The sequence below is a fragment of the Ascaphus truei genome, chromosome 3 (genome assembly GCF_040206685.1).
Source record: "Ascaphus truei isolate aAscTru1 chromosome 3, aAscTru1.hap1, whole genome shotgun sequence".
Classification (NCBI taxonomy): domain Eukaryota; kingdom Metazoa; phylum Chordata; class Amphibia; order Anura; family Ascaphidae; genus Ascaphus; species Ascaphus truei.
The window spans coordinates 377,700,099-377,844,277 of NC_134485.1; the positions used below are offsets into that span (position 1 = coordinate 377,700,099).

Here is a 144,179-nt window from a genome sequence, read left to right on the forward strand (position 1 = left end):
CAGTTGTTACAAGCTAACAAGGTGAACAGAAGTTCATCACATTCATTTGAAATGGTAATTATCTGAATACTTTCAACCACCAGGCCACTATATATGAAAACGTACGTTAGTCATTTGTTAACTCATATCTTCTTTTTACCTTATAGATACGCCACCTTGTTACACCAGTACCATCTGTGAACAACACACTGCATGTGTTGCTGAGTAAGACTATGAAACAAAGAAAAGCCCGGGCGCTCCCTGATTAAGTTCTTAAGAACAGGGGCAATGTAACAATGAAATTTACAACCTTATAAATAAAGTTCCCCTCTGGTTCGTCTTCTTGTCCTATGGCTCAGACCCCAATAGGGTCCTAATCCAGGATCCTTATTAGTACAGGGATATAGAGAGAGAAAGGGGGAGCACAGGTTGAAGAATGTGGGGTATCTAGAGTATCTGAATAGATATTTATGGGTGTGTTTGAAAAATATATAATCAATCACTTACACGGCCTTGTGTAAATGCTCTCACAGCAAGGTTTACTTGTCTTGATGTTCCCTTGGTCGTTTGCCTTCTTCTTTTCAGGACTTGGTTTTCTTTCTGGATGTCTTCAGCAGTCCTCGGCTTACTTTGAGGATGTCTCCCTCGGAGTCAACAGATTAAAAACAGTGGTTTAGAGGGGAATACAGACAGTATTTAATAAAGTCCAAAAAAAAAAAAAAGAATATTTATATAAAGGCAGTAAATACTGCCGGTACTCACACGGGCTAGTGTGAGTACAATCCTAGGGGAAGGTATCTTTTTATCCGAAGTTTGTCTTTACACGTAGTGGTCTATAGGTATACTGAGGGTCAGGTGTGTAATGATATATATAAGTCAAATGATACTCACACGGCCTTGTGTGAGTAAATGCACATCAAGGTATCTTTATCTTGATTGTCCCCGTTTTCTTCTTGTTCGGTTCTTGATCTTCTTCCTGTTTTTCCTTGGTGGTCTTCGATTTCTAGTGTGATAATCCCCCTCGGTGTGAACAAATTGAAAAACAATTGTTAGTGGGGAATTAACAACACAATTCTGTGATAACCCACTAGAAAAGCCCGAGCAGATATGTAAAAGCAGCAAAATGCTGCAGGCACTCACACGGGCAAGTGTGAGTGCAATCCTAGGGGAAGGTATCTTTTTTTCTTTTTTGGTGTCTTTAAATCTGGTGCCCTGTAAGGGTAATGGCGGTCTGATAAGTATAGATCTATAAAAATAAAAATAAAAATGATACTCACACGGCCTTGTGTGAGTAAATGCACATCAGGGTATCTTTGACTTCTTTATAATACTGACAGTATTAATCTCCTAGTGCCAGTGTAGGTAGATAACCCCTTCCTGGTGTAGATGCAAAATTGAACACTGTCACGATTTTCGTGGGCTACAACAAAATTTATTAAAGAAAGCTCTAAAAACAAAACATGTATAAAAACAATTAGAAAAATGCATTAAAAGAAAAAGCCAGCCGTCTGAAAGAAATTGCTTGTGGGTCTCGTGGAGCGCAGCTAACTTGCTCCGCGTCCGGATGTAGTGCTGCCTCCTCTCAGATCCACTCCTAGACGGTGGCTGTGCTGGGTCAAGATTGCCTAGTGGTCAGAGCAACGCGATTGATTATATATTTTTCAAACACACCCATAAATATCTATTCAGATACTCTAGATACCCCACATTCTTCAACCTGTGCTCCCCCTTTCTCTCTCTATATCCATGTGTTGCTGAGTGTCAGCCACATTGAGCGCTACACCTGCTTCTCTTAAATGTTCAGAGAAGACACTAAAAACATTCATTCACATTTCCACAATTAGGTTCTGAATTATAAGCAGAATCAACTTTGCTGTCATGGTAGTGATGTACATTATTATTGTTAGATTACTACACAACATATGCAGTGTATGTACAACAGAACACTTAATTTTACAACGCCTTCATGCATGAACATTGTATGTTGTATGATGTTTAAAATAAATGTGCCGATTAGGTTCACATGTACATTTATGTTAAGATGGATAATATACAGATTGGCCGAACCATATCATTGTCATTTCATTATGTGATGCTGATATTTAGCCATAACTACTCCCACTACAGATACTTCATGTTAATTATGTACACATGACAATTAAATTCTGATGTTATTCTTCTATATAGTTGCTCCTGCAGCTCCTGTGTCACCTGACACTGAACATGTCTCATCACCTGTCTCATCAAGGTCATCATCAAGAATGGAAGGTGAGTGTATGAGGTGCAGCACATATAATGTGTACATTTGAAGAATTTCATTTGCCATGCAAAATAAATGCCTTTCACATGTAATGAACTTCACATCAGTTATTGTCACAGAAGATGTAGTGTTTCCTGACAACATGTATTGTGTGTGTTTTAAACTATCAGCTAGGAGTTGTGAGGTTACAACAACCTTTAATTCATTCTTCTTTCACACTGAGTCGAAACATCATTGTTACTTCAAGCATCGTCTTTTAATTGGATACAAATTAAAAATTATGGAAACATGTTATGTTTTACACTATGAGAACAACTATCATTATAGTGAAAACAAAGTGAAAGTTCCATGGCAGTTCATAATGTCTTTCTTTATTTGTAGAACCAGATGTTGCCGCTCAAGGACAAATTCACTAAAGTGACCATGAAGATGTTGACACTCCTGGATTAACCCAGCATTCAAGTCCTCCTGCTCGTGACACCTATTGCAGCTTCTGAAGAACGAATCTTGGGTGAAGAAAATCGTCGCCATTCAGAAATGATGTCAGTGCTTGAAAGGATGCTGTCACTGCATGAAAGGATGCATGAAAGGATGCATGAAAGGTCAATATCAGAAATGTCACAAATTCAAAAAGTCGTCATCCAAGTTCCTAAAGAAATCCAAAATGTAAACAGGACATTACAAGCACTAGTTCTGAATGTAAGCCAAGCAAATCAGTTTCAGAGTACAGCAAGAGAACAATTCCACTTTACCCCATCAGAGGATGGATCTTTACATGCTGCTACTTTTTCTCCTGAGTCATCAGTTCTTCATTCCCCAGTTCTGGATGATACCGGTACAGTAGGTGCAAGTTCTGTGCAGGTCCCTGTCAACATCCAACCGCTTACATCTGTTCGAAATATGGAACTGACACCTACAAATGAGACACGCAAAAGAAAGTTAGGGCAACAATTACTAATAACCAGCTTTTGGAAAAAAGATTAAAACACCAAAACAAGAAAGTGCTCCACCATCACTCTTGCAATGTTTATCAACTGTTTCACAACTGCCACAGCCCACACCCAGTGCCACTGAACTGCCACTGCCCACACTCAGTGCCCCTGAAGTGCAACAGCCCACACCCAGTGCCCCTGAAGTGCAACAGCCCACACCCAGTGCCCCTGAAGTGCAACAGCCCACACCCAGTGCCCCTGAAGTGCAACAGCCCACACTTAGTGCCACTGAAGTGCCACAGCCCACACCCAGTGCCACTGAACTGCCACTGCCCACGCCCAGTGCCCCTGAAGTGCAACAGCCCACACCCAGTGCCCCTGAAGTGCAACAGCCCACACTTAGTGCCACTGAAGTGCCACAGCCCACACCCAGTGCCACTGAACTACCACTGCCCACACCCAGTGCCCCTGAAGTGCAACAGCCCACACCCAGTGCCCCTGAAGTGCAACAGCCCACACTTAGTGCCACTGAAGTGCCACAGCCCACACCCAGTGCCACTGAACTACCACTGCCCACACCCAGTGCCCCTGAAGTGCAACAGCCCACACCCAGTGCCCCTGAAGTGCAACAGCCCACACTTAGTGCCACTGAAGTGCCACAGCCCACACCCAGTGCCACAGAACTGCCACAGGCCAGTACAAGTCGTACAGTTAAGGCCAGAGTACTTGGCAGAGGGAAAAGGCAAACACAACAGCCAACAAGCAGGCCTGTGACTCGCTCTCAAAAGGATAAACAAAAATAAATAATCACATTCACTAAATTTGTTGGTGTCCTGGTGTTGTTTACTGCAGACTATTTCATGCATAGTGTATGTATGATCATGTACAGATGCTTGATAACATTCAAGTATGTCCTTGTACACATGAATGTTTAGAAATGCTCACTGACTGAATGAAGGCATATTTGATAACATATGAATATGTATTAATCATCAGTTGATTAATGGTACAACATTATTACACACTTGGCATGTTAATGGAAGATGACATTCACTTAGCTCTTGTTCAAGATGAGATGTATCTGGGTTATTTTTGTAATGTAGATAGTCATTTCATGCTAATATTATTGACATACAACTTTAAGTAAGTACCCATATAACAGCATACATTTTTATGTTATGTTTTCTGGTGTCTTATGTCTTAACTCTGTAAGACATTACTTACCTTAATCTTCTTTCATAGTTCATAATGTTGGCATGTTGTGGCAGGACGGCCTGTAGCCGAGGTCAGGGAACAGTCCACACGTATAGTTTCAGGATAAATAAAAACGTTCAGTGGCTTTATTTCTCCACAGTAACATAACATGCGGGTACACTGTCCCTTTTACAAAATAAATCCTGCTCCACTTTGGGAGAAAAACTGACTAATAACACAGCAGACCTATCTAGCAGGCTGGCTGGCTAAACCAGAACCAAACCATAAGGGTACTTTAAGCAGTCAGTAAACAAATGAATAATCCTTACTTTAGTTGAAGTAGTCTTTGGTGAAATCCCTCTGGCTAAGGGCTCACGGAACAGTGTGCTTCTCTCTCTCTCTCTCTCTCTGGCAGCTACTGCCAGTCACATGATCCTTTATCTACCTTGCTGGCTCTCAGGTGTCAGCTAAAGAGTTCTGATTTCCTAACTTCCACCTGAGTTAACCCTTATGAGTGCTGAATGAAGCACTCAGACATATGTCTCCCAGGCGTAACTGATAGGAGTTGACTTCACTCTGTCACATACCTCCCCTATTTGTGTGTGGCTAGTGTCCCACACGGCTGAAGCCCGACCCTCCACTCCTTCCCTTGACAAAAAATCAGCATTTCCATGGTCCTTTCCAGGTCTATGCTGAATATCAAAAGAGAAGGGTTGGAGGGCAATATACCACCTCGTCAACCTTGGATTTGTGTCCTTCATGGTGCTTAACCACTTCAAGGGCACATGGTCAGTGACCAGGGTGAAGTGTACTCCGGCGACATAATGTCTCAAGGCCTCAATTGCCCATTTTACAGCGAGGCACTCCTTCTCAATAACGGAATACCTCACTTCCCTTGGGAACAGCTTCCGGCTGATGAACAGTATGGGGTGTTCAACACCATCAAATTGCTGAGACAGCACTGCTCCCAGTCTTACCTCTGAGGCATCCGTCTGGATGATGAAGGGCTCTTTAAAATCTGGGCTCCGAAGAGCGGGGGCCTCTGACAGGCACTTTTTTAGCATGTCAAAGGCGTCTTGGCACTCCCAAGACCATTTAACTTGGGTCGGGGCACTCTTTTTTGTCAGATCTGTTAGGGGTGCAGATATTTCTGAAAAATTGGGGATAAACCGCCGGTAATACCCTGCTAACCCCAAAAGGGAGCGGACCTGTTTCTTTGTCTGTGGGGTGGGGACTTCCTTTATGGCGGCCACCTTGCTAGCTAGTGGCCTTACTATCCCTCCCCCAACAGCATAGCCCAAGTACTTTGTAGTGGATTTACCCAGGGCACATTTTTTGGGATTTGCAGTGAGCCCTGCTTCTCTTAAGGACGTTAGGACTGCCCTTAACCTTTTTATATGAGACTGCCAGTGTCTGCTATAGATGACAATGTCATCCAAGTAGGCCGCAGCATATGCCCTATGGGGTCGTAGTACCTTGTCCATTAACCTTTGGAACGTGGCTGGAGCCCCATGTAACCCAAATGGCATAGTGACGAATTGGTATAAACTGAGAGGGGTGGCGAAGGCAGTTTTGCATTTGGATTCTTCCGCTAGAGGTATCTGCCAATATCCTTTCGTGAGATCTAGGGTGGAGATATACTCTGCTTTACCAAGCGAATCAAGCAATTCATCCACCCTAGGCATTGGATATGCATCAAATCTGGATACAGCATTTACCTTTCGCAGATCCACGCAAAACCTCACCTTCCCATCTGGTTTAGGGACCAACACGATAGAGCTACACCATTCGCTGTGGGACTCCTCGATCACGCCCAATTCCAACATGTTTATTATCTCCCTCTCTACCAGGTCTTTTCGGCCCTCTGGCAATCTATAGGGACGGGACCGTACTTTTACGCCAGGTTCTGTCTCAATCCTGTGGGACACTAAATCAGTCTGCCCTGGCAGCTCAGAAAAAACATCTGGGAACTGGTCACATACATCAAGTAGGTCTGACCTTTGTTCCGTTGTTAACTGCTCTCCCATGGGAACCTGATGGTCAGTGTACGTACTACCCTTTGGAAGCTTTGGACCCAAATCCGTATCTCCTTCCCGAGGGTGAATGAACAGCGATCTCATCGTTTTCCAGGGTTTCAGGAGGTTCACGTGGTAGATTTGTTTACCCTTCCTGGACCCTGGTTGAGAGATCTCATAGTTCACCTCCCCGGTGCGGCGGAGAACTTGGAAAGGACCCTGCCACTTCGCAAGGAGTTTACTCTCTGATGTCGGTAGTAGTAGCATCACTTGGTCCCCAGGTTGGAAGACCCTCAAGCGAGCATTTTGGTTGTACTGCCTCTCTTGACGTTCTTGAGCAGATTTGAGGTTTTCCTTCGCAAACCAACCTATCATGTCTAGGCGGTTTCTAAGGTCTATGACATACTGAAGGGTATTCTTGGAGGGGGAGGGCTCCTCCTCCCAGGATTCCTTCAGTAGGTCGAGAATACCCCGAGGTTGGCGTCCATATAGGAGCTCAAACGGGAAGAAGCCTGTGGATGATTGGGGAACTTCTCGTACCGCAAACAACAGGAAAGGGAGAAGTTCATCCCAAGCTCGCTTTTCAGTGTCCACAAACTTCCTAAGCATAGTTTTTAAAGTACGGTTAAACCTCTCTACCAATCCATCAGTCTGAGGATGGTAGACCGAGGTCCGGACGGATTTTACCTCCAATAACTTCAGGACATCCTGCATTAACTTTGCCATGAAATTTGTTCCCTGGTCAGTTAACATTACTTGGGGAAGTCCTACCCTAGAAAACAGTTCTAACAGCCTGTGAGCAACCTGTTTAGCAGTGGCTGATCTCAGAGGGAAGGCCTCAGGATACCTGGTGGCATAATCAACAACAACGAGTATAAATTTATGTCCCTTCACAGAGGGTTCTAAAGGTCCGACCAGATCTACCCCAATTCTCTCGAATGGGACGGCTACCAAGGGCAGAGGAACCAAAGGAGCCGGCTTCTGTCCTTTTTGGCTAGTTAACTGGCATTAAGGACATGTCTCGCATAGTTTCATGATGTCACCATGTATGCCTGGCCAGTAAAACCGGGACGAGATGCGGTCCGTGGTCTTATCTCTGCCCAAATGACCACCCCATGGGAGAGTATGGGCTAGGGTAAACACTGTTTTAATCAACCCTTTAGGGACTAGCATCTGTCGAATGACCTCCCCTGTTTGTGTAACCTTATTCACACGATATAGTATGTCATTCAATAGTTCAAAATGTGGAAACACTTTTACACCTTGTTCATCTATTATCTTGTTGTTGACCTGTACCACCTTCTCATATTGTCTAGCCAGAGCTGGGTCCTCCCTCTGCCTCTGACGGAAGTCAGGAAGATCCAGGTCTGGCAACACTCCCGTATCTATCTGTTCCCCACCCTGGTCATCCCCGGCCATGACCTGCAGTCCTTTGGGCTGACTAATGTTACCAAAAGTCCCAGCCTTTCTTAACCAGTCCTCTTTTTCCGCACGTCTCTGTTTACGTGTCTTTGGGACATGGTGTCTACGGGGGAAAATCTCTGGGGAAAAAGGGAACAAGTCTCCGGGCTTCTCCGGTACCAGAGAATTAGGCTCCGTAGGAGTAGGGGCCAACAATGTTTCGAGGTAGGGCCAGTCTCGGCCAAGTAGAACAGGAGCAGGTAGCCAGGGAGCAACTCCCACTAGTAGGCTAGCCTCTTGATCCTGGATACGCAGTGTAACGTTCGCCGTCGGGTATCTCTTTGTATCCCCATGGATACACTCGATATTCCAAGGAGAGTCATAAGATAGTCTATTGCTTGGAATTAGGCCCTCTAGGATCAGAGTTTTTCCAGAGCCCGAGTCCAGCATGGCGTTTACTTTTGTCCCCTCCAGAGATGCTGGGACTAACCACGGATTGTGGTCCCCTCGGAGACAAGCTGTGGCAGTGGTTCTGCCATATGAACAGTCCATTTCCTCATCTCCTGAGTCCGCAAACTCGGTCGTCCGCGGAAGCTCTCGACGGGGCTCGGTGTTTGGACCTCTCCGCTGTTGGATGGGGTCCTCCCTTCTGGTTGGTGGGGTTATCCTCTCCACCGGGTGGGTGACAGGAGTCCAGGTTCTCGGGGAATACTGTGGGTGGCGGCCTCCCTTGAGTGATCCAGTGGCCTCGGACCCAGGATGGGCGTCTCTGCGGGAGTTTGTACCAGGAACCCTCCGAGATGGGAAAGGGTCTTCCGATCGGGTCGACTGGATCTCCCGAGCTGGCGGGTTGTAGACCCCTCGATTGTCTGCTCTCCTGCCTCTAGTATCACCGGAAGCAACTGGTGTTTGCACCGGCCGTTCCCAGCTATCCTGTTGGGTGTCGTCGCCCAGGAAGTTTTCCACCAAGCGGACCGCTGAATCCAGGGAAAATGCAGCGTGTCTTTTTACCCAGGAGCGGGAGGAGGGGGGCAGTATCTGTATGAACTGCTCGAGCACAAACTGTTCAAGGATCTCTGCCTTGTCATGTTTTTCCGGTTGTATCCACCTGGCACATAAGTCTACTAAGCGGTGGGCTACGACCCCATGGTCTGTCTCTGTTTGTATATTTGACTGTCCAGAACCGCTGTCGGTAGGTCTCTGGCGTGAGGCCTAGGCGATCCAGAATAGCAGCCTTTAGTTTCTGATAGTCCATGGCCTCGTCCGCTGGAAGAGCCTGGTAGGCTGCCTGAGCTTCCCCTATGAGGAGTGGAGCCAGAGTCGTTACCCAGCGATCAACTGTCCAGCCGTGGGCCGTGGCTACCCTTTCAAAAGTGAGGAGAAATGCCTCTGGGTCTTCGTTTGGATCATTTTAGGCAGCATCACCGGTGGGTTATTTGGAATCCCTGGTCTGCCTGGGGTTGGGCCTTCGACCAGCAGTTGGAGTAGCTTTTCCTCTCGCCAGGCCTGTTGCTCATCTTGCTGGGCTTGTCGCTCAGCTTGCTGGGCTTGTCGCTCATCTTGCTGGGCTTGTCGCTCTGCTTGCTTCTCTGCTAGCTGGAGCTGTTGCTCAAGGAACTGAGAAAAAAAAATTTCCATTTTTTTTTTGGTGTGGCCCTTCAGATAAAGGGGCCGTCCGACATCCCACTTCTGACACCACCTGTGGCAGGACGGCCTGTAGCCGAGGTCATGGAACAGTCCACACGTATAGTTTCAGGATAAATAAAAACGTTCAATGGCTTTATTTCTCCACAGTAACATAACATGCGGGTACACTGTCCCTTTTACAAAATAAATCCTGCTCCACTTTGGGAGAAAAACTGACTAATAACACAGCAGACCTATCTAGCAGGCTGGCTGGCTAAACCAGAACCAAACCATAAGGGTACTTTAAGCAGTCAGTAAACAAATGAATAATCCTTACTTTAGTTGAAGTAGTCTTTGGTGAAATCCCTCTGGCTAAGGGCTCACGCAGCAGTGTGCTTCTCTCTCTCTCTCTGGCAGCTACTGCCAGTCACATGATCCTTTATCTACCTTGCTGGCTCTCAGGTGTCAGCTAAAGAGTTCTGATTTCCTAACTTCCACCTGAGTTAACCCTTATGAGTGCTGGATGAAGCACTCAGACATATGTCTCCCAGGCGTAACTGATAGGAGTTGACTTCACTCTGTCACACATGTGATCATGTATGATTTTTGGTTACAATAACAGATCTGTAAGTGTGTATGAATATATCTGTAGTCTCTCTGTATCTCTATCTATATATGTATACACACACACACAGTGTGTGTGTGTGTGTGTGTGTGTGTATATATATATATATATTAACTGATAAATATATATAATGTGACAAACGCCCCTCTTTTGTAGCGCTGACGTCTGTCTGGGTTCTTCCCAACACAGTCTTCTAGGGTTATTTATACAAAAAACAGGATCATGCAAAGTATTATGCTGCTTAACTGAGGCTTCTGCCTGCTTTATTTTCATCCAAGTGTAACGGGTTTTCCCCCACCCACTCGCAGATAATACTGTGGAGGTGTAGGAACATGCAAGGTTACTCAGGTGTGGTGCATTACCTGTTGGCTCACAGGAGGGCTGAGCTTCCGCCACGGGGAACCTGGGGTACATACATCTTATACATCTCTAGGTGCAACGCCTCCACCTGGGAGGGATCCCAACGGAGTGGGAGGAGGCCCTCACAGGAAACAACCACACAAAGCGAACGAATGTAAAACAGGACTGGCTTTACTGCATAACCAACTATATCTACATACATCAACACAACCTTCATGCGCCACGGCGGACGCTAACCACTCTGGGCGTCACGGCGGACGCTACCACCTCTGGCGTCACGGCGGACTCTAATCACACTAGGCGTCACGGCGGACGCTACCACCTCTGGCGTCACAGCGGACGCTAATCACACTAGGCGTCACGGCGGACGCTACCACCTCTGGCGTCACGGCGGACGCTAACCTCCCATAGAGTGATCCCACCCCGTGTCCAGTAACCCCCACCCAAATGTCTCACACCCCCAAAGTCAAATACCACTGTGCATGTGTATGTGTGACTGCGCAGCCACTATGTCTGGTGATAGGCCTGGTTGGTGCACGTGAGTTGCAGGTTACCTGCCCGGGCTCCAGCCACGGGTACCGCGATATCACTGGAGATCCGCCCGATCCGACGTTGTCCTCCACACCGCGTTGGGTGAATTCCAGCGCGGATAATATCACCTTAGTCCCAGGGTCTTTCATGGTGTTCTGAGCCCAGAACCCACCTCGCAGGGCCGCACGGCTTTAGCACTGTGTCCCTGACTAAGCTACCAATAAATGGGGCAGTGTCCCTATCTAGGGCCTGTCCCTATACTCCACAAGCTATTAAGTGGCTCAGGACCTAACTGGGGGCCTGGGGGCTGCTGGCCTAATGCAGAGGGTCACTGACCCCTGCATCCACCTCTTACCCCTAGCTGGTCCGGATCCTGACTGCCTGCGTGGCTGCAAAACCCCGCGAAAAGTATCTATTCTCCCAGGCAAATCCCTCAGCCCTATTGGCTCCCTGGCGTCAGGTGTCTCTGCCCCTAAGCACCCTGGGGGCTGGCAGACTCATCTCGCGCATGCGCGAGCTATCTGGGGCCTCCCGCGCTGTGCAATAACACTGCGCATGCGCAACAGCCCTAACATGGCGGCGCCCTGCTCCCCGAGCCGCCAGGCCGGTGGCAACGCGACCGCGGCCTTAGCGACGGCCCGATCGCGTCCCCGGCAACCGGCCTGCTCGCCGCTCGCGTCCCTAGCTACCAGGGATCTCTATGCTCGCGCTCCAGCCCGATCCACACGCGCGCTCGCAACTGGGAAGGAGGGGGTGAGTGCGCGAGGGGGGACCTGGCTATACGCAAGGGGGGACCTGGCTACATCCTCCCCCTGGTGAAAACTCCAACGTCCTCGCTTGGACCACATAACTTCCCAACAATGTACACAAATTATATAATAAAAATGCAGTAACTATATAACTTAGCACAGGTAACTCTAAACGAGATTGCATAATTCGTTGAGCATCACAATCACAGACTGTATCTTACTGTGAGAACACTGCTGAGTCTCATAATGGGGTGCCCCCATTTGATCGTAGGTGACCCGAGTTGGAGGGTACCGGATTCGTTGGCTCCGACGGAGTTGCTCTTCTGCGACTCCCTCAGGGGAGTAGTACACATAGTCCTGAGGCTCGGCCTCTTCCCTTGAGGGGAGAATTGTCTCTGTACAGTCTCTGTTAGGCACAAAGCTTGGGCTCTGTGGATCCAAAGGCTGGCCTGTTGGTGCCACCTTAGTAGGCATTGGCCTACGGGGCCCTTTACCCGTAGCTCCTTCGGGAGATGCCCCTTCTGCGGGATGGTCCCTTTGAGAGGTTCCTTCCATAGGGTCTTCCGGAGTTTCAGGGTGAGTCTCGTTAGTTACAGTCTCTTGACCCACCTCTGACAGATCGAACTCACCGTTGAGCGGTGTGGCCTGTAGTTCCTCCTCTTCGTCTCCCACTTGGGGAATGGGGAGAAGGTGATTACGATGCCAAACCTTTACCCTGCCATCGGTGTCTCTGATGCGATAGACCGGGAGGCCGGGCATCTGTGACTCTACCTCATATACGCCATCTCTCCACCAGTCCGCCAGTTTATGTTTTCCGGGGATTCCCAAATTACGAAGTAACACTGCATCCCCAGGACGTACTCTCGATACTTGACTTTATTGTCATATCGTCTCTTGTTACCAGCATTCAGTTTGGCTGTAGACTTCTCAGCCTGTTGGTAAGCTTGTTGCAGACTGTCCTTTAGCCTTTGCACGTACTTGAAATGAGTGGTATTGGGTATCCCATCCGTTCATACTCGAAGACGCACATCTACTGGGAGTCTTGCCTCCCGCCCAAACATGAGGAAGTACGGGGAGAACCCAGTGGACTCATGGCGAGTACAGTTGTACGCGTGTACCAACGTTTCTACGTGACGACTCCATTCTGCTTTCTGCATTCCCTTCAGAGTTCCAAGCATGTCCAACAGGGTCCTGTTGAATCGTTCAGGCAAAGCATCTCCTTCGGGGTGGTACGGAGTCGTCCGGGATTTGGCGATGTTCAGCATTTTAAGTAATTCTCGGATCAGAGTACTCTCAAAATCTCGCCCTTGGTCGGAGTGAAGTCGATTTGGAAGACCGTAATGAACGAAGAACTTTTCCCATAGAACTTTCGCGACCGTGATAGCCTTCTGGTCTTTTGTGGGGAAGGCCTGTGCATAGCGGGTGTAATGGTCCGTGATGACCAGCACATTACCGATTCCTCGACTATCCGGTTCGATACACAGGAAGTCCATACACACCAGGTCCATTGGACCAGAACTCTTAAGATGGGCCATGGGAGCTGCTCGGGTAGGCAACGTCTTGCGTTGAACGAACTGGGAACAACGGCGGCAGTGTTGTTCCACCGCTTCCCGCATCTTGGGCCAGAAAAACCGGTCTCGGACTAGTCCAAAAGTCTTCTCTACACCGAGATGCCCGTGTTCGTCGTGTAGAGACTTCAACACCATATATCTCAAGTTTTGGGGTAGAACTAGTTGTCGCCTATCAGGGTGGTTATGATATTGGACTACCCTATAGAGCAAACAATTATCTATCTCGAACTTGTCCACCTCACGCATGAGTAACGCGACCAGATCTCGGGGAGCACTCTTCAACAGAGCGGGGTTCTTTCGCTGAACGGCTTGTCGGATGATGCTGATTACTGGGTCTCTTAATTGATAGTCCACTAAGTCTTTCCATCTTATGACTTTGTCCTGGGTTATGTTCATCCCTGCGGGGTCGCAGTAGGCAGCAGGGATCGCCTGCGACTGGCACCCTAACGAATCGGCAACTCTTAGTTCAGAGAATGCGACCTGATCATTGATGACGGCCGCTATACTACACATTGCTCGCATCCCAGGTCCAGGGATCTCTTCCCATTCATCATTATCAGGGGTAGCACTTAATCCTGGTCGTCGTGATAGAGCATCGGCCCCAATGTTCAGAGGCCCTGGCTTGTACTTAATGGAGAATCGGTAGTTGCATAGTGTCGCCAGCCATCGATGTCCGGCTGCATCCAATTTGGCGGAAGTATTGATGTACGTAAGGGGATTGTTATCGGTCCTTACCTCAAACGTAACACCATAGAGGTAATCATGAAGTTTCTCCGTGATCGCCCATTTAAGAGCCAGGAACTCTAACTTGTGTACTGGATATTTCTGCTCACTGGGTGTCAGACTGCGGCTGACGTAGGCTACAGGCCGAAGACCTTCGGGGTGCTTCTGATGCAGGACAGCACCCAGTCCATTGAGACTGGCATCCACATGCAGGACATACGGTTGTTCTGGGTCAGCATATGCAAGCACTGGTGCTTCAGTCAGACTTTTCTTCAAGTTTAGGAAGGCCCGTTCACACTCAGGCGTCCACTTATCGCCAAACGGTTGACGGGCCGACGTGGCCTTTCTCCCAGTATCTTCAGGGTATATCTTCAGCAAATTGTTCAGGGGTTTAGCTCGACTAGAGTACCCTTCCACGAACCGACGGTAATACCCGCAGAAACCGAGGAAGGACCGCAGTTCCGTGACATTATCGGGACGCGGCCAGTTCACCACAGCTTCTACCTTGGCTGGATCAGTAGCAATCCCCTGGGCAGACACGATGTGTCCCACGTAGGTCACCGAGGTGTGACAAAACCTACACTTGTCGAGTGATAGCTTCAATCCTTCTTGGCCAAGACGATCTATCACCTTCAGCAGCCTCTCCTCGTGTTCTTCTAAGGTCTTCCCGAAGACAATGATGTCGTCCAGGTAAACCAGACACTCCCGAGGGTTCATGTCCCCTATTGTCCTTTCCATCAGCCGCTGGAAGGTAGCAGGGGCTCCACATATACCTTGGGGCATACGCGTAAACTGGTAGAAGCCCAGGGGACAGACGAAGGCAGTCTTTTCCTGATCCTCTTCACTCATGGGCACCTGGTAGTACCCAGATCGCAAATCGAGCACACTAAACCATCGGCTCCCGTTCAGAGCATTCAGGATCTCTTCAATACGAGGGAGATTGTATTGGTCAGGTACCGTACGATTATTCAGCGTTCGATAATCGACGCACAATCTTACAGATCCATTCTTCTTCCTTACTACCACTATGGGTGATGCATAAGGACTACGCGACTCCGTCAGTATTCCAGCGGTCTTCATCTCCTCCAGGACATCCCTTACGTCGTCCACATCCCTAACTGTTCACCTATGGCAGCGGCGTTCACCTGGGGCGCTGTTTCTACCGGGCTGACGGGATATATACTGCCCAGACTTTGTCCTACATCGATGTCCATTGGAAATGGAGAGATGTTGTGAATATACACATGGGTTCGGAGAGGAATTCGGGTCGTCCACTCTCTTACTTCTGGTATTACCCTATATCCTCTCTGGATCTCTTCCTCAGGGTCACTTTCCAGAGAGAACAGATAATCGGTCTCTTCCCGATCCGGATAGCAGCACCAGACGGCCAGGCGTTTCACTCCCCCTGGTGAAATGGTCGTCAGTCCGCGTTGATGATTGTAGAGGTCCCCATGACGCTCCAAGGCATATACCCGATGGCACTCCTCTCGTAAGACGGGGTCTAGGAGCGAATCGGCCAGCGGCAGCTCGTTGGTCTCTTTCAAGTAAACTCGGATTATAGCTTGCACTATGTCCGCATTGGTTCCCAAGATGATGGGGTATTTGCAATGGTCGTGGGGCTCCGGGCATACCATGGCCGCTACCTGCATAGGGTGCTTCTTGCCGGTGTTCAGTTGGAGTATGTCCAGCTGGACCCTTGCAATCCCATCGATGGGGTAGTCTTCATTACTCAATCCCCTAACCTTCATATGTTCGGCTGGCCTCAGAGGGCAGTGTTGAAGGTGCTGGTCATAGAACTTGCGATATATTATGGTCACTTGTGACCCGGTGTCCAATAGAGCCGAGGCGTATATCCCTTCTATTACCACGGGCACGATGGCCGCAGGGCCCACTTGACTGCAAGCTTCACCGGGTGAGGCGTCCTCACTGGGGCCAGCGTCAGCAGGGGAATCCGTGGTTCCCTGAGGGGTGTTCACCTCCGGCTCGACGGTCTGGGCTCGGCATACCATCGATCGGGCTGTGCTTCTTCTGTCGGGAGGTTTTTCTTCCGGTTGGTCCTCCTTCTCCGGACAATAGTACGAGATGTGGCCCTTCTTCCCGCAGTTGTAGCAAGATACCTCACGGCGGTCCGGACGACCCTTATACGTGGATGTGGACCGCTCAGAACTACGATTTTCCCGAACAGACGACTTGGGGGTCGCTTCCTCCTCTGGTGTGGAAGGTTTCTTACTCTTTGGAGCCGGGGGGACCACAGGGTCATTCTTGGGGGTAGTTTTGAGTTTCTTTGATTCATGGAAATGGCGCTGCACTTCATGGTCTCTTATGTAATCCATTAGTTCCCCGTATTTAGGGGATACTGCCGCGACCGGGGCGGCCTGCATCATTATAGCTATGTTGTGGTCAGGCAACGACCCCTTGAGTAGCTGTTTGAACCGGTAGCGGTCTGCTTCGGCCGCGGAAATGATATGCTTGTCCAGGAGGGTGCCCAGGGACAGCTGTAGGTCACAAACGAAGGCAGATAATTCTTGTCCTTCACGTTGTCGGAGGGCTTTGAATTGAGCCAGTAGCTCATCTTCGTCGTCTTTTCTGGCAAAGGATTTAATTAGCATTTCCACTAGTTCCTGGGCAGTAACTTCTCCTTCCACGCTCCGGTGCGTCCGCACTAGCCGAGCAGCGGGGCCTCGGAGGCACTCGACCAGTCTTTGTCTCTTGCTGGCTTCAGAACACGACCACTCCTCTATGATTTGAAGCGTATGGTCCCTCCATGCCTCGATCCCCTCTTCTCCCGTGGGCGTCGGCAGAGTCCCAGAGAAGGCCTTGAGTTTCCGGTAGTTCTGTGCTTGGGTCGAAATGGTTACAGCTTCTACTAGTTGGGAGGCTATCGTGTTCACGGAAAGATTCCCACTAAGGGCCTGACTACTGCTCCCAGTTCCTACGCTAGGCATGGTTGGGGCCTCGCCAGGCCGTTGATCAGGGTTGGGTGGGATTAGCGGTCTCCTTGCCCAGCTGGCGGTACCTCCTAATCCGCTTGGGGTGAAAGAGACCCTAGGGGGGTCCACCCGGTGAGGCGTACTGGTCACTCGTTGGCTCGGGTGTAATCCAGTACTAGTGGACGCTTCTTCAGGAGATTGAGAGTCAGCGTAGATCATGCGGCAGTCCTCTGCGGAGGGCTCGGGTAGGTTTAATACATGGGGGGCCGTTTCTAAGCATATGTCACTCATGGTGAACAGGAGACAGGTGATCCCCCGGGCGGTGGCCAACCCCGGGCAACTTCTTACTTGCGTGCACACTGTAGATAAGTCTGTATCAAGTGCTACCCTGGTCACTGCAACCGCGCGCCTTGGGGATACTTGGTGCGCTAAGGCCCAGGCATGGACATCCTGCGGTGACGGCACGGACATGATGAAAATGAATCGGGTAATTTAGAAAAAAACGGAACAGGGCACCCCAGGACTTGATCTCAGCAGCGCCTCCAAATGTAACAGGTTTTCCCCCACCCACTCGCAGATAATACTGTGGAGGTGTAGGAACATGCAAGGTTACTCAGGTGTGGTGCATTACCTGTTGGCTCACAGGAGGGCTGAGCTTCCGCCACGGGGAACCTGGGGTACATACATCTTATACATCTCTAGGTGCAACGCCTCCACCTGGGAGGGATCCCAACGGAGTGGGAGGAGGCCCTCACAGGAAACAACCACACAAAGCGAACGAATGTAAAACAGGACTGGCTTTACTGCATAACCAACTATATCTACATACATCAACACAACCTTCATGCGCCACGGCGGACGCTAACCACTCTGGGCGTCACGGCGGACGCTACCACCTCTGGCGTCACAGCGGACGCTAATCAAACTAGGCGTCACGGCGGACGCTACCACCTCTGGCGTCACAGCGGATGCTAATCACATTAGGCGTCACGGCGGACGCTACCACCTCTGGCCTCCCATAGAGTGATCCCACCCCATGTCCAGTAACCCCCACCCAAATGTCTCGCACCCCCAAAGTCAAATACCACTGTGCATGTGTATGTGTGACTGCGCAGCCACTATGTCTGGTGATAGGCCTGGTTGGTGCACGTGAGTTGCAGGTTACCTGCCCGGGCTCCAGCCACGGGTACCGCGATATCACTGGAGATCCGCCCGATCCGACGTTGTCCTCCACACCGCGTTGGGTGAATTCCAGCGCGGATAATATCACCTTAGTCCCAGGGTCTTTGATGGTGTTCTGAGCCCAGAACCCACCTCGCAGGGCCGCACGGCTTTAGCACTGTGTCCCTGACTAAGCTACCAATAAATGGGGCAGTGTCCCTATCTAGGGCCTGTCCCTATACTCCACAAGCTATTAAGTGGCTCAGGACCTAACTGGGGGCCTGGGGGCTGCTGGCCTAATGCAGAGGGTCACTGACCCCTGCATCCACCTCTTACCCCTAGCTGGTCCGGATCCTGACTGCCTGCGTGGCTGCAAAACCCCGCGAAAAGTATCTATTCTCCTAGGCAAATCCCTCAGCCCTATTGGCTCCATGGCGTCAGGTGTCTCTGCCCCTAAGCACCCTGGGGGCTGGCAGACTCATCTCGCGCATGCGCGAGCTATCTGGGGCCTCCCGCGCTGTGCTTTAACACTGCGCATGCGCAACAGCCCTAACATGGCGGCGCCCTGCTCCCCGAGCCGCCGGGCCGGTGGCAACGCGACCGCGGCCTTAGCGACGGCCCGATCGCGTCCCCGGCAACCGGCCTGCTCGCCGCTCGCGTCCCTAGCTACCAGGGATCTCTATGCTCGCGCTCCAGCCCGATCCACACACGTGCTCGCAACTGGGAAGGAGGGGGTGAGTGCGCGAGGGGGGACCTGGCTACACGCGAGGGGGGACCTGGCTACACAAGTAAGGTACTGCAGCTTTAACAAGTGTAGATTAGAGGTACTCAGATACTTTCATTCAGCAGTTTACACATTTCAGTGTTACAGTATTTCCCACACTGTTATTTTTAAGAAATAAAAACAAAATTATATAAACAAAATCCTATCCCTTTCAGGGATCTAACTACACATCAGAATCAGTCTCTCTATCAGCTGCTGGCCAACTAACCTGGTTCCCCAGCTTAAAACAATGCTCTCTCATTTAGGGTCACTAGATACAGCACAGTCTTTTAGCAATAGCAATAACCATTTGTTTTGTCTTATCTGTTTGTGGTGGGAACTCAGTCCCAAGTGTCCAGGCAAATCCTCTGGTACTGTGATACTTGGAGGGGCCGTCCACCCCGAAACTGGATACCGGGGAGCAGCGATACCCCCAGCCTCCAGGCTCTAAGGAGAGAGAGTGAAATGCAAAACCTCTCTGCTCTAAATACCTGTGCATGTGATTAGAAGAGCAGGTGAGGGAGAACTAGAGCCATTGTAATCTGTGGTCTGGATTTTCCATCCAGCTGCCTGAGTTAATGGGAAGCTGTGGAACGGATTATTTTTAACTATTCCTGCACTTTCTGACCTAAAATGGGACAGAAAGCTGCCTAACATCTTTGGACTATGTCACAATATATTTATATATATATATATATATATGCCACAGTTGTCAGCAAACAGGCCTTGTGTTAATGAGATATAAATGTTAGGAAACTTGCTAAAATTATGGTATCAGTATGATTGAGCCCCTAATTCACTCAGCTGTATTTAACTTTGAATATGATTACAACAAGGCCTACTTACACACATGAATGCCTTTAGTTTAGCACTCTATATATAATATATATATAATCAGAATGAACAGTACAGGCCTTTTTGTTCAAATTCATGATTGAGAACGTTTGCTCACAAATGTAGGTACTGTACTGCCAAAAATGCTGAACATTTCCATTGCAGAGTCAATAAGATTTGGATACTTTTCACGGTCTATACTCCTGTAGAATTCCTGCAGACTGCTTTCTCTGTGCTTATTTCTGTACTCCGTCGAAAACTGAAGATCAATAATGTTCAACTGCAACTGGAATGGCAATTCTGCTGGATCCACTAAAAAGGGATCTTCAATCATCCTCAATTTAATGTCTTCTTCGTTAGACAATGTGAGTCTTCTGTCAAATTCTTCAATCAGACCACCAATTTGCATAGCATATTTTGCTGAGGGATATGCTGTGCACAAGTGGGAAAGTGACACATTGCACCTTCCAACAGCTGACTTCTGAAAATCTTCAATCTCACTTGGAAAGCCTTCACTGCTGCATACAGTTGAAATATAAGCTTATTTTTTCCCTGAAGTTCAATGTTGAGGTCATTTAGATGTGTTGTAATGTCACAAAAGAAGAAAAGATCATGATTCCAGGACTCATCTTCAAGCTCAGGAAATTTTCTTGGTTCTTGTTCTAAGAATTGGACTACTTCCTCTTTCAAAGCAACGAAACGCTGGAGCACTCGACCTCGACTCAACCACCTCACATCCATATGGTAAAGTAGGTCGCTGCACTCGGCGTCTACCTCTTCCAGAAAAGCTCGGAATGTCCTATGTTTCAGTCCTCTAGAACGGAGGTAGTTAACAATAGAAACTACCACTGACTTTACATAATCAAACTTCAAAACTTTGCTACACAGAACCTGAAGATGTATAATACAGTGATGTTTGGTTATTTGTCTACCGATAAATTGTTCAATAAGAGTAACCGCTCCAACATGTTTTCCACACATTGCCGGTGCACCATCAGTACAAATGGCCACCAAGTTTTCATAACCTATTCCCAACTTATCATTCATGCACTTTATTACTTCAGTGGATATTTCTTTTCCAGTTGTCCGGCCTGTCATGGAGCACATACCAACCAGCTCTTCAGTAATTTCAAAGTTTCCATCAATACCTCGAATAAAAATAAGAAGTTGAGCCGTGTCCTTCAAATCTGTACTTTTGTCCATTGCGAGAGAGTAAAAGCGGAACTCACTGGCTTTGTGCTTCAACTGATCAGTAAGATTGGTGGAAATGTCCGCTATCCTCCTCTGTACAGTCATGCGTGATAGACTGACATTCTCAAATGTTTCCTTCTTTTCTGGGCATAACCCAGAAACACCAATCAGCATGCATTTCTTTATAAAGTCACCCTCAGAATAACTTTTTCCAGCTGCAGCAATTTCCCTCGATATTTCAAAGCTGACCTTGGTGGCCGCCTCGCTCTCGGTGTGCACTTTCTTGAAAACCTGTTGTTCTGCATCAAGACGTTTCACAAAATGTGCTGCTTTAATTTTCTTTTCATGTGCGTCCAAACTGGCCACTTCGGGATGTTTAGTCTCAAAGTGGCGCCGAATATTGTATTCCTTGGGAACGGCTACCTTTTCGCGACACACAAGGCACAGAAATTTGTCTCGGAACATAGTAAAAAAATATTTATTTGTCCATTCAGGGTTAAAAGATCTATTCTCCGATTCCAACTTTCTTTTTTTCTTGTCACTCATTGCAGCTGTAGTTGTTGGAAATAGGAACGTCATTGATGATGATAATAATTAATATTTTCACAATGTAGTCTAATTTCAAACAGATTTATATAGAAAATTATAAATGTCTTTTTTTAAAAGCCTGTCACAGCCCATTTCAGGTGCCCCCAAAACCCATATCGGCAGGCCCCACAACTCATATCGGCAGGCCCCACAACCCATATCGGCAGGCCCCACAACCCATATCGGCAGCGCCCCACAACCCATATCGGCAGGCCCCACAACCCATATCGGCAGGCCCCACAACCCATATCGGCAGCGCCCCACAACCCATATCGGCAGCCCCCACAACCCATATCGGCAGCCCCCCAGCCCATTCCATGTCAGCATCCCCCCCCAAATCATCACCCCCCCCAAGTCAGCATCCCCCCCCCCAAGTCAGCATCCCCCCCCAAGTCAGCATCCAGCGTATCCCCCCCCAAGTCAGCATCCCCCCCAAGTCAGCATCCCCCCCAAGTCAGCATCCGCCCCCCAAGTCAGCATCCAGCATATCCCCCCCCGAAGTCAGCATCCCCCCCCCAAATCAGCATCCCCCCCCAAATCAGCATCCCCCCAAGTCAGCATCCCTCCCCAGGTCAGCATCCCCCCACCCAAATCAGCATCCCCCCCAAGTCAGCATCCCCCCCAAGTCAGCATCCCCCCCCAAATCAGCATCCCCCCCAAATCAGCATCCCCCCCAAGTCAGCATCCCCCCCTCAAGTCAGCATCCCCCCCTAAATCAGCATCCCCCCCAAGTCAGCATCCCCCCCCCAAGTCAGCATCCCCCCAAGTCAGCATCCAGCATATCCCCCCCCCAAGTCAACATCCCCCCCCAGTCAGCATCCCCCCCCCAAATCAGCATCCCCCCAAATCAGCATTCCCCCCCCAAGTCAGCATCCCCCCCCCAAGTCAGCATCCCCCCCCAAATTAGCATCCCCCTCCAAATCAGCATCCCCCCTCCAAGTCAGCATTCCCCCCCCCAAGTCAGCATCCCCCCCCAAGTCAGCATCCCCCCAAGTCAGCATCCCCCCCCCAAGTAAGCATCCCCCCCAAGTCAGCATCCAGCATATACCCCCCCCAAGTCAGCATCCCCCCCAAGTCAGCATCCCCCCCCCCAAGTCAGCATCCCCCCCAAGTCAGCATCCCCCCCCAAGTCAGCATCCCCCCAAGTCAGCATCCAGCATATCCCCCCAAGTCAGCATCCCCCCCCCAAATCAGCATCCCTCCCAAGTCAGCATCCCCCCCAAGTCAGCACCTCCCCCCAAGTCAGCATCCCCCCCAAGTCAGCATCCCCCCCAAATCAGCATCCCCCCCCCAAGTCAGCATCCCCCCCCAAGTCAGCATCCAGCATAAACCCCCCCAAGCAGCATCCAGCATATCCCCCCCCCCAAGTCAGCATCCAGCATTTGCTGGAGCCAGGAAGGGGGGTTAGGGGGATTAGAGGAAGCGCACGTGTTTGCTGGTGCGCGCTCCTAGAGGGCACAGACAGCATGCGGCCGCGAGGGTTTACCAGGGAAGGAGAGGAGGGGGGGAGGAGGGCGGTTGAAGGGGGGGCCGTCGCGGGCCGTATGTTGTGCAGCCCTGAGTTACACTGAAGCCGCACCGACTGTCGCGTCTGCTGATATACCTGCACCTTCCATTCATGAAAACCAGATGCAAGATGGACATAATTACTATGATATGTATCAAAACTTATATGGGCAATACCAATGTGGATGTGAAAACAACCAACAACTGTATGTGCCTCCGGACGTCTTGTTTGAAGAAGCCACTGCAGATCCATATGACGGCTTCATGGAAATGTGTGTGATTCAGGATTCAACGGTTGCCTCAACCATGGATGATACTGTTGTGCCTTCCTGGAGCGAATTGTTACAGCTAAATCAGTTTTGACTTCTACAAGAATGGTAAATACAAATTTCGTTATGCCTTTACTCAAATTATATATGTGTACATTAATAATATACACCATTTGTTAGCCAAATGAGTGGATACAGCTTAACATTGCAGACAGCCTTACATGTAGCGTGCACAAAGACATTATTTCCTATAACAATATACTACATGACGAACCATTACTACACATTGGTGACGGAGTCCTAAATCATAGATTATTATCGCTTTTAAAGTATCATTTCAACATGTTAGGCCTCGTTCAGGGTGCCAGAGGCAGGAGTTGGAGGGCGGGCTTTCGGGAGGGAGGGCTTTAGTCTGCTGGGCGATGTGTGTTCATCCCTAGCAGACTTTTCCAGGAGTTGAGGAGGGGGCGGGGCTACAGACGTGAGGTTAGGGATTGAGGCTGCAGTCTTGAAATCATTCTCAAGAATGATTTCATTGGCTGCCGAAGGCCCAGTGACGCTGCTGCAGCTTCAAAAAACTAATTTTTTGTTTATTGAAACTGTAGCCAGCGTCAACTCCGGGCTTCGGAGACAGGGCAGCTGCTACCCTGACAACCAGTATTCAATTTGAATACTTTGTGTCCCACGGCAGCTCGCACGGCAGCACGCCCTCCCTCCAAAGCCTGCACCCTGAATGAGGCCTTACACTAACTGTAACACACACACCTCATTGTTTAGCATTCAACATATAAAAGCAAAGTGTCGCCCACATATGACGTGGGAACATGGTCATGTCCCAAGGCGTCCTTAAAAAGGTTACCGATGTCCCCCCCCCCAACCGACGTGCATGCGTGAAACAGTATTGGCTGTGCCTGTAGCTTATTGTTACGGTCAGTGCAGTGTGTCATGTGCGCGCGTCGGTGGGCCGGTGCGTGCACAGCGCTGGAGGCCAATGTTCATTCAGTGGGAGGGGTGTTTGCGTGCATTTCACAGTGCCTTAACATGACGTCACATGTATTTTGTTTGCTCATTGGCTGATCGTCCGTTTTTGCCGTGGGCACACGTCCGTTTACAAAGTTTAGATATGTACGTGTGTAGCAGTGATTTTGTTTCGCTTCCATATCATCACTTTCAGCCATGATATGCATAATGCTAGCAGCACTAAGGAGGGACATGTATTGAACGCACAGCGTACACATAGTTTTGCGCATGTGCTAAGACTTAGTCCACACATTCGTGACGTGCGCACGCAACAGACGTTGTGCGCGCACATTATTATGTATACAGGCACCGGAACAAACATATCAGTAGTAATGCCAGCAACGCCATTTGAAAAATGAGACAGTTCAGTATCTGTAGTTTTATCCTTGCAGTTTAAACATATACGGAACTTATGCGTGAATATCCACAATCATATAGAGATGTGTTAAGCGTTGTCATGCTGAGACATAGATAAATGTGCCATCTTTGAACATCATGTGTTTGCTGTATTTCACAGATGTCGAGGATGAATACATGGGACCAATGTATGATTTCAGATGGGCCAATCGTTATATTAGATGATTGTGACGACTAGCGAACAACTATTATAATAAATATGTAACAATGCTTTCAATGATTGCTACGCAGATTAACAATCACTACATAATGTTATCCTATTGTGCAAATATTTACTATGCACTTAATTATCATAATGATGTTGCTAAGCACTGAAGTTAGAACTTATATTGATATTTGTTTCTTTTCTACTAACATTATATGTATTGCCATGTGATATGCAACCAATATTATCACTCAGCAAACACATTAATCTACTATATATTATAATCTCACGTGTGACTTGTCAAAGAATGTAAATGCTACATAACAACTCGTAGACATTGTATCTGAACGTACACAATAACAATAGGGAGGTGATAGAAACTGTTTAGTCATGTGAATGTTATATTATCACCTAAGTTGTAGTGGTAACCTAACATGCATGAGCTAATGAATGTTAGGTACAGATCATTAAACCATGAACATTTGTGTGTACATTTAATTCACACGAGTAACTATAGTTTAGTGTTATTAATAAACGTTCAACACATACATAGCTAAGTGAGGCCGATGATAAAAGCAACATTATTATGTTGGTTTATATTATTTCTGGTCGAAATACATGCATCACACAAAAACTACAACACACACACACTATGTTGCTGAAATGTGTGCGTATGCAAATGTCCACTTCATTTATGTTCATATGTTGACAGTAGTTATAAAGGATCATGATCATTATGAATAACTAACGTGAATGAAATAATTTTTTTATTAACTACATTGTCATTGTGTTGAATGATTTAGGAAAAGTTGAGAATCCAAAGAACTATACTTTGGAATGGTGTTAACATTTTGACAAATGTTAGATGAACGTCAAATCAACACACATCTTTGACTTATACATACGCATGTGACAATGTAGTAATCAACATGAAGATGAAGTGAGAGAAGAACTAATCACATACATTGCAATGTTAATGATGTTTAACACATTTGGGTCTTTTCATACAAACATGCATTGAGTGTTAACATCGCTCATGTGCATGAATGGATGTTGTTACGTTGCCAAAATTACATGTTATGTAATGTACGTAATGATTTGAAAACACACTGTACAATAACCACCAAGTGTAGATAAACGCACGGACACAATACAGAAACGACATGTTTCAATTGTCAAATCTTTTTCATTACGTTCTGTTTATACATCCTGTAACTATACCTGTATCGAGGTTTGCACATCTTATGACAGATGTGAATTCAAATACATACCATGAGCAGTCCTTGGAGTGATATATCTTGAAAAAGAAAACATGAATGAATATAAATCATTGTCATGACATGTTCATTAAGGTAAGCAACACACAGAAGTGACAATTTTGTATGTGATATGAAACAAAATCTAGAATACGTCAAATATGATCTTAAATACACAATAGTCTACACATCATTGTGACACACATGTCACACTCCAAAAGAAAAAATGTATGTAACCATACTGCACTAGCTATTGGCTATCGACATAGTAGGTTTATTGTGTATGCATAACCAAAAAGAGCATGTACAGAAAATATTGATTTAGTACACATTACTTCCTCACGTACACACAACACCTTTTAGTGGTAAGAAGTATAATACAACCTGTTGATGAATGACATACCGGTGCCACATGCAATTGTCCACACAGCAGAGAAGAGAAAGGTGTGAGAACCATATTCATCTGTTTCCTAAGTGAATGGTATTTGGACACATGTATTTATCATTACAATGAATTAATACATCTATGTAGTACTATGAACATATATGTATTTGCTTACATGAAAAATATGTGTTTATGACATTCCGACGTGTCTCCACACCACTGGCTGTTTGCTCAGTGTCAGCTGGTAAATTTACGGGATGCTCCTCCTCCAAGCCCTGACGTATGTCGGTTTCTAAATTATTGCGGAGTGCCAGATTGTGCAAAATGCAACATGCAATTATAATATCTGACACTTTAGCAGGCTTATATTGAAGTGCCCCACCAGTTCTATCTAAACACCTGAATCGTGTCTTCAGAAGCCCAATGTCCTCTCTATGACGGATCGTGTAGATATATGGGCAACATTGTACCTCGCCTCTGCTTCACATTGAGGGGTTTCCACAGGGGTCAACAGCCACGGCCTAATTCCGTATCCTGAGTCACCTATAATCCATCGTGCACAAATATGATACAATTTGTGTTAACATTATTACATTCAACAGTTCATAGAAAAACTAGCGTTGTTTGTTAACACATCATAATATGTACTCACCCACCAGCCAACCAGGTCCAAAATAGCCTTCTTCAAAAGCATGGAAGACTGATGAGTTTCTCAGGATTGAGGAATCGTGACTGGAACCAGGGAATTTGGCTACCACATGCATAATCTTCATCGTGGCATCGCATACCACCTGTACATTCAGGGAATGGTAGTGCTTACGGTTGCGGTAAGCATGCTCACTCTGACTAGGCAGGATCAAAGCAACATGGGTGCAATCTATTGCACCCATCACACATGGTATCCCGGCTATGGTATAAAAGCCATTCCTCACTTCCAGCCACTCTGTGTGCTCTGTAGGAAAATGAATATAATTCCTAGCGCGTCTATTCAGTGCACATAGAAACTGGGTAAAGGCCCGCGAGAATGTAGATTGCGAGACCACGCCCACTATGCCCACTGTTGTCTGGAATGACGTGGAAGCAAAATAATGTAATGAGCACAGCATTTTAACAAGCCCAGGAACTGCACGACCTCTGACTGTCACAAAATCTAAATCTCCCCGTATCTCTTCATAAAGAGCTAAGATTGCTGCTGAACTCAAACGATAGCGACTTATAATCTCCTCCTCACTCATCCCATCTAACATGGTTCTCTCCCTGTACAAACGAGGACGAGGCACAACTTCTCTCCTCTCTCTTCTCCTCTCATCTCCTTGCCCTCTCCCTCTCCGTGTCCCTGTCCCTGTCCCTGTCTCTGTCCCTGTCCCTTCCTTGGCCTGTGACATCCTGACCCTCAGCTAGCCTCTCCTCCAATAGAATCTTCCTCCGTCTCATAAACATTCGCATCATTTTCAGGTCTGTAGCTGTCAATGCGCAGGTAATTAGCCTCCTTTAAATACCTATGTGATGATGTCATGTGACTTGATGAAGTGCAAGGTGTTACATTAACATATCCAAGGAGTTAACTCCAAACGGGTATCCAGTACGAATTAAACGGATTATTTATGTGTGTTCACCAGGCAATCATGATATTTGACAATGATGTAACGTTAAGCTTTGTACAACCATTTATTCGCAAGTATTTATGGAATGTGTAATGCATGTACCACTTCTGAACGCAACACTCAGTCATCTCATTAGGATACAACCATGACATTGACGTTGAAAAAGTACGTTGCAACATGTCTAATTTGGCATGTTATTGTCACATGTTCACATGAACTAATTGTAATGTGCATATGCATAATTTTGTGCCATCAGGATACTTGCTATTGATTATGTTTCAATAGTGTAAAAATGAGTAACTATTATAGATTTGTGTATAACTTAGCATGAAGTGATTCTAATGCATCGTGTACAATGTAAACATGCAATGTTATTGAGTGTCCAATTGCGGACGTCAACAAAAGAGGGAGGTCACAAAATACATGTAAACATGAAAACAAACAGCTACATTTACATTTGATCATGCGTTACACATTCAAAGCATTCTCTAATGTATACCAACATTACTATACGCTGGATCTGTTAGATGTGTGAAATCTGTTACATCATATAATAAATTGAAGCACACTTAAGTAACATGTTTCATATTATGTGACCTGTTCCTTTAAGAGTTGAGTATAGGATTTTCCCTTGACATATCATAACATGAAGACTAATGTGACACGCAAATCATCATAATATTGAAAAGTACAATGTTCTGCCAATAATAAACGTAAGCGCTGACACGATGAAGTGAATGACATCGACACTGTAATGCCAATCACATTTTTACTATGAGCAATAGAACGTAAACACTCCTATAATGTTATAAGTCCCCGCTCCATTGACTCCATTGATGTAGAGATGAGCTATTTTTTCTAAGTGCCGTCCCGGCAACCTTGCCGATCCTTCTCCCCTCCAACTTGCCAACTTTAGTTGGCGGGACAAATTGACGATGAAATCTCCATTTTTGAGTGCTGATCAGCACCGATAAGCTGATCGGGGCTACTAGAATACAGCCGATTTCAAAAAGTGCCGAAAAGTGCCGATAAGTAGGTTATCGGCAGCCGCATGCCGATAAATTTTTATCGAGAAGAAAAAATGCCGATTTTGACCATTTATCGGCGCTTACTGAATCTCAAATCCAATTTTGTCGGGAAAATGCCGATAAAAGCCTTATCGGCGCTTACTGCATGAGGCCCAGATACATTGTTAAAAATCCCTATACTAGTATGGCTATAGTGAGTAAATAGTCAGAGTAACAATTTTGCTTATGTGGCTATTAACATATTTATACTCCTATTCCACATCCAATTAACATCTAGATATATTACCTAGCAGCGATTCTCAAAAATGTCCAGATAATTGAGTCAAAGTAAATACATATCTCATTCAGAGATCAGACTAGTGTAGCGCATAAATATACCAAAACTCATATTAAAAGGTAGTATACAATGAATATAACTCTGTAGGGAGATAGGTTACTCTGACTACTTACTCACTATAGCCATACTAGTATTGGGATTTTTAACAATGTATCTGTGTTTTTAAAGTATCTATGTAGAAGTAATAAAATGTTATTGTTTTTTGATCTCTCTGGTGATTCTGGGTCACTGACCTGATTAGCAGCACTTCACTGCAGGGCTATTTTGTCCATTGGTATACAACATACATGACACCAGAGTGCTGTATATAGAGGGTATCTGTCTGATCACTCTTTTTGATCAAAACTGTTACTACTATGTTATCACCCTCCACAGCACCTGTCATTTATGGATTAATTATATGGTGATTGCGGTTGCATTCACATATTCAATCCGCGTTTTTACTAAACTGGACCTAAAAGGAATAAGGCAAGGTGACTTTTGGAAAAACAACTTTCAACACACGCGACGGATATTATGAGTACCAGGTGTTGGACCAGAATGCTTTCGCCCCAACCAAAATGGTCACCAAACCAGGAAGTCAGCCTCTCTCTAACTCTGATTGTCAGCACCTACTTCAAGGCTTTGAATAACAGCCAGTTGCTCTCAGCCAGTGCCCATGCAAAGTATTATTATACTGGGTGTGCTTCCTTGTCCAGTGTTTTTCCCTTTCCTTGCTATTGATCTTATTGTGACTTTGGAACTGTGACCTGACTATCCCTAACTTGAACTCTGCCTGCCTCGACCCCGGTACCGGATCTGACCATTTTTGCCTCATTGACCCTAGAATCAGACCCAGCCATCCTTGCCTGCCACCTGCCTCGACCCTGGATCTGGATCGACCATTCTTGCCTGCTGCCTGCCTCAACCTAGAACTGGACATCACTACCTGTGCATTTCTAGGATTCCGATCCCAGGCCAAGGTGTGCCCATCACTCCCTACCCCTGCCCTGCGGGTTCGTATCCTAACTTGCAGACACCAACGTTACACCTTAGTGGCTAGCCACTAAGGGAAGGAAGGGGTTAAACAATCCCACCACACACCCCAGGGAGGCCAAACCACCCACCCCAGTGAAACTACCCCCATCAAGTCCCCCCCACACACAACACACACACATTAATGGGGGCCTAGATAGCTACATTGGCAATCAACGTACACCCTAAATAAAAGGATTACTTACCCCTGCTGGGATGAAGGCTGCCCTTCTCATCTTCAGGGGCACCCATAGATGAATGCAATAAAGGACTGATACCCAACCATAGAAAAAAAACTATTAGTGTCTGACTGATTTTACCAATTCATCATTGCTTTACATGTGTACAGTATATTTTTTACCTGAGCTGTAGGTCATAGTCCAGTCTCAGATTTGCAACTTCAGACACAGTGTGGTTACCAAACTTGTGTTAATTCACTAAACTGAAATCTCCATCCACTTGTTACCTGACAGTCACCATGCACTACGTACCATTCCTGAGCTTGTCTCTTGCCACACTTTATCAGCCGCTTACTAGCCATTCCTATAATGATTCATTCAGCGGCTCTTGCAATACGTTATCAGCCTTTTACTAAATCTTAACACACATTCCCAGCCAGCTCAAACTCCCACACCCACCACATCATGAATATATATTGATGTCAAAAAGAGTGCTACTGGGCGTGGCAAATGTATACAAGATACATAACTACTATGGTTCTTTCCCCTCATACAGAGGTAAAGGGAAGGATTCACAGTGTAGTGTAGGACCTGCGCTAATTTTGGTTATACCTTGATGTGGTATGCAGGCTTATGATGCTTTGGCCAAAGGGTTTAACTAAATAACCAAGTAAATATTATTATTATTGAAGTATTTCAACTTTATACTTATTACTTTAAATGCTTTGTCAATTGGATGTAGCATTGGGCAACCCTGTCTTTTGTTGTTTTACTAAATCTTATCACACACCATCAACCATTCACTAGCTTTTACTACACTCGGTTAACCATTCACCAGCTCTTACTCCCATGCTAAGTGCAATTCAGCAGCTCTTACCACATTCTACATGCCATTTATTTGCTTGCCTCCACACACTGTCAGACATTCAGTGGCTCTTACCGCACACTATCAGCCGTTCACTAGCGCTTACCACATTATGAAATATTCACATGATCAGATAAAAACTATGTTGGATCCAATAAAATAAAACGATACTGCTAAGAACTACATTGCAAAAAAGTAATAGTACATTAACTTTGGTTTTAAATCTGTTTTATTTAACATCATTATACTGCGTAATATAAAAGGTTTCAGTAAATATTTCTGACTCAGTTAACTGCCTGCTTAACTTTGCTGCCAGAACAGACTAGGGGCCATTGCAAAGCAATATATTGCAGTGCCCTCTGTCTGTTAAGGGTTTTAATGACTGGGTACAGTAAATACCTTAATGAATAGGTACGGTTATTCCAAGTTGTATGTAAAGAATGTCCCTTAGAATTTCTCTTTCCAAAAGGAGAACAAATACTGTAATTGTTCAGACTGGGTGAGTGCTATTGCATGATGTGTTATTCTGTGTTGGAATGTAACTCACTAACATTCTAGGCATATTAAGCAATGTGTTACGGGCCCCTTCTGGCCGTGAATGGGTTAAGATGGTAAGAATGTTTATTTTAATCAATTTAAACACTAATGCCAAATTAAAGAGCGGCACCCAGTCACATGGGACTGGCGTGTATGAGGAAGGAGCACCAGGAAATGAAATGGGCGAAACAATGGATACAGTGTACACATTTCTTTGCTCAAAGCTGTTTTGAGTGTTTGCTGGCCAACTGACGCTGCTCTGACAATAGAAAACACAATGGTTAAAGGGTTGCAAAAAGTATCTACAAATTCTGGTATCAGGTTATGCTATGCAACAAATGGACCTGTTCGTTTGGAAGCTACTTTTTAGCCTTTTCATGTTTCAGAGGCCTGGGACATCAGTGACTGCAAATATACCAGTAACTCAATATTTCTCCAGGATAGGTAAGTCTGACACGAGTACACACACCGATGCATTGTAGTGATAATAAGGGAAATATAAAGGTAGTTGCAAAAATGTGTGTACCACAATTCCATATATACCCAAATAGTGCAGTACCTGTCGGCCCCAAAGTGTAAAAACCAATGGAACTGACTTGAGATACAATCGTAGTGATTGGTGCTTTCTTAATAATTAAGACAACTTGGTTTGATTTTTGTCATTGCTTAGATTGTTAACACAACAGTCTGAATCTTAATGACGTTTCAGTTCCTTTAGGTTCTCTGTGTTTTAATGCTGTGACTGTGCTGAGGAGGACATCCCTACTTCCACTGAATATTTGTGTAGCAATGGATAGAATGCCTAAGTGACACTGCCTACGTGACACTAAAAATAACAGACCAACCAAAAGAGACCAGAGGATCCAACAAATAACTGCTAAATCCTCCGATAAGGAACAACCGAGGCAGAAGTGAAAATGGGGAGATAAAGGTTGGTAAGGAGACATACTCCATAAAATACCTACAGTGTTATTCTACATTTCTCACATTACTTCCCATGATCGCTGACCAACAGCAAAAACACAGCGGGGCAGTCTAAAGAGTACTGGAGACTGGAGAGAAAGGAACACAGTGAGGACAGGGGGATAGATGCACACACTTCAAAACCTACAGTAGGAACCCCAATTTAAATAATTATGGGGCAGACATCTTATAGAAATACTGACAGATCATACTCCCTATTAAGTCCTTACAGAAGCATTGTATCCAATCTCTGAATAGATTTTGCATCTTTTGTTTAAGACGTTTCATACAGTCACCGTCCCTTCTCAAGAGTGGCACCCAGTGTATTACCTGATAGCGCTACTGACTAACCCCATGTCCAGCATGTTTGAAGTGAGGAGCCACCGGAACCTCCATATTCCCCTGCCTGATACTAGACTTATGATAGCCCGTCTGGTGGTCTTGCCAATATAGGCAAGGCCACAAGGATATTTTATCAGATAAACTAACCAATCCAAATAACGTGAAATAATTATGTATTTTTTAATGATCTCCTGGTTTGTGGATGTGTAAAAGTGCTTCCCTTTGTCACATTGTCACATTGAGCACAATTTAAACAGGGAAAGGATCCAAAAGTCGGTGTGCTCAAGAATCTGGTGGTCGGTCTCTTACGACTCCCCAAGTGTGCGCAAACCTATTTATCTTTCAGGTTGGGGCCCCTATGGAATGATAAAAGGGGAGGTAAGGTAAATAACATTCCTAGATTTCTATCACTATGAATGATGGGCCAATGCTTATGGATAATGACTCCTATTCTCTGACTAGTGTCACTATAGGTGCTTACCAATGGAATTCTCTCCCCCTTCTTAGCCCTATTTCTGTTTGGGACTGGAAGATCTCCCAGTGTTATCTTTTGAACCGATATCCTTTCACTCGGCTGCACATGTTGTGGATATCTCTCTCTTTTTAAATTTAGATGATACTTCATTCAACCTCAATCATTGGATTTATATGTTGTATATTTTATAATAATAATTGTGTATGGTGTATTGTGGGTTGATTAAGCTTAATCAAGACATAGGAATAATTGTGTATGTAGCCTCCTTTCCCCCGTGTCTAGGGTGATTACGTGTGGTGCGCTGTTACCTGTAGGCTCACAGGAGGCATGATCCTCCGCGGCAGTGAGTCTGGGGTGTACCTGGTTCGCTTGGTGACAGCGTCTCCACCTGTGAGGGATCCTAACAATGCTGGATAACCCAGTCACAGGACCCAATACAAGAAATGCACACACTTTTATAGATAACAGGTTTTACTGACCACATATATGATTATACCACAATATGTATAACTTAGGCCTCGCATGGCCGTAACCCCACAGTGCTCCCAACTGTCAGGAATCGGCGTTCTCCACGCTCCCCACACAAAGCACCCCCTTCCCGCAGGGAGTCCCTGGACACACAAAACAAACCTGCCTTACCGGGATCCACGGCTCCTCGCCACTTCCGCCGTCGCGGGATCACTCCCCTCGGCGATTCCTCTGTTCAGTGCCGGGCGCGCCCACGCCCTCCTGCGCGCACACCTGCACGCACACCTGCACCATCCACTGGCTCGGTTCACGCCCGTACACGAGTTACGGAGCACGCTCAGTCTGCACACTCTTCTTCCCGTGCCCCGGACCTCAGGCTCCGCCCCCGCACACTGCACGGGCATACTCAGGTTACCAACAAGACTCACCTGGCCTGTTATGCCTGCACCAATCTGCAATGTCTCCCTGTAGCTCTTCCTGTCCCGCCTCCGTTCCTAATTGGACCTTCCTGCTTTATCTAGCTCCTCTCTGCTCTCTGTCTTTGCTCGACATAGTCTCTGTTTGGAAGTACTTCTGGATTCTCTCAGTGTTTTCACAGGTTCTGACGCGGCTTGTACGACTACCCCCTCTGGCTCTCGATCTCGGCACTCCTTGGACAACGCTCACTCTGGTAACCCCTTGAACACGGCTTGGACAACGACCTATCTCCACTCCCTGACTTCGGCGAGGCATCCTTCACTCTATCTCTACAACCGGTACCGGCAAGTATTGTCTACCTTACTACACCTGGCCTGGCAACGCTTCATACCACACTCCGGACACGCTCCCTTTGCTGCGGGTTCGTGTATTACCACTTCCCCCTTCAGCTCAGGGGACGGGTCTGGTCTGCGGGCAGCACCGGCGTAACACCAACCACCTTGTCCACACCCTGGTGGGGTTTACCCCAAAGTACTGAGGTGCCCATGGCACCTAACCCCCCAGAGTCCACAGGAGCCAACCCACCCAATGTATGTGTGACAGTGCTGCCCACAATCAGTGTTAGAGTTGGTGCACTTGTAAATGGGGTGTGATACCTGCCAGGTGCTCCGGCACTCGGTACCATGACTGAAGAGAAACCGTCTGGTCCTATGCCGTCACCGTCAGCGATGGCGTCCGCCTCCACGTGGGGTGGTATCCAGCTGGAGGGTCCCACCTTGATGAGTCTCTAGCCTTGCGGTGGTGGTCTGGTCCCAGACCACAAGCTGCATCTGCTGCACGGCGTCCTGCTGTGTCCCTGAGACTATGGAGGCTAAATGGGGCAGGGTCCCTATTTAAGGGCCTGTCCCTGTAGCAGCCACAAACTTACAGGGTGTCAGGGCCTAGCTGGGGCTTATAAGGGGGTCTCTGGCCTAGTGCAGGGGCCTACTGACACCCTCACACCTCCGTGTCCCAGCTCCAACTGGCGTGGTCTTAGCACGCCAAATGTATCTATATCAGGGAGCAGGGATTGCTGCAGCCCTATTGGCTGTGTGGCGCCAGGTGATCTTGCAGCTCCAGGGGCTGCTTGGTAATGTAGTTCCCCTGTGGAGTACTCCTTAAGATGACCACCTCTATTGCACTTGCACTGCACATGCGTGATGAGTCCCAAGATGGCCACCGCATCCTCAGGCCGTTCTGCGCATGGGCGAACACACAATGCGCATGTGCGGCCAATTCCAATATGGTGGCACCCTGCAACGGGAGCCACCACTGACCTTCTGCGATCTGCTCGCCATCCTGACTGCTTGCACGCTACCACAGTCCACCCTGCACTCTCCCCAGCCTCCATTGCCGGTCGCAACCGCAGCGGAAGGTAAGGGAATGAAGGGGGACCCAGGGGGGACCTGGCTACATGTATAAGATTCCTTGTTAGGAAGCACTCAATTGTACTTATTGTATTTTTAATAAATTCATGTTTATGTAACCCTGTTTCCCCTCCCCAATCTCACATAGGGTCAATCATGGGGAAACTTGTGCTGGTTACTAATCTTAGTGTGGAGCAGACCTGCTGGTAACAGGGGGCCATGAGTCTCCCGCATGGTGTTATAGGGGATGACAGGACAGGCTTCTGAGGTAGAACTGAGTGATTAGGGAAAAAAGGGGGAAAGTTTGCGCCAATAAAAGAATTTTGCCTACTGTTCAATATGTGGTTCCAGTCCTTTCCACAAAGTGATTTCGCTGCCTGAGTCTTTCAGAGGTTATTCACCAACCTCTGTGTGGATTTGAGTAGAAAAAAGGGTGAAATGTCCTCGGGCGCGTCACTCTGCTTGCGGCTCCACGGCGTGTATTATATGCAAGGCAAAGGAGAGAGAGAAGGGCCACAGTGAAAAAAGACAGCTCAAAGTTTTGCACACTTTTTCATCAGGGTAGAGAGAAGGGGGGGGGGGGGTTGGGAGGGGTGAGAAATGAAGACAAGGGAAAGCTGATATTAAATCAAACTTGTTGACTGGGGACACACTCACATTAAAAACTCTCAAACTTGATTTGATGTCTCCTCCTCTTTTTGTAGTTGGTGTCTTGAACAGATGTCTTCTCTTCTATGTGCAGTTAAATGGATTGAGGCCGAGGAAATGCCTCAAGCGACCGATCAATTCGAGCATAGGAAGGAGATGCCGCCAGGCTCCACAGCTTGTCCCTTTCTGGGCTGTGGTGTCCCGACTCGGCTGGTTCCCGCTTGGCAGATGTGTGCTGTCTGTGGCTTGGGTTGCAGGTGGCCGCACTGAGGAAGCATTGGCGAAACGCGTCTGACGTTTTTTGGTCTCTACAAGCTACCATAGCGAGGAGTTCTGATTTCCCTGGCCCAGCGTCTCGCCGTCTGCGCATGCGCATGCGCAGCGGAGCAGGGAAGCCTGGAATTGTCTACACGGGGAAGATAGGCGGCCGGAGGAGGAGGACATAGCCTGTGCACGGGCTCTGGACATCCGCACTGCGGCCACCTGCAACCCAAGCCACAGACAGCACACATCTGCCAAGCGGGAACCAGCCGAGTCGGGACACCACAGCCCAGAAAGGGACAAGCTGTGGAGCCTGGCGGCATCTCCTTCCTATGCTCGAATTGATCGGTCGCTTGAGGCATTTCCTCGGCCTCAATCCATTTAACTGCACATAGAAGAGAAGACATCTGTTCAAGACACCAACTACAAAAAGAGGAGGAGACATCAAATCAAGTTTTGAGAGTTTTTAATGTGAGTGTGTCCCCAGTCAACAAGTTTGATTTAATATCAGCTTTCCCTTGTCTTCATTTCTCACCCCTCCCAACCCCCCCCCCCCCCCTTCTCTCTACCCTGATGAAAAAGTGTGCAAAACTTTGAGCTGTCTTTTTTCACTGTGGCCCTTCTCTCTCTCCTTTGCCTTGCATATAACACACGCCGTGGAGCCGCAAGCAGAGTGACGCGCCCGAGGACATTTCACCCTTTTTTCTACTCAGAACTGAGTGATACTCACAGGTACAGAGCCTCCATCTCCTACAGATCCCCAGAGTTCTGAGGAGGAACCTCTGGAGGAGAACTTCTCTCAACTTCTCCCTGACAGATTCCAGTCTCAGACAAGAAGTATAGTGAATCACTGGGATTATTTATTTCTCTGCAGCCTGGCACACTCCCCATCATATACCGCAGACACTTAGCAACTCATCAGGTCTTCACCTCAGGATGTCCCTGGACCTCACTCCCAGCCACTGGCCAACAGGAGCGGTCCCAGCTCTTCCCTTATCCCCTGATGGAATAAGAGGAAATGGTTTCCCTCCGCTCCCCTAAGGGAGGGCCTCAAACTGCCAGAGCCCTGACAGCTTGGTTAGGGTAAACCTGTCTCTCTCAATGGTAGAGACAACTGATCTAAATCAGGAAGGACAGCTCATTGTCAGTTCCAGTAAAAAAAACAGCCCCCCGTCCCTGATTTGACAGCAAGCCTGATTGCACTACCTTCTCTGGCTCACTGAGCTGCAAGTGTGTGGGGAAAACCCATGATTACTCCTTTAGAAAACTCGGCATACCAGTATAGCTTCTAATTATTCATCAGTTCCTTATTCATGCGCCAGGGTGTTTTTCCATTTTTCCTTGCACATTGATAGGGGGTAGAGATTTCTCTTATTCACCTAGGCTGCAGAATATACACTTATTAGAGTTATTGATTTTCTATCTGTAGTTAATATATTAGTGCCTTAAATAATTTTTCTATCGTTCTTCTCCAATATACTGGATGAACTTACAATGCGTTTGACCCGCATAAATTGGCTACCGGGTAGTGAACGAATTGTGTGCAGGTTTAGAATGGTTTATTCATTTTAAAGCAGTAGTTTCTTCTGGGCCTCTATCTTTCTCTATGAATAGGAAGCAGGGGCCAGGGGATGGCCTTATGGTTAGTGGGGTCCTGGGCAAGAGAGTCAATTGGGGTCCCTTCGAGGTTCAAATTTGATGACATATAAGAAACTTTGCAAGTCGGACATTTCTGATTTAAATGTCACATGGCCGCAGACAGCTTTTCCGGGGCCCTGGACTAGAATTTTCCACTGGATCCACCCCCCTGATCCCCCCCCCCCCAGTGTCAGCAGCCTTGCGAGACAACGCATCTCTCTCCCTCTCTGTTACGCCTGTATGCCCGCAGACCAAGCTAGACCCCAGTACTGAGGTGGGAACGGTATGATACCACACACCCGCAGCAGTGGGAGCAAGCCCGGAGTGTGGTATATCGTTGTTGGGCCTGTTGGAAGAGTTGTTAGTGTATACTTGCAACGCTTGGGGAATGTCCGTGAGAATAGCCGTGTCCGTTTGCCAATGTTCAGGAGTCCAGAGGGTAGAGTCGTCAGAGGGCAAGCCAGGTCCTAGGAAGCCAGAGGTCAGCGGAGTCGTATGTGTAGCCGGATTCAAAGGGATACCAGAGAGCAGAGTAGTCCAGGGTAAGCAGGGGTCAAAGCCAGGGAAATCCAAAGTAACACAGGAGCAGATAATCACAGGAGCACAGAGGGAGCACAGCATAGGTCAGGTACACACAGGGAAACAGGAACTATGCAGAGCGAGGAAGAGGTGGACAGACAGGGATTATAAAGGAAGGTGCACCAATGACAGAGAGGGGAGGAGTAGAGAGAGAAGTGGGACTATTTTGATCTGGTTTGAAACTGATTGGCCGGCGAAGCCGGCCAATTCAGTTGAACAGCAATTCTACTTGTTACCAAGTAGAACAAAGATAAACCAGTCAAACAAAAATTAAATGAACCCAACAAGTGCACTGATGAAGTGCACTTAAAACAGAACGGTTAAATCTGATGAACCCTGATTGGTGGATACCGAGCAAAGCACCCCGCCTAACGCCCACTGGGAGGCAAACTCTGAAACCGTCCCAGTAGACTCGGCGTACGAGTACTCTGCCTGAATACGGGAGTGCACCAGCGCCCGGAACATGACCACGATGTTTGTCGGGACCCCCCCCCCTCCAAACACTGCTTCCTGGTTTTACAAATGGCTACCTTAGCCAATGCCAGGAGCAGGTTGACCAGGAGATCCCTAGGCTTATTGTCCCGGGACACTGGGCACCCAAAAATAAAAAGATGAGGTTTAGAAAACTCGGCATACCAGTATAGCTTCTAATTATTCATCAGTTCCTTATTCATGCACCAGGGTGTTTTTCCATTTTTCCTTGCACATTGATAGGGGGTAGAGATTTCTCTTATTCACCTAGGCTGCAGAATATACACTTATTAGAGTTATTGATTTTCTATCTGTAGTTAATATATTAGTGCCTTAAATAATTTTTCTATCGTTCTTCTCCAATATACTGGATGAACTTACAATGCGTTTGACCCGCATAAATTGGCTACCGGGTAGTGAACGAATTGTGTGCAGGTTTAGAATGGTTTATTCATTTTAAAGCAGTAGTTTCTTCTGGGCCTCTATCTTTCTCTATGAATAGGAAGCAGGGGCCAGGGGATGGCCTTATGGTTAGTGGGGTCCTGGGCAAGAGAGTCAATTGGGGTCCCTTCGAGGTTCAAATTTGATGACATATAAGAAACTTTGCAAGTCGGACATTTCTGATTTAAATGTCACATGGCCACAGACAGCGTTTCCGGGGCCCTGGACTAGAATTTTCCACTGGATCCACCCCCCTGATCCCCCCCCCAGTGTCAGCAGCCTTGCGAGACAACGCATCTCTCTCCCTCTCTGTTACGCCTGTATGCCCGCAGACCAAGCTAGACCCCAGTACTGAGGTGGGAACGGTATGATACCACACACCCGCAGCAGTGGGAGCAAGCCCGGAGTGTGGTATATCGTTGCTGGGCCTGTTGGAAGAGTTGTTAGTGTATACTTGCAACGCTTGGGGAATGTCCGTGAGAATAGTCGTGTCCGTTTGCCAATGTTCAGGAGTCCAGAGGGTAGAGTCGTCAGAGGGCAAGCCAGGTCCTAGGAAGCCAGGGGTCAGCGGAGTCGTATGTGTAGCCGGATTCAAAGGGATACCAGAGAGCAGAGTAGTCCAGGGTAAGCAGGGGTCAAAGCCAGGGAAATCCAAAGTAACACAGGAGCAGATAATCACAGGAGCACAGAGGGAGCACAGCATAGGTCAGGTACACACAGGGAAACAGGAACTATGCAGAGCGAGGAAGAGGTGGACAGACAGGGATTATAAAGGAAGGTGCACCAATGACAGAGAGGGGGGGAGTAGAGAGAGAAGTGGGAGAAGCTAGAGATAGGTCAGGGAGAGAAGAGGAGGAGACAGAAGTGGCAGTCAGGGGAATGGCCTGTACAGCTTGGGAGGCGGAGACAGGGGGAACCTGATAAGAAGAGTCTGTGCGCGCACCCCCTGTAAGCTGGGGATGTGCGCGCACAGGTTGCAACACAGGCGCGGCCCGCGCGGAGCAGGGGAAGGACGCAGGAGAGGGACGGAGCCAAGAGGAGGGGAACGCGTGCGAGGCCTGTGCCCACGCGACGGCCAGCAAAGGCAGAGAGGAGCATGTACGCGCGTCCTCCGTGGGCTGAGGGAACGCACGCACAGGACGCGTCACCATGCGCGCGGAACACCGCGCCGTGGGCACCACGCAAGGATGAGGCAACGGGACGGATGGCACCACAGGGGAAGGTAAAGGAGCTACTGCGGGGGAGAGGGAGCGGGGAGGATCAAAGCAGGTTCTAAGGGAGCGCGTGAGTATGCGAGACCTGTGGGGAACGCGCTGCGGCAAAGGGAGAGAGGTAGAAGATGAAGGAGTAGAAACAGGAGATGGGAGAGAGGGACAAGGAGAGGAAGGAATCTCCTGAGTCATCACACTCTCTAACCTCCACCTCTCTCCCTCTCTCTCACCCCCGCACCTCCCCTCTCTCTCACCCCCACCTTTCTGCCTCTCTTTCACCCCTGCCTCTCTCCCTCTGTCTCGCCCCACCTCTGTCCCTCGCCCCCACCTCTCTCCCTATCTCTCGCCCCCCCTCTGTCCCTATCCCCCACTCTGTCACCCCCACCTGTCTCCCTATCTTTCCCACCCCACCTCTCTTTTTAGTCCCCACCTCTCGCCCCCACCTCTCTCTTGCCTCCACCTCTCTCTTTGGCCCCCACTTCGCTCTCATCCCCATCTCTCTCATTTTCTCTCGCCCCCACCGCTCTCTCTCTCTCTCTCTTACCCCAATCTCTCTCTCTCTCTCTTGCCTCCAACTCTCTCTCTGGCCCCCACTTACCTCTCTCTGGCTCCCACCTCTCTCTCTCTCTGGCTCCCACCTCTCTCTCTCTCTCTTCCACCTATGTCTCTCTCTCTCTCTGGCTCCCACCTCTCTCTCTCTCTCTCTCTCTCTCTCTCTCTCTCTCTCTCTCTCTCTCTCTCTCTCTCTCTCTCTCTCTCGCTCCCACCTCTCTCTCTCTCACCTTCACCATATTTCTAACACAATAACCCCCCCACCCCCAAAGTGAGCACACACTTACTTTGAGACGGTTGATGTGCCGATCCAGAAGTTGGCTAACACCAGAGGCGGGGCCCGCTGCAAGGGGGAAGGGAGAGAGGCCGGGACGCGCCACTACAGGGGGGAAAGCTGGAGCCCGGCAGCCGACCTCTGGCGAGGCCCAACATGCAGCACCGGCCGGCCAGGCCCCTTACAGCTGCCGGGTCAAGGACAGGTGTCCCGGCTCTCCCCCCCAGTCGGTGGCCCTGTGCCTGTCAATGAAGTGACAATGCCTATTAACAAGACAAAATGGTGCGTTAACTGAAGATATTATAATAGGATATATGCAAATAGAAAATAGTTTATCAAATTCACTGGTATATTTATTGGAATGTAACTTTTCGAGCCTTATTGGAAGCGAAGTCCTTAATCAGATCACTATAATCTAAATCTCTGCCAATTTTATGTTCAATTGAAATCAATGCTAGACATTCTTGTGACATAGAAGAGCATACATGATTTAAAAAAAAAATAATTTTCAACTTTGAAAATGACCTCTCACCTGTCGCAACTGTTACAGGTACAGTGAGAATAATGCTAAGTACTACACATACATTTGGGATAAATATCTTGAATGTCAGACTTATAGATAAATTGAAGGGCTGCTAAAGCTGTGTCTTTTTCACGAGGTTCCTTATTTAACCTAAAACACTTCTTGATTTCAGTCAGGAACTCTGTAGAATCAATGGCTCTTATTCTGTACGGTGGGATGAGCTCAGATGACTTGGTTTCGCAGGAAATGCCCCATTAAAGTCAATGCGGCTTTCATGAGATCGCAAGTCATTTGCACTTATCCCACCTTACAGAATAAGGGCCTAAGTCTCCCTCAAGGTGTAAAGATACATATTTGCATCCTTTTTCAAGGTCAGCATCACCCATTGTAGCCAAAGATTTAACATCAAAATATGAATCCATACTTGTCCTCAAAGTGCACCATATGTTTAAATCTGTCATCTAGTTCAGCAATTGTTTCATCCACCATAACATCAAAGAATTCAGTGTGAAATTGGTCTTTTGGGTCAAGTATGGGCTTATCGGATGCTTCATCCAGGAAAAGTCTGGACTTCTTTCTCACACGCTGCTCTGGGAATGTTATCGTAACGGGATAATCATCAAATGTTCCAGCCATGTTTTTGTTTAGTGGGAGTGAAAATCCACATTAACTTCTTCACTCAATAAAACATTTGCAAAATGTGGAGGACTCCCTGCAGTGTGGGGCCCCGGGCAGTTGCTTGGTTTGCCTTTACCTAAGGTCACTGTTGCAGGGTGTCTCCGGAGCTGACACATTTCAGCTCAGGGGACCTACTGTTTCCCAAGATACTTGCAGGGGACGTTGCTGCCGGTTCATCGTGCAGGTTTAAATCCCCAGGCCAGTTACAAGCCACGACGGGTGGCATTGCGGTTTCCTATAGCTCGCATGACGCAGGACATTTCAACCTCCATTTTGTTTCCCTTGGAGGGGACAGTACCGGGGGCACCTTCGGAGGTGTCTTGGGTAGCAGAGGGTCCCCAAAGCTGAAATTAACACAGTTTTTCTCCGGAGAGCCCCTGCTTCTTATACATGTATAAAAAAAAAGGGGGGGAACACAGTAGTCCGAACTTTCCTTTTAATTTTATGCCTCATAAATATGTGACAATAGTGATCCTTTTTGCTACATATAGATATATACTTCATAAGATAACAGCTATGTGTGGTGTCCTGCCTAATAATCTAGGCATTGTATTCATTACTTTCACAGGAATTCACTGGCCGCCTATCAAGGCTGTAAAGTGATTCAAGTGTTAGCCTTCATTAAAATGTTTTTCACCACAACAATTAAGCAACAACCTAGTTAAACACGTCCTTACGGCTTATGATCTAGAGTCACAGTAGTTATGGAGCAACAGTGTTGCCCAACTTGTGAGTTATGTGATTTTAAGATGTTGTCACCTTGTAGGTATGACCAGTGTGTAACATCTAACTTTGTCTCTTTGGCTTGCATTGGAATGTTAAGGAGCTGCACTTAACCCTTTCACTAGATCGGGTTTGCAACACAGGCAATAGAAATGGAGTTTATATCGTTTAAAAAACAAACAAACACACAACTGCTTACCAACTGTTACCTGGAAACCATAAAAAGTTAGAGAATGAGGATTGTATTTGTCTAATAAGGCCAACTACTTTAATAACCTTTTGTAAAAAAAAATGATTGCATCCCAGAAGCATTGTAATTATATACTGTAATGCTCGAGGGGAATGCAAAACATTAGATTTAAAAAAAAAAAAAAAAGGGAGACTTTTGATTTTAAATGACTGAATTTAATGAAGGAAGACAATTCTGTTGGAAATGTATTTTATTCTTTGAGAGTAGGACTGAAAATGTAACTGTGAGAGATGTGTGCAGAGGTATGCAAATGGAGACCGTTTTAGGGTGAAATTAATAGAAGGCTTTATTGCCTGTTCCTTTAACAATGTAAACACACGACATAAAAGGAAAACCTGCTTTACTTTCCACTCGGGGCTGTTATATACAGGATGCGGCCGCGTGTGCCTATGCGAACGCGCGTGCACATGCTGCATGCTTTTCGTAAGTATACTGTGTTGAGTGTATACAGTGTTGAGTGTGTTTATGTGTGTTTGTGTGTGTTTATGTGTGTGTGTGTGTGTGTGTGTGTGTGTGTGTGTGTGTGTGTGTGTGTGTGTGTGTGTGTGTGTGTGTGTGTGTGTGTGTGTGTGTGTGTGTGTGTGTGTGTGTGTGTGTGTGTGTGTGTGTGTGTGTGTGTGCTTATGTGTAATTTATTATTAAAAATAAAAAACCTTGGAAAAAATAAAAAATGTATTAGACTTGTGCAGACACACAAATACACACACACACACACACACACACACACACACACACACACACACACACACACACACACACACACACACAAACACACACACACACACACATACATTCAGCGCCGGTATCGGCGCGAAAAGATTAATTTCTTCACCTTCGCCGCTGTCCGTCAGCTCCCCTCTCCCTGCCGTGCGCGCGCGGCCCTTGTATAGAAAGGCTGACTAACGTCAGCCAACTAAAATTCCGCGCGCGCGCACGGCATAGCACGCGCCCGGCACTATAGAACGTACCTTCCTTTGGAGAATAACTAGACAGTACTGTATATGCCATATCTAACTGGGTAAGCTAATCAGATTACAACCCCAAACAAATATATATAATAAAAAGTAGACAATACCGTTCTGTGTCTAACGAATTGATTTTTTTTTGTGCGAGCTTTCGAGATACACTGATCTCTTCTTCCGGCGATGTTACATTGAATAAAGCAAGCAAGGGTTTTACTTAAAAACAGTGCATCTTGGAATGTTATCTGTGACTGCAGATAGGCAACATTCCAAGATGCACTGTTTTTAAGTAAAACCCTTGCTTGCTTTATTCAATGTAACATCGTCGGAAGAAGAGATCAGTGTATCTCGAAAGCTCGCACAAATAAAAGCATTTCGTTAGACACAGAACGGTATCGTCTATTCATTTTTGATTATTAAAGCTCGGCTAACACGGTACAGATACCTCTATCTATCCTATCTTTCCCCCCACCCTATGGGAGATTCCCCTGTTACCAGGTGTATGGTGCATGCTACCTGTAGGCTCGCAAGAGGCTGAGGTGTCCTCCGATGGTTGTGGGGACTGCAAACCGACTTCTGGGGTACATACCCGACATTTACTCCATGGTACTCAGCACCTCCATCTGCTGTAGGCTTCAGATGTCTGAAGGTAATCTCCCACAGTAGAATGGTTTCCTCTCCTCCCAGAAAGATTACACACCAGGCAGGAGGTATATGAAACAGCAACGGTTTTATTCTTCTCTGTACAGCCCAGTTGATAGGCAGCTCTGGCCAAGGCAGTCACAGCTCTGGTCTCAAACTTTGGATGGTCCCTGGACCTTCCCTATGGGTCAAGGGCCCTCGTAGCAGTCCTTGCTCTTCCCTGGTTCTCTATCTGAACCAGGGGTATAGGTAATCACTCACTTCCCCGAAGGGAAGGAAACCTGGGCCTGCCAGTGCACAGCAGCCTGGGTGTGATACCTTGTCTCTCTCACTGGATGCAACCCCCTTAGGCACAGCAGGGGGAGGGTATCAGGTCTGAACCCATGATTGGGTAGAACACAGACCTGATTCCCCCTCCTCTCCTGTCACTCAAGGGTACTGCCTAAGTGGGGAAAACTCATGACTGGTCCTAACACTGCCTGCTGTTACCAGGTCTGATATGTCAGGACAGGGCAGAATAGCAGCCACACTAAGCCATGGCTACATTCTCCCTCTGGTGGAATCCAATGGTCCCTAACTTGGAGAAAAATTTGGTGTACCATCTTCCATTTGATAACCTGAAACATAGTAACATCACACAGTGTTTATTACAGTATTATGCACATGATTACATACCTTGTAATACACAGTACATACAGATGCATATGAAATAACAATCATAACACGGATTAGACAGAACCCAGGTCCCTCCGGGTGGATCACAGTACCTGTAGATCACCCCCTTAGGCTGCACTATTCCCAGGTGGATCTCATACTCCCTGCGCCGTAATGCTTCTGCGGATTTTTCTAGGCCAGTGTTTCCCAACTCCAGTCCTCAGGGAACCCCAAAAGGTCAGGTCTTAAGGATATCCCTGCTCCAGAACAGGTTGGTCAATCAGCGGCTCAGTCATTTTGACTGAGCCACCTGTCCTGGAGCAGGGATATCCTTACGACCTGACCTGTTGGGGTTCCCTCGGGACTGGCGTTGAGAAACACTGCTCTAGGCTGAACTCTCTCTCAACCCACCAATGGTCTACTATGTCCCTCGTCTCCAGCAGAAACCTTGTGTGGTGCATGTAGGGGACATACCCCTGGAACCTAGGGTGCCACCACGGAAGTTACTTGACCGAGCCGCCTTAGTGGACTCAGATCCTGAAGTGGTCTTGGATGAGAACCCCAAAGTGTCCGATCGCACGGACATTGCATACTTACTATCTCCACTACACGCAACATCCTCATTATCATCATCATCATACTCATCATGCTCGTCCCCAAAGGCCAAATCCGATAATCCTGGGAAGGAGTGGCAGATTTGAACAGGCTCCGAGCCCGCTGTTTACGGTTCTTCGAAAAGAAGGATCGTGATAGCACACGGGAGGTGGTACTAGTCGCAGTGTCTGGGGCAGTAAAGTCTTTCAAGTCTTAAACAGAGTCCTTGGTCTGATGTCCATCCTGACTAGATACCAGTGCAATACTGCCAATAGGTTTACAGTGTGTGGGGGATATGGCCAGTGGGAATAAAAGTATATAGCCCCATTCTACCCCTCATAGCCCAAAAGACTTAGACAAGGTAAAAGTGTAAAAGTATATTTGTATTAAACTGAGATGTTTGTAAATGTATAATACTTATAAACTGGGACTTTTAAAGATGGCACTCTGAGGGGGGCTCTGTGGGCTACCAACTTGTGGTGTCACTAAGTCTGCCCTAGGTTCGTACTTGAAAGCCACAGATGCTGCCAGAGGTGTTTAAGCCATTTGGGCAGGATGGTTAGGTGGTGTACCCATGTCCGGGAAACAATGCCGGCCATCCCGGCTAGCATTTGCCTTCCCAGACATGGCGGCACCTAACCCACCAGATTCTTTGCTCTTTTAAAAAATGACCATGGGATTTTCATTTATTTTATTACCTATAACGGGGTCATCAAGAATGATTTCCCAATGTTTTTGGATCACTTTCTTAATTTTATTAGCGGCCCCATTGTATTTGGTGATAAAGAGACAATTTTTCTGTTCATTCCTTTTTGGTATCTGCAAGAGATGTGTGCAGAGGTACGCAATGGAGGCCGTTTTAAGGTGAAACTAAATGAGGCTTTATTGCGCCTGTTCCTTCAACACAGCAAAAACGTTCAAAATAAACAAAATAAAGGCCTACTCTGTTTTGGAGAATATCTACATGTGGCAGGACGGCCTGTAGCCGAGGTCAGGGAACAGTCCACACGTGTAGTTTCAGGATAAATGAAAACGTTCAGTGGCTTTATTTCTCCACAGCAACATAACATGCGGGTACACTGTCCCTTTAAGCAAATAAATCCTGCTCCACGTTGGGAGAAAACTGACTAACACAGCAGTCCTAGCTAGCAGGCTGGCTGGCTAAACCATACCCAAACCGTAAGAGTCTTTTTAAGCAGTCATGCAAACAAATGAAAGAAATCTTACTTGGGCTGCAGTAAGTAGTGTGTTGTATCTTTCTGGCTAGCAGCACATCTATCCATGTGCTCTCCTCTGACACAGACAGCTACTGCTGGTAACAAGATCCTTATCTACCTTCCTAGTTCTCAGGTGTCAGCTTACATCATGATTAGCTAGCTTCCACCTGAGTTAACCCTTATGAGTGCTGGATGAATCACTCAGACATATGTTTCCCAGGCATAACTGATAGGGGTTGACTTCACCCTGTCACATATCTCCCCTGTTTGTGTGTGGCTAGTGTCCCACACGGCTGAAGCCCGACCCTCCACTCCTCTTGACAAAAAATCAGCATTTCCATGGTCTTTTCCAGGTCTATGCTGAATATCAAAAGAGAAGGGTTGGAGGGCCATATACCACCTGGTCAACCTTGGATTTGTGTCCTTCATGGTGTTTAACCACTTCAAGGGCACATGGTCAGTGACCAGGGTGAAGAGTACTCTGGCGACATAATGTCTCAAGGCCTCAATTGCCCATTTTACAGCGAGGCACTCCTTCTCAATAACGGAATACCTCACTTCCCTTGGGAACAGCTTCCGGCTGATGAACAGTATGGGGTGTTCAACACCATCAAATTGCTGAGACAGCACTGCTCCCAGTCCTACCTCTGAGGCATCCGTCTGGATGATGAAGGGCTCTTTAAAATCTGGGCTCCGAAGAGCGGAGTCCTCTGACAGGCACTTTTTTAGCATGTCAAAGGCGTCTTGGCACTCCCAAGACCATTTAACTTGGGTCGGGGCACTCTTTTTTGTCAGATCTGTTAGGGGTGCAGATATTTCTGACAAATTGGGGATAAACCGCCGGTAATACCCTGCTAACCCCAAAAGGGAGCGGACCTGTGTCTTTGTCTGTGGGGTGGGGACTTCCTTTATGGCGGCCACCTTGCTAGCTAGTGGCCTTACTATCCCTCCCCCAACGGCATAGCCCAAGTACTTTGTAGTGGATTTACCCAGGGCACATTTTTTTGGATTTGCAGTGAGCCCTGCTTCTCTTAAGGACGTTAGGACTGCCCTTAACCTTTTTATATGAGACTGCCAGTGTCTGCTATAAATGACAATGTCATCCAAGTAGGCCGCGGCATATGCCCTATGGGGTCGTAGTACCTTGTCTATTAACCTTTGGAACGTGGCTGGAGCCCCATGTAACCCAAATGACATAGTGACAAATTGGTATAAACTGAGAGGGGTGGCAAAGGCAGTTTTGCATTTGGATTCTTCCGCTAGAGGTATCTGCCAATATCCTTTCGTGAGATCTAGGGTGGAGATATACTCTGCTTTCCCAAGCGAGTCAAGCAATTCATCCACCCTAGGCATTGGATATGCATCAAATCTGGATACAGCATTTACCTTTCGCAGATCCACGCAAAACCTCACCTTCCCATCTGGTTTAGGGACCAACACGATAGGGCTACACCATTCGCTGTGGGACTCCTCTATCACGCCCAATTCCAACATGTCTATTATCTCCCTCTCTACCAGGTCTTTTCGGCCCTCTGGCAATCTATAGGGACGGGACCGTACTTTTACGCCAGGTTCTGTCTCAATCCTATGGGACACTAAATTAGTCTGCCCTGGCAGCTCCGAAAAAACATCTGGGAACTGGTCACATAATTCTAGTAGGTCTGACCTTTGTTCCGTTGTTAACTGCCCTCCCATGGGAACCTGATGGTCATTGTACGTACTACACTTTGGAAGCTGCGGACCCAAATCCATCTCTCCTTCCCGAGGGTGGATGAACAGCGATCTCATCGTTTTCCAGGATTTCAGGAGGTTCACGTGGTAGATTTGTTTACCCTTCCTGGACCCTGGTTGAGAGATCTCATAGTTCACCTCCCCGGTGCGGCGGAGAACTTGGAAAGGACCCTGCCACTTCGCTAGGAGTTTACTCTCTGATGTCGGTAGTAGTAGCATCACTTGGTCCCCAGGTTGGAAGACCCTCAAGCGAGCATTTTGGTTGTACTGCCTCTCTTGACGTTCTTGGGCAGATTTGAGGTTTTCCTTAGCAAACCGACCTATCATGTCTAGGCGGTTTCTAAGGTCTATGACATACTGAAGGGTATTCTTGGAGGGGGAAGGCTCCTCCTCCCAGAATTCCTTCAGTAGGTCGAGAATACCGCGAGGTTGGCGTCCATATAGGAGCTCAAACGGGGAGAAGCCTGTGGATGATTGGGGAACTTCTCGTACCGCAAACAACAGGAAAGGGAGAAGTTCATCCCAAGCTCGCTTTTCAGTGTCCACAAACTTCCTAAGCATGGTTTTTAAAGTACGGTTAAACCTCTCTACCAATCCATCAGTCTGAGGATGGTAGACTGAGGTCCGGACGGATTTTACCTCCAATAACTTTAGGACATCCTGCATTAACTTTGCCATGAAATTTGTTCCCTGGTCAGTTAACATTACTTGGGGAAGTCCTACCCTAGAGAACAGTTCTAACAGCCTGTGAGCAACCTGTTTAGCAGTGGCTGATCTCAGAGGGAAGGCCTCAGGATATCTGGTGGCATAATCTACCACAACGAGTATAAATTTATGTCCCTTCGCAGAGGGTTCTAAAGGTCCGACCAGATCTACCCCAATTCTCTCGAATGGGACGGCTACCAAGGGCAGAGGAACCAAGGGAGCCGGCTTCTGTCCTTTTTGGCTAGTTAACTGGCATTCAGGACATGTCTCACATAGTTTCATGATGTCACCATGTATGCCTGGCCAGTAAAACCGGGACGAGATGCGGTCCGTGGTTTTATCTCTGCCCAAATGACCAACCCATGGGAGAGTATGGGCTAGGGTGAACACCGTTTTAATCAACCCTTTAGGGACTAGCATCTGTCAAATGACCTCCCGTTTGTGTAACCTTATTTACACGATATAGAATGTCATTCAACAGTTCAAAATGTGGAAACACTTTTACACCCTGTTCATCCATTATCTTGTTGTTGATCTGCACCACCTTCTCATATTGTCTAGCCAGAGCTGGGTCCTCCCTCTGCCTCTGACGGAAGTCAGGAAGATCCAGGTCTGGCAACACTCCCGTATCTATCTGTTCCCCACCCTGGTCATCCCCGGCCATGACCTGCAGTCCTTTGGGCTGACTAATGTTACCAAGAGTCCCAGCCTTTCTTAACCAGTCCTCTTTTTCCGCACGTCTCTGTTTACGTGTCTTTGGGACATGGTGTCTACGGGGAAAAATCTCTGGGGAAAAAGGGAACAAGTCTCCGGGCTTCTCCGGTACCAGAGAAGTAGGCTCCGTAGGAGTAGGGGCCAACAATATTTCGAGGTAGGGCCAGTCTCGGCCAAGTAGAACAGGAGCAGGTAGCCAGGGAGCAACTCCCACTAGTAGGCTAGCCTCTTGATCCTGGATACGCAGTAGAACGTTCGACGTCGGGTATCTCTTTGTATCCCCATGGATACACTCGATATTCCAAGGAGAGTCATAAGATAGTCTATTGCTTGGAATTAGGCCCTCTAGGATCAGAGTTTTTCCAGAGCCCGAGTCCAGCATGGCGTTTACTTTTGTCCCCTCCAGAGATGCTGGGACTAACCATGGATTGTGGTCCCCTAGGAGACAAGCTGTGGCAGTGGTTCTGCCATATGAACAGTCCATCTCATCATCTCCTGAATCCGCAACCTCGGTCATCAGCGGAAGCTCTCGACGGGGCACGGTGTTTGGACCTCTCCGCTGTTGGATGGGGTCCTCCCTTCTGGTTGGTGGGGTTATCCTCTCCACCGGGTGGGTGACAGGAGTCCAGGTTCTCAGGGAATACTGTGGGTGGCGGCCTCCCTTGAGTGATCCAGTGGCCTCGGACCCAGGATGGGCGTCTCTGCGGGAGTTTGTACCAGGAACCCTCTGAGATGGGAAAGGGTCTTCCAGACGGGTTGACTGGATCTCCCTAGCTGGCGGGTTGTAGACCCCTCGATTGTCTGCTCTCCTGCCTCTAGCATCACCGGAAGCAACTGGTGTTTGCACCGGCCGTTCCCAGCTATCCTGTTGGGTGTCGTCGCCCAGGAAGTTTTCCACCAAGCGGACCGCTGAATTCAGGGAAAATGCAGCGTGTCTTTTTACCCAGGAGCGGGAGGAGGGGGGCAGTATCTGTATGAACTGCTCGAGCACAAACTGTTCAAGGATCTCTGCCTTGTCATGTTTTTCCGGTTGTATCCACCTGGTACATAAGTCTACTAAGCGGTGGGCTACAACCCGGGGTCTGTCTCTGTTTGTATATTTGACTGTCCGGAACCGCTGTCGGTAGGCCTCTGGAGTGAGGCCTAGGCGATCCAGAATAGCAGCCTTTAGTTGCTGATAGTGCATGGCCTCGTCGGCTGGAAGAGCCTGGTAGGCTGCCTGAGCTTCCCCTATGAGGAGTGGAGCCAGAGTCGTTACCCAGCGATCAACTCTCCAGCCGTGGGCCATGGCTACCCTTTCAAAAGTGAGGAGAAATGCCTCTGGGTCTTCGTTTGGCTTCATTTTATGCAGCATCACCGGTGGGTTATTTGGAATCCCTGGTCTACCTGGGGCTGGGCCTTCGGCCAGCAATTGGAGTAGCTTTTCCTCTCGCTGGGCCTGTCGCTCATCTTGCTGGGCCTGTCGCTCATCTTGCTGGGCTTGTCGCTCATCTTGCTGGGCCTTTCGCTCAGCTTGTTTCTCTGCTAGCTGGAGCTGTTGCTCAAGGAAGTGAGAAAAAATGGTCTCAATTTTTTTTTTCCGTCTGTGTGTGTGTGTGGCCCTTCAGATACAGGGCCCGTCCAACATCCCACTTCTGACACCACCTGTGGCAGGACGGCCTGTAGCCGAGGTCAGGGAACAGTCCACACGTGTAGTTTCAGGATAAATGAAAACGTTCAGTGGCTTTATTTCTCCACAGCAACATAACATGCGGGTACACTGTCCCTTTAAGCAAATAAATCCTGCTCCACGTTGGGAGAAAACTGACTAACACAGCAGTCCTAGCTAGCAGGCTGGCTGGCTAAACCATACCCAAACCGTAAGAGTCTTTTTAAGCAGTCATGCAAACAAATGAAAGAAATCTTACTTGGGCTGCAGTAAGTAGTGTGTTGTATCCTTCTGGCTAGCAACACATCTATCCATGTGCTCTCCTCTGACACAGGCAGCTACTGCTGGTAACAAGATCCTTATCTACCTTGCTGGCTCTCAGGTGTCAGTTTAAATCATGATTAGCTAGCTTCCACCTGAGTTAACCCTTATGAGTGCTGGATGAAGCACTCAGACATATGTTTCCCAGGCATAACTGATAGGGGTTGACTTCACCCTGTCACACTACACTTTTACTCCATCCCTTTCTAACCGGGTGGGTAGCTAAGCTAGTTACCACCCCCAAACATATATACATACATACATCAGTTCAAGAAGAAAGTCTGTTATCTGTTTGTTGTAGCTGTAGGGGAATGCCTCTCTGCTCTCCTTGGTCAGCACCCTTGTGTGCTATGGCAATGTCTGTGTCCAGGTATAGAGAGAAGTCTGGTTCCCTTGTCTTGCTATCAGCATACAGTCCTTCTGCAGCTCAAGACATATGTTCCTCTGGTCAGCCCAAGTTGTGAGCTAAGGAATCTCTGCAGTCTTTCTTTTTTTTATTTCAGCTCCCTTGTGAGCTAAGGAATCTCTGCAGTCTTTATCTTTGGTCAGCTCTCTTGTGAGCTAAGGAATTTCCTTCCTGTTTCTCAGAACTGGCTTTATCTGACAGTCCTAATCAGCCAGGTGGAGTCTGGTTGATTGCTGGTGTGCAATTAACCAGCACACTGCTGGATTAGAGGCAAGTTTTTCCAACAGTGATAAGTTCCTGTTACAGTATCAAATTTACGTTTTGTTCTAATAAAACCAGTCGTTCCTTCTCTCTTACCCTTCTCAACACTTCATCTATCTTTTCACTTCTGTAACCTTTCTGTAGAAACTTGTTTCGGAGTGTTTTAGATTGTTCCTCAAAATCTGAGTCTTTTGTGCAATTTCTACGTACTCTCAAACATTGCCCATAAGGTATATTATTTTTCCAAGATTTAGAAGGGTTACTCTTGTAGTCTAGATAGCTATTGGAGTCGACTGTTTTAAAATGTTTTTTTTTTTAAATCTTATTTTCTTCAATTAATAAAACCAGATCTAAATAAATAGTTGGTGGTGACCGCATTGTATTCATAAGTGAACCGCAAGTTAATATCATTATTATTAAAATACAGATAAAACTGCTAGTGATACTGTAGTGGTTCTTCAAGCAGAGAAGTATAGGCACCTGAGAAGCAGGCACTCCCCTTAAGACACCACCCCGTCAGTACCTTACGCGCCACACCGTCTGGCCCTGACATCCTAGTCTCCTTCAGGTGATCCTGGCCTGCGGCAACTATATCCCCTCCAGACACCCTATGCATCAGGCTGCAGGATGACTTCAAACAGCAATAGCATCTCTTTCACACACAGCTCGCCCTGTGGATCAGTGTAGGCTGCAGTTCACTTGACACCACACCTAGCCTCCCTGTCTTTTCAGCACTCATTCTATGAGAAGTGTATCTGTTAACTTCCAGCCTTGCGTCGCTGAAAGCTTGTCCTGTCGTTGATCTCAGTAACACCTCCAAATGTAAAGGTGTTTCCCCCATCCCTTGGGAGATTCCCCTGTTACCAGATGTATGGTGCTTGCTACCTGTTGGCTCACAGAATGCCGAGTAGTCCGCCGATGGATGTGGGGACTGCAGGACAGGCTCCTGGGGTATATACCCAACATTTACTCCATGGTACACAGTGCCTCCATCTGCCGTATCTCCAGATGTATGGAGGCGATCTCCTACGGTAGAAACGGTTACCTCTCCCCCCAGTAAGATCACACACAGGCCGGAAGTATATTCAACTGGAACCGGTTTTATTCCTGTACTTTCACAGCAACACGGCAGTCCTCTGCCCAACAGTCTCTGTTCTGGTCTCCGAACTTAGGATGGTCCCTGGACCTCCACTACGGGTCAAGGGCCCCCGCAGCAGTCCTAGCTCTTCCCCAGCCCTATAGCATAACCAGGGGAATAGGCAATCACTCACTCTCCCCCTTAGGGAAGAGGACCAGGACCTGCCAGTGCACAGCAGCCCGGTGTGATACCTTGACTCTCTCACGGTAGAGACATACTAAAGAATTTGGGGTAACTTCCTCAAGTACAGTAGGGGGCAGGTACCAGGATTGTGCAGCACTCAGACCTAATCCCACCTCCTACCCTGTCACTCAAGGGAATACCTGTGTGGGGAAACCATATGATTAGTACTGGTACTGCCTGCTCTTACCAGGACCTGCATGACAGTGAGGGTAGAATGGTAGCCAGAAACCAGCCATGGCTACACATACACACATTTGCAAAGTGACCTGAGCTGCATATGAATGTGATGGGACGTGCATGGCCGCTGCAGGCCTTTCCAGGAGAAAGGATCTGCTTGCGTAGTTATTTATGCAATTGTTCTCTCTGAGCTCAGATTCTCACATTTGTTAGCTGGGTTTTTTCCACCCCAAAGTTTGATTTTTTTTATTACACATTTTATTGAGAGAATATGAATGGGTTTTTTTTTTCTTCATAAATGAGCTCAAGAATTATAACTACAAAGCACCAACGTTGTGATTATTCATACATTCGCTTTTACATTAGAGCTAGCGTTTGCATTACTTTTCGGAGAAGGACCGTAACAAATGGTGGCCATGCCACGCTTTACATGGCTCCTCTGGCACGGAGGGGGTTAACCAGCTTAGAGGCCGGTAAGAGGGGGGAACCTCCCCCTTCTCGGAATCGCAAGCCCCGCCCCCCTCCCAACCCTCCTCCAACTCCCAGACCGGCCATCGGGTGACGCAGGCCGTCGGAGCCACGTGACCGCATTGGAATGCAAACAATGCGGCGAACGTCCAAGTGGGTCCCGCCGCGTTCTATCGATTGTGACGAGTTGGAACTTCGGGGGGCAGGGGGAGCAGAGAGAATAGAGACACCCGGGAGGGCTCCAGGGCCGGACCCCGTCAGCAACTCCCGACTACACGAAGCGGGACCCGATCCCACCCGAGGGGTAAACTGCCAGACACGAGCAGTCCGTGCACACACATGCGGTGTGACCCGCGGGACGTGTTAATGACACGTTGTCTGCTGGTGGCTGCGCTGTGTCCCCGGGGGCACTGACAGCGTGTTGCAGCACATGGGAAGGGAGAGTGTAGAGAAGGTCGCTGGGTTGCTGCAGGACCCCTGTGTGTGTGAGTCGGTCTGTTTATTATATGAGGGGGTGTCCCCCTAGTTAAAGGAGTTTTGCTTTTTGTTGTTGTTGGGACTTGTAAAAATACCCATGCAGCATGCGGCGCAGACTGTTGCATTGTAATAACATTAGGTTATTTTATTCTTGCAAGAATTGTAATAACCCTTTCACACACTTAAACTTTTTTTCGGCACTCATAGAGTTGGGTTACTTTTGGGTCAGCTTTGCCAGGGACCATTTAGCACAAAAGGGTGCCTATGTGCATGAGTAGATTGATGCCCCCTATAGATTAAACCGCCTGATAATAACCCAACTCCTAAATGTCCAATTAATAAGAAATGCAGACGTTGTAGATGCTGTCTGCAAACCTTGGTAATGTACAGTATAGGGAAATTGAATGCCTGATAACATTGCAGATCAGAGATCACATTGGCTTTAAGGCGCTCCAGAGAGATGATACTTAATGACAACCGAACGCCTCCATATCTTAGTACTTTGAGTATCAAGGGTCGAAGGGCATCGGCATATGGTCCTACTGAATTTTTGTAAATTGTTGGTAACTCAACTCCTGACGAGAGAAAATAAGAGATTGTGTGATAAATCTATGTCCTAAATGTCATAAATGACCTTTTCCCCCACAAAATTGAAGCGTGTCAAATTCTATTTGAATTGCGCTTTTGTGTGCCTATGTTCTCAATTTATTTCTCGGTTGTTTTGGCGCACAGGAATGGACTGTGCTTGGCGTGCAATGTTAATGGGGTATACTAAAAAAATATATTTCTGTGTGCCATAAAATCCAAATTGTCTGCCAAGTTAAACTAGGTGTAAACCCTAAAAGGACTTAATAGTGTTAGCGCAGAATGACGTTGATATCCATCAACACAAAAATTTATTTTACGCAGCATGGATGTTTTATATCGCTTATTTTCACATTAAGGGTATTTATTATAAGTAATATAACACTAACAATTGATATCTACCAATACACTTTAGAAATAAAAATATAATACCCCTAATGCTGTTTTACTTTAAATAGTATTCATTTATTTCACATAACCCAATGCATAAAAAATAATTTCAAACAGCAAATTCTGCATCATATTTATGAAGTCTTCATACAAGATGCACATTTTTATGAACGTTTGAATCTTAACACTAACATTTTGTCGCACACTTTAAAAAAACAAACAACTTGGTTACATAGGCTCCCAAATCTTACTTTGTGCTGTAGATTTATTTGCAAGGATAGATCCCACGCATATCAAAACACAACACGTGCATGTCCACTATTGAACAATTGTGCTGCTTGCAAGGCATTTGAGGCCACTGGCCCTGACAGGGTTAAGCCCTTAGTGACAGCGATATCCATCTCTGTGTGTTTACATGTCCTAGTATTTTATCTGTAGTTTGTGTGTTTATACGGTAACACTCTGCGTACATGGCTGGCACTATGTCAAATCCCATAATAACAATAACCCACTGATTTTTTTTTTGGTTGGGCCCAGATCATTCCTTTTGCATGAGAGGCACATGTGGGTTTGACTGTACACGAGCTCTGATCAGACTGTACATTCTCCCCAGCTTGGAATGTGCCTCTGTGACTGAGGAGTTTACGCCAAGAGGAAAAAGGAGGCGGCAGAAGGAGGCGGCGGCAGAACTTTCAGCAACTTCGCAAAGAGAAAGGAGCCATCCTTCTTTTGGTTTGCTTCTCTAGACCGTGATTTTAAAGAGAGGTTTCTCTCGATTACACACTACTATGAGATTACCTGGAAGGCACGATCAGGCCTCGGAGATGAGCCAAGGTAATGTACCGCCGGGCAGATTATTCTCTCCCACTCTGGGTCTTGTTGGGACTGGTGTCTAAAACAAATTTGTCAACAGTGCACATCCCTTTAACTCCTCTGAATTGTCGGTCGCCTTGTTTATCAGGAAGATGTTACTGGGCCTGAAATAAATGTGGCAAAGTAACGACACGTGATGGTTTGTGGCTGTATGATGTTGTTGTATGTGTGTTTACTTTGATATGAATGTAGTAAGGGTTTATATGGAGAGAAAAGTAGTGATCGACCCTTTAATCTTAATCAGAGCCTGCAATACACTTGCATTGCATGGATTTTATTGGGGTTAATGTCTGTTGGGATTCATTTCAACAAGGCCACAGAATTCAGGAACTGCTTTTTCGTTGACTTTCTTTGGGCGTTTGAGCAGAGAACCCTGTAGTCCCAGTGAGACCTATAATATGCTGGTTTTGTACTTCCGCTGCAGAGGAAACCATTCAGCTAAAACACGTAGATAAGTTGTTGTGAAAAAAAAATAGTGGTACTGAGCCGTATTGTGTGGCAGCAAATGTCTTTTTAAAAATGGCGACAGAGTTCATTATTGTTTGATGGTGTATTTATGTCAAAAATAAAAATTGAGGGATACATTTTAGAACAGATATTATTTTCTATAAAACAAGAAGTTTAAGTTTTTAAATGAAAAGTTGGTGATACTCCTTTACCTTTTTTTTGTGGTATCGCATTGGCTGGGCGCGGATATATATCGCATTGGCTGGGCGCGGATATATATCGCATTGGCTGGGCGCGGATATATATCGCATTGGCTGGGCGCGGATATATATCGCATTGGCTGGGCGCGGATATATATCGCATTGGCTGGGCGCGGATATATATCGCATTGGCTGGGCGCGGATATATATCGCATTGGCTGGGCGCGGATATATATCGCATTGGCTGGGCGCGGATATATATCGCATTGGCTGGGCGCGGATATATATCTCATTGGCTGGGCGCGGATATATATCGCATTGGCTGGGCGCGGATATATATCGCATTGGCTGGGCGCGGATATATATCGCATTGGCTGGGCGCGGATATATATCGCATTGGCTGGGCGCGGATATATATCGCATTGGCTGGGCGCGGATATATATCGCATTGGCTGGGCGCGGATATATATCGCATTGGCTGGGCGCGGATATATATCGCATTGGCTGGGCGCGGATATATATCGCATTGGCTGGGCGCGGATATATATCGCATTGGCTGGGCGCGGATATATATCGCATTGGCTGGGCGCGGATATATATCGCATTGGCTGGGCGCGGATATATATCGCATTGGCTGGGCGCGGATATATATCGCATTGGCTGGGCGCGGATATATATCGCATTGGCTGGGCGCGGATATATATCGCATTGGCTGGGCGCGGATATATATCGCATTGGCTGGGCGCGGATATATATCGCATTGGCTGGGCGCGGATATATATCGCATTGGCTGGGCGCGGATATATATCGCATTGGCTGGGCGCGGATATATATCGCATTGGCTGGGCGCGGATATATATCGCATTGGCTGGGCGCGGATATATATCGCATTGGCTGGGCGCGGATATATATCGCATTGGCTGGGCGCGGATATATATCGCATTGGCTGGGCGTGGATATATATCGCATTGGCTGGGCGCGGATATATATCGCATTGGCTGGGCGCGGATATATATCGCATTGGCTGGGCGCGGATATATATCGCATTGGCTGGGCGCGAATATATATCGCATTGGCTGGGCGCGGATATATATCGCATTGGCTGGGCGCGGATATATATCGCATTGGCTGGGCGCGGATATATATCGCATTGGCTGGGCGCGGATATATATCGCATTGGCTGGGTGCGGATATATATCGCATTGGCTGGGTGCGGATATATATCGCATTGGCTGGGTGCGGATATATATCGCATTGGCTGGGCGCGGATATATATCGCATTGGTTGAGCGTGCCGATGTATATCGCATTGGTTGAGCGCGCCGATGTATATCGCATTGGCTGAGCGCGCGACTCGATGGGATTAACCTCTCAGATGGACTATTGCTATGTACTTTGATGCTGATCACTTTGGCACTGCAGGGATGAACAAGAGCTACTCGCTTGCTTGTTTCTGCTGGGGGCCATCAGGAAGGGCCACGGTTAGAGCGATGCCCTTCTCCGCAAGCCCTCTATCAGCAGGATCTATAGGGGAGAATGTGATTTGACTTACTTCATCTTGATGGCCAGATGTGGACATAACCTGTTCCAGTGACTGTTTGACAAGCTTGTGAGATACCGTGGAAGTAATTGGTAGAAGATGTGCAAGAGTCTCCTATGTATACTGTATATTTAGTTGGAGGAGTATTTCATGGACCATAGGTCCATGTTGACTTATCCCATGCATAAATGTAGAAGCCCCCTCCTCGGGTAAAGCTGGCATGACATATCACTGTGGCTATTGTAGCTAAGTGCTCAGGCACAAGATAGAGTCATCATTTCATTATAACGGTTCTGGCTATTTCATGTAGCTAGAGATGTAGAGATATATTTAACACCATTAAACATATAATCTAGAATAGTTTATTTTCACTGAAGGCATAAAATAAGAGAGATAGAAGCAGGTACCCTGGTGTGAAAATGAACAGTAGAGACATATTGTAGAAGGCTATTCTCTTATGAAATGCAAAGACGGCCCCTAGACATTAAGGAGACGTGAGTGGGACAAGACCATGAACGTGAGAAAATATTTATTAATATATAAAAACCACTATAACTATTTAATGTCTGGTGAGCTATATAAAGAATGTTATCAGGGAATAGTGCAAATGTGCATGTGTGTACACATATGCACTCACAATTACATACATATGCTGCACATATATACAGGGGCGAGAAAACGTTTGTGAACCATTTAGGATTTTCACATATTTCAATCCCAAAATGCTATTAGATCTTAATTTAAGTCCTAATAATAGATAAAGATAACCTGATCAAACAAATGACACAAAAACATGATACTTGTTCAACATTTATCCACAAATCATTCAACATTCTATATCCTTGTGTGAAAAAGTATGTGAACCGTTAGATTCAGTACCTGGTGGCGCCCCCTTGAGCAGCAATGACTTCAACTAAGCGTTTCCCGTAACTGCTGATCCGTCTCTCACATCGGTTTTGAAGAATTTTGGCCAATTCCTCCTTACAGAACTGCTTCAACTCATTGAGGGCTTCCTTGCACGGACAGCTCGCTTCAGGTCCTGCCACAACATTTCAATGGGGTTTGGGTCCGGACTTTGACAAGGTCATTTTAAAATACGGAATTTCTTCTTCTACAACCATTATTTGGTCGATTTGCCTGTATGTTTAGGATCATTGTCTTGCTGCATGACCCTATTTTGCTTCAGCTCACAGACGAATGGCCTGACATTCTCCTCTAGAATCTTCTGATACAATCCAGAATTCATGGTTGTGTCAATGATGGCAAGCTGTCCAGGTCCTCAGGTAGCAAAGTAGCCCCAAACCATCACACTCCCACCACCATGCTTGAGGGTTTGGGTGAGGTCTTTATGTTCGAACGCAGTGTTTGTTTTTTTTGCCAAACATAAAGTTTCAAGTTTCTCATTGATGCCAAAAAGTGCTACCTTTTTGACTCGTCTGTCCAGAGAACATTGTTCCAGAAGTCTTGTGGATATTCTATGTGCTCTTTGGCTAACTTCCGACGGCAGCAATGTTCTTTTTAGAGAGCAGTGGTTTCCTCTTGGTTAGACTTCCATGAACACCATTGTTCTGTTGAGTTATGAACACTCACATTAGCCAAAGCGAGAGTGGCCTGGCCTACAGATCCTTGGATGTTACTCTGGGGTTCTTTGTGACTTCCTGGATGATTTGCTGGTTTGTTATTGGACAGATTTTGGTAGGATGACAACTCCTGGGTAGAGTGACTGTGGTCTTGAACTTTTTTCATTTGTCTGACAGGGGATTGGTGGGTCCCCAAATCATTAGAATGGTTTTGTAACACTTTCTAGACTGATGAGCATTAATAACTACTTTTCTGAGGTCCTTGGAGATTTATTTTGATCGTGGCATGACGTGTTTCCACACCCCTGTATGGCAAAGACCACTCTCAAAGTTTCTGATCTATATATTAGGTGGGGCCCCCCCAAACCCACACCTGAAGATCTACCTAATTATTTAAAAACCTGATTCTAATTATCCCATTTAATTTAGTTGATAAAACCAGGGTTTCACTTATTTTTTTTTCACATACCCTGACTCTTAATTACTCATTACTCTTAATTATTCATTCATCATTTTGTTTCAGAAGACATGGAATTGGTTAATATAAACCCTATTGAATATTTAAGAAAAGACTGGTTTTGAGTCAAGAAGGAGAAACATGGAAAAACTATGGAATTTCCGTAATTATCATTGCGGTTCTCAAACATTTCCTGGCGTTTGTAGATGGAATTATAATGTATAGGGCAGGGGTGGCAAACTCCAGTCCTCAAGGGCCACCAACAGGCCAGGTTTTCAGGATATACCTGCCTCGGCACAGGTGGCTCAATCAGTGGCTTAGGTCGAAGACTGAACCACCTGTGCTGAAGCAGGGATATCCTGAAAACCTGGCCTGTTGGTGGCCCTTGAATACTGGAGTTGGCCACCCCTGGTAGAGAGCTTGAAAAACCTCCCAGATCTCTTCAAGTGTGCCGTCTAATGTACATAAAATGTAATAGGCTAGTTAGGAGCTCAGAGTATTAAAGTTGCAGAGACGAGGACAGAGTTATGGAGCCAGATTATGTATATCAAAGGGGTTAAAAGGCCCCTACAAGGACACTGTTTTCACATCAATATGTCTCCTAAGTATTGTGAAATCCCCTCGCTTGTATGAAAACAATTTGTGAAAGAGAAATGGTACCTGTCATTGCAGCGTAACCTTTAACTCCCATCTTTGTAGCTCCTTGAGGAAATATACATTAACAGAGAATATACCCCACATTTTGGAGTACGCCTGTCCATTTTGCTTCCCGTGGTACGCAATCTTTCCCTGCTGCGCCCCCCTGTCTGCTTCCATCCCTGCTCTCGTCCCGCCCCCACCGCTCCCTTACCTTGTCTCCGGCTCTCAGCGTCATATGACGCCGTGGGGTCACGTGACCCCGCGTCATCATTTGATGACGCGTGGCCGAACACAAGGTAAGTGAAGTTGCAGAGGCCTCATGCGATCTCCCGACATTAATTTAAATGCCTTGGGGGGAAGAGCGCGGAGCCCCTGAAACCGCTGCGCCCCCCCCCGTGAAAAATCTTGTGCCCCCCAGTTTGCGCACACCTGCTGTGACACAGTGCGATGCCTTGCTGACGGAGTGTGGGTTAATAGGTAAAATGAAACTCGTATAGAAAAAGTTTTTATTAATACAATTGTTTATTGACCCTGGTTACAGGCAAAGTGCCAGCCTTCTTTCTATTGTTCATTTTGGATATTAATTATTATTCCATTATCAGCCAGATAGCTGTAAATTGGCATATATTAATTACTAGCTGATATACCCGGCGTTGCCCGTCATGTAATGTTCTGCCTCCCCCATCCTCCCTCTCAACTCCCTTCCCCCCCTCTTCACAGCTGTTCAGGCTCCCCCCCTTCTCTCCTGACTCCCTCCCCCCCTCTCTCCTGACTCCCTCTCTCACCCCCCCCCTCTCTCCTGACTCCCTCTCCCCCCCCTCTCTTCTGACTCCCTCTCCCCCCCCTCTCTCGTGACTCCCTCTCTCCCCCCCCTCTCTCCTGACTCTCTCCCCTACCCTCTCTCCTGACTCCCCCCCCTCTCTCCTGACTGAATACCACCCCCTGCCTGTCCGCTATGCGCCGCCATCTTACCGGGGGCAGCTGCAGGAGGAAGGGGGTCCTTCCGGAGGCTGCCTGCCCACTGCCTGTCACCCCGCTGGGGCAGGAGGGCCGCGCTTCCCCTCCGTCCGGGAGCCGGGGGAGGGAGAGGGAGAGAGAGAGAGTTGGGAGACGTCATAGAGCCGGGTGACGTCTTAGAGCCACCAATCTGATTGGCCAGAGGCTGAAGACCAATCAGATTCACCGCAGCTAGTACCAACCTTTCGATTTTATATATTAAGATCAGAAAAGATAAGAATTTCCTAGGATCAGTGTAAAATAAAAATGTTAATTTTTTTACTGGACACAAATAAGTTACATTTTCATGCATGATAGGATCAGTTATTTTGGACATACTGTAGCCTTTAACAGCTTTACAGCAGCTACAGTTTGTTGGAATCAGTCAAAAAGATTGCATTAGCTGCACGTTTTATGAGTGTGATTTCAAGCAGCAGTCCAAGCTGTCGTATTATTTATTTTATAATTTTGTTCCCTTTAATATGTGCAGCAATACAATCCACACAATGGTAAGTAATTGGCTAAGTTGCCGATCGATCCGTTCTCCTGTGACTGATCGGCTAAGATTTGGCTCTGGGGCTCACTAAATGGCTGTCAGTGCAGCAGAAGAGGACCAAAGATGCAAAGTTCTGTGGGAAAGATCATGTGACCAGGCAGTCACTAAATACAATTGGTGCACTGCTAGAGAGAGGGCAGGGCTCAAAAAGCGGTGTGCCGGAGCCTGTTTCAGAAGAGGCAGGGGATGTAACTTTGTAAATGGCTGCTATAGGGGGATACATTAAAAATGTCATTCAGAGTTGTTAAAAAAAATTGCTAATTATTTTCTTATAGTATAGAACTGATTTATTAAAAAACAAACACACAAAAAAAACCGTGTAGGATATTGTTTGGTCTGCAGCTTTAAGCACTGGATAATTCTGCTGTTGCACATAAACCATAAGCCAATTTAATCAAATATGTACATTGCACTAAAATGTTTTGCTTTTCAATCTTCCACTACCATTGGAATCCCTTTCTCCAGTGTCTCTGCATTCCTGAAATGTTTAGACCTTTATGCTGCTACTCGGTCAAATAGACCAACAGCTTGCAAAGGCTGCAAATAGCATTGATAGTGATGTATTTGTCACACACCTGCGTGTTTTCACCTGTACAGTGTACGAGTTAGGTACGCACCTGAATGACATTTAGAAATAATATATGGAAACATATTGTCTTTCAGATTGAAAATGAAGAGCTCCACATTGCGAGGTCTGTTCAGGAACTACAAATCCTCCCGTCTGGTTTTACAGAAGGTGAAGGTTTCGTAGGCAGCATGCGTCACCACAATGGATACCTACAACTGAATACTTTGCTCTAAAGCATAGCAGTATAGCAACACTGTATGCCGAGTGTAAACTGGATTAACAATGAGGCCAAAGACTTTCCCTGCAACGTCGTACTCTGGAAACAGCAGGCAGAGACTGCAGGATATTCGAGAGGGATTAAAGCAGCCCTCAAAACATCCAGCTCAGGGGTTACATGTTGGACCTGGCAATGAAACTTTACTGGAACCTAAGGTTCTGCACAGCAAAGATGCAGCAAGGCAGCAGCAACAGCTACGTCAGACAGCAAAGTTCGCACCATATCAGAAAGCACTGAGAGAGATCAGATACTCCTTGCTCCCCTTCGCTAATGAATCTGGAAGTCCGGCTACTGTTGAAGTGAACAGGCAGATGTTGCAGGAGCTGGTGAATGTGGGATGTGATCAGGTATGTAAGATTTATTTGTTCCATGAAATATTTATTGTAAAGAACATTCTCCCCTTTTTACCAAGAACGTTCTCCCCTCCATCCCAAGAATGTTCTCCCCTCTATCCCAAGAACGTTCTCCCCTCCATCCCAAGAACGTTCTCCCCTCCATCCCAAGAACGTTCTCCCCTCCATCCCAAGAACGTTCTCCCCTCCATCCCAAGAACGTTCTCCCCTCCATCTCAAGAACGTTCTCCCCTCCATCCCAAGAACGTTCTCCCCTCCATCCCAAGAACGTTCTCCCCTCCATCCCAAGAACGTTCTCCTCTCCATCCCAAGAACGTTCTCCCCTCCATCCCAAGAACGTTCTCCCCTCCATCTCAAGAACGTTCTCCCCTCCATCCCAAGAACGTTCTCCCCTCCATCCCAAGAACGTTCTCCCCTCCATCCCAAGAACGTTCTCCCCTCCATCCCAAGAACGTTCTCCCCTCCATCCCAAGAACGTCCTCCCCTCCATCCCAAGAACGTCCTCCCCTCCATTCTCCCCTCCAACCCAAGAACATTCCAGAATAGTAATGACTGTGCTGCATTATGAAGTAACAGTGAATAGCAGTGTGAGAGAAACTGAATAAGATGTACTAAAGTCAGACAAGTTGTATGCATTTTAAATAATTTTTTTATGTTTTTCTATAAAGGCATCCAAACCTATTCATGCTACATCCTAGTCAGATGACCAACAAAAAGATGGGGTACTTACAGGGGCAATCCCTCATAGGAGAACTAATTCCACCCACATGTTTTTAGGGGGGGTCTCATCTGAGTAATTGAGTAACTGATACTTTTTTTTAATATATATCTAACTATAGGTTTTTTTAAAAAATTTTTTAGGAAAGTTATATGTGGGAGGGGTTTGATTTCCTCTGGCTGCGCCCTTGTGTGTGATGTCACTGAGTGATCAGTAAGATTTTGTACAGCCAGCTCCGGCTCTATCCTCCCTTATCTTTATTGGCTCTCTGATAAGGACAGGGTGGGATAAGGGGAAAGAAAACTATTGATTTAACATTTCCCCAATCAGAGGCCCCAAAGAAATTCAACAGGCCAATTATGTGGGATTGCACCTTTTTAAATTGGTGGAAGACATTCACCATACAGAGGATGAGGAAATGTAAGCAACCTTAACATCTCAGTGTGTACAAAGCTTTCCAAGACCACTTTAAAACGTGATATAGAATTATATATATATATATATATATATATATATATATTTTTTTTTTTAAAGTATCACTTGTCATTTTTCTAAAGTCTTCATTTACAAATCTTCATGTAATAAGTATAACAGAATAAATATGGGTACAGAGAGGGAAATAAAATTCAGGGACGCTTGTTAGAGGTCCAGAAAGATGCTGACACCTGAGAGATGATTTGGTGAGAACAATAGGCGTATTTAGCTCTAACACTACCATCTCACAACACGATACCCCATTGTTTTGTACTTTGATTGTATATTGACTTTACAAATGAATGTGAACTCAGACCTCAGTGATAACTGGCTTCTGAATTATGTACATTTTTTTTTTTTTAATCGTAGTAGTTGATGGCAAAACTCATGAACTGGATTATAAATCTATGAAAACGGTGAATTATTTCAATGCTGCACAGATTCCCTTACAAAGACAGTCTCCAATTTTACTCTGCTGCTAATCCCTTTGCATTCCTGTGCAAAGTGTATTTGGTGTTTGAGGTCTCAACGCTGTCTCCCAGAGCACCGCAGAATGAACGGGATGTTTTCACGCTAAGCCGTATCAGTTCTGCGCCTAGGAGATCTTGTCATCTGCATTACATTTTGGTCTTGGAATTCAAGTGTTAGCTTATCTTTATTTTTATTGATTGCATTCCAGAATCCTTTGATCTGTCGGTCACGGGTTGCATTTTTTTTTTAGAGTTTTTCACTTGGCAGGCGCCTGCATGCGCATCTCCAAGTTTAATGTGTAAAGGCAGAGCTTGCGTGAGAAGTGGATGCGGTCACATGATCCTGCAGCCATTTTTGTAACGCAAGACATGTACTTAGAGCAGCAGTGTCACTTATTCGCCAACCTTTATGTCGGTTACAGGATAAATAACACTTCTTCTGGACATGTTAACTGTGGCAACTTGTATTTTACTTGTAAGGGAATTTGCGCACGTTCGCTGCCTGCAGAGATGCTATGTCTTCTACGTTCACTAGAAGTCCTCACCAATCACAATCCGTCTGATTGATTGGTGGTCAGGCAATAAGTACTTGCAGAGGCTGGCTGGGGATGTCAGAACCTAAGACCATTCACTTTATTGCCGGGCTCACTGGTATTGTATTTTAGGCTAAGGATAAAGAAAGCATTACATCAAACTCTGCTGTCTCTGCAGAGCAATGGCAAAATGTGCTAAAAATGTTTTGTTGACGCTAAACAAAATGAAATGTAAAATGAGATTCGGCAGTCATCTTGCATGTGTGATGTTATGTATGGCACGATAATAAAAAATGCACAAATGCGCACCAGGGATTAGTGGAAGGTAATTTATTAAAAATACACAAAAACTGAGGGGATCCAACCCCACCTCAGAACAGCTGTGCAGCTGGACGGCTAAGTACTACCAAGGAGAACACCTGATGGTGACTAAACCCTAAGCTGCACAGTATACAAATACAGTAAAAACATGAAAGAAAAAACAAACATGATAACAACCTATCAACAGATTTGTATAGAAACCGCCATAAGGTTGGGCACTGGCAAGGGGAAACGGACACTCACACTGAGACAGTCAGCAGACTCGCGGTGTCTGCACAGGATCCGGATCTCGGCACCGCGGAGATGGATAAAACCGCTGCTGTCTCCTGCAGGCTCCGTCTCAGCTTACCAGCATACACGCGCAGGATGACCTGTCGTGACCTCTACGCGTTTCGTACCAAGTACTTCGTCAGGAGGCACATGGCACATAGGAAAACACGAGGGGTGCTTCAGAGAGGATTAATACTTCCTGTCTGATCCTCATAGGGGTAGCTAGGTACAGAAGTCCTAGATGGGAGCCAGGACTCGATAAAAAAGTATGGGTATCTCAAGAATTTCATATGAAAGAATCTTTAAATAAATCTGTTGTGTCTATACTTCAAATAACCCAGAGTAATATTATAGTATTTATACATGGACTTTAAAAGTAGAAAATTACCTCCAAAGGATTGTAGATTAACCATATATTGCAGGTACATAATCTGCATTGTACTCAATGTTAGATAACATTCTTTTTTTTATAACAAATATAACATTTATTTAACATTCGGAGGCCACTGTTTACTGCCTGCTCGGGGACAACTTTATTTACTTATTTTGATTTTATAATTTATTTTACCTGTGCAGTGAGATCTCCCAAAGTAGATGCAAAGATGTATACCAGGCCTCAAGGGCCACCAACAGGTCAGGTTTTCAGGCGCTCCCTGGTTCAGTACGACTGAGCCATTGATTGAGCCACCTGTGCTGAAGCAGGGATATCCTTAAAACCTGACCTGTTGGTGGCCCTTGAGGACTGGAGTTGGCTATCCCTGATGTGTGTGTGTGTGTGTTTGTGTGTGTGTGTGTTTGTGTGTGTGTGTGTGTGTGTGTGTGTGTGTGTATATATATATATATATATATATATATATATATATATATATATATATATCTATCTCATATGCAGTGCTGAGACCAAAATGAAACTAAAGACCGTGTTATTATTATTATCATTTATGTATAACGTGCCAACATATTCCGTAGTGCAGTACAATAGGGTTGGAAGACGATTAAATAATATTGCATTGGAACAGTAGGTAAGGAGGGCCCTGCACCAAAGGAGCTTACAGTCTATAAGGAAGGGTAATAGAAGGGTGTTCTGTTTAATCAAGGTCACCGTTCTGACGTCACAACAGCCACGTGTGCAACCAGGAACTAACGGGCACTTCACTTACAGCTCCGGTTGGTACTAATTCCAAGTGAGTGCAGTGTAAATGAGCTAATGGAACGGACTGCATTAGCAGGCGGTTATACAAGACTAGCTTACCAGGGACCTCTCCTCCCCCTCCCATGATGTTACCTGGGCTTATTGCAGGCAAACTGGTATCTGATGCTATATACTTACCTGGCTCACAGTCTATTGAGAGCTCTCTGTAATACACAAACTGGGAACACCCACTTAAGGGGATTTACTACTCACCCCTGAGTCCATTAATAATTTCTAGCCTGCGACAACCAGCAGCTAGATCAGGTACCACTGTACCATCATATATTCCCTAATCATTCCAAGACTAGCTTACCAGGGACCTCCCTCCCCTTGTCCTATGTTTTTAGAGTTTTTATTACTAGGCGGACTGACACATAGATAATATAAATATCTATACACACAGTGTATTGACATTTCCCAGTAACACACTCAGGCCATCATACTATATGGCAGGCTAGCATTCCAATAATGGGAACACATACTTTAAGGGAGTTACTCAGGTCACCCCGGGGTTTTCTGTAAATTCTAGCCTGCTGCAATTACACTAGGTACTACCATCTACCATCACCTAGCTCATTTAACAAGGATAGGTACCCATCCTTCCTTGTATAGTACTGCTGCACCCAGATAGGACAGCACTACTTTATCCTTAGTTCCTGGATCTTGTCACATTTACCACTGTATGTATTATTTTTATTTCATTGTATATGCCAATATTATACCTATATTCTATGTTGGCATTTATTTTATACTCCATTTATTAGAAGTACATTTGTATCCTACCTGCACTATACAATCAGTTAGAGTGCAGCACACAGTGCTTTCCTCTTTAGGTGCTTCACATTACTATTCCTGTTTTTGCACTGTCAATTACTACACAACCACTACATTCTTGAACTACTAACTAGCTGAGCGAGGAGTGTTTTCTCTTACATAATACATTTTGTTCTGTTTAATCGGTTTAAACTAGGTGATGGCTACAAAGAAAGCAAAATATCTTGAAACCCTTTCTAAAAGTTTTATCCTGGAGATGTTTGTAAAAATGATATCCTGAAATGTAGGGTGGATTTTGCTGCTATGTCCTGACTCTTTGGTCATTGTTCATAGACTGGGCGCGCATTAATCTGCTAACGCTCTCAAGGGGGTGCAGATTATAGCCACCACTTCTCAGAATGCCTGTCATCGTACGTTAAAGCTTAAATCCCTAAATGTAACCCGCTAAACCTATAACACCTGTACACCGTGCTCCCAGCCAGGTGGAAATGCAGCTGAAAAGTGAGCTGGCAATGATCATTTTGTCACTGTAGCCAACATGGACCAAGAACAATGAGTGGCATTCACAGTATTTGCAGTTGTGGGTAGTAAATGGTTCAGGTCAATTCAGGATCCTGTGGTGTAACAAATGCAGCTTGTTTTATTTATCGCAGCTGGCATTGTTTTCAGAGTATGGTCAAAACTCTGACAGGAATACCAGGGGAAAAAAAAAAAAATATATATATATATCTCTATCTGCCCCTCTCCACTTCCCTAGTTTGCAAATGCCTCATTCTGCTGGATATAGACCAACTGTGGTCTTTCTCCCTCCTAATAGAGGTAATTGAGAATTTTAATCCTAATAGAGGTATATTAGTATTTTATCTGGTAGTGTTAGGACTTGCGAACGGGTGTCTGCCTTGTCGTGGCTCGCAAGCTTACAACGCTTTGGCCAAAGGGTTAAACTAAATGACCCTATTTCAAGAGAATATATAAGTATTTTACTGTGTATTTCTGTCATGTTGGATGTAGCATTGGGCTTCTCTGTCGTCTGTTGTATGTGTATGTGTATGTATATGTATATATATACAATATATATATATTCCGATTTAGGCTAAGGCCCCGTTGCACGCGTCCGCGGCGCGTGCAACTCACTGCACTGCGGTCTGCAGGAAACTTTTTTCGGAGTGGGGGGTGGGGGGGGGGGGAGGCGTGGCCACCTCTAGTTCTGCTCACAGTCCAAGCGTCACAATTCATAGGGTGGTGATGGCATCAGAAACTCTGAATGTGCCATGTCGCCGCAGGGCAGCTTGCCGCGAGCCTGACCCGATAAGCCAGGTCTGCCGCGCCGGAACGCCTGCTCTGACAAGCCAGGCCTGATGAGTGCATTTTTAAATGTCCCACGCGGGACTGCTACACTGCCTGACTTGCCGGAGCAGGTAGACCAGACGCGCCGATGCCCCATTTATAAATATCCCGCGCGAGGCATTTAAACATGCACTTGCCAGGCCAGTCCTGTCGGAGCGAGCGGTCTGGTGCGTGCGGCAAAATGTCCAGCGGCGAGCTGCCCTGTGGCGACATGTCCTGGCGGTTTTGTTGGTCGTGGCCAAACATCCTAGACCGTCAGAAACGTCCCCTTTCCTCATGTGTTGTCTCCACTACTCTGAAGTTGTGTTAGCCTCCGTGTGTATGGTGGGCGAGGCGGACGGAGGGAGCCCCCCAGACAGGAATCCCTCACACTCATGGCAGGTAATAGTGAGGGGGGGTGGAGGGGGAGAGGGAGATGCAGCAGACCACCGCAGTGAGCCGGCATCGGCAACAAGAGCAACCGCCTGGACACTGCTATACTTCATCTCCTGTCGGCACCGCTGACAAGAAGGAGAGAGAGGAATTTGAGAGGGCGGGCACTCGCAGAGGGGAGGAGAGGGAGTTGGGGTGTGTGTGTGTGTAAGTGGGAGAGTGTGTGTGCGCGCACGCGAGAAAGTGTAAGGGGGGAGAGAGACGGGGGTGATTGGAGGGTGGGGAGAGAGACAGGTGCGACGGAGGGTGAGAGATGGGGGCGAAACTAGGCCGAGAGATGGGTGGCGAGGGTTGGGGTTTCTACAGAATTTCAAAATCGAATTCTGGGGTTCCCGGACCAAAAAAGGTTGAAAACCATTGATCATGGGGTAGCCGTGCATCAGCGCAGCACCTGCATATCAGCAATACAGCAAATGTCGCTTCAACTCTGCACAAACGCTCATATGGAGTGTGAGCCTCCGATCCATCTCGCCTCTAGCCTACATATGCTCTCTCGTCGGCACCTGTAACTTTGCTGTGCGCTCGCTGTCATTACCCAGCTGACGGCGGCTCATGTGGCGCCGTGCCGGCTCCGAATACATCTATTCTATATTCAGTGGTCCACAGCCGTCACAATGAAGACGCAGGAGGAGGCTGAACTGGTGACTAGTTGAACTTTATTAAACGAGTGTAGTGCTGACGGATCTTCTTCTGACGCGTTTCAGCCCAAAGGCCTCATGGGCTGAAACGCGTCAGAAGAAGATCCGTCAGCACTACACTCGTTTAATAAAGTTCAACTAGTCACCAGTTCAGGCTCCTCCTGTGTCTTCATTGTGATGGCTGTGCATCACCTTTTGCCTCCTGAGGGAGGAGTTCCTATCTGCTGCTATTGTGGTAGCACGCTGGGCTGCAGGAACTGCAGAGATCATTCACGTCATCACCGCCGGTCAGGTGACCGCCCCTCGCGACGCTGCGCTGCTGGAGGGGTTGGCGGTTCATCATACAGCATACTGACTGCATGGAGGATTTTCCCACACGGAGTAACACACTTCAAGATACGTGAGTCTCTTTATCTCAACTTTATCTAGTGCTCTTTATGTGAGCCACTTGCTGGCAGAGACTATCATATATTATTCATTTATTTGAAGTGACCGTGGTTTTATATCTGCTTGCAACTGCAGCTATCTTTTTTTCTTCTAGAGCCCTGCGTGGTTTAAACTCTGTTTACCCGTTTTTGCATGTATATTCAGTGGTCAGCATCGAGGGCCCTTTTGATACCACGGTATTCCAGCCTCCGTCGGCATACTTACAAGTCCTCTATCTTTAGCCGGAGGGATTCCCCTGCTGGGGTGGGATTCCCTATATGTTTTGTCCGAGTACATAGGGCACATTATTTGAACGTGGTTTGGCTATGTGTGCTATTGCAGCCTAAGAGATTTATCAGTACTCTGGTATATGTATGTAGAAGTATCCTGACATATACCTTATCAGCAACTACACAGAGTCGTATCACTCAATCACACATCTCCTCTGTAAGGAGTGTCACATTGATATGAGAGCTCTGCTCCTCCAATTGTCCTAAGCTGACTCTGTAACTAAGGGACATAGCACCTGGTGTATGCATGTAGAAGAGGAGAAAGGGATAGGTGTGTGATGGACCCCACAGGCACAACACTCTCACTCTCTTTCCCTTCACTCTCTTTCTCTCCCCTTCACTCTCTTTCTCTCCCCTTCACTCTCTTTCTCTCCCCTTCACTCTCTTTCTCTCCCCTTCACTCTCTTTCTCTCCCCTACACTCTCTTTCTCTCCCCATCTACCCCTCTTTCGCTCTCCCTTTCTCACTCTGTCCCCTCTCTCATCCCCCTCTCTCATTTTCTCTCCCTCGTCCTTCCACCCTCAATCCCTCCCTCTCCTTTGTTTCTCAATATCTTTATCTCTCCTCCTAGCCTCTATCTTTCCCCTTCTTTCTTTCTCCTCCTCTTCTCCCTCTCTCCCCCTCACTCTGTCCTCTATATCTCCCCCTCACTCCCTCTATCTCTCTCGCCTATGACTTAAGGCATATGATACATAAATTAAAAAAAAAAAAAAATATATATATATATATATATATATATATATATATATATATATATATATATATATATATATATATATATATATATATATATATATATATATATATATATATATATATATATATATATATATATATATATATATATATATGCAAATACAACTGTATGCTCATCTGCATGTCTTTGGCAGGTCTGCAACCCCGCCTTTCCCCATTATCACCCAGCATACAGCACTTCCACTGCAGCAAGGGATTCTGGGAAATGACATGCAAATGAGCAGACAGTGTCACTTTTTGCCTCAAAAACCATTTTTAACATGGTTCCCTATAGGCTTAAGCTTGCTGCATGGTCACAGCTTTGAGCACAGCCAGGGTTAAGGTGCATACCCAGAAAACCACCCACAGACAGCTGTTTCGACCTTGATGGGTCTCATCAGTGTATAGGGAACCATGTTAAAAATGGTTTTTGAGGCAAAAAGTGACACTGTGTGCTCATTTGCATGTCATTTCCCAGAATCCCTTGCTGCAGTGGAAGTGCTGTATGCTGGGTGATAATGGGGAAAGGCGGGGTTGCAGACCTGCCTAAGACATGCAGATGAGCATACAGTTGTATTTGCATATTTGCTTTCCTGTGGAGGGTTTTTGTCACTTTTTTTACTCACCATAACTTAACTCAGTATTATGGTATATATATATATATATATATATATATATATATATATATATATATATATATATATATATATATATATATATATATATATATATAATGTTCTTATTAGGAATTTATTCCATTTTTTTAAAATGGGGGCGGGGCCAGCAGGCTAGTAGCTTTTTTTGTAATTCGTCAAGGTCTGTGTGTGTGTGTGTGTGTATGTATATATATATATATTTATCTTTTTTTCCCCTATTTTTTATATTATATATATATATATTTTCAGACCACTTATCTGTCTAGGGCACCAGTGGTGGATAGACGAGTAATATCTGTGTGGCCCAAAAAATAATCCAATGTCCAAGAAGCCACTCTCCAATAATATAAAATAGGCTTGAAGCATAACCGATTTTAGTTTTGTAATATTTGATGGATTTAACTTCTATTTTGTATTATTGGTGAGTGCTGTGGCTTCTTGGACTATATATATCTATATACAGGCATACCCCGGTTTAAGGACACTCACTTTAAGTACACTCGCGAGTAAGGACATATCGCCCAATAGGAAAACGGCAGCTCACGCATGCGCCTGTCAGCACGTCCTGAACAGCAATACCGGCTCCCTACCTGTACCGAAGCTGTGCGCAAGCGGGGAGACTATAGAGCCTGTTACAAATGGGTTATTTACCTCAGTTATGCACGTATATGACGATTGCAGTACAGTACATGCATCAATAAGTGGGAAAAAGGTAGTGCTTCACTTTAAGTACATTTTCGCTTTACATACATGCTCCGGTCCCATTGCGTACGTTAATGCGGGGTATGCCTGTATACATACATATATACATACATACATACATACATACACCAGACCTGAGCTCGGAGCTGAAGCGTCAAAATAAATGCTATATTTTTCAATTCTGGAGTGTCTGCCAACTTCTGAGAGAAAAAAAAATAAATATATATATATATATATAATTTTTTATTTTTTCTCTCGGTAGTAGGCAGACACTCCAGAATTGAAAAATATAGCATTTATTTTGACGCTTCAGCTCCGAGCTCAGGTCTGTGAACATACAAAACACCTTGCTATGCAGACCTCTGGCATTGGAGGAGTTATGTGCCCTCTGCTTTGTGCATGCTTTGGAACCAGTGGAAGGGGGATTTGAGAGCTGAAGACCAATAGAAAACTGAAATGAATAGCAGAAGCTTCATACAACTATGCATTAATCGGCAGGCATTGGAAGAATTTGCTCTGAGGAGGGAACATCTTTTCCGCCTGTAACCCTTTCTAGCTCGCATACCTGGGCAGTACATTGTTTCGCTATACAATGCAGGGAAGGTGTTGTGTAAAAAGGTTTTAACATAAAATAATTGGTTGGTTGCACGGTCACTCATTATGCTGTTGCCTAATTTATTTCCTTTCCCCGCCTATTTATGTTACAAATCTACAACTCTGTTGGTACAAAAGAGCAACTTGAAATGAAAGAGTCTTGGAGTGTTTGCTTTTTAACTTTATGCCTTTCAGTTACTTTAGGATATTGTTCATGTTTCTGTGTTCTTGGGGTGCCGTTTAATTAAGAAATTCTGAACCATTATACACATTCCTTTGAGACTGTGTAAGTGACACTTATAATTGGACCCATTATTTAATGACATTTTTGTATCATGTAATTTTATAGAATTGATATTCTATTTTCAATATTTCATTCAAGTTTACAGTTCTCCTTGTCGAAGTGTGTTTGTTGTGATACCTGTTGCAGATATTTCATTGTTAAACTTTTTAATGCTGCAGACAAGCAATATTTTACATCTGCTTTTTGTTGTTTATTTTTTTTGTTTTTTTTATAAATCTGTTCTGTACTATGAGAAAATACTCGTAGCATTTAAAAAATAAAAAAAACTGACATTTTTAAAGTATTATAATATAACACACATTTCTATTTGTACATTTACAATTCAGGTAAAATAAATGCATACAAAATGAATCTACAGGATCTTCATATACAGTGGTAAGAAAATGGTTGAACTGCAAAGATAATTACGGAAATTGCATATTTTGTCCATGATCACCTTCTTGAATCAAATCCAGGTCTTTTCTTAAATATCCAATAGTGTTCATGTGAACCAATTCCATTCCCCCCGTCTCTCGCACCCGCCCCCGTATCTCTCTCTCCCTCTTACCCTCTCCCCCCCCCCCTTAGGCCTGGGACCCGCGGCGCGGGCGGCCGTATGAGCGTTCCCCACCAGCAGGGGAATCCTGCGGAGCCGGTCGCAGTCCCCCCCTCGCTGCACAGCTCACTACACGCTGTGACGCGTCAGCCGCTAGGGGATTCAAGAGAATTGTAATCCCAAGCGTCGACGCGTCACGTGGTGTGGCTGTGAGCCAATGAGGATGGGAGGCTTCGGGAGGAGGGGAGGCTTCGGGGAGCAGGGAGGATTCGGGGAGCGGGGAGTAGAGTGTGGAGGGAAAGCAGCGTGAGTGCCTGTCTGTGTGTGTGCCTGAGTGCGTGAGTGCCTGCCTGTGTGTGCCTGAGTGTGTGTGTGTGTGTGCCTGAGTGTCAGCGTGTGAGTAGGGCAGCCCGCAGCAGCTCCCTCCTGCAGCCCGGGAGCCCGAGCCCGTGGAGGGGGGGAGGTAGCGGATCCCTCCGCTTAAACCACGCTCCCCCCCTCGCTTAAACCACGCCCCTCCCTCCCACTCCAGCCCCGGCTCCCGCTCCCTAGAGACCGCATATCGCGGTCTGTGTCTGTCAGCGCCCCGCCTGTCTGCAGTGCGGGCGCGCTGACTGAGGGAGCGGGGCCTTAGCCTGACACACATTCACTCTCTCCCCCTCTCACTTATATACACACACACTCTCCCCCTCTCACATACACACACACTCTCCCCCTCTCACATACACACACCTACATACACACACACACCTACATACACACACACACCTACATACACACACACACCTACATACACACACACACCTACACACACACACACACACACACACACACACACACACACACACACACACACACACACACACACACACACACACACACACACACACACACCTACACACACACACCTACACACACACACCTACACACACACACCTACACACCTACACACACACACACACACACACACACACACACACACACACACACACACACACACACACACACACACACACACACACACACACACACACACCTACACACACACACACACCTACACACACACACACCTACATATACACACACATCTACATACACACACACACACACACACCTACACACACACACACACACCTACACACACACACACCTCCACACACACACACACACCTCCACACACACACACACACACACACACACACACACACACACACACACACACACACACACACACACACACACACACACACACACACACCTACACACACACACACACACACCTACACACACACACACACCTACATATACACACACATCTACATACACACACACACACACCTACACACACACACACACACCTACACACACACACACCTCCACACACACACACACACCTCCACACACACACACACACACACACACACACACACACACACACACACACACACACACACACCTACACACACACACACACACCTCCACACACACACACACACACACCTACACACACACCTACACACCTACACACACACACACACACACACACACACACACACCTACACACACCTACACACACCTACACACACACCTACACACACACCTACACACACCTACACACCTACACACACACCTCCGCTTAAACCACGCCCCTCCCTCCCACTCCAGCCCCGGCTCCCGCTCCCTACAGACCGCATATCGCGGTCTGTGTCTGTCAGCGCCCCGCCTGTCTGTACTGCGGGCGCGCTGACTGAGGGAGCGGGGCCTTAGCCTGACACACATTCACTCTCTCCCCCTCTCACTTATATACACACACACTCTCCCCCTCTCACATACACACACACTCTCCCCCTCTCACATACACACACACACCTACATACACACACACACCTACATACACACACACACCTACATACACACACACACCTACATACACACACACACCTACATACACACACACACCTACATACACACACAAACCTACATACACACACACACCTACATATACACACACCTACATACACACACACCTACCCACACACACCTACACACACACACCTACACACACACACCTACACACACACACACACACACACACTTACACACCTAAACACACACACACACACACACACACACACACACACATTATCTCTCCTCTTACACACACCTCTCTCACTCTAAAGGAGCACGTGCTCTTACCCGATCCTTCCTCTCCCTCCTGTCAGCCGGAAGTTGGCACGACCTCCGGCGCCAACCGGAGCATAGATGATCCACAAGACTTCTGGAACCATGTTCTCTTGACAGATGGGTCAAATGTAGAACTTTTTGGCCTCAATAAGAAACGTTCTGTTTGGCAAAAACCAAATACTGTGTTCGAACAAAAGAACCTCATCCCAACTGTCTAGCATGGTTTTGGGAGTGTGATGGAGTGGGGCTGCTTTGCTGCCTTAGGACCTGGACAGCTTGCCATCATTGACACAACCATGAATTTTACATTCTATCAGAAGATTCTAGAGGAGAATGTCAGGCCATATGTCCATGAGCTGAAGCTGAACTGAAAGTGGGTCATGCAGCAAGACAATGATCCTAAACATATGAGCAGATGTACACAAGAATGGCTGCAGAAAAAGAAATTCTGCATTTTAGATTGGTCAAAGTCCGGACCTACTGTAAACCCAATCGAAATGTTGTGGCAGGGCCTGAAGTGAGCTGTCCGTGCAAGGAAGCCCTCAAATGTCACTGAGTTGAAGCAGTTCTGTAAGGAGGAATGAGGCCAAATGCCTCAAAACCGAGACTGACCAACAGTTACAGGAAACGCTTAGTTGAAATAACTGCTGCTCAAGGGGGTACCACCAGGTACTGAATCTAAAGGTTCACATACTTTTTCACACATGTACATTGAATGTTGAATGATTTGTGGATAAATACATGTTGAAAAAGTATCATGTTTTTGTGTCATTTGTTTTATCAGGTTGTCTTTATCTGCTATTAGGATTCAGATTTTAATAAAATTTTAGGATTTAAATATGTGAAAGTCCTAAGGCAGGCCTGCACAACTCCAGTCCTCGAGGGCCGCAAACAGGCCAGATTTTCATGATATCCCTACTTCAGCACAGCTGGCTCAATTAGTGGCTCCGTCATACTGAGCCACTAATTGAGCCAGCTGTGCTGAAGTAGGGATATCCTGAAAACCTAGCCTGTTTGCGGCCCTCGAGGACCTGGAGTTGTGCAGGCCTGTGCTAAGGGGTTCACAAACTTTTTCTCGCCACTGTAGAATTATATTTGGGTTTATCAGAGCAATAATACTTATGGTAATACAAATAAAAGGGTAAAAAAAAAAATCAACAAATTGACATCGATAATCAGTTTCATACATATTGTTAAGATTCCCAGGGGAGCCAAATCTCACAGAATTCATCAAAAGATCCATTTAACAGGCTTGAGACGTTCCATACGCATTTTATGTTAGACCCTATGACATCATCTTGTGACCTTGGGAAAGTCCCACAGATTAGAACGCTCTTTGGATGCATCGATTTTTTTTTTGTGCCCGTCAGCACTCTAAAAATACATTGGGGTGGGTTGTAGTGGTTAAAATGTTGGTTTTCAGTGTGGCAACGTATGGGTTGAGTTCCTGTCTGGGCCACTTGGGCAAATTACTCTAGTGTCTCTGGCCCCTTTCCTGTTCGATTATAGGAGGTCTATTACACGCAGGAAAATTGTGCAGCTCAATTTAAATTAAATTCCGAGTAATGTTTTCTCCAGCACAGAGAAGCGGATTCACGGCATATTGAGTTAGGATCTATGTATTCACTCAAAAGACAGTATACTTTGGCACATACACCTCTCCAAGCAGAAAAGTGTGCAAGAAACAATGTTAAATTTGATGCAGATTATTATACAGAGGAAATTAATGCAATCCACAACCTGGCAATGTTTTTGGCAATATTTTTGTTGTTGTTGATGCAGATAAAACAGAAAAATAACACCAGAATTTCATATCCCATTATTATTGCACATTAAGTTACTCCTCCCTCCAGTATGGAATATAGTTCTTGAAAATGAACTGTGAACCAATCTGACTCCAAAATTGCCCTGTAACTGGATATCAGTTATTGGTAAATAAAATCATGAAAAAGCAGTACTTGGTTCAATATGAAAATACTGAAAAAGGAACCACTTTGTGGGAATGTGTTGCTAAACCAAATAGAGTGTGAGGCTGCTGAGTGTAACTTGAATTTTGGGCACACCCTCGGTGGGAAACTTTCACAAACCTCTTGGGTTTCATGCCGGGTCGATGTCACGTCCCACATCTTGGGCGTGCTCAGAATTCCGGTTACACACACACATCCATGAACTATGCTGAAAATAAATGTCACTAACTTTTTTTGGGGGGGTCAGGCACCTCACCCTTAGTCAGGGACACCATGGGTTGCAAAATTTGAGGAAAAGGTTGTGTGTGTTGGCAGTGAGGAAAGAGAGAGCCTTCCTGGTGTCATCTGAAAAAGTGTAAAAAGTGCTTATGATGAAAATGCCTGCAATGCTAGCAATGTCACAGGAAGCTCCGTTACAATAGTATGAGGGTGGAACAGTTCCTTTCTGCATTTTTTTTTGGTCTCTCATTTGAACCCTCCAATTTCATTAACCTCTTTGGCACTAGGCTGACCTGCAGTGTATATTGCCTTTATTGCTAATGTCACACCCTGCCATTTCATTTAAGTTGACATACATTTAGAATTTTATAAAAATAAAAAAATTCAATCAGAGCAGGCAGGGGGTGCGGACTGAAAAGTTTGCGCACCCCTGACCTAGACTTCTGTATGTCCACAAAGCAATTCATCACAGGTCCCAGTGCAGGTTTAGAGGCTGGAATAGTTCCAAGTCCCTTGGTATCCTGTGGCCCCACAGAATCCTGCTTCAATCACATTAGCAGTGGGGAACTAAGCTTTTATCTACATTTCTCTTCATCAGGATTTGATATGTATGTTAATAAAGATTTTTTTAATTTTTCTGACACTAAATTAAGTGTATAAATATAGACTAGAAACATGGACAGGTAAATGGCAGATGAGGTTTAATGCATATAAATGTAAGGTTATTCATATAGGAAATAAGAATAAACAGGCGACTTACAAGTGAGGCAAAATTAGGTCAATCCTTGTTGGAGAAGGATTTAGGAGTGCTTGTAGAGAGCAAGTTTAGCAATGGTGCCCAATGCCATCCAGTAGCTGTAAAGGCTAACAAGATCTTATCTTGCATTAAACCGGGATTGGATGAAAGGGAAGTAAACATAATTATGCCATTTGTATAAAGCATTAGTAAGACCACACCTTGAATATGGAGTAGAATTTTGGGCACCACTCCATAAAAAGGACATTATGGAACTAGAAAAAGTGCAGAGAAGAGCCACCAAATTAATAAAGGGGACGAATAATCTGATTTATGAGAGGCTAGCTAGATTAGATTATTTTACATTAGAAGAAAAGAGGCATCTGAGAGGGGATATGATAACTATATACAAATATGTTCGGGTCAGTATAAGGCGTTTTCAAAAGAACTATTCATCCCAAGGGCAGTACAAACGACACAGGGTCATACCTTTTTAAGGTTGGAGGAAAGGAGATTTCACCAGCAACAAAGGAAAGGGTTCTTTACAGTAAGGGCAGTTAAAATGTGGAATTCATTACCCATGGAGACTGTGATGGCAGATATAATAGATTTGTTAAGGTTGGACATCTTTTTAGAAAGGAAAGGTATACAGGAATATACAAAATAAGTAAACATGGGAAGGATATTGATCCAGGGAGAAATTAGAGTTCAAAAGGAATGTATTTTTCCTCTTATGAGACAGCATTGGATAATGTTTCACTGGGGTTTTTGTGTTTGCCTTCCTCTAGATCTATATACTGTAAATACAAATATTGGATAAGTATCGGTCATCTAAATTTAACATACTGTAGGTTGAACTTGATGGACATGTGGTTTTTTTTTCAACCTCATCTACTATGTAACTAATATCAGAGAGAGATTTCAAACAGCCGTTTGTGGTGATCAACATTTTTATTTTTTTGCCATTTTTTTTTTTTAAACAATGAAATGAGTAGGCCATGTAGCATATTATTTACATACAGCAGGGCCCCGGGTATACGGCGGGTTCCGTTCCAGAGGCCCGCCGTATAGTTAAAATCGCCGGAAATCGTATCCGGCGATTTTCAGTGCTGCGCATGCGCAAACCGGCATTTTCGCCGGTCTGCGCATGTGCGACCTACGGTCTGTGCGCGCAACCGGCAGTCTGTGCGCGCAACCGGCAGTCTGTGCGCGCAACCGGCAGTCTGTGTGTGCAACCGGCGGTCTGCCCATGTGCGCCGGGCGCACCCGCCTGTTCTGCGCATGCGCGATTTTAAATTCAACATGGCGGCCCCCTTCTCGGTGCCGCTGTATCAGCGGATCGCCGAAAAGCAGAGCACCGAGAAGCGGGGCCCTGCTGTACTTAGTATATGTTTAATAGCCATATAAGTTTCGACTTGAAACACTATACAATTGGCTTAATCACAGATTTCACACATCACTAGTAATATTTAAAGCTGCGGCTCAACAAATATCCTACGGTTTTTTTTGTTTTTTTTAAAAAAATAAATCAGTAGTGTACTATGAGAAAATACTTGTAGCATTTAAACAAAAATGTTGTTCCTATAGCAAGCATTTACAAAGTCACATCCCATTCCTCTTCTGAAGCAGGCTCTGGCACTCCTCTTTTGAGCCCTGCCCTCTATCTAGCAGTGAACCAATTGTATCTAGTGACTGCCTGGTCACATGATCTTCCTCACAGAACTTTGCATCTTTGGTCCTCTTCTGCTGCACTGACAGCCATTTAGTGAACCCTCGAGCCAAATCTTCGCCATTCGATCACAGGAGAATGGATTGATCGGTAATTTAGCTAATCGCTTGTCAGATTGTATTGATGCACATATTATTTTGCTTGAACTGCTGCTTTAAAGCAGCTATTCACACTGCAAGTTTTCTTTTTGCAGAGCTAGGCCGCGTTATTTCGAGCTCCGGAGGTTACCTAGTTCCTCAGACACATGCTGGGAAAGGTACCACGGTTACTTCCTGGTTTTTCAATCTCTCGCGTCACGCCGGCCAATGGGAAGCCGCCACTGATAAAGTACCCGCTTCCTGTTGGCCCGCATGACGCAACAGATTTAATCTGCCATTTTGTTTCCTCTGCAGTTGACTGAAATGCCGGTACCTCCTGCGGTAAGCGTTTCGGGGAAACTGCATCCCTGGACCTGAAAATAGTGCTGTTCAGTCCCGGGTACCCGCAGGTTCCATCCTTCCAAAAAAAGGGATGGTGGGAATGGGAGAAACACAATTGTGCAGCTGCTATTTCTGCTTTTTAATGCTGTCTGTGTTGGGGGCTTATAGCAAATTGCACTTTAACCTCTCGGACACTTAATATTTAAAACGCTTATATGCATGTGTAAATGTTGTAAATTGAAAACAATTGCTTATATATACTAACATTAGAATTAATCGTTGGACCGCCATGCAAAATATAAACACATGTTGCTACATGTGCATTCTAGAGGTCAAATAGGCCCTTCAGGAGCTTTGCTAATATATAATACTCAGGAAACTGCAACATAGCACGTTTGATAGAGAAAGGATGGATTATTTGAAGGTTTCCTGCGTTTATCACAGAGCCGGAGGGGGTTAACAAGGTCCTTTGTCTTCAGAATTCCTGCTGCAGAATAACTGGGACAGTACATAGTGGTCCTGAGTGGGGGTCGGACCTCATTTCCTTGTACAGTTTCTACAGCCTCTGACACTGCCAGAGGAAATGTGTCAGGCTAATTACCAGAGTTCTAATTCTTTGTAAAGGGGGAGTTGTTTCATTTCGTAGCTTTGAATTGGTTATTCGAAATGAGTCATGGTGTCCAAACTATTGCTATTAACCAGAGTTTCCCAAATGGGGTTCGGGTTCTGAGGAGCCATCCCAGGGGTTCCGCCTACGGACTAACTGTGCTACCTTTTTGAATGTGAGAGAGGCGTCGAGTGTGACCTCTAGGCAGCGTGCTTGGGCTACTGGGTGAATGATAGTACTTCCAAAAGTAATGTGGAAGGAGGAAATGGGGTCAGGTTTGGGTAGAAAGGTAAATTTGTGTGTCATCAGCATAGAGGGGATATTTGAACCCAAGAGATGTGATTAGGTCACCTAGAGAGTGTGTAAAGAGAAAAGAGAAGGGGTCCCAGGACAGAGCCATGTGGTACCCCCCCAGAGAGATCGATAGAGGAAGAGGAGTTGTTAGCAAAAGAGACACTGAAAGTATGATGGGAGAGGTAAGAGGAGATCCAGGATAGAGCTTTGTTACGAATACCAAGAGTATGGAGAATGTGAAGGAGAAGAGGGTGGTTCACGGTATCAAATGCTGCAGAGGGGTCGAGTAATATGAGCAGAGTGTAATGACCTCTATCTTTGGCAGCATGGAGGTCATTAGTTATTTTAGTGAGGGCTGTTTCAGTGGAGTGAGCAGTGCGGAAGCCAGATTGTAGAGGGTCTAGGAGAGAATAGATGTTGAGAAAATGGAGCAAGTGCACGAATACAAGACGTTCAAGGAGTTTAGAGGCAGAAGGCAGGAGGGATACAGGTCGATGGTTAGAAAGACAGGTAGGGTCAAGCTGTAATGGTATAACTGTTGCATGTTTGAAGGAAAAGGGAAAGGTACCAGAGTAGAGGGAGGAGTTAAAAATGTGTGTGGGCGTAGGGATTATAGTAGGACCAAGAAGTTTTAGGAGATGGGAGGGAATGGAGTCAGGAGGCTGGTGATAGAGGGAGAAGAGGAGATCAGCAACAACACATTCTCCTCTGTGACAGCGGATAAAGAGTTAAGGAAGGCCGGAGGAGAGATAGGAAGCAGTGTAGGATGGAAGGAGGATACAGAGTGGATGGCCTGACGTATGGATTCCACCTTTTCCTTGAAATAGTCTGCAAAGTCCTGAGGACGAAGAACAGGCAGCAGAGGGTGGTCTGAGTAGGGAGTCAAAGACAGAGAAGAGTCGGCGTGGATTAGACTTGTGCGTTTTATTAGTGAAGAAAAGTAGGTTTGTTTAGCTTGAGAGCGGGCAGAGTTGAAACATTTTTAAGTGGTTTAAGTCAGATAAAGCAGTTAACTAGTTTATTAATTTTATTAAACACTTTTTGTCAAAGGGGAGGAGTAGCAAAGTTAGAAAATCTACTATATATTTTGAAAAGTTGTTTGTCTGTTTGCTATGGGTTTGCACACCTCTTAAGATATTGTACCCACATTTTGCATGATGGTTCCAGAGATCAAGGAGCAGGTTTTTGTCTGTTTTGGTCCAATTCACAAATGACCTCATCAATGACATAACTGATGACATTACATATGTTATCGCAAATGACATCATCCCATCACACAACCCTCAAACTACCACTTAATCTTGGTCACTCTGCGAATCCAATTTGCAATATTAGGAGAAATACAGGAGCAGCCAAAGTTCTCCAAGAGTGCGAGACCATTGTTTAGGACGAGAGTACAATGTCCCACAAACATGCTTTCGAGGCTCTCGATCGAACTCTTCGTGACCTCAGAGGTTATTAAACTATTATGGGTGGAGTTGTTGTTGTTTTAGGAGGGGATTTTGACTTAAGAAACTGAAAATGTAGTTATCCATTTATAAATCTCAGAATTTTTTGGTTGCTTAGAATTCAGGAGCAACTCCGGGTACTATAAGATGGTAGTAAATATTAGACATAATTACAATTTTAAGAGTTTCTATTCTGCCCCACTCTATTTATTTAATTACTGAATCTTCTTTTAGGGTTTCAGATAAATATGATGAAAAGGTGATGCCCCAATAATTGATTTTGAATTCCAATTATGACTGGATTAAATATGTGTTAATTTACAATTTCTGGTTGAGATATGAATAGAAGAATATTATCTATATACAGAGAAAGTTTTGAATGCATGTTGTGGATAGCTACACCATGAATGTGTTCTTTAAGCCTTACAATTACAAGTGTCTCTAAGGCTGCGTCCATAGATGGACCAGCCGTGCTGAGGCGTGCGGACGCTCCGCGCTGAGCCCCTGCATCCTCAATGAGGATGCCTTGAGAGGGGGCTCACGCGAGTGTCCGCAGGCGTGCTCGGGCTTTGGAGTTTTCAGCCGAGCGCCAACCTGTTTTTCAGCGCGCTGTCGGCTGAAAACCTCCAATCAGCCTGAAGCAGCGTCAACGTCATGGCGCCGTGACGTCGGTGCTGTGACATTGACGTCAGTACGTCGCGGGCGATTGGCCCAGCGACGTCACTGCCCCGCCTCCAACCACCTCCCCCCCGGCTCCCTTCGCGCACGCTGGCTCGCCTGCAAGTCCGTGCAATCGCGCTGACTGAAGCAGGCGAACCTCAGCGTTAGCGCGCCTCCGCTCTCCCCACACCTCTATGGCCCGGGCCTTAGACTAAAACAAAAAGAATGGGTGAAAGTGAGCAACCATGGGGTGTGCCTCTCGAGACTGGTTTTTGGGCTGTTGTTTGATACTGTAAATACAGTGATCTTTATTGTCACTTAATCTGCAGCAGCAAGCAGGATTTTACCATATACTTTAAGCATTCTATTTTAATTAATACACGGAGTTGGAATATACAAGTGTTTAAACTGTTGGCAGAGAGCAGGGTGCACTCAAGATGATCAGCAGGATGAGAGCAAGCAGCAGGAACTTTTCCCATACCTGGGATTGGTGGGAAAAACCCAAACTTTCCCATAATGTAGTGTTAACTTCCTGCTTGATGTAGTTCAGATCTCTGTGACATGACATTATGGTGAAACTGTGTTTTAGTACAGAATATCTTGCTCCTAAGGCTAAGATTGTAGTGACGGCGAGCGCACGCTGCTGGAACAAAAACAAAAAACCAATGGAGGCGCACGTAGTGTGTGCGGCAGCGCGATGGTGTGACCGCGTTTTGGAAAGACAAATGTATTTGTCTTTCCAAGCGTTGGCCACGTGACGTCAGCCAATCAGGGTGAACCGCTCACGTGACATCACGGCCACACCTCCCTATTCCTCCTGCATACAGTGCATGGTTCGTGCGCGAAAGCACGCACTATAATCTCAGCCTAATTCACATACACACAGCGGCTAAACAAACACTAATTAAATATGTTGGAAATGGACACAGATGCTGACATTGAACACTCACCGCCACCCCCAATGAGCAAAAGAATAAAACATTTGTTTTTTGTTTCCTCTATTTGCTGACCATATAATTTGATTTATTACACTAATAATGCATGGCATCTTTCTTAGTGTTTAAAACTGCCCACATAGAGAACACACCAAATATTGACTTACAACATGAAAGAAAAGGGATTGTCGCCATGATTGATGCAACTTTGGAATCATTGCAGCGTTCCATGGTCAGTAACCCATAATGAAACTATTTAGGCTTAGAAGTGCGAGGCAACTTTTGGCTCATTCAAATGAATGCTATCAAATGGCTTACATTCTGTTCAGTGTTAGGCTTTCAGTCTTACATATTAAAAAGTTAATGCACATATCTTAAAAAAAAAAAAAAAAAAAAAGCAGCAATTCAAGCGGCACGTTAAGAAAATCTCTTGTTTTAATATATGCAGCCTTTGATTACCTTTTATTGAAAACCAATTACCTAAGCTCAAAGGGGTAAGATGCTAAGTGTAAATAAGCGCTAGTGCAATACTTATACAATACACACAGGGGGAACAAAACCTGAGATACAGTCCTTAGATGAAGATAGTCCTTGAGCTGCCTTGGGGGGTTGATCTGGTATCTTCCACCCAGATTGGGAAGATGTGTGTTGAAAAACCTCCTTTGGCGCTGAGGATGGATGGATGGAACAGAGTCTTGTGCAGAAATGTTCCTATGAGGATTACCTCAGAGAGGGAAACAAGAGAAATGCAAAAAACACCACAATAGTGTATTACCCTTTAGACAATGTAAGACATAATGATTTGAAGTATAAAGAGCATTTAATAATTAAAACAATTGTATCTACAATTGGTGTAAAACATGAACTGTAATAATAAACAGTAGATGATCTTCTGTTGATAAAAAACAAAAATAGGGGCTTCCCAGCGCTTGTGCTGAAAGAAGCCTTGCTGCTCCTCCAAGAGTAAAACTGAAATCCTATTCACCGTCCTAGAGTAGGACATGTGCAGTGGTACGGGGTCTTTTGCCAGGGGTTGCCGTCTGCTGCAGGGTGCCTGACGTCTGCTCAATGCGTGCGGGGAGATTTCCTGGTGTACTCGTGGTCTCTAACACACACACCAGACGACATTGGTATATGTAACCTGCTATATACACCATTTCCATTGCAAAATATCTTGTATATCATTCTTGGAAAGCATTCATCCCTGTAGCTATCATCTTGACTTAATAACTTTCTTGTACTAACAACAGTGTTAGGTCTATTATCCAAGGACTTGTCACATTGTGGATCATTAACCTGGGAGTTCCCATTAGCCAATTAGAATCTCGGGGGTATATAAGGAAGCTCAACCCTTGTAGCAACCATTCCCTGACGAAGAGACACGTGACGAGGTGTTTCAAAACGCGTAGGAAGGTTTGTGGGCATCCAGGGACACCGTAGCTGTACCAATCCGGCTGTGACGTCAGCGGAGGAGACGCTTGTAATTCACTCGGCGTGTTAGAGACCACGAGTACACCAGGAAATCTCCCCGCACGCATTGAGCAGACGTCAGGCACCCTGCAGCAGACGGCAACCCCTGGCAAAAGACCCCGTACCACTGCACATGTCCTACTCTAGGACGGTGAGTAGGATTTCAGTTTTACTCTTGGCGGAGCAGCAAGGCTTCTTTCAGCACAAGCGCTGGGAAGCCCCTATTTTTGTTTTTTATCAACAGAAGATCATCTACTGTTTATTATTACAGTTCATGTTTTACACCAATTGTAGATACAATTGTTTTAATTATTAAATGCTCTTTATACTTCAAATCATTATGTCTTACATTGTCTAAAGGGTAATACACTATTGTGGTGTTTTTTGCATTTCTCTTGTTTCCCTCTCTGAGGTAATCCTCATAGGAACATTTCTGCACAAGACTCTGTTCCATCCATCCATCCTCAGCGCCATAGGAGGTTTTTCAACACACAATTACCTAAGCTGCAGATCGATTTGGTTCTCCCATGATCGATCAGCAAAGATCCTGCTTCCCTCGGTTCACTTAATGGCCGCCTTTTCAGTTACAAGCAATACTTCAGTCAGTGTAACTCAGCAGCTACAATATATCCTTGTAACATTATCTGTTACAGGTTAGAGTTCAAACTGCTGAGAACATGTGCATCAAACTATTACAAACCGGAAAGTGTTGCAAAGATCTTGCACTGCTGTTAAAGTGTGTTAAACAGGATATCCAAGCCGGGTTTCCCCCACCCCCCCATTTTTTTAAATACAGAATTGAATCGGGATCTCCGGAGTTGAACCCCATTCATTTCAGCTCCTGGGAGGCCCTGCTCCCGAAGGTACTTACCTCTGTATTGGGTGCCGGTAGCCACTCCAGAGTTAACTATATGGCGGCATTTCAAAGCTCCCGGACCTTGCGGGCCAATAGGAAGCTGTGACGACACCCAGTGCGGTTTCCTATTGGCCCATGTGACATAGAAGCTGAAAACTGCACAAGATACCGGCACCCCCTTCGCGGAGATAAGTGTCTCTGGAAGCAGGGGGTCCCCAGAGCTGAAATTAATGGGGTTCAGCTCCGGAGACCCCCTGCTTCAAACCTGTATTAAAAAAAATTCCTCTTTAAAACCTGCTATAGAAATCAAAGGATGCTCATTATATTAAAGCTCATTAAAATGGCATTAAGAGGTGAATTAAAAAAAATGCAGTAAGTATCTAATACTACAGAACTGATTTATTAAAAAAAACATACATGTAGGTGTAGGAGATGTGTGCAGAGGTTATTAGAGCAGGAGATGTTTTTAAAGGAAAAATCAAAATAGGCTTTTATTTACCCAGAACCTTCAAAACATAAATCGCTTTCACCAGCAAAAATAGGGTTAAAGGGAAACAATACAACCCAGCTCCTATAGGAAGTGCTGACTAAACAGCTTAGCCCTGTCCATGGATTGGGGGCTAAGCCCCTTACCAACCACACATATATACACCAGAGTGGAGGTCACTTACCTTCACTGGGGTAGGGATCTGAAAGTACTTGGTCAGGCTTCTCTCCACAGCGCTCCTGTATGTGACATCCGGACCAGAGAGTCGTTCCCTTGTGATTCCTTCAGCAATCCAGGGCATCTCCCTGCACAAGAGATCTCCCTGCCCCAGCTGCGCAGGTTAATTAGCACAGTCTGCTCTGAATTCACCTGCTCAGTGCTGGACTCCAGCTCTCTACACATGTTTTTTTCTGGGAAGGCACCCTGTTACAGTAGGATATTGCTTGGATTGCTTAATCTCGGGGTTGACCCCACGTTCAGATAATGTAGGAAAAAAAACTTTTGTGGGAGATTCCTGCTTTAATAGTTCAAGCGTACACTAGTATGCATGTGTTTTACAGGCTCTTATGAGTTCTAAAATGCAGGGGTGCGCAAACTTTTCTGTTTGCCCTCCCCCCTCCACCCCTACTCACGACCCCCCTCCTTACCAGCTCTCTGGCTTAGGTGGCGTAATTTGACGTCACGTTGTCATGTGATGTCGCGTTGCCATTCGATGACATGCCGGGTTGTCATGGTGTCGCGTGAAAGCAGGTAAGAGGGAGTTAGAGGCCTCGCGCCTCCCCCGGCATTTAATTTAAATGCTGTGGTGGAAAGCACGGAGCCTCTGTATTTATTTATAAAATATTTTACCAGGTAGTAATACATTGAGAGTTACCTCTCGTTTTCAAGTATGTCCTGGGCACAGAGTTAAGACAAATAACACATGGTTACATAAGTGAAAAGGGTATACCTTATGTACAAGACATAGCATACACAGTTAAAGAAAATATATATTATAGGCGTCTGTAACAGTTACAGACCAGATTAAAATGTGAGACAGCCTTAGATTTGAAAGAACTTAAACTGGTGGCGGCTGTGAGAGTTTCCGGTAGGTTGTTCCAGTTTTGGGGTGCACGGTAAGAGGAGGAACGGCCGGATACTTTGTTGAGCCTTGGGACCATGAACAGTCTTTTGGAGTCAGATCTCAGATAAGTGCTGCATGTGGTAGGGGTGAGGAGCTTGTACAGATAGATGGGTAGCTTGCCCAGAAAGTATTTGAAGGCAAGATAGAAGAGATGAACTTTGCGCCAAGACTCGAGTGTTGACCAATCTAGTTCTTTGAGCATTTTGCAGTGTTGTGTGTTGTAGCTACATTGGAGGACAAAACAGCATATTGAATTGTAGAGGGTGTCAAGTTTGCTAAGGTGGGTTTGGGGTGCCGAGCCATATACTATGTCTCCATAGTCGATTATTGGCATTAGCATCTGCTGTACGATACACTTTCTGACCAGCAGACTTAGGGAGGATTTGTTCCTGTAAAGTACCCCTAGTAAACTCTGCACCCCCCCTAGAAAATCCCGGGTGGGCACACCCTCCAGTTTGCGCACCCCTGCTATAATGTATTAACTTTGGATATGACATTTCATAGAAATGAAAATTAAGCACACCAAGGAGGGGAACTGCCAAAGATATTCAGACAACAAAAGTGTATAAATGTTAAGATTCTTTCACTGCAAATTTATTGGTTTCTTAGGGAGCATAAAATCACTGCACTGTTTCCAATCTTCTGTGGCAATTACCTCGTTCCCCATGAATTAACATCAACACGAATAACCTTCTGATAAACTGCTTTTTTTGCTCACCTGGGATGCCATCTTCCATATTAGGAACTGCTACATTGCATGGTGAGCCTGCCCTGCAGCCCTGACGTAACTGCACATATACAGAGCGTGTTGTGTACCTGTGGAAATACTGAACACATGGTGCACAAGCTCCCGAACGCACGCATAGTTTTGGGAGCATGATAGGCAGCTAGTATAATATTACCTCCTTATGGGCTAAAATAACGTGTTATGGCTACGTGTGTATCCTGCATGTAGTCTCTTAAATTCAGTTTATGAATTGTTGACGGTTATTGTAGCTTCACATGAAAAAAAAAAAAAGGGAAGGTGCGGCCTCTTCAGAGCCCCAATACAACCCTGTCTCCCGGTGGCTGCAAATTTCTGATCGCTGTCTCGCTCGTGAGCGTCACCGGTGTGACGTCACTACGCCCCAATGCGCGTTTCGCATGACGAGTCACGCTTCAGGGGGAGTGTCTATTGCAGGTTTGAGTGACTTTGGGTCACTGGAGGAGAAGTTAAGATTCTGTTTTGATAAAGGTGATCTCTATTAAAATGTGCAAGAAAACAAGTGTTGGCTTAGGCTGCGGCCATGTTCGGAGAGGCGTGTGTGCGCGGCGTGATCACAATGCCTCAAGGCAATAATCACAGCCATGGACCGCGAGGGGGCGCGCGGTGCGCGAGGAATTAGTTAAATAATTCCACGGCACGACGACCAGATGACGTGAGCGTTCGCCCAATGAGGGCGAACCAGCTCCGTGCGTCACGGACACGCCTCCCTATCGCGTCTAGCCTGCCCACAAAACGCTCCTGGTAAAACGCAGGTGACAGCACGCGCACGGACGCGAGCCAGCAGTCACCATGGATGCAGCTGTAGTGTCCTGGAACCTCCCTGTTTCTGAGGCAGCCATTGCTCCTTAGTGTGATTTGCAACTACAGCATAGACCCCTGTTTGGTTTCTCCCAGCAACCCTGCTTGCATGGTTAGTCCCGACCTATATCCTGTTTATACAGACTAGCTCACTTCCTTTTGAATCCAGCAGTCTGTGAGTACACACTCTTACTGCCTCTAACATACAAGGCATTATTAATTTACATCTCCCCCACATATGCCACTCATCCACAGTTCCCCTCATCTGTTGTTATTGTTTGTTATGCAATAAAAGAACAGAAAGAAAAATGGACTCCGTGTGCATCTAAAGGGAGTGAGTTAACCTGCCAGACTTTACCCCTTAGTTACAAGGGTCTAGAGGTCCAGAACACTTGGGAAGATTGAAACTTTTACGTGACAATCCAAAGAAATCACTGAAGCGACATTTTTTACTTCAAGGTTAATTTGCATTTGTTTCAAGAAGCAAACTACAGAGTTCAGTAGAATCTAGTGTTTTACAACATAGAGTGCATGGTATCTTCATGCTCTACACCCAGTTAGATGAATGTTGTGCACTATCATCCGTGGCACCCTTTTCAAATCTCGTGGGACTCCCGTCATTAGTCTGGTGTGCGGTAAGGCTTGCTTTTTTATCAATGCCCCATTAATGACCCCTTCAGTGATGGTAAACCCTTCGGAGCAGTGTGTTGCAGTCCCCTCAGAAGGAATTAAACCCCACCACCTGTGTTCCTGGGACTACCTTAATTTCATGTTGCCCCTGTTGGTTTAGACCAGGGGTGACACAACTCCAGTCCTAAAGGGCCACCAACAGGTCAAGTTTTCAGGATATCCCTGCTGCGGCACAGTTGGCTCAGTCTTCAACTATCCCTGTGCTGCAGCAGGGACATCCTTAAAACCTTACCTGTTGGTGGTCCTTGAGGACTGGATTTGGCCACTCCTGCTTTAGACAATGAACAGGACTACTGAGGAGTGAAATATATGGCTATTTTGTTCAGACTCGATGCAGTGAGAAGACTACGGCTGCTGTCTGAGGGGTTTGCTTGGCCTCCCTGTGGTATCTTCCTCTGTTAAACTATGTATGAAGAATTTCAATCATTTTTCAGCTGCGGCTCTGTGTGTAAATATCCCGACCCTGGAATATTTTCTCTGTTTTTTATTTTTTATTTTTAATCTTTCATTCTCCGCAACTTTAAACTTTCAGTAACTATGGGCAATTTTTTGTTCTTCAAAGCAAAAGGTGCAGTCCCATTCTGTCACGTTTACACCTCTATCATTCATAAGCATTGTTTCACACTTTTGGGTTCGTTTTGCAGCTTTAGGTTCAAAAGATTAACTGTAAAAAGTTTGATAGCTAATTTCATGGCATATATGTTATAGGCATATTCCTTTTGGGGCAAGTACCTAAAAAAATGGATTGCAGCAGCAATTTCAGCGTTACAGTGATAAGGACCGAGATAGGAATTGTATTCTGCAAGCCGCCCCTACAATGTCTGGGGGGTGGGGGAGGGAGTTAGGACTGGAAAGTTGGGACAGCAGAGTGGTGAGCTGTAAGTTACCGGGTATCAATGCATTGGTGATCCCCTGGCTCTGTACGGGAAGACGTGTGGCATTGCTTCTATGTGCCAGAGAGCTCTGTAACAAATTGCACAGCAGTTCATTGCAGGGGATCTGGGCAGAACCAGGGCCACTTACTGATTAACTCTCTCTCCCCTCTTCCCCCGCGCCACCCACCACCACAAAACTACCTCTCTTTGAGAGAAATTAACTTTTTGCTTTGCAGTGCTCTGCAGACTGTGTTGGCAACAAAATTATTTCTTGTAAAACAGTGAGGGTAAACTCATTACCAGATCTACTTTTGTGAACCCTTTGGATTCTGTTGTTGTGCGCACTGGGCTGAGACTGAATAAACAAAAAAAAAAACTATAGATTTTTTTTTTTACCAAAATATTGGTTATATAGAAAAGTGCTGTCACTTTATTGCATCTCGGATATCATTCACCAACACTGCTGCTTATTTCAAACCAGTGAAAATGTATCTGATTGGAACGCACACTCATTTTTAACATATATGTGGTCTCATGGACTTCAATAGAGACACTATAAAGACAGGTCATGTGAATGTGCTCATAAATGTTATTTATCTTTTCCGTACAGGGAATGTTATTTGTGACTTTTTTTTCTATTCACCAATATACCGACAAAAAGTAAATGCGTGAGGAAATATTTCCATCATGGTTGAGAACCCCTAAATCTCTGAGTGTAGTCCTTGGATATTAACCGCTACTGTATATGTATTTTCTTTTTTGCACTTTCAGACATTTGTACCTAATTATGTTATTGAATTTGAAGGTCAGCGAGTTAATGATTTTCAAGAACGGCTGGAAGTTCTGTATTTGAGATTTTCTTTTATTTATTTACCTGGTATGTGTTGTGTTTTATTTTTTTTCTTGCCTCTGCTCCCAAATCAGTTCAAGGCTGTGGTGACAAACACGCGTTGAGATATCACCACGTAGGAGATCATAACACTCTACTTGCCTTAAGCTAGGTCTCTCAAAGCAGTGCCTCACATTGAGATAGATTGAGATAGATCTGTCACCTAATATTCACCAGGTGACCAGGGCCGGCTGGGATATTTGCGGGGCTCGGTGCGGAGCTTCGGCTCTTACCATCTCCGGCATATCCTCCTCTTGACATCTCCCCCTGCATAGTCCAGTCATCATGGCTCCGCAACGCCACGTTGCCATGACAACGAGTTGTGATGTCACGTTTTGGCAACGTGACACCGCATGACTTCGCGATGTCACGTACCGTCCTGTTATGGCAACGTGACGCCATTGGACATCGCAGAGACATGACAGGACCATGCAGGAGGGGATGCCGCCAAAGAAGGTACGAGCTTTAGAGGCGCCGCGCTCTCCCCCCAGCAATCGGTTTAATTGTCGTGGGGGAGAGAGCGGGGCTCGTGCAGTGGCAACGACGGCACCGCCATCTAGCTGGCCCTGAACCTTCCCTTATCTTCCAGACGCAACAGAATTACTGAAACGCTTCCATGAGAAACTGTGTTTTCAACCACCGCAGCTAACTCTCCCACTCGAATATCTCTGTTGGGAGAGGATGGGTTACCTACATGTGTGGCAGATGTTACCGCTCCCGTTAATGCGACGAGTTGTATGTAACAAGATGTGCTATTCAAAACACTAGATTAAGAGTGAACAACATGTTTAACGCATTATTTTGTGTGTTATTTTGTATTAACGGGTAAAAACATCGGCTACATCTGTAGATGGAGCTAATCTTAATATATAAAATTGAAATTTGTGGGGTTGTTGGTAGATGTGGTGAATGTGATTGGTCCGTAGGTCTGTCACTCAGCCTCTGGCCAATCAGATTGGTCCGTATCCCTGCCCCGCCCCGCACGCCTCTCATTGGCCTGCGTGCCTCTATGTCGTCACCCAACTGCCACTCTCTTCTCCTCCTCACTCGCAGCTCACCTTCCCCCTCGGCCTCACCCAACTGCCACACACACGCACCTAGCGGGCCGGACCGCCGGCTCCCCCCCCCCTCACCCATCACCCCCCCAGCTCACCTCCCCGCCGGCTCCCCCCATCGCCCCCCCTTACCCGCAGCTCATTGCTCCCGTTACCTAGCTCGCTTGCCCGCGTGGGGAGGGAGATGGGCGTGGGGGGTGGGGTGGTGGTGTGCAGTCACGGCGCCGCCGCCGGACTACATCCCCCAGCTTCCCCTGCGAGCGGGTGACACGCTGGTCCCATGACCCGTCCTGCCTGGCTGCTCCTCCCCTTCCCTCTGGTCCCCTTCCCCACGGCGCTCCCTTGCTTGCCCGCGTGGGGAGGGAGATGGGCGCGGGGGGGTGGGGTGTGTGTGTGACACTGTGTGTATGACACTGTGTGTGTGTGTGAGCCACTGTGTGTGTGACACTGTGTGTGTGTGACACTGTGTGTGTGTGACACTGTGTGTGTGTGTTTCACACTGTGTGTGTGTGACACTGTGTGTGCAGGGGGGGACCAGAGCTGCGCGGCGGGGGGCCAGAGCTGGGCAGGGGGGCGTACCAGAGCTGCGCAGGGGGGGGGCAGAGCTGCGCAGAGGGGGGGTGCGAGACCGGAGTTGTGCAGAGGGGGGGGGGGGGGGGGTAGCGGAGAGAGGGGAAGCGGAGAAAGAGACAGGGAGTGGAATGAGGAGGGAGCGGGAAATTTGATTCACGGGCAACGCCGGGTCTCTTAGCTAGTGCATTAATAAAAATGAAGCATCTGCGTGGGGCCACATTAACCTTAGGGGGCCCTGATTGATGATTATTTGATACTGCAATAAAAATATAAGTAACATTCATTTGGTGTTCATTACTTGTCTGAGACATTGTACATTGACAGTAATAACGTGGCATTTTCCTGTACAGTAGATTTAAAAAAAAGCATTTTACCCAATCATCCCTAAATATCTGAACTAAACATTTGACTTGTTTGGGATGATAAAAAATGGGTATTGGTGAAATAAAACCAATAGTAATAAAGGTAATAATAATAATAAAGGGTAAGGTGACAGGCAGACAAAGAGACACCAAGGCTATTCGTGTTTTGGGCGGCACCAAAAAGCTAGAATATGTATTGCATTTTCCCATTCTTCTTTTCCTCTCCTACATTTATTGCATTGATGGGATGGTAGTCAAATGGGATGCTTGCCATTGAGGCCAGCATAGATGGCTGCTTTATAAGTGTTCCTTGTTACCCAACTGTGCCATAGACTAGGGTGTTACTGGATTTTACATTAGATTTCTGATCATATACAAATTGGAATTTCTGAATATAGCTGAGTACACTGCACTTGTAAATGTACAAGAAATTAAGTATTTTATTTAAGTTTTGTAACCATTTAAAAAAAATTGTTTAGGGCTTTAAACGGATTTAACTTTGGATAAACTCCTAGGGAATCACAGTAATTTGGTCATAAAAATAAATGTTTATAAGCATTGCAGTAAATGTACATACACTCTTTAAGCTACTGTGTTCTGCTGGATCTTGTGTAAAATGTGTTTCTTACATTTGACACCGATAGTTGGCTGGTGACGTTTAATGCCACCTACATGTCTAGCAGATACCTATGCATGTTAAAAAGTGATGAAGGATGTAATATCTCCAACTGAAATGTGTCCTATAATGCCTCTCTGTCTCTTAATGGCACCCCCCAAATCACGAGCCGACACACACGGAGGAAATATTCAGCGCAAAGTACCTTAACATTGTCACAAAGAGACACAAGATGAGAATTATGCCACGGGCGTCACTTTTGCTGCCAAATTACTTTGATACATCACCCAATTCTTTTCTGTTTCTTTTAATCCCCCCACTACTGGACTAGCTTTCAGTGCATTGCTTTGCCTCCCACTTACCCAGATGTGAAAGGGTTAACCGTTTGCTTGCACCTTTTTGGCAGTGAAATATTTGGACTTATTTTTGCCAGATCTCTGGCATGCGCCCTTATTTTTGGAGCCCTGCTTAACAGTAACACCGCACAGCAAAGCTGGATGCCCATTTTGGGATTCCTCTTACTCCATGCTTGGCAGACACTGTTATTTTTGGAGCCCAGGATACTTTTGCAAAATTAGTTGTAAACATTGCTGGTTCCACACATACTCCACATAGTTGTGAAGACAACCTGGTCAAAATTGTAAAGCCTGTCTACAGTAAAGAGATGCCTAACATAATGACCCCAGTGTTAGCCGGCTGGAATTCTGGAGAACACTTGTGCAAAATGCAAAAAAAAAATCTATGGAAAGAAATAAACTATATATAAATATATATGCATAGACTGTGGTTTAATTTAGACTAGGGTGAGCCCTTTTAACTTTTAGGTTCCCAATTGGAGAAGTGGACCATTTCAGACAATCCAGCATTTGGCACTTCAGAATATGCACACACTATTTGATACTTTAATGTGGGATAGAGGAACTTCGACGCAAGCGATGCATGCTACCCAAAGATTATAATACCAATAAAATGTGTCTTTGGATTTATTTGTATATACTTAAATCAGGCTTGGGGAAAATACCGGGTGCCAAATGTAACTTGTGGCACCCGCCCCCCTAACTCGCTCCTGCCGTTGCGGGGGTTTGCCTTGATCCCGAGATATTTACTTGTGACGTTGAAATACATTTACAAAAGGAACCAATATAGATGCACTCGGAGACCTCACCGAATAATACTTCTAATGTAACCTTTATTAGAAAGATGTAAAGCAATATAGCGGAGTTATCAAGGAGAGAACTAATATATTAAAAACAAATTAAATAGAATAATGGGTACGACTGTATAACATCTCACGAGACTGATTTATATCAATGTTACTTTACAGTCACTGGTAGTATACAAAGGTCTGGGCTGATGTGACATGCGTAGGTGAAACTAGATCCCAAGTAAACTGTGCAAAATGGTGAAGGGGAAGCGTTCTGGAATTATACACCGTGATAAACGAGTGAGTGGATCGAAGGCGTAATACTAACGCGTGGTATCTCCCATGTGGAGCCCTCACAGATCACCATATACTGTCGGTGGCTATAAGAAATGGTGAACGCCACTCTTCAGCTGCATGAAGTCGCAAGTCTAAGGCTGCGCTTATAATGCTGGCAACGGCATGGATTTGAAGCGTCACCAAAGGGGGCGGGCCACGGTTTCTTGTTTAGAGACAGTCACGTGTGGCGACTGTCTCTAAAAAATCAAATAGACCCGGCTTCCAAATTTTGAGTCGCTCCGTCATGCTTAATATAAGCGCTGGTGATGGACTCAATTGATTTTGTTTTGGAGCAGCGGGGGGGGGGGGGGGGTTGAGGAGGTTCCCCGGAGAATGTTCCCCGGATCGGACAAAAAGTGCTGTTCAGCTCTAGAGACCCTCGGTTACTACCCTGTAAAATGCACAAATGGTCAGAAGGGAGTGCTGCTTTAAGCATAGCAGTTTATGCAACCTGTAACCTACCTGAATTTTGTACTGTTCTGTGGTAAAAGGTGAAAGAGTGACCTTCACAGACACAGAATTTGATTAATCCCATTGTAATATGTGTCATGTAACTGCTCCTATTGCCTCCCCAAGCTAACATGGAAACAAGCTGATGCAAAGTGATACACAATGAGAACAATGCCATTTGTGTTAATTTTGTGTCTAAATTGCTTTAAAACTCACCCAGTGGGGTTCTATATTGCTGATGAAATTATTGTTGTTCTAGTCAGGGGCTGAATTGCTGAATATAGTGTTAATTTTTTAGCTTGAAAGGCGAGGAAATTTTTTAATTTTGTGCAGTTGAGGAATGCATCTTTTAGCTTTTAAATATAAGGAATTTTGTTCCCTACCCACCCTCCCATTTTCTTTTGAGGAAAAAGGAGAGCTTGTGGTATTTTTCTCTGAACCGCTTGTGTTCCTATAAATCATCTGTCTTTAATAAGCAGACATGACATGTTTAAATTCTCAAGCGAGAATGGGTAGAACGGGGAATTTCTAAGAGCACGTTCCACATGAATGAATTCTGTTCATAATTATGACTGTCACATGTGTTCTTAATTACGCTTTTTTAGAAATGTTCCCCCCCCCTCCCAGGATTATCTAGAATTGAAATTGTTCCTAAATCTAATTTGGTTAAAAGAAAATGGTCACACAAAATAGCTTAGTTGGGATGTACTATAATATTCGTGCTCCAGCTAATGTTATACCCAGAATTGAGAGCCGATATTGACATGAGGTCTTGATTGTATCACAATAGTTTCACGTACACCGGTTTATCACAATACAAGTCCTTGCATATCATAGGCTACAGCTTTCAAACAGTCAGAAACCAAGCTTTTGGGTTGGTTGAAATTGTGTGCATTGATGGCCCAGCTTTCCGACTGGTTGACATTTTCAGCAATACAATCAGAGCGTTCTAATTAGTTGAAATTCTGAATAGTCAGGGCCACAAAATGCCTGAAAAAATTGAATTAAAAAAAAGCAAATATATGCTACCATTAAAAATGGATTTAAAGCCATTTTAACTTTAATATAGTAATAAGTCCTTTGGAACAGGGTATTACTTGGCCGGCTTAAATGCCAACGTTTGGGATTTCACCAGGAGCCACTTCTCTTTAATCAAAGCTATCGACCTGACTGTACTGAAAACGTTTTTAAATATATTTTTTGTTCTTCTGTGTATGCACCACAGCCATTTTTTTTTTTTTTTAATGAGATGGTCAGAAGAAACGGCGAGAGGCCAAACAAAGCATGTCAGTAAGCAACCGTTTAAAATGTATTCGAAGCAAATTGTAAAACACGGATTGTTCAATTGTATACCATTTCTGAGTACTTGTGTTTACCGCTGTATGACATAAGGTAAATGGAGCCGGTTTGGAGGCCCTGTGCAAGGCATACAGATGTACTCATTCTTTACTTTTTCCATTGAAATACCATGCTGTATGTCAGTGCTGGCAAATGTGACAACTGTCCTGGGCCTGGCGGCAGAGGGGGGCCTGGAAGTGAGGGCCGGCTTCAGGCCAGGACTGCTGGGCCCTCTTACCCTGAACAACTCCCAGCAGCACCCTCTAACCGTCCTCGCTTAATACCCCCTTACGCTCGCCCCCAGCTCAACAACTCCCGGGAAAGCTGTCGGCTGGCCTGAGGGTGGTGGAGCTTTCTTTTGTGCAATAGTAGGGCGCATTGCTTACAAGGCTGCGGGAAGTCAGAATAGTTCAGCTTCTCTTCTACCTTGTTACTTCCAGTAATCCTGTATGTGAGAGACCCTATTGGCAGAGCCTAATTTACCCAGTTGAAGGCCCAAAGTTGAGACCCCGGCCTCCCCCCTGACTCCCACCAGAGCGTCACACACCACCACCGTCACCCGTCAAGGTTTAAAATGAGGGGTTTAGAGCCAGTTTGAAGTGAGGAGTTCAATGCAAAACTTCTGATAACCACAGCCCGCAAGAATTAAAAAATAATGTGCCGATTACGCCGTCGGCAAATTCCCCGACGGCTAAATAATGTGCGCTGATTTACACAGCTACTGATCATTTTAGTTCAACAAGCTACAACCGCCGCAAATTTTGTAGCTGCCCACATGTTTAAGGCCAGAATTTAGGGAAAGGGCGAGAAACGGGTGGATTTCAGATTAGATTTTAAGCTATGCAAAAAACTAGAGTCAATGCCGGCGCCATTGGTCTTGTCCCAGCCAGGGGCCCATAAAATGCGGGGGGGCCTAGGCCAGGACATGACAGGCCTATTGGGAAATTGGGCTCAACCTATTGGATAGGTAGAATCTGCTAATTCTATGAATTGCATTCACCTGATGTTCCTTAAGCACCACCAGGATCCAACAGGTTAACTCCTGAAGAGCCATGCATTATGGATGCATAATTCGGATGCTTATCAATACAAGTACTTGCTATTTGTTAGGTATTTCTGGTCACATATGTGCTATGTATGGTCATATGAGCGTCCCAACGATAAAGGGCGGGGCAGAAATGAAAACATGACATTAGAGCTGCAGATGGAAACGGAGATGCTGTGGTTGGAATTTCTGTTAGTTATGTTATGGCAAGGTTAATATACAGATTACCATTATCGCTTCATTTACTTCATGTCCACCCATAACTTCTCTTAGTTTAGTTCTGTGGTTAAATTACTAGCAAAAGGTCTCCAACTCAATATGAACTTGCATGGAAACTGAGAATCCAGTGTTGCAAATCCTCTTAATTGTAGTAAATGTTTAAAATTGTGGTCGCTACCCCAATTTCTATGTCACCGTTAAATACAAGTTCTCATTTAGGGAAGAGACTCAAATAAACATTCCGGGTTTGCTGCCGTCCCGAACACCATCCAGACCCTGTCAAATGGCAACAGACAAAGCAGTGGACAATAGAGACTTTCCTCTTGGTAAATACTGTCAGCTAGTGGCCAGCAGAGGCAGGTAGAGCACAGACGCAATATTTAATTTAGATGTTCTGCACAATATGTTCACTTCCCTGTTGAGTGCGGCATGTGCCCGTTGAAGAATATTACGAATTACAGCAATCGTCTTCTGAGACCCAACTGGGAATTGTATTAAGGAAGATGTATCGATTCTGCTCCTTCAGTTAAACGATGTTTTAATTCTTTCCTTGACACTAGGAAATGGCCATACGAGCGCTGAAGCAGACTGGGAGCAGGAGCATTGAAGCTGCTTTAGAATACATTAGTAAAATGGGGTATCTGGACCCAAGGAACGAGCAGATTGTACGTGTGATCAAGCAGACCTCTCCAGGTAAGCATGTGGATCGTTGCTAGTTGGATAATTCTGGAACATGAAGTAGCAGAGGTGTGTAATTATAAGGGAGCACTCAAAAATAGACAACACTCCATTTAACAATCAAAATAATCAAAAGAGGTGCATGAAGAATGTCCCAAGGAGAAAAAGGAGAGAGCCTGACACTGCTCTGTAATAATAAGCTATAATAAATATCACCCTGCTAACTGTGATTGAAAAGGAGACACTGCACACGCAAATGTATAAATATAGTAAAATATGTAACACAAATCAATATCACTCAAATTAACAAATCAAAGCCAAATATACCGACCAGCCTCAGCAGAGACTCACTATGCTGCATAATGTTTTGGGGAGCAAGTCCTTTGTAAGATGCAGCCTATGCCCGGCCTGACCCGTATATTCTCATGGTGCCCTTCCACTGAATGAGCTTATACAGGGGTACTGTATACATCTACACCTACACCTTGAGAAAGGCAGTTTTACTGCCGAAACGTTGGATTCCTTGGCATATTAAACCTTTTTTCATTCATGATTAAGACAGTGTGCCTGATTTCATTTTCTTCACTTATACAGGGGTACCTCATTTGCAGTGTCACTCCTTGCTATGCAATTTAACTGTGAAGTCCCGTGTAAATCTTTTTGACCTTAGAAACGGGATAACACTTTTTCTATGTATTACTTTAATTGCCCGTATGCTTTATTTTTCACCAGAATTACTTGCTCAATTGTGAAATCCATCATTGTCTGTTTTGAGTTAATATTGCCGCGTAATAATATTTGACCTAACAGAACTGCTGCACAGCTCAGGCCTGATCATCACAAAATGTCTTTTGGGTATAAGCCCATAACAAGCCCTTAGAGGTTGAAGGTGTACTGTATAATTAATGGGGGGAGAGGGGGTTCGTAATTTGACTGTTCAGCATATTTTAAATGAACTTTTTCAGTGCCAGGTGGGTTTGCAACACATTGTTGCACCAACTGGTTAAGGGTGATTAATGTGAATTAGGCATGTTCCATATTGTATTCTTTTAACTGAATCTGGGAATGTGACGTTTTGCAGAGAACCTGTATCACTGCTGTTTGAAGTGACAAATATGGCTTTAAATAAATTATATATTTTTTTTTTTTTTAAGGAAAGAACACGGCTCCAAATAATGTGCCACGCCGATTAAGTTTTGAAGGAACAAATGAGTCTTTCCCGCCTTACCATCCAATGAATAATGCAGCCTATGAAGGGTCTGCCTTTTCAGTTGAAGGTGCCATTGTGCTCAGTGACGTTCCACGGCAGTACATGGACTACTTGCTTTCTGCCCCCCAGCCTGGAGCATTAAATGGCCCAACACAAAGATCTTCCCCTGCAGGTCCTCACAACACCCCTGGAAGCCACCAGCACCAACAGAAGGCATATGCTGCAAATGTGGAGTCTGCTGCAATGAATTATGCTATTGGAAATCACAGCACCCCAAACCTCCAGATACAGGCATCTCATACGTCAAACAGCACACACTATGTACGGCAACATCTTATGGTGCAAGGGGATCCCATGGGGTATGGAGTACAGAGGACACCCTCGTTTCAAAATAAAATGCAGCAAGATGGAGGCTATGCCAATTTGCAGAGCAAAGGGCAGATCGCACAAAACAGCCCTGGCCATGTATATCAGCAAGCACCTGCGGGTCTATACATGCCACACTCTCACCACAAGCAATCAAGTCCTTCCTCTCACCAGATGCATGTTGTATCCAGAGGGCCACCATTTACCAGCGAGTTCCCAGACACGCCTCAGAATCTGATGACTCCATCAAGAAATAGCTTGAACATGGATCTCTATGATACTGGCAGTGTATGTCAGTGGCCAAATCCACAGTCTCGTCGTGATTCCCTTCAAGGCCCAGGAATGGACTCATCACCACGGCAACATGTGTCCTTCAGACCAGACTCCCAAGTACCAAGCCGTACCAACTCCTTTAATAACCAGCAGCAAAAACAGGTGCAGATGCGGCAGGCTCCCCCAAGCAAGCCTGATGCTTCCATGGCCTCTCCAAATACCATCACTGCAGTCACATCCACCCACATTCTCCAGCCAGTGAAGAGCATGAGGGTGATGAGGCCTGAGCCACAGACTGCTGTAGGCCCTACCCATCCTGGCTGGTTAGCTGCACAGGCCCAGGTGCTGGATAGCTTAGAGTTGATTGAGCCACATCCAATATCAGTTGGAGGTGCAAGTGCTTATGGGATAGATGTGGAGTATAGCAATCAGGATCTGAGATTTCCCCCACCTCCTTACCCCAAGCACCGTTTGCTGCAGAACAACCCTGAGCAGCTTGACTTGAACTCTTTGTGCTCAGGAGTGGATCAGAGCCTACGAGTTGTCAATAATGTAGCATGCGGTCAAGTGGATGAAGACAGTGGCGAGATAAAACCTGACAAAGCGAGCAAGAACCCCAAGGTCGTGAAACCCGGAAAGGATAAAAAACAAATTCAAACGTCGCCGGTTCCTGTGCGTAAAAATAGCAGAGACGAGGAAAAGAGAGAGTCCAGAATTAAGAGCTACTCACCTTTTGCCTTTAAATTTTACATGGAGCAACACGTGGAGAATGTTCTGAAGACTTATCAGCAGAAGGTCAACAGGAGGTTACAACTGGAACAAGAAATGGCTGAAGTAATTTTCTTCTCTTATTATAATTATTGTACTATGGTTAACTCGTTTACTTATAGATCACATGCCAAATAGTATATATTGCAAGTATGTTAGATGTGCTTAGCCACATATGTCAAGATCAGAAACTGGTCTAGAAACAATCTCTATAATGGGGAAGGAATGTTTAATGAAGAAGATTATGAACGATCTTAAGCTAAAGAGCTTCGATTACATTGTCATTGCCATGCTCTGAGGAAATGTGGCGCAAAGTTCTGTGTTCCTGGCAAATGTGTTCCATTATGACACTATGCAAAATGTGTAAATGAATCATGGTAGTTATGCGCTTCAGTTGCATCATTTATTCACCGTTTAATACCACAGGCATATGCTTATAGGGGTTCCTGTTAAAATGGGCATGAAACAAAAGGTGACACTGCTCATCTGCATGTCATTTCCCAGAATCCCTGGCTGCAGTGGAAGCGTTGTATGCTAAGAGATAATGGTGAAAGACAGGGGTTGCAGACCTGTCTGGGACATGAAAATGTGCTCACCAGTGATATTTTTATTTGCTGTTCACTGTACGGTGTAGGGTTTGTGCCACTTTTTTTTAACCCACTATAACTTGTGTAACGTGTGGTTGAAACCTATTGCAACTTCACATTGCAAAGCCAGTATAATCGGCCTCGCACTGAAGAGACGCAAAAGATCGAAACTGCTGTCTGCGAGTAGGTTTTACTGGCTTTGTACTTTTTTTTTTTTAACCCAGACTGCTGAAAAGCTGTGAATTCCATTGTAAATCGAGGCAGAGGAAAACACATTCTTTAATGCCGTAGGAAATTCCCCCTGACTCATAATTTAGAACTCTGTTTACCGTTGAAGAAGCTGTAGATTTCAGTTTCTATTTCTTACCATTTTTAAAGTTCAAGTTTTGCGCGTTGGTCGAATGTAAACAAATAAAGTAGTGAAGCTGGCAATACAGCCCAAATGTCTGTTACTGGGCGGTGGCATTCCCCGTCAAGATCTAGAGGCAGAGCATTTCCAGCAAGGAAAGGCTCACTAAGTCCTACAGTAGATGAAATGGGATGAAGAAGCAATTTATTTCCTAAGTTTAGGCGTTATTAATGGCGCCACTTATTTGCAGATTGTCTAATAATGACCACAGTACAGACAGCTGTGGGGAAGGAATAGCCGTTCAGAATGTAAGGACCTCCCCCGCCGTCTCCAGTTCTGTTTGGGGATGTGACATATAACCCACAAAATCCTACATTCAATGCCTCATAAAAATAGCACCTTTAAAGTATGACTCATACAGCTGAAGCCAACATATTTTAAGGTGGTGAACCTCAAAATAGAATACCAGTGCACATATCTTGTATTATAAATCATTTAGTCTTGTGGATCAACGGGAAAAAAAACCTCCTTCTATAGATATGCTGCTCTGCTCCTATAGGTACACTGCTCTCTCCTCCTATAGATACACTACTCTGCTCTTTAAACATCAGGTACAATAGACTTTTAGCCATTTACAAACAGTAGAAGAAAGCTAAAATAGGACCAGGAACAGAGCATTTTAAGTGGGCAGTCTACCACTTAATAAAAAATTGTGTGAGGGAAGTGATAGGGACATACTTTTAAATATATTTTGATATGATTGCTTAAAATACTACCACTATTGATACATTGATAAGTTACTGGCTTTGTCATAGCCACAGTAGTTTAGAAACACGGTAGCTGTTTCAGAGAACACTGTATTCTAAGAAGATTGCGCTTCCTTTTGTTCATTTATGCTACAATATTCTACTATAATGGCGAAATTATGTTGCTATATAATAGGTTTGTACTTTTTAGAGAGTTTTCTGCATGAGCTGTTAAGAACAGGTTATTTTGCCATCACTAACCTGAAAGTCACTATAAAACACCTAGAACTTTTATCTATGCCAGTCTGGCTTGTTTGTGAGTTACATGCTGGTGTATGTCAACATAATATTTATATGTCTTTGTGAACTGTAGGCTGGGCTGTGTGAAGCTGATTTTCCTGTGTATTTGTGATGTGTACATCTGATTTTGGGAAATATTTTGTGGTTTGTAGGCTGGACTCGGTGAAGTTGTACAAGAGCAAATGAGGAAAATCCTTTACCAAAAAGAATCCAACTACAACAGACTAAAAAGGGCAAAAATGGATAAGTCTTTGTTTGTAAAGATCAAGACTCTGGGGATCGGCGCTTTCGGTGAGGTATGCCTCGCGAGCAAAGTGGATACCAAAGCTTTGTATGCAATGAAAACCCTGAGGAAGAAGGACGTCCTGAACCGAAACCAGGTGGCTCATGTCAAGGCAGAGAGGGACATTCTGGCAGAGGCCGACAATGAGTGGGTGGTGAAGCTGTACTACTCCTTCCAGGACAAGGACAACTTGTACTTTGTGATGGATTACATCCCAGGCGGGGATATGATGAGCCTCCTCATACGCATGGAAGTGTTCCCTGAGCACCTTGCCCGGTTTTACATTGCGGAGCTGACCCTGGCCATCGAGAGTGTCCACAAGATGGGATTTATCCACAGGGACATCAAACCTGACAACATTCTCATAGACCTGGATGGCCACATTAAACTGACAGATTTTGGTCTCTGTACTGGATTTCGGTGGACTCATAACTCAAAATACTACCAGAAAGGTAAGCTCATGTGAATGATCATATACGGTTTTTTAACCTCTTTACTAAAACGACAAAGGCCCACAGCATGTTTTTCCCCCCCACATAACTCTGTTCAAAACATTTTACTTAAAAAATTGTAATGCGGTTATAGTCTCCGTAACGACCATGTATAAGTGTAGATTTGTTGTACCGTTGTAGGTGCTAATACCATTAAATGAACCAACTTTAAATTAAAAATAATTGACATGTATATTAATTCTATGTCAGTGACTTTTACCAACATTGTGAGTTAGTTATTGACGCGCCAAGAATATTGACAACCTCATTTTGTCATTGTGCGTTAAAACAAATTCATTGGAGTAAAAAAAATAATGAACATGGACCTATATCTCTTGATGATGTGGAGTTCCGGTTGTACAGATGTTGTGTGTGGTTACCATCATTTTTGACATTTTGCTAAATAGAGCAACATTACAAGTGTATATAATATAACCACATTCAAAATAAGCATGTGCGACGTAGATTTGATACAGAAAATCTCTATTTAATATTTAGCTGCCTTCAAACTCATTCTCCAGAAAGCAAATAAAACCTAAAGTTACTTTTTGTATACATATACTCGAGAGACGATGTCCTTCACTGCCCTCTTATACGGTACAAATCCATACACAATGATGCAAAGTTAATGGGAAAGGTAACACAAAGGCAAACAAAAACCCATTTTCCTAGCTTCTCCTGGCTTTATTTTTATTGTGGTGCTGCTTGAGGCACGAAACCACTATATTTACATTATAGAACACAGCTACCCGTATAGTTGATTTCAGGTCTGGATGTGGCTCTCAAAGGATGATCTTCCACTGAGAATCCCTCCTACACTACCCAGTGCCGAAGTCCCCGTCCAGAGGGGGGCGCCATTGCCTGTACAGTGGAGTAACCGTTCTACAGAACACATGCAGACAGCGCTCTTCTAAGCTGCATTGATGCATTTGAATTGATTTCAACATGATGATTTATTTAGCTGATTTTGTTTCAGTATCCGTTCCAGCTCTTTTACTGAGGTAAGGAGAGCCACATGTTTGACAGTCAGCCAAAACGCTCCTGGTTGAGGTGCTCATAATGTGGTCTTTGGACCATCCTCGCCCCACCCAGCAACAGTTTGGCTGCAATACAAACATAAGGATCATTTTACCTTTAATTATGAATGCAGACCATCTTGTTATAAATAATTGCATAGTACGATTGTAGTAGTGGAAGTTCTCCTGCATTACCTACAATCTTATTTAGTGGGAGTTTCTACATGACATTATCTAAAAGGAGGAATCGCCCCAGGGTCTGTATTTGTATTAACTCTTAATATCCCTGTGCCGTGTAGGAGGGGTAGAGGTGATGCCATTAACGTGAACTGTCTTGTATTTGCATTTTATGTGTGTTCTCTCCCCACATTTTAGACATCTAAATAACATTTGCGGTAAAATAAAGCTCTCCAGAGTATATGCTCCACAATGCATTGTAGGCCTAGTTGGCAGCAAATGTGTTAAGATGTTAATGCGATGCTGTAAGAAATCATGTGACACATTTCAGGTTTTCACATCACGTTTTCGATTTTCCACGTTTACTTGATTGTTTTTTTTCCCCTCATTCTTTAGGGAGCCACATCCGACAAGACAGTATGGAGCCCAGTGAGCTTTGGGACGATGTGTCCAACTGCAGATGTGGAGATAGGCTGAAGACCTTGGAGCAACGAGCTAAAAGGCAGCATCATAGGTGTTTGGCTCATTCGTTAGTGGGGACGCCTAATTACATAGCACCAGAGGTCCTTCTGCGTAAAGGTATGAATACATATGCCCTGGGTGCTGACGTTTTGGAATATTGGTATGAACACGCATGCCACAACCAGAGATTCAGAAGGGTGCTCAGGGATCACATATCACCCCACACACCGTTTTATATAGAAGGCTAGTTCAAGAAATGATCAATTGGTCAAAGTACAAGCAAACTAAGATCCTACACTTTATTGGATGCCCTAAAGTTGCTGATGTTTCTTGTCCAGCAGAATCTTCCTCCTGACAGGATGAAAAAAAAACTTTATGGCATCTTCCAAAAGGGGATATCTTACTTGCATTTTAATAGGATAATTCTGAGACTAATGGGTGGGACTCCGTGAAGACCTTGCATGGCTAATGACACGGAGAGTGACACTGCCTTCTAGGGAGGGAAACACGAGTGTCCTGCCTGATGTTGTGTGCAAGCTTTTGACATCTCACGAAAAGCATGTGATCTCTGAAGCGTGTGTGTAATATCCGTATTTAACAGGTTGTCACACCAGAACTAGACATTTTATCATTTCCTGGGAACATTCAATGCTAAACACTGTTGGGGAGAGATTCTATCATTTTTTTATTGTGTGAAAATTGAAATGAAAAGAACCAATTTTGTAACAATAAAGATTCTTCTAAACACACTTGAAAAGCAGCTCATGGAAAAAGCAGGAACACACCAAATGACATACTGTAGTATGATGTGTATCTTTGTTTCAATACACTGACACATTAATGCATTAATCCCCACCTCCCAGAAGACCATATGAGTTTAACTCCCGTGTTCCACATTTTCGTCTCTTCCCCCTTTTTATTGATTTATTTTGGGGGGTTTTTTAATCACCCAATTAATCTTTTTATTTTTCGTTATTTACACTATTTCATTCCAGGATTTAATTTTTATTTATTTTTAAAAAAAAATTTTAGATGTTAAAAACGAAAATGGGGGTCGCTACTCTCCTATAATGTTCATATAGTGCCCACTGAGCATGTCCTGCTTTTTATTTTAATATACCACCTTCGGCCATCATGACTTGCAGTGATTTTCCACTTGTTCCTGTCTAAAACCCCTGTTCAGTACATTGTGAAGCTACTTCCCTGGGCTGGAGAAGAATGTGGCTTCATGGAAACAAAGTCTTCTCCAGCACGGGGAAGTATCTTCACGGAAACCTGAATGAGGACTTGTGACTATTGTATTCTGAGTGGATTGGTAACCCTGTTTGCACTTTTGCAGGTTACACTCAGCTCTGCGACTGGTGGAGCGTTGGTGTCATTCTCTTCGAGATGTTAGTGGGGCAGCCTCCCTTCCTTGCATCAAACCCGACAGAGACTCAGCTAAAAGTGAGTGTTCATGGGAGGCTCAAGTTAATACAGGAAAAAGGAGCTCAGGTTAAATGTAAAAAAACATCCAACCTACACCAACTAAACTCAATGCATGTCAAAGCCATCCTACAGTACATGTGTGTTTTTTTTTTTTTAAATAAATCAGTTCTGTACTATAAGAAAATACTAGTAGCATTTTTTTTTAAACAATTTTTAAAGATATTTGTAATGAATTCTAATGTAACAAGCATTTTTGTTTCTATAGAAACCATTTACAAAGTCACAACCACTTCCTCTTCTGAGACAGGCTCTGGCTCTTGAGCCCTGCCCTCTCTCTAGCAGTGCACCAATTGTATCTAGTAACTGCCTGGTCACATGATCTTCCACACAGAACTTTGCATTGTGGGTACAGTTTTGCAGCAATAACTGAATTAAATAACCCAGAGCAAAGCGATCGATTACCGGAGAACGGATCGATCTGCAACTTAGCTAATCACTTGTCAGTGTGCAGGTTGTATTGATGCACATATTGAATGGGGGAAAAAATAATTAAAATGGCAGCTTGAACTGCAGTTTTAAGCATATTATGTTTTCTCTCACGTGTAATACAAGTTTAATACTGAGTGCAGGTTTCCTGACACATAAACCAAAAAACCCCATTGGCTTTCTCTTTTAAAGCCCATATTCAATATGCTATAAAGCAGTGTTTCCCTTTCTAAAAAAAAATCATGTCTAGTTGATGTATATAACAGCATATATGGCCACATTGCTACGAGGTTCTTCTCCAGAACACACTTCCTTGCTGGAAGACACGTTACAGCCCATTCACTTGAACGAGCCATATTTACTAGGCAGTGCTTCAAGGTGTCTCGTGGAGCAGTATGCCTTAGTAAATCTAAACATTCATATATTTGTTTTTCTCCTAGAACACTGACAGTGTATGCAGCTCTGTTCATATAATTTTGCATTCACAATGCCCTGCAGACCTTACATTCTAATTTTGGTGACTGAGGCACAAGGAGATAAAGAGACTTGCCCAAGGTCACTAGTAGAGCCGGATCCAAACCTGATTTACAATCTACAAAGGCAGTGACATTACCACGAAGCTACTGCTTTAGCTCCCAATATCTAACATGTAGGATCTGATTTGTGCATGATCTTCATATCACGTATCTGGGAGGGAGGGGAAAAGAAGGCAAAATAATTGTCTTGAACCAATCTTTTCAAATTTTCACTCTCTCTTCTAGGTAATAAACTGGGAAAACACTCTGCACATTCCCTCCCAGATCAAACTGAGCCCAGAGGCGACGGATCTGATCACCAAGTTGTGCTGTGCGGCTGAATATCGGCTTGGGAGAAATGGGGCGGATGAAATTAAGGCTCACTCCTTCTTCAGCTCGATTGACTTCTCCAGCGACGTCCGCCACCAGCCGGCACCTTATGTCCCCAAGATTAGCCACCCCATGGACACCTCCAATTTTGACCCAGTGGAAGAGGAAAGCCCTTGGAATGACAGCGGGGACAGCACCCTCACATGGGACACCTTCATGTCTCCCGGGAATAAGCACACAGAGCACGCTTTTTATGAGTTCACTTTCCGGCGGTTCTTTGATGACCACGGCTACCCGTTCCGCTACCCAAAGCCTTCCAAGGCAGAAGCCTCCCCATGTGCGGAGTCACAGGAGGCGAGTCCAGATGCAGCCAGCGAATCAGAAGTCTGCCAACCGGTGTATGTGTGAGGTCCTACAATGAATATTACACACACAAACCTGAATTATCCTCGCATAACAGAAAGTGCTCGGCTCATCAAATGAAGTGCATTTTACCTATTACAATGATCTTTATTGTAAAAAAATGATCTGTATTGCTTGCATTTCTGGGGCCTATTTAAAGCAGCATTTTATGTTCCAGGGAGTTCCCATACCCGCCTTAAATATCACTGTGCTGCATTGCATAATGATGATGAGTATCTATGCACTTCCTAGCCTGTGTAGTGTGTCCCTGTTACTGTGGGGCATACGTATCCAGGCAAAGAGTGGTGGAATTATGGGGCAAAATCATAATTCCAGATGTATAGAAGAAGACATCCTATTGATATTTTTCTCTCTTACATCTGGTGTCTTTTTTTTTTTTTGCACCACTTTTGCCTTAATCATTATGGGACCATCATGTTTTCAGCTTGTTTGACATTGTCAGGGCTTCTGTATATATCTCCGTGCAAGTTCTATAACCAAAAACAGGAGAGTTTGTTCCCTGTTGTTGTTCAAAAGGGAGTCCGTAGCCCTGTCATTATTGGAGTGCTCCACTCATAGTTTGTTGGACTCTTCTGCATGTGTTCAAGAAGATGTACAGGATTGTAGATGGTTGGAAGTGTAGTCATACTCGTTCCCGTTTTATATTGTAGTACGCTCAGTTGGCATATGGAATGCTGCTTCACTGATTGTACGGTGCAGTTGCAGCACAAAGCTAGCCCGGGTTTCAAAAAAGGACTCCACACACAACCAGTCTAATTTTGCCGCCTTGAAGCTGCATGGTGTTGCAATCGCACAATGATCTTTAACTCCTTCTGTGCTGGGAATTGTTTAATCCAGTGGTGCCCGTTGGATACAAAATGGCTGCCGAAGCGGGCCTGGCGGCCATTAGAAAGCCGCCACAGCATCGGGATGTTGCTGTTTTCTGTTGGTGACCCGCGGACATATCTGTTTTTGTTTTCTAAGCGAAAATGAGACACACAGTTGTTTTTTTTTTGTTTTTTTAATATAAGCTCCTCGGGACACCCGGGTTCTGCTGAAGGGAAAAAGGGCGGGAAATGACTGCTTTAAATAAGCCCCATTGTTTCTTATCAACATTGAGAGGCCTATGATTTATAATAGCCTCAATAACTTTATTTTAACAGACTATTGTGGACATCCTCGGCAATAAACTATATATTTTTAAGAAAATGCTAAAGTTTAGAAAGAGCACTTATATTTTATAACATCCTTTTTTTTGTATTTCCACCTTTCTAGGAATTTAACATTAACAAACCATGCTGCTGTTGCTATAATGTTTGATATTAGCTGTAGCACTTGATTCAGATTTTTTACTTCAGAGGGGCACAAGGGGAGCAGTTAATAGGGGGAAACGTGCATATTAATGGCGCAGTGCCAGTAAGCAATATTGCAGAGTGGGAAATGGAAACCAATCTGTGAGGTAACATAGCACAACAAATATCGTGACATCTAGAATATTCTACTGCTTTTGTTCGAGGCTACATAGAGTAAAAAACAGTTTCTAACTCAAAGAACAAATACTGCAGCTATTCCATATTTGCATTGATCGGGAATGAGATATAAAGCAGTAAAATAAATGTTTTAATTATAGTGGAGGCCATTTATAAAAGGCCTCCTGAACTAATATTTTAGATATATTTTTTTTTTTAACTTGCAGTAGGATTTAGTTCAATAGTATAGGATCAGGATAGAATTAAAAAAAATTAGTCAACATATTTTGTAAATTGTAAAATAAAAAATATTATATAACGATATATATTTTGACTCAATGCGATTGCACCAAAGGACGCGGCAGAATCTAGAGAAGGCCTCTGACCTAAGAACACGTGTTATAGTTTCTGTGCAATATTGTTTTTTTGTTTTGTTTTTTTAAAGTCCTTTTTCTATTTCTATGGTTATTGATGTCATTTATTCACATAAAAAAAAAAGTTTCAAAGGTATATATTTGACATTTCAAAATGGTAACATTTTAACCCCAGTCAGTGCTCCTCTGCCACTGGAAGGGTTCACCGCTGCTGTGTATATGCCTGTTGTGATGCAATAGAATGTGTGTGGAAGTGTCTTTTCTGAGTTAAATAGTGCATGAGTATGAACTTTTACATTTCTCCCCCTCCCCCCTATTCACAGGCTGGCTCTGTGAACACCATCTTATTCTAGATAGAAAGGGAGGGGGGGGGGGGAGAAACCCTATGTATTTAGTACAGAGTGTTGGTGTTGTTCATTTAGACCAGGGGTGGCCAACTCCAGTCCTCAAGGGCCACCAACAGGTCAGGTTTTCAGGGTATCCGTGCTTAAGGACAGGCGGCTCAATGCCATACTGATTGAGCCACCTGTGCTGAAGCAGAGATGACCAGAAAACGTGACCTGTTGTGGCCCTTGAGGACTTAAGTTTGCCACCCCTGATTTACACGATGGAAGACCATTTTTCAAGAGCCGTAAAGAATGCAAAATAGTCTTTATTATACTGAATCCAACATTAAGGGAGAATATGACCGCGAGCGTCGGCTCTGCCCCAGGGAAAGTGCTGATAAATACACTCTTTATATAATCCCAATTTTTCTTCTTCCTATACTTTGTTTTTTTCTCCCCTGTAGCTGTTGCTCTGTTTATGGGAAACTGTCATTCAAATGTATTTCCCTCTGCAGCCTTCACAACCCCTACATTACCCTGTTCTGCACAAACTCTTATCTTGATAATGGAAAGAAACGTGTAGAAGCCCTGACAACCCACAGATGCAAGACCATTTTAGCAGGCTCTTAGAACGCCTCTTATTCCCGTCGTTTAAAGAGATGCGAGACTTAGAAGTCAGGGTCCCTTATCCTGGGTCCTCCTCATGCATCGGAATCCTGTGCATCAGACACCTTTATTGCACACCATGTACATTTGGTCAGCCCTATTTTTAGCACATGTATAGCTGGGACAGACCATTGGAATGTAGATCGTGTCCATACTGGGAAGACGCATGGAGAGCTAATGTACAAAAAAATAAAATCACGTGCGGTGTAGGGTGGAATTGAACCCACGGGCAAGAAGCACATTCGTTTTAACAAAAACAGAAGCGCCCTGCGCAATATCCAAAGTGACACCACATATAGCACAATACTTCAGTGCTAATCTGCTCATGAGTAAGGGTCATTTAGTTAAACCCTTTGGCCAAAGCGTTATAAGCCTGCAGCCAACATCAAGGCATGACCAATTTGCAGGTCCTAACACTACTATTCGTTTTAACGGGTTGCTGTTCCATTGAACGAGTACTGTACCTCATTTTTATTTTTTTTCCCAAAATTGCAGTTAATGGCTAAAGCCGTGAACTACTTTAGCTTGGTAGTAGTTGTTTATTGAAGCTTCCCAAGTCTGTAAGTGTACAATCCCACTTGGGACCAAAGTGAGAGGCCTGTGTTGCAAGCCCATCTGGCAGTGGCGGGATTAAAAGAAAGGGGAAAAAACAGACTTGTATGAGTTTTCATTTGAGAACAAACAAACAAACACAGCAGGGAGCTATTTCTATTTGATCAGCTCAACAATAACCTAATTTATACACACCACCTATTTTCCATACTGATCTTGAATTCGAACAGAGTATCCTCCAACAGCACGATTTATTTATTTTATCTCTGGAGCCCCCCTGGTTCCTGAAATACTTACCATTTTAGTTATTGGTGTACTTTGTAAAGATTTGTAAAGCTTGCACGTGCAGTCATCCTATAGGTAGCCGCAACGTCACCCGCTTTTTGCCTCCTATTGGCCCGTGGGACCATGGCCGATTTGACATCCATTATGGTTTCCCAAATCGGTGCTGGAACACCGGGCAGCTAAAAGAGACAAGTACTGTATCTCGGGAGCTTGGGGGTCTCCGGAATAAAAATAATTAACGCACAGTTCAGCTGCAGAGGATCTCTGGTTAGAATTCTTTAAGACAACAACAAAAAAACAATAGTGAAAAAAAGAACACGTTGAGTAGTTTGCCATAGAGAACCAAATTGAAGTAATGGCACTGATGAGTTTATTGGCTTAAATGTAAGTATTTACAGCGATAGATAGGTAAATCTTCCTTGGTAACCAGTTGCTTTGAAGCATTTTTCAATCTAACCATTTTTTGGATAAACCGGTGTGTGGCGGCACCTCCTATTCCACAGTCAAAGTATTCCCCGTGGGAAGTAATTAAGCTGCCATCATTATACAAACTACTATTCTTATTCTGCTATGCGGGTCTGCTCTTTTATTGGGGTTTCTTGCCTTTGGTAAGCAGTAGATTAGGTGTTATCCTGCTTTTCATAGAAGCGTGAGCAATGAATTCACCATTCTGACTCTGGGGACTACATTCATTTTATGCACGTACATAATTGATGTGCTTCAAAATAGGAGATCGAATGGGATTTTCTTGATTGATTAATCGCATGCAGTGTTTCTGCACTGGTTTTGCCTGGCCTGTTTATACATTTTATTTAATATTTTTGAAAAACGTTATCATCTAGCCTAATTGATGTGCAAAGTTACAATACTTAACGGACTCAATAGGCATAGAATACCCCATTAGAATAAGAAATATACTTAATTAGCAATTGATATCTTAATGAGGGTTATTGAAAGCAACACGAATACTTAACATTGCATAGCTTAACTCATTTCCTGGCAAGAAAGGGGGTTAATAAGAATTCTTTGTGTGTGTGTGTGTGTGTGTGTGTGTGTGTGTGTGTGTGTGTGTGTGTGTGTGTGTGTGTGTGTGTGTGTGTGTGTGTGTGTGTGTGTGTGTGTGTGTGTGTGTGTGTTTTATATATATATATATATATATATATATTATACACACATACACATATATATAACCTTTGAAGAATTCTTATTAACCCCTTTTCTTGCCAGGAAATGAGTTAAGCTATGCAATGTTAAGTGTGTGTGTGATATATATATATTTATATTTATATATATATACACATATACACACACACTATACTAAGCCATATCTTTATGTATAACTAATGGCGTGCTGAAGAGGCCAGTGGTATAACCATCCCTAGCTCTAATTTACAGGTGGCTGAATAATTAAACACGGACAGAAAAGTTATTTGTTTGATTCATAACAGCCTTGTTCCTTCATTTTAAAAAGTCAACCTCTTTTGTAAACCGAGTTTTGGTTGGTCAAACCGAGTATTCTTTATTTCATATACAATGCTTTCGTAATGTTAACATATATTATCCACTGTTTAGATATTTAAGCAACAACACACATATTTTGATTTTAAACCAAAAAGTCTAGCTGAACACATGACCCTTGTGTACTTGTTTACATTGGTATGAGAGTTGTGCCCCTGACGTATGCTGTGCTTGTGCTGTGACGTTGTAAGATTCAGTATTACTGCTTTCTATAATAATGCCATTTTTGTCATTTACACCTATCTGACAACCTTTATTGTGGTAGTTTCTTTCTCAGGAACTCAGTTTAACTGTTATTTATTGATATATCATCGCCTTTGAAAGCTTTTACTGGCACAGTTTATTATTATTATTATTAAAAAAAATCTGAATAAAACCTTATTTGTGTGTTTTTTGACGTTTGCCTTCAGGATCGCTGGTTGCAATAAGATACCAACACACATTCCTCTAGATCAGGGACTCCCAACTCCAGTACTCCAAACAGGTCAGGTTTTCAGGATAGCCCTGCTTCAGCACAGGTATCTCGGTTGAAGACTGAGCTACTTATTGAACCACCTGTGCTGTAGCAGAGATATCCTGAAAACCTGACCTGTTGGGGGAATCTTGAGTCTAAATCAGTGGTGCGCAAACTTTTTGCCCTGCTCCCTCCCTGCCTGCTCGCGCCCCCCTCCCTTACTTTGTATCGAGCGTCAAATGACGCCACGGGTCATGTAATGTCGCGTCACATGACCCAGCAGCGACATTTGACAGCCTCTCACACTCACGCTGGCGCCTTCCGCCCGCGCACTCGGCTCTTCCCCTCACACTGCGGTCCCCGTATTACCGCCGGGGGGCGGTGGGGGAAGGAAAAGCCAGCGGTGAGACCAGGCCGGGGTCCTGCGAGCAGGTAGCACCCCCATCCCCCCTGCGCGGAGCTGCTGATTGGGGAGTGACAGGGGAAGAGTCAGGACAAACACAGCCCCCTCCCCCCGTCTCTCCCTCCACGGGGGGGATGGGGAGGGGAACAGTCAAGAGAGAGGGGGCCAACACCAGACTGACTGACACACACACACACTGACTGACAAACACACACACACTGATGCGCACACACACTGCATGAAGCTGTTAAGGGGAGGGGGGAGAACAGAGCTGTAAGGGGGGTGGGGGACCGGACCTGTAAATGGGGGGGGGGGGGACTGGACCTGTAAATGGGGGGGGGAGCAGACGACCGGTAAATGGGGGGGGGGGGGGCGGACTGGACCTGTAAATGGGGAGGGGGGGTCGGACCGGATTGATGTGAACAGGAGACAGAGTGGGGAGAGACAGAGAGAGGGAAGGAAGAGAGAGAGGGGAGATGGGGAAGGGAGAGATACAGGGGAGCGGGAACATTACAATGAATTATCTTGCACCTATCAGACATTGCCAAGTCACGTGGGAGAGCTGATTTAACCCTCCTCTGACAGCTCCAGACATGCACAGAGGCCATTGAACCAGCCCCCACTTAGAAAACAGAGCCAAATTCTCTGTAGTCCGAACGTCTGGCTGAAGTGTCAGAGGACTGTCAAAGCTTTGTCTCAGGGTGTCACCTTTGACAAGCAAAATGGTTATCACCTAGTTGTGAGACGAAGTCTGCATATTCAATGGAGTGAGTCATAGCCCCTTTGATCAGCATATTGTCTCAACTCTGGTGTTACTTATCCACAGGGGTCGGGAAGTGTAGGACATCACAAAAGGACTTTGTGTCCACCCCTTGCATACACTTAACCCATCAAAGCTCCATTTGGGGAGCTCTGCCCTATATTATAACTTACAGCAAAAACATTGACAAGTTCTAAAATACATTTTCCAGTGAAGGAATTGCATTTTGGGGCAGGGAACACAGGATTATACACACAATACAGTTAACCCTTTCCCTCCCAAGATGCTTTAGGGGGGACACCGTTTAAAACACATTGCAGCTGGGAAATTCAGCTGCAATCTGGGACAAATACAGATGGTGAAGGGGAATGCAAGTTATTACTGTCATGGGAGAGGGGGTTTGGCCCGGTATTAAAGGGGTTACACCCCATTTGGCCACCCCCTGCTCTCACTTGGGAAGCAAGGGGTTAACTGGACTTTGGTCCAGTAATGTGTTTTTTACCTTGCTGCAACATGAAAATATGTGTTCCCCTGTTACAATGTATTATCACCATGTATGTGTCTGCACCACACACACACACACTGGGGCTTAAGGGGTTAATGAGCTACAGTTTTAGGAAAATACAAATATGTGTGGTGTCATTTCAGAAATATCTGGGCTTCAAAAGGCTTGATTGAAGTTGGGTGTGAAAAGTACAGAGGGGGTTTGGTGTATGTTAACACATATTTGCAGGCCGAGTGAATATTGCTGGTAGAGACAGGTAAGGGCAATGTCTGGAGCATTGGGTGTAAAATATAGCACCTGTGACAAACGTTCTCTACACAGGAGGCCCAGCTTCAAAGCATTTCTTGACAAGGGGTTTTATGGGGGCCAGGGGTGCGGTTACAGAAGGAGATATCAGAATGAGTGACCTTATTAAATATAAGAATATTATGAGATGTCCTCGGCTGAACGTGCTAAAAGCTACATATGTGTATCCGTGGGACCGAGTCGCAAATAATGATTACAGACACATGATGTCTAGCAGGTACTAAGAGACAGATATTAATATCTCTCTTAATTTTAGTATTACACGGTAATATTTAGTCTCATTGGGAGCGTCATGCGTGCCGGAATGTATTATGTCTTGCGTGCCAATAAGTATTACTGAACTGAAGTTATGAAGTTATTTAGATAGGAAAAGCAGTTTTTAAACGTCCTGGGGTGGGAGGAGTTTTACTCTGGGGTAAGACTGTCAACCTCACCACTGATTTATGACCGGAATTGCATATAAATCAGTGTCAGTCCTATACTCAGTTGTCTTCATGTATTTTTGTGATGTCTACATCTGAACCTGAATTATGGAAGAAATGGCCCATCCTGTATCCTGATGGCTTTCTTGTCCAAACCTTTAAGTAAGTGTCTATATTTTGTCTGTTATTTGTATATCATGTGTGTTCACTTTTTCAAAGAATAAACTATATTTATTTATATCTCAGTCGTGTTCAGTTCAACCCAGGTATTTTTGGTGTATATTATAGCTTGTCATAAAGTTACCGTGACAAGCCTATAATAAACTGGTGGCAGCGGCGGGACTGAACTGAACCTGTATTACAGTTTACTGCGGGACTCTGTAATACAGTGGGAACTCAAGGTGAATTGTGAGTTCCTAAGACTAAAGATATTGGACACACAGTGTACAACATATAACACAAGATATGGCACCACCTCACTGTTCCCCTACTTGTGAGAAGCATTGCCTCCAGAACCAAAGTGCCGGCCATCCGTGTGACTGGAGCCGGGCACCGAGACCAGAGGAGTGCATCAAGTCGGCGCGGGAACCTGCAGCCGGCAAGGCTGAGAGAGAGGCGGCGATCGGTGAGCATGAAACCCGGCTGGCTGAGCAAAGAACCACCGCTGCAGCAGCCGTAACCATCAAACCGCCCGGAGAGCAGGGAATGGACCCAGCTCTGGGATGGCAGAGACTTGGGGAGGGAGTGGGTGGTCTCGGAGACCACGGAAGTCTTGCACCAGGAGAGGTAACAGCCGTTGCGGCGGCCCGTCCATTTTCCCTGAAAGAGCTAGCACTGGTGTGTGCGTTGGGTGAGACGTGGTTCCCGGCGAAGTGTACCCAGTTCATGGCGTTGGTGCTGCACCGACCCGCTTACCCCCTCCCAAAACCCGGCGCTCGAGTAACTCCGCTCTGGACTCAGCAGCCTCTTGCGGGGGGTAGTCCACCGGCGGCGGAGAAGCTCCGGCAGGCACTGCGGCGCTATCACTGCCAATTAGCGGGCCACAATAATGCCCGGTGCCCGGACCGTGCGCGGTCGGGCGAAGAAGCCCCTCAGGGCCAGCGCTCAAGAGCTGCGGAAAAGATGACCCAGTTAGCGGCATCCTCTGATGGCTCCCGCCCAGCCGGGGCGACAACCCTTCGCGGGACGTCCCCGGGAGAACCTGTCCGGGCTGCATCGGCAACAGCGGCGGAGAGCGGCGGCCATCCATCTGATCCCGGCGGAGAACCGGCAGCGGCGGCGAAGAAGCCGCCATTCCGGCATCCTGCCGGCAGCAATGTTATTTGGGGGGAGGGTTGAGGTGTGGAAGGTGGGTGATTCACATTGTTTGGCGGAGTCTGCGATACCCAGCGATGACCGGAGCCCCACGATCTACGCCGTCGACCCTGTACCAAAGCCGGGTGCTGTTGCGGCAGCTACCCGGGGCTCGCCCGTGGCAGCGGCGGAAGAGCCGCGATTCTGGCAAAGTGCCGGAGCCCCTTCTGAGTGGGGGGAGGGACAAGGATTGCGGGAGGGGGTTATTTTACCGGGTTTGAATGGAGCCGTGTTTTTCCACGAGGACCTGGGACCCTTGTCCTGCACCGTTTTACCTGTGCCAAACCCGGGAGCTGTTGCGGCAGTTGCCCGTTGCTTCCCAGCTAAACTGATGCCGGCGGCGGCCACTCCAGTCCCCCTGCAATCGGGATCAACGAAGGCGGCGGTCTCTGCGGGGACCAGCGAGGTAAGCCAGACCAAGTCACAGACTGACCCTGACTTATTTTTTCCCTTGACTGTACCCTGTTGTTCCCTTGTAGGGGTGACCAGTGGGTGGCATGAGATAGGGGCACCAGGGGAGGGGAAGAAAGGGCAGCTTGTAGGGCAGCTAGGCTTCCCCATTACCCTGGCGGAGCATCAAGGGGACTCTCAGTTAAGAGCCCCACTGTTGCAGCCTTGCTATGGGCTGGAGGTATCAGGGGTTGTGGCACAGTTAGACAACCCCAGGGTTACCTACCGGCCAGGAGCTAAGGTGGGTGCATCTGCACCAGCAACCCTGAGCTCACCTCCGGTAATGGGGGCACAGCTTCAGGGAGAGGGGCTAGCCCCGTTAGCACCCAGCTCTAGGGTAGGATTGCCTGGGAGAGGCTTGGGTGGGCCAGTGGGAACCAGGAAGGGAAGGCAGCAAGTGAGCCATCCAGATTTCCCCATTACCCTGGCAGATCCTCAGGGGGTCTCTCGGTTTAAAGCCCCACTGTTGTTGCCTGGCTATGGGCTGGAGGTATCAGGGGCAGTGGCACAGTTAGCCCACCCCCAGATTACCTGCCAGCCAGGAGCCAAGGCAGGTGCTTCTGCACCAGTGCCCCTGGGCTCCTCTCCGGTAATGGGGAGGCAGTGTCAGGGAGATGGCCTCACTCAGGTGTCCTTAGGGTCCAGGTTAGGAATAGCTAGGGAGAAGTGGAGTGAGGGAAGGATGCAGGTAGGTAGCCAGCACCAGGTCTCAGTGGGAGAAGAAGGGCTAGTGGTAGCCGGGGAGGGAAAGCAGCAGGTATGGCAGCTAGAGTTCCCCATTGCGCTGGCGGAGCATCAGGGGGTCTCTCAGATCAGCAACCCCCTGTTGCAGCCTGGCTATGGGCTAGGAGTATCATGGGCAGTGGCAGGCTTGTGCCACCCCAGGGATACCTACCAGCCAAGAGCAAAGGCGGTTGCATCTGGAGAGGTGCCCCTGAGCTCATCCCTGGTAAGGGGGAGACAAGGTCAGGGAGGTAGGTGCACTCAAGTAGTTCCAGTGTCTGGGTTAGGATTGCCTAGGGGGGAACTGTAAGGATTACCGAAGTACAGCCGCTCCGCGCATCCTCTCGAGCACCACCGCGCACCCGCGGGGTGTCTTTGGACCACATTCCTTACCAGACGCGCGCCAAAATGGCATCATCCGACGCCGCAGACTCTGGCTCTGCCCCCGCATCATGACGCACACTGACTGCGCGCAGAGCTTGCATGTGACACGTGCACCACGCCCCCAAGCTACGTGTCAAGTTTCATTAGCTGTACTAACAGCTGCACCTGCTCATAGATGCATTCTTTAGCTGCACAAACAGCTACACCTTTTCGTTGAGCCCTGGACCTATCACAGCTACCACAGAGGCCGCACCCCCGCTCCACCCCCCATGGGGGCTGGCTGATCCAGCCTATATATGCTCACCAATGTTATAGGCACATTGGCTGAGCCAAGATTCATGTTACTCTGTGTTTACCCTTGCTGTTCCTGCCTTGTCCCTGTCCTGTTGCTTTGTTCCAGTTTTTGATCTTCTGTGTACCGAACCGGCTTGCTTTGACTACTCCAACTTCTGGCTCCTGATCTTGGTTACCTCTGACTCCTCGCTCCTCTCTAATCCTGAACTCGGCATTGCACATCGACCACTCTCCACTCTCCAACCCTGACTTTGGCAAAAGTACCTTCTACGCTCCGGATATCTCCTACGTTGAACTCGGCAAGTATAAAGACAACTCTGATATCTATATCCCTGACCCTGCTGTCAAGACAAACCTACACTCCGGATGTGGCCCCCGTGCCTGTGGCTGGTGTTTGTTACTACTCCCATCTCAGTACCGGGGTCTCGTCCTGTTTGTGGTGAGCACAGCGTGACAGTATGCTCAGCCCTACAAACATAGACCCCGTTGAGGTGGGAGAAGTGGTGGCATCTCATGCTGCCATGTTCACTAGACTGGAGAAATATCTTGAGCAATCTGACCGTCGCCTAGACTCCCTACAGAAAGACCTCCAGACCCTCTCAATGCAAGTGCAAAAATCCAGCACACCCACCTTCTCTAACCCACAACCCACACCACTGTCTAGCCTCACACCGTCTGAACCACGACTTCCCACACCTAACCGGTACTTCGGAGACCCTTTAGAATGTCGCGGTTTTTTGAATCAATGCCTCATTCAATTTGAGATGACACCCTCCCGGTTCCTGGCCCCAAGGTCAAGAGTGGCATACATTGTCTCCTTGCTCACGGGCAATGCATTGGCGTGGGTCTCACCTATCTGGGAGCAGAGAAGAGACCTTACTTTAGACATCGGACAATTCACCAAGGAGTTGAGACGTGTCTTTGACACCCCAGGGCGTAAAATTACTGCAGCGTCTTCCCTTTTTCATGTTTCCCAGGGAGATCGTCCGGTGGCAAGATACGCCTTGGAATTCCAGACAATCGCCACAGAGACAGGATGGAACAGGGAGGCCCTCTCTTCCGCCTTCTGGCAAGGACTTTCGGAACCCCTGAAAGACGAACTCGCCACGCAGGAGCATCCAGCGGACTTGGAGGAGCTCATCGCAGTCTGCATACGGGTAGACCAACGTTTACGGAACCATCAGGTACCCGCCAGGTCTTCACCTTTCCACTCCCTCGTTCCAGAGACTCCTATGACCGAGGTTCCTGAACCCAGGCAGTTGGGTGGCAACAAACTCTCCTTCTCTGAGAAACAACGTCGCCGAACCTCCGGTCTGTGCCTCTACTGCGTCAATCCAGGCCACCTAGCCCTCCGCTGCCCACTCAAGTCGGGAGATGACCAATCCCCACGGAGTCCCAGAAGAACCCCCATGGGAGTACTTTTCAACTCTTCCATCACCAAAGAACCCCTACCCAACAGAATCCTGATTCCTGTATCCCTTCAGGCTCCGGGCCTCGCGGTGAGCGCATCCGCCTTCATCGACTCCGGTTCCGCAGGAAACTTCATAGACCAAGAATTCGCCACAAGGAACAACATCCCATTGGAAAAAAGAAAAACCCCGGTGGGATTGGAGGCCATTGATGGACGTCCCCTGCAGCCGGCCTTCATCATCCTACAGACCGTGGAAATCTCCCTGGTATGCGAACAGACCCACCGGGAGAACATCATCTTAGACATGATCCACTCACCATCCGTCGAGATCATCCTGGGTCTTCCTTGGCTACAACGCCATAACCCACTCATTAACTGGGCCAAGCAAAGACCCATCTCTTGGAACCAACAATGCTCCACAACATGCGCAGTTCCACCTCAAAATATCTGCAGCATGAAGACCCCAGAGGAGCCACAAGGTGTTTTACCAGAACAATACACTGAATTCAGAGACGTATTCGACAAAGCCAGGTCAGAGGTACTACCCCCCCATCGATCCTTCGATTGTCTTATAGATCTCCTGCCTGGTTCTATCCTGCCTAGAGGGCGCTCTTACCCTCTTTCCCTCCGGAAACGAAAGCTATGTCCCAATACATCCAGGAGAACCTCCAAAAAGGATTCCTACAGGAAATCCTCGTCACCGGCAGGGGCTGGATTTTTTTTTTGTCAAAAAGAAAGATGGTATTCTAAGACCCTGCATCGACTACCGAAGACTAAACAAGATCACCATTAAAAACCGCTACCCACTACCATTGATATCGGAGTTGTTCGACCGTCTACAGGGATCCACCATATTCACCAAATTGGACCTCCGTGGTGTCTATAACCTAGTAAGGATCCGTCAAGGAGACGAGTGGAAAACGGCATTCAACACTAGAGACGGCCACTATGAATACCTGGTCATGCCGTTCGGCCTGTGCAATGCTCCAGCGGTCTTCCAAGACTTTGTAAATGAAATATTCAGAGACCTGCTGAACAGATTCATTATCGTTTACCTGGACGACATTTTAATTTTTTCCAAGACCATCTCAGAGCATATTAACCAAGTCAAACAGGTACTTCTACGCCTTCGTCAGCACCACCTCTACGCCAAACTGGAAAATTGCAACTTCCATCAAAAATCCACTACCTTTCTAGGATACATCATATCCGATTCGGGGTTCTCCATGGACCCCTCCAAACTGAAGGCCATCATGGACTGGTCGCTTCCCACGTCCCTCAAGGGCATCCAGAGGTTCCTCGGCTTTGCAAATTACTACAGAAAGTTTATCCTTAAATTCTCTTCCATTGTCGTACCCATCACGGCTCTCACTAAGAAAGGTGCGGACGTTGTGTCCTGGCCACCTGCAGCTATCCAGTCCTTCAACGCCTTAAAGAAAGCCTTCATCTCTGCACCCATACTGATCCACCCCAATCCCAGACTACCTTTCACATTGGAGGTGGACGCATCAGACATCGGAGCCGGTGCCATTTTGACACAGAAAGTATCACCGTCTTCAAACCTACACCCATGTGCCTTCTCTAAAAAATTCTCATCGGCACAGCAAAACTACGATGTGGGCAATAGAGAACTACTAGCCATCAAACTAGCCTTAGAAGAGTGGAGACGTCTACTGGAAGGGACAGAGTCCCATTATAATCCTCACCGACCATAAGAACCTCATGTATTTGGAAAGCGCTCAACGACTTGGAGCCCGTCAAGCCCGCTGGTCCCTATTCTTCTCTCGTTTTAATTACATCATATCATTCATACCCGGTTCCAAGAACGTAAAGGCAGACGCCCTTTCCCGCCAGTTCGTAACAGAGAATAAAACCGATGCCAAATCAGAAACCATTCCGCCTGCCAGGTTCATCATCTCCGCCAACACATTTGACATAATGGATGACATCCTGCGGGACCAAACTAACATTCCGGAGGGTCTGGAGGTCCCGGATGGATGCCTCTTCGCAGCACTTCCCTTCCGCAAAAAGATCTTGGAATGGGGATGCTCATCAAAAAACGCTGGTCATCCTGGTACCAAAAGAACCGCAGACTTAATCACACGGACATTCTGGTGGCCTGGCATGCAAGGCGACATAAAGGAATTCACCAAGGCATGCACCACATGTGCAAGGAATAAGGTACCCCGCAGAAAACCGCAAGGGCTCTTGAATCCTCTACCCATCCCGACCGTCCCTGGAGGAACCTATCTATGGATTTCATAGTAGAGCTGCCAAGATCCAGAAGTATGAACACTATACTTGTAGTCATAGATCGCTTCTCAAAACAGGCACATTTTATTCCACTTAAAGGCCTACCGAACTCTCCCACACTAGCGGACATATTCTGTAAGGAGATCTTCCGTCTCCACGGAACTCCCACGACCATCGTATCGGACAGAGGGTCCCAGTTCGTCTCGAGATTCTGGCGGGCCTTCACAAAGAAATTGGACATCTCCCTGCATTTTTCTTCCGGGTACCACCCGCAGACAAACGGACAGACAGGACCAATCAGTCCTTGGAGCAGTACCTGCGCTGCTTCATCGCGGACATTCAGGACGACTGGGCAGATCTTCTCCCGTGGGCAGAGTTCGCCCATAATTCCCTGAGGAATGAATCCACACAGGTCTCGCCCGTCTACGTAAATTACGGTTTTCATCCGGCACGACTGCCCAACTCTTCCCCGCCTTCTGGGGTTCCTGCAGTGGACGACCGGATCCAAGCACTGCAAAAATCATGGACCAAGATCCAGAGTAACCTAAAAAAGGCTTCCGCCAGACAGAAGACCGAGGCAGACCGCTACCGTCGCGAAACTCCAGAGCTGAGACCGGGAGACAAAGTATGGCTGTCCTCACGGAACATACGCCTAAGAGTCCCCACACTCAAACTGGTCCCAAAATTCTTGGGTCCATTCAAGATCTTGGAAAAAATCAATCCGGTGGCATACCGCCTGCAACTCCCCTCTTCAATGAGGATTCCATCCGTGTTCCATATTTCACTACTGAAACCTGCATACCGCAGCCTCCGCTTCCCTGATCCATCTCCTGCACCACCTGGTCCTCTAATCGTACAGGGCCAGCAGGAGTACGAAGTTCAGGCCATCCTTGACTCCAGGCTGTCTAAAGGGACTATCCAGTATCTCATTCACTGGAGAGGACACGGTCCCGAGGAACGATCCAGGATTCCACACCAGCAAGTCCACGCACCCGAACTCATCAAAGAGTTTCACCTGAAATACCCCCTGAAGCCTCGCAGGGTTCGTCCGGAGGTCTCCTCTGAAGGGGGGGTACTGTAAGGATTACCGAAGTACAGCCGCTCCGCGCATCCTCTCGAGCACCACCGCGCACGCGCGGGGTGTCTATGGACCACATTCCTTACCAGACGAGCGCAGCATGCACGCGTGCCAAAATGGCATCATCCGACGCCGTGGACTCTGGCTCCGCCCCCGGATCATGACGCACACTGACTGCGCGCAGAGCTTGCATGTGACACGTGCACCATGCCCCCAAGCTACGTGTCAAGTTTCATTAGCTGTACTAACAGCTGCACCTGCTCATAGATGCATTCTTTAGCTGCACAAACAGCCACACCTGCTCGTTGAGCCCATGACCTATCACAGCTACCACAGAGGCCGCACCCCCGCTCCAACCCCCATGGGGGCTGGCTGATCCAGCCTATATATGCTCACCAATGTTATAGGCACATTGGCTGAGCATAGATTCATGTTACTCTGTGTTTACCCTTGCTGTTACTGCCTTGTCCCTGTCCTGTTGCTTTGTTCCAGTTTTTGATCTTCTGTGTACCGAACCGGCTTGCTTTGACTACTCCAACCTCTGGCTCCTGATCTTGGTTACCTCTGACTCCTCGCTCCTCTCTAATCCTGAACTCGGCATTGCACATCGACCACTCTCCACTCTCCAACCCTGACTTTGGCAAAAGTACCTTCTATGCTCCAGATATCTCCTACGTTGAACTCGGCAAGTATAAAGACAACTCTGATATCTATATCCCTGACCCTGCTGTCAAGACAAACCTACACTCCGGACGTGGCCCCGTGCCTGTGGCTGGTGTTTGTTACTACTCCCATCTCAGTAACGGGGTCTCGTCCTGTTTGTGGTGAGCACAGCGTGACAGGAGCGGAGTGCAGGTGGGCTGCAGGGAGGTAAGCAGCAGGAGTCATTAGCAGGGGCTGAGGTGCTGGGCCTAGGGGAGGCTAGGCAGGGAGACACTGTGGAGGAGGGGGAGATAGGAGGTCAGTGGGGTGTCAGACAGCTGGCAGAAGCTAGGGATAGGCTAGGTAGGCAGGAGGTCCCTTGTTCTGACTTACCAGGAGTGACCCCCCTGGCAGATTCCCCAGGGTTCCCAGAGGTGGGGCTGTGGGTAGGTAGGCAGCCAGGAGCTGTAGCCAGGGCTAGGGGGGTACAGCAGAGGGTTCTGTCCCCAGGGCAGCCAAGGGTAGCTACAGGGAGGAGGGGCAGCACAGTGGAGTGGAGAGGAGTGATGCTGGCCCTAGCAGCAGTGGTGGTAGCAGGTGCTTGTTTCCTGGCCTTCAGTTTTGAGAGGGCAGGGGCAAAGCACCTGTGTACCAGGGACTCCAGCACAGGATACTGGGAGATTGCCTTGTCCCAGGGGGCACAGGAGAGGGTAGGAGTCAGCACCCCAGGTGGTTTCTGGATTGCAGAAGTGATGCCACTCGGGGTGGGGACTGCCCTAGAGCCAGGGAGGAGAGGCAAGGGTATAGCGGAGCAGCTACAAGTGGGCACAGGGCCAGGGCAGGTAGGGTCCCTACAGGATAATGACATAGCTCTTTCCCAGACTTGGTTGACAGGAAAGCGACGGTCTGTGCTTGATAGCTGGTCTCTCGCTGGTACAGAGACATGCCAGTCTCTGGGCAGCATGCAGCCTGGTCTGCAGAGGTGCCCCTTCACGATGGGCTTGGTTCACCAGGCACTGGGTGGGGGGCAGAGGGTGGTAAAGGAGAATGCCCGGCCACGTTGGAGCCCTGCTCCGCACGATCTGGACTTCACTATCCAATGTGGCCAGGACAATGTACTGGACAATGCCGGAGGACAATTTTGCCAGGCCAACCCCTCAGGACTTATTGAGTGCTTCAAGGATGCCAGTAGTGTCCCAGTGCCAGGGTGGGCAGCTGGGTCACAAGGCACCCATTGAGCAAAGGAGGTGTCATCGGAGAGGGGGTTTGGCCCGGTATTAAAGGGGTTACACCCCATTTGGCCACCCCCTGCTCTCACTTGAGAAGCAAGGGGTTAACTGGACTGTGGTCCAGTAATGTGTTTTTTACCTTGCTGCAACATGAAAATATGTGTTCCCCTGTTACAATGTATTATCACCATGTAAGTGTCTGCACCACACACACACTGGGGCTTAAGGGGTTAATGAGCTACAGTTTTAGGAAAATACAAATATGTGTGGTGTCTTTTCAGAAATATCTGGGCTTCAAAAGGCTTGATTGAAGTTGGGTGTGAAAAGTACAGAGGGGGTTTGGTGTATGTTAACACATATTTGCAGGCCGAGTGTATATTGCTGGTAGAGACAGGTAAGGGCAATGTCTGGAGCATTGGGTGTGAAATATAGCACCTGTGACAAACGTTCTCTACACAGGAGGTCCAGCTTCAAAGCATTTCTTGACAAGGGGTTTTATGGGGGCCAGGGTTGCCGTTACAGAAGGAGATATCAGAATGAGTGACCTTATTAAATATAAGAATACCATGAGATGTCCTCGGCTGAACATGCTAAAAATTACATATGTGTATCCGTGGGACCGAGTCGCAAATAATGATTACAGACACATGATGTCTAGCAGGTACTAAGAGACAGATATTAATATCTCTCTTAATTTTAGTATTACACGGTAATATTTAGTCTCATTGGGAGCGTCATGCGTGCCGGAATGTATTATGTCTTGCGTGCCAATAAGTATTACTGAACTGAAGTTATGAAGTTATTTAGATAGGAAAAGCAGTTTTTAAACGTCCTGGGGTGGGAGGAGTTTTACTCTGGGGTAAGACTGTCAACCTCACCACTGATTTATGACTGGAATTGCATATAAATCAATGTCAGTCCTATACTCAGTTGTCTTCATGTATTTTCGTGATGTCTACATCTGAACCTGAATTATGGAAGAAATGGCCCATCCTGTATCCTGATTGCTTTCTTGTCCAAACCTTTAAGTAAGTGTCTATATTTTGTCTGTTATTTGTATATCATGTGTGTTCACTTTTTCAAGGAATAAACTATATTTATTTATATCTCAGTCATGTTCAGTTCAACCCAGGTATTTTTGGTGTATATTATAGCTTGTCATAAAGTTACCGTGACAATTACACACAGTTTACACATTAACCCCTTCAGTCCCAACACTATTTAGGGGCTCGATCGTCACAATCAGTGCCTGAAGGGAGTCCCCGATATGACAATCCTTAATCTCTCTACCTCTCTCCATACAGACTGCAGCAGAGCCAACGTTACAAATGAGAATGTTCTTTATTTCAGCAGCCACAGCTGGTGTTATTGCAGCGTATGCTCAAATTGATAGGGTAGATCCCTGGCTTCTGGATGGTACTGGCCTGCGGGTAATGGTGAGGCCTGGCTTGGTTTTGTTATGTGTTCAGCCCATGCCTCACTCCCAGCGGGGAGGAGATGTTCTCCAACACATCCTACCCCATGCCGGGGCAGGCTCGAACTAACTGAAGGTCTCACCCCTAAGGGGCTCAACTTAAATCTATCATTTAGGCACTTCCTTCCTGTAGCTCAAAGAGGGAGGGCCCAGCACATGCACCACCACTCCGGTCACTCAGGAAGTCAGCATCAAGAGGGGGAAAACCCCATAGGATAGCCTGTCACTGTCTACTTCTTATTAGAAATGACATGGCTATAGCCTTTCCACTGGCCTCAACACTATAAGTCCTGATAGGAGCAGGCAGTGTTGGGGTTAAACTCCTGCACAGGACTTTGCTGGGTACAATGTTGCCATATCCAGGGGCAGGCCTAAACCGGCAGTTGGAGTGTCATACCTGGGGAATGTACTGACTGGGTCACATGCAGATGGTGTGATGCCTGTCAGTAAAAATTGGAAAAAAAGGCAGAGCACTGCCAAAAACTAGGAAGAGGCCAACATAGAAAAATAAAAATTATTTATTGAATAAACGGATCATAACAGACCCCTTGAGTAGCAACGCAATGCACCCACGCATTTCGGGCAGCATGCCCTTTATCAAGGTGTAGTTGGTAAGATTAAAACCGGAATTGAAATACAGTCCCTATTCTCGCCAGTGGGTGACGTCACAAATCGCAGTCCAATCGGCTTAGCGCCCCTTCATGAACACTAGTTTTAATAGGTTGGATTAGAGCATCAATAAGAAGCTTTATTTAAACATTGTAGACACGCATGGAGCAGAGAGACAGAAAACAGTCTCATGTTATATGCTAATAAACCAAGAGCTCACGAGCATTAGCTCTGATTCGTTGGCCCTGGCATCAATAGAATAAGCTTTATTTAGACGTTAAAGCTGCATACAATATTACAATATACTGACAGGAGAAATGTAACGTCAGTCACTCAACACCAAATGTATACAGCGTGCTCTATAGCGCTAAAATTGATAAGCTCAGATAACAACAGGAACATACACACACACACACACACACATACATAGGCTTCAGTCACCGATACATTCCAAGATGCACTGTTTTTAAGTAAAAACCTCTCTTGCTTTATCCATTGTAACACCGCCGGAAGGAGAGATCAGTGTATCTCGAAAGCTCGCACAAATAAAAGCATTTTGTTAGCCACAGGCAGGTTCTTAACACTTCACAAAAGTCAAGTGGATTAAGGGTTGGAAGACTAAATCCTGTAAAGTACAGTACCTCCGAATTAAGCCTCCCCCCCCCCAGAAATGAGGGGAATTTTATTTTGAAAATAGCAAATAAAAATACCACTGATGAGCACATTAACAGGTCTCAGACAGGTCCTTTCCCCATGATCTCTTAGCATATAATGCAGCCAGGAATTCTGGGTACTAACATGCAAATGAGCACTCACATTTTGAAAATACAAACCTCACCTTAAATGGAACATACCACTTGTGAGCACATTCACATGTCTCAGACAGGTCTGCCACCCTGCCTTTCGCCATTATTGCTTAGCATGCAATGCTTCCACTCCAGCCAGGGATACTGGACAATGACATGCAAATGAGCACACAGTTAAATAGACAAACACAACTTTTTTTTGTGTATACTGATCCCCTTTGACACACACAAAGACATGTGAATGCAATGATTCTGGGTAATGACATGCAAATGAGCACACCTTAAGTTGACAAACAACTTTTTTGTATACTGATAACCTTAGGCTTTCTATATAGTAGGCGCTGGTGCACGTGCGGGCGCGCGCTGTGCATGCACGTGGCTCGCGCGTTTCATTTATATGTTGTAAGCGGTTCCGTGCGTGGCAAGGGTGCGTGGCTATAGACGTCCCAACGATAGCCGTGCTGTGATTGGCTTGGCAGTTTCACGTGGCGCGGCAGTAGGGCGAAAATATAATTTTTTATCTATTTGCTGTGATCTGCCGCGCCACCGCTCACTGCCGCACGCGCGGCTGAAGTATAGAACGCCAGGCCTGGACACAGCCAATTGTAATTGACGCGCGCGCACTATATTACACGCCTTAGACACACACAAACACGTGGAATGCAGACTACAATGGCATTTTCAAGAGTTATTTCATAGAGCCATCTAGTGGTGTAACGGAGACACCAGAGCTGTAATGTATCTATAGTTCTTCAAACTTCTTCATGCATCCAAGTGGAGATTGGAAAAGACGTAAACTAAAAACATTCTGGGTATGGACATTCAAAAGAGCCAATTAAATTACCAAGAGCATGAGAGGACAAAAGAATATCAAAACAGTTGGCTATTATTAACATATTCTTCAGCCTAGTACAATTGGGGTGAAAGACAATATCCTATTATAGTAAGCGAGTTACTGTACATTACAATTACTCTGCATATCAAAACAGCAATTCATGCTGCTTTCCTTAAACTGTATTGGCTTGCAATGCATTACTGAGTAACTTGTTCAAAGCCCCTCGAGGTTAAAACAGAAATCCCAACCAGGAACTCTTATTTTATTTTTTTACAACTTTAACTGATCCATACTGGTTGCAGAAAAATATATTTTTTATTTTTGCCACCAAATAAAAAAAAAAGAGACAGCCACCACTGGGTCTCTCAGTAGAAATCCGCAACATCCACCCAATGATGCTGTAGTTTCCTCCTGCCCACTGGGCTGAGGGTGACAACGGCGGCCATTTTGTTCTCTCACACAAGTTTTTTTTTTTCTTGTGTAACGGGTTTCCCCCCCCCCCCCGATCGCAGATTATACTGTGGGAGCGGAGAAACATGCAACGTTACCATATGTGTGTGGTGCGGTACCTGTTGGCTCACAGGAGGGCTGAGCTTCCGCTAAGGGATGTGTGTGTGAAGTGACTAACCAAATGTGGCGCTCATATACATTTGCAATAACAGTGATATAATCAATACAATAGTGATAATAGTGATACTTATACAAACACAATGGTCGATTGCAGCTGTAACCCGGTGTAGGATTGCTTTCTCAATCCTCATGGAAAATGGATCATCAGGAAGCGCATACCATGTGGAAACATAAGAAAGAAAAGTGCTTTTTGTGCAATATTGTGCAAACAGTGGTATGGAAAGTTGCTAGCACAGAATGTGTACACAGGATACTCACAAACGTGAGGTGGAGTATAGGCACATAAAGGTATCTTTAAGGACTGGCTTCAGTCTATGGTGCAGGATGATGCCACAGCAAACAGATTCCCAGATGACCTTAGGGTAGGAAGACACTGGACATAGCGTAGACTGTAGGGCATTTAATAAAAAAGGTAGACAAAATCCAATCTACTCACATATTGATAGGTTAAAAACAGCATTTAGATCTCAATGATCTCAGCAATTCGCGCTCTTTTGCTTCCACCGGATGGGGCCTCACTCTCAGGTCTCCCTCCTTCCTTTCTGTGCGGGTCACGGATGCGTTCCGGCGACCGGAAGTGACGTCATCTGTATCCGAAGGTTCCGGTGGGTAGAGGCAGCGTCACTCTACGCGTTTCACCGTTCTTGGTTTCATCAGGAGTGACGTTGTATGGGGTATGAGCAGTATATATACCATTTTGTTGGCAATTGATTAACTGAGATCTGCTGGTAGACAATTGACTCTAGCATTGCAATGCATTGATTAGCTGCTGCAAGCTATTACGAGGGCACTTAGGTGCAGGATCTTGCAAAGCAAATAATGGCACTCCAATGCTAGATAACTATTACTGAGTGTGCTAGACATATAGGCTATCTAAACATTGGGTGTCTAATTGTGTTGTGACAGTGCGATAAAGATTCCTGTCACTATACCACTTCGGTACAGAATATAATTGGGTATTGTTGTATAGCAGCATAGTAATTGCAGGCTGGCCAAAAATCATACATATGAAATTACATCGTTTATACACATAAATAAAATATTAAGAGGTTTAAAAATGTTAAAACGTTACACGTACATTTGGTATCCAAAATACATCCTATCTATTATAATCTAATCTAATTTAATTGTCCTACTGACGGGATATTTATTGTGCAAAGGAGCAATATTGACAGTATTAAAGTGACAGTATTAAAGTGGCTAGTGCCAGCACCTTAATGAGAGCATATAATTATAAACCTAGTGGTTATGATAATCCTATATTGGCTATGCAAAAGAGTGATGAAATATTTTCTGCTATCATCATAACTGGTTACTAGACATAGTGGGTTAATGTAATTACATGGAAACAAATTATCCTCTGCATCGTACATATGTAGAGTTCAAAATATGTGTTAGTGTTAAAAATAGAGTTAAAACTGATCTAATACAGTCCCATAGTCTATCACATACAATGTAAAATAGAAGCTGTGGGGGAAATGGAAACTGAAGGTTAATACAAGATACATGGAAAGATAAAAAATAGTAAAATGTTATAAAAATGGTTTAATATCAAATTCTAAATTTAGGCCTAAGGGGGACATGGTATTTAGTTCAAACATCCAGAAAGATTCTCTCTTTAGGAGAGCTGAATGTCTGTTGCCCCCCCTCCAATGTGGCATAACCTGTTCTATAGCTTTAAAAGTTAACCCAATAGGGTCCGAGTCATGCATTAATAAAAATTGATTGGAAACACTGTAAGTTTTTTCTTTATGTTGCCAATATGTTCTAGTATGCGTGTCTTTAGAGGGCGAATGGTTTTTCCAATATATTGGAGACCGCAACTGCATTCAATGAGATAGATGACAAAATTTGATCTACAATTGAGATGCTGTTTAATATTGTACATTTTTTTCGTTGCATGAGATTTAAAGCTATTTTGGATTTTGGAACTAAAATTGCAGGCTGTACACATTTTGCAGCCATAAAATCCTTGTGTCGGATTCAGCCAGCCAGAATGATTAACAGTATTTTTTCTCCTAAGGGCACTTGGGGCCACAATGCTTTTGATATTCGGAGCTTTTCTATAGATCATTTTCACTTTATCCGGTAAGTGTTTCCCAATTATAGGGTCATTTTTTAGTACGGACCAGTGTGAATTAATGATATTGTTCACTTTGAATGCATCCCTATTATATTGTGTAATGAATGGTACATTAACACTAGTGCAGGGCTGGGCTTTTATAGTGGGTTTAAGCATCAATTCCCTAGGTGTATTTGCTGTTTTTTCTAGAGCACTAATAATGACATCCTCTCTATATTTCTTTTCTCTGAACTTCCTCGACAAAACAACTGATTGTTCTTGAAATACATTGTTGTCCGAACAATTACGTTTCAAACGTCTATATTGTCCGTACGGGATGTTATTAATCCATCTATTAAGGTGGCAACTTGACCGTAGGATATAGTTATTTGCATCAACATCCTTAAAATAATTTTTGGTTTTGATGGTGTTGTTTTCCAAATAAATGGTAAGGTCGAGGAAGTTTACCGAGGAGGCACTATAGATGGAGGTGAATTTTAGATTAAACTCATTATTATCCAGATTTAGAAGGAATGTGTCAGGAGGATCTTGACACATTCCTTCTAAATCTGGATAATAATGAGTTTAATCTAAAATTCACCTCCATCTATAGTGCCTCCTCGGTAAACTTCCTCGACCTTACCATTTATTTGGAAAACAACACCATCAAAACCAAAAATTATTTTAAGGATGTTGATGCAAATAACTATATCCTACGGTCAAGTTGCCACCTTAATAGATGGATTAATAACATCCCGTACGGACAATATAGACGTTTGAAACTTAATTGTTCGGACAACAATGTATTTCAAGAACAATCAGTTGTTTTGTCGAGGAAGTTCAGAGAAAAGAAATATAGAGAGGATGTCATTATTAGTGCTCTAGAAAAAACAGCAAATACACCTAGGGAATTGATGCTTAAACCCACTATAAAAGCCCAGCCCTGCACTAGTGTTAATGTACCATTCATTACACAATATAATAGGGATGCATTCAAAGTGAACAATATCATTAATTCACACTGGTCCGTACTAAAAAATGACCCTATAATTGGGAAGCACTTACCGGATAAAGTGAAAATGATCTATAGAAAAGCTCCGAATATCAAAAGCATTGTGGCCCCAAGTGCCCTTAGGAGAAAAAATACTGTTAATCATTCTGGCTGACTGAATCCGACACAAGGATTTTATGGCTGCAAAATGTGTACAGCCTGCAATTTTAGTTCCAAAATCCAAAATAGCTTTAAATCTCATGCAACGAAAAAAATGTACAATATTAAACAGCATCTCAATTGTAGATCAAATTTTGTCATCTATCTCATTGAATGCAGTTGCGGTCTCCAATATATTGGAAAAACCATTCGCCCTCTAAAGACACGCATACTAGAACATATTGGCAACATAAAGAAAAAACTTACTACACACAGTGTTTCCAATCATTTTTTATTAATGCATGACTCGGACCCTATTGGGTTAACTTTTAAAGCTATAGTACAGGTTATGCCACTGTAAGGTTAAAAACTGTATCTGCCAGCTCTGTTCATTTCAGGGACTGAACAGGTTAAAATAAATATGTGTCAAAGCTTTGTTCTCTCAGAGACCAAATAGTAAAAGTATTCTAGCTGTGGACCAGCTGTCCCAGGATATCTATTACATAAGAAACAAGACCACTAGTCTTGTTTCTGACCCCATTAGTAGTTATTGACCTTTTATCCCTATTTCCACCAATTTAGGCCAGATGGTATATGTCATTTTAGATGTATGATCTATACATGAGAACTTAGTTTGTAACAGATGTATGAAATTGACACACAATGTATTGTCCTTGTCTTGGGTATAAAAGAACTGCCTTGATGACATATTAAACAGAGGAAAGAAATCAACCACCTTGTGTGCATTGAATCTTTGCTTCTCCGAGCTCGTAACTATTATATCTGAGACCAGAAGCATATAGCAGCTGCGTGATGAATCTCCCCGGGTCGAGTAGAAGAAGTTGCCTGCTCTAAGGTCTGGTCAGGTAGACTGGACCTAACAAATGGTGTCAGAAGTGGGATATTTGGGTGGAAATATAATTATTTTGGTTGCAGGAGTTGGGGGGTCCAAAGTGCTAGTAGTCACTTAATTTTCCATAGCAAGCAGGCATGATTTGACAGTGCGCAGGGTGAATTACACCAGGGCTTCCCTGTGTCCCCCAAACTCCTTGATTTTGAGCCCAAATCCCCCCAAGTTATTTCCCTAATAAGTATAAGGTCCCCCAAAGTATATTCTCTGTTTCTTGTGTTTCTGTGTGTTTCCAAGGTCCTATCCGAATAAACCGCAATGTATTTTTCTGCCTGTTTTGCCTTGTGACTGATCCCTTAAATATAAAGGTGTATTTGGCCTGGCCTACCGTGACAATCAGAAATAATTTTTCTCATGGGAAAACCAATGGTCACCCAAGGTACATTTTAGATTTAATGTTGTATGATTATGCTCTAAACAGACGATTTTAATCAGCGTCTATTGTGTGAAACTAATGCAATTGTTTGAGTGTCTCATGTTCAGGTGCAGTCCTTCTAATTAGATGAAGATAAAGGTGACGCAAAAGCGCTTTTCATCTAAAGTGGAGAGGCCCATTCCAGATTCTACCCCGTCAGAGTATTTTCCTGGATCCATGTTACACAAGTGCACCCACAGTCGCTTCAAAATTAAACCTCAATACAGAAGGGAAGGCCTAAAGACACAGTTATTTTCAGTTGGTGTTTTGGGTCACAATAAAACCCGGCACTAACCAAAGAAGGAGAAAAGTTCATAGGCAGAAATCCGGACCTCAATATATGAACTTTGAACTTTTTAATAACCTTTTTTACAGTTTTATTATTTTAATTACAATGTTTATTCTATTAGGTTTATATAAGTGGTGTTCACATTAAGATGATAGGGTAGTAACAGGAATATTTTGTTTAATAATATGTCTTTTATTTTATTGTCCTGTGTATAGCATATATGCACACCTTCTTGTTATATAATGGAATCCTGGTAAACAAAGCCCACATCTTATGTGCAATGTAACCCAATGTACTATCCATACCCAATAAGTTGCACGCCAGGAACACGAGAGTTATATTTAACCCCTTGGAAAAAGACAAGATGCTATAAGATATTTGTAGAACTATATATATATAAAAGAAACTGGTTACGAAGGGAGTAGAAATACGACTTTGCCCTAGGGAAGTTATTGACTCTGTGATAGAAGGATAGATAAAGTATTATCCTGCAACTAGACCAGGTCATGTCATTTGGGAAAGTGATTTTAGTGTTTAAAGGTAGAGATGAGGGTTGGGATTTGTTGGGACTTGGTGGTTAGATTATTTCACTGGGAGCGAAGCTAGTGGATGTTTTTGTATGTATGTTTGTCCTACTCATTACTCTCTGTGTTATGAACAGCAAAACTTTGGTCCAGAAGTGTGTTGCAACCCCCCCACTGATGCCATGTCTCTTTTTGGTGATGAAAATGTCAGCAGTCCCCCAGAAGAAGTGACCAAAAAAGAAATCAACTGGGCCGATACAATGGCCAGATAGGAATCAAGTTATGCACTATGGGACTATTTTTTTGGTCCAGCAGGACTATGATATGGTTAACCGTTCTTTAAAAAGACTGTCTCTAAAGGATACGAGGGGGCTGAGAAGATTGGATATGAGGAAGGTGGGAAGGGTGTGTGTCAACCACAAGGAAAGGATCACAAGTCAGCCATTTAGACTATGGCATCCATTTTGTCTGTTCCGATATTCTGAGTAAATGTAGTATGTAAGATGTATGTGTTGGGCAGTCGCTCCTAGGAAATATTAACCCACACCAACCCCCACTTATGCTCAGAAATAGAATTTAAATAATGTTCCCCCTACCTAAGCAAAAAATACGAAATTGAAAGGCATTAATTATTAAAAGTAGCTCAGTTAAGAGAGTTGCGGGGGGGAGGGGTCTAATACCTTTTTAGGAATGTATGACTTATATGCAAAAGGGGATTTTTTAGTAGTCAATATAGATGCCGTTTTTAACGATACTAAAGATGCTATTTTAAGACTTAGTAGCAAATGGCAACAAATTAGAGCAATAGTATTGCAAAATTGTATGGCACTAGATTATCTGTTGGCAGCACAAGGAGGGGTTTGTAAGTTAGTAGGTAAAGAATGTTGTGTTTATATTGATGACCAATCAAAAAGTATACATCATGACATGGACACTCTACCAGAAATTCAATCTAGAATGCGAGAGGAACCAAAAGGGTTCGATTGGACATTTGGTCTTGGAAATTGGCTAGGTGCGTTGGGAATGAAAATTCTTTATGGAATCATGGCAATCGCAAGTTTATTACTTTGTGTGTATATGTTAATTCAGATGGCTAAAAGTGTAATCAGCTCTATTTTTGTCAAAGAAAGCTGCTTCTGCTTCTAGCTCTACAGTTATGTATATGTTTCCCACAATGAGAGCGAGAAATACCAATAGTCTTGGTACTCGTCAACCACCCATATGTTCATCTCTGATTATCAAACGAGGTACCTAAAAGAGATAGGTTTCTGCATCCCCATGGTCTCTTAGAGGTTTCTCCCTTGGAGTTTTTCCTCTCCTGAGTGGTGTGTAGAAGAATAAATGGGACTGGTCGATTGGATTGTTCTTTCAGAACAAAAGGAGGGATGTAAGGTTAAAAACTGTATCTGCCAGCTCTGTTCATTTCAGGGACTGAACAGGTTAAAATAAATATGTGTCAAAGCTTTGTTCTCTCAGAGACCAAATAGTAAAAGTATTCTAGCTGTGGACCAGCTGTCCCAGGATATCTATTACATAAGAAACAAGACCACTAGTCTTGTTTCTGACCCCATTAGTAGTTATTGACCTTTTATCCCTATTTCCACCAATTTAGGCCAGATGGTATATGTCATTTTAGATGTATGATCTATACATGAGAACTTAGTTTGTAACAGATGTATGAAATTGACACACGATGTATTGTCCTTGTCTTGGGTATAAAAGAACTGCCTTGATGACATATTAAACAGAGGAAAGAAATCAACCACCTTGTGTGCATTGAATCTTTGCTTCTCTGAGCTCGTAACTATCATATCTGAGACCAGAAGCATATAGCAGCTGCGTGATGAATCTCCCCGGGTCGAGTAGAAGAAGTTGCCTGCTCTAAGGTCTGGTCAGGTAGACTGGACCTAACAGCCACATTGGAGGGGGGGCAACAGACATTCAGCTCTCCTAAAGAGAGAATCTTTCTGGATGTTT

At 45.5% G+C, this 144,179-nt stretch overlaps 2 protein-coding genes across 6 annotated transcripts; one reads left to right on the top strand and one right to left on the bottom strand.

Moving 5' to 3' along the window:
- Positions 1–20,044: 20,044 nt before the first annotated feature.
- LOC142490778 (general transcription factor II-I repeat domain-containing protein 2-like) lies at positions 20,045–21,424 on the bottom strand. The gene has a single exon (XM_075593196.1). It carries the CDS (start codon positions 21,422–21,424, stop codon positions 20,045–20,047), a length of 1,380 nt encoding a protein of 459 aa, XP_075449311.1.
- A 34,785-nt stretch (positions 21,425–56,209) lies between these two features.
- Positions 56,210–120,202, top strand: LATS2 (large tumor suppressor kinase 2). 5 transcript variants are annotated; one of them, XM_075592278.1, is made up of 9 exons: positions 56,210–56,289; positions 58,202–58,422; positions 65,539–66,067; positions 104,335–104,467; positions 105,607–107,135; positions 109,204–109,786; positions 111,415–111,597; positions 112,820–112,926; positions 114,156–120,202. In XM_075592278.1, exons 3-9 carry the CDS (start codon positions 65,726–65,728, stop codon positions 114,645–114,647), a joined length of 3,369 nt encoding a protein of 1,122 aa, XP_075448393.1. In that variant the 5' UTR covers positions 56,210–56,289; positions 58,202–58,422; positions 65,539–65,725; the 3' UTR covers positions 114,648–120,202. The 5 variants fall into 5 exon arrangements, with proteins under 5 accessions (XP_075448393.1, XP_075448391.1, XP_075448392.1 ...); XM_075592276.1 differs by having other exon boundaries at positions 56,229–56,621; XM_075592277.1 differs by having other exon boundaries at positions 56,229–56,440.
- The last annotated feature ends 23,977 nt before the right edge of the window (positions 120,203–144,179 follow it).

Excerpts from the sequence above, each read along its gene's own strand:
- LOC142490778 (XM_075593196.1), bottom strand. The coding sequence starts at position 21,424 with ATGACGTTCCTATTTCCAACAACTACAGCTGCAATGAGTGACAAGAAA.
- LATS2 (XM_075592278.1), top strand. The coding sequence starts at position 65,726 with ATGAGGCCAAAGACTTTCCCTGCAACGTCGTACTCTGGAAACAGCAGG. Across the intron at positions 104,468-105,606 it reads GATCAAGCAGACCTCTCCAG|GAAAGAACACGGCTCCAAAT; the intron begins GTAAGCATGTGG and ends TTTTTTTTTAAG. Across the intron at positions 109,787-111,414 it reads CTCAAAATACTACCAGAAAG|GGAGCCACATCCGACAAGAC; the intron begins GTAAGCTCATGT and ends CTCATTCTTTAG.